Source organism: Rhinolophus sinicus, linkage group LG02 (assembly GCF_036562045.2).
Source record: "Rhinolophus sinicus isolate RSC01 linkage group LG02, ASM3656204v1, whole genome shotgun sequence".
In the NCBI taxonomy this organism is placed as follows: Eukaryota; Metazoa; Chordata; class Mammalia; order Chiroptera; family Rhinolophidae; genus Rhinolophus; species Rhinolophus sinicus.
The window spans coordinates 86412167-86556345 of record NC_133752.1 but is presented as its reverse complement, the minus strand read 5'-3'; the positions used below and the strand labels follow the sequence as shown (position 1 = coordinate 86556345).

The window sequence follows — 144179 nt, the reverse complement described above, 5'->3', positions numbered from 1 at the left end:
AGCCTCCTCCATAGCCTCCTTCTCTCTGCTGATGTGGTATGCTTTGAAATAAAATTGTTTCTCTGTCACAGTCCATATATTCTTACTTTTCAGCCTTATCCTGGTTTTCACCCAACATGTTCCTCCACTCTGGTTTAATTTTGTCTTAGCCTCTCCCCAGATCTAATCTGACAAGAACTCATGGAAGTGGAGGAAAGAGAGCCAATATTAATAGGCATTTACTCTGTACCAGGTACTGCGTGAGGTGCTTTTCATACATTTGTCACTTAGCTCTCCTAACAACACTTCACAGTAGGTCCTATGACTCTCACTTTCCCAATGAAGGAACAGGTTCAGAGAAGCTAAAAGCTGGTCTTGGGTCATGCCCCTTGTAAGTGACCGAGGTGGGATTTGGGTCATACCACTTGTAAGTGATGGAGGTGGGGTTTCCCCCTGTGTCTGTTGGGCTCCAAAGTCAAAGCCCTTTGCAATATGCCACACTTCATCCAAAAATGTATTTGTATTTCTCAGGTTTTTATCACTTGCTGTCTGGCTCTTTCCATAACAAATGCTGTGAAGGAAAGGGAAAAAATGGCCAAGAACTCCTAGGATTTGGGCCTGCACAACTGACTAACGGGCAGTGCCATGTAGTGCAGTGAGGAATTCTGGGGGAGGAGCCAGGTACCAGGTGGCAGGTTGATTACATTGGACCTTTTCCATCGGGGAAGGGGCCACGATTGTTCTCTTTGGAACAGGCACTTATTCCGGATTTGGATTTGTTTTCCCTGGCTGTCATCACGCTGCTACCAGCACTCTCTCTATGGACTTGCCAGATGGCTTATACTCTGTCATGTCTCCCACACGATATTATTTCTGACCAAGGAACTCATTTTACAGGTAATAAGTGAGCCAGTAGGCTAATGCCCATGAGATCCCCTGATCCTGTTATGTATCCCAATACCAGAAGCAGGTAGCTCAGTGGAACAGAAGTATCGTCTGTTGGCAGCAAGTTCCCATGCCAGCTGGAGAAATACCTCACAGTGATGTAGCATATGTTCTTGCCAGCATTGCTCTTTCTGCCCTGGCCAAGATATACTTGGCCAGGAACCCAAGGCATGGAAAGGGTGGGAGAGGGGACTTATCAAAATTTTACCTACCGGCTTACCCCAAACTATTTGTCTCCCTTACTCAAGATTCTGTTTGGGAGACTTTGGTACCTGGAGGAGAAATGCCATCACCTGGAGACATAACCTTCCAAAAGCAACTGGCTGGGATAGCCTGCTAGCCAAGCCAATGAACATTAAGCCAGATTTAATTGTATATAGGAAAGTAAAGAAATGGGACGTTCTTACATCTGGATACCATAGAGCTCTTTAAGCCCACGATATGTAATCCACATTTCCAGGTCTTAGCATGTTCCATTTGTATGCAGAAGTCCTCAAAGGCTGACCTTTCATGACCTCCATGGCCAAGTCTTCCTGTTGCCATGTTCTTCCTTCCCAGCATCTCACTCCTGTTGGAGTCTACTGTCCACAACGCTGCCCCATGGAGGCTGCCTGCTCTCCTTACACACGGTCACCAGCATCTCTGCCAGCAGCCCTTTAACTAAAAGGCTCTCTCAAATGCAGACACTTCTGTCTTTTCTCTTTGTTTCTTGCCTGCAAATAATAATCAAAACGCTAATTAAAGCCCTTTTCCACAGGAACTAGCATTGCTTTCGTTCACATAGAGTCAAGACTCTCAATCCTCATACCCCAAATCAAGAAAAACGCCACACACTTGAGTGCACAAGACACATTACCAAACCAAAACACTTCCCATCTGCCTTCCAGCTCATGGTGACTTCCCAGTTCCTTCTAGAATAAAGGGTACTCTTTTGTGGTATGAAAGGGCCTATTCTAGCAAACTTCTTCAAATAAACAGAGGGGGTACTAATTACTCAGGCCTTAAACTCAGATATATAAGAAATGTAACTTTATTTCATTTTTCATAACTGATTTCTTCTTTCTTTCTTTTTTTTTCTTTTTTCTTTCTTTTTTTTTTTTTTTTTGGTCTCAGACCATTACCACTCATCATCACTCATCCTGCAGAGTGGGAAAGATGAAATCTTAGCCAATATTTCAGATCATGATTTCTCAATAGTTCAGATTTCCCCTCTCCCTTTCCTGGGGTTGCATCTAAACTCTGGGAATGGGGGGATTTGCAACATCTGCGGGAAGGGGGGAAGGGAAGCCTGATCTCACCAGCCTCCTCTGATGCAGTCCCTGGCTCTGGTACCGCACCCTCTAGCTGTCCACCGGCTGTTCCGGCTGTCTGTGCTGCATGCACACTGCTCTCAGCCACATGGGGAAATGCTCAGCTGCTCTGTGCCTCACGGGGTACAGGGACACTGAGGCTGCCCCAGGTCCATGGGCCTAGGCACCCTCCACTGCTCCCAAGCCATACTGCAAGGGGACGCTAAAGGCTCCACCTGGCTAGCTCCACTGCCTCTCTCAGATCTCCTCACTTACCTGGGGCTTATTATTATCTAGTTTGGAGTGTCTGCCTTTCCTTAAAGAGAGCATGTAATACAGGTTGATTCCTCACCCTGAGGGCCCAGTCATGCCTTCTCCCCGTCCTCATTTCCCTCTGGGCCTTGGCCAGGGAAGGAGGGCAGGCTTAGCCCCTTTTGCTCAAGCCGTGAAAACTCTTGCAGTTTTCAGTGTCCCTTCCAGTTTGCAAAGTCCGCACATCCACCTTAGTTTCTGTGTGCCAAATGTTCCATTTCCCACTGACAAAATCAGAAGCAAAGAAGGCATTTATTTTTCTGGAAACTTTTAGAAGTTATCTCAAAAGCAAAACAAAACAAAAATCTCATCTCCTTCAGGATGGAGAATGCTTTTCCTCTCCTGTAGTGGAAACTGGAAACCTTTTCCTAAGCACAGTTTGTCTGCAGTGGCTTCAGGAATTCACAGCAGGTTAAGGGTTGGCCGATCTGCCAGCAGCCTGGGGTCTGCTTCCTGGGTGGTCAAAGCGGGGGTCCATGATATGGAGCTATGAGCTACAAGCTACAAAACCCATCCCTTTCCAGGACAAAGTTCAGATCACTTAGGGATGCACAGAAGCTTTTTTTAATTCTCCTCTTCTTACCCTACCTTTCTTCCTTTTGCGGGCTATCCTGCATAGATTCAGAAACTACAGCATTTTTTTCAAATGCAGTCTCATATTGGCCCACTAATACTTCTAAATCCATGATTTCTGAAAAGTTTGCCTCAACTCTGCACACCAGTTTTCTTATGTCCTGGAGTGACCTGCTCCAAATTCCATCCTAGGGTTTATCATCAGTCTATAAGGACAATGTCTACTTTAAACTTGGACAATCATTTAATCTCTCTATGACTGAAGTTTCCTCTGTAAAGTGGGGCGAATTATAGTATCTACAACATAACAACATGGAAAGCCCTTAGAACAGAGCTTGGCACATAGTTAGCGGTCAATAAAAATTACAGTTCCCTTAGTATTCAAGAGGGATTAGTTTCAGGACCCCCCTCCCCGCGTTACCAAAATTCAAGCATGATCAAGTCCCCTGTATAAAATGTGTAATATTTGCATGTAACCTACACATACTCTCTTTAATACTTTAAAACATCTCCAGATTATTTATAATACCTAATACAATACAAATGCTATGTAAATAGTTATTATACTGTGTTGTTCAAGGAATGACAAGAAAAAGTGTCTATACATGTTCAGTAAAGACACAGCCATCTTAGGCCTAACTACATAATATAAGTCAGCAACAATGTAACTTTCTTCTGGCATATTTTCAGCCCGCAGCTGGATGAATCTCTGGATATGAAGGGCAGACTGTATGATCATTACTATGTCTATTATTATTACTATTATAAATCTCACATGAATCCCTACATGCAGCAAGGGTAAGTCTTGGGCCACAGCTCAAATATGCAAAAAATGGAACTTTATCTAACTAAGTCTCCTTAGTTTCTATTTTGTGTGCCCATTCCACTGAGTGGCAGACTCTTCATTCCAGTTAATTCAGGGTAATCTCACCCAATTCAGAGTCTCTGTCTCCCCAGCACTGTGTCTAATGCCTTGTAATGACCACATCTCCCCTTTTTGGCTAAAGTCTTCGTAGAAGGTCCTAGGCCAGCAGCCACCCAGGTCCCTGCAGTGGAACCCAGTTTAGATCCAGTTCTTACTTCCTGGGGACTAGAGTAGCAGAAAACACCGCTCAGACAAGTCAATTGTCTCTGTAAGCTCAGGAGAATTACAAGAGGGAGGGCTGGTACTGCAGGGTAAGTTTTCACACTCCTATACAATATTTTTCATTACTGGCAATTTATTTTTACCCTGTGGTTCTTTACCACTCAAAGTAGACAGTGAGGCATCCATTGCACATTTCAGGGAAGAGTTATTACATCAGAGAAGCAGAGGAAATACCTTTAGGAGGGTATCAAAAGCCTGGCCTTGAAAGAGTCACAGCATTCACTTTATACCATAAACAACTAGATTGGAAAGAATATGAGGTGATGGTGAAAGTCATGTTTCCCAAGCCAAAGTGAGATACAGATTCTCATTCGGTTGGAAAGGAGGAGAAGAGAGAGCTGGACAGGGAACAGGTAAATTCGATTGTGTGAGGAGAGGAGGACCACATATATTTTAACTTCCAAACAGGGACACCTTCTAATGTAAAAAAAGAGTGCTGTTAATAATTATGCTGGGACCACAGGCACAACCCAGAATTGCCTCAGACAAACCAGAGCAGAGGTATGTTCACCCTACGTAAGGGACTCACTCCCCACTCCCCACTCCTAGCCCAGGACCAAGTGGAGGGGAGGGCTTTTCGAAACCATAGATATGCCTGGGAGATCTGACAGAAGAGCTCCTTTTTCTCCTTGCTTGTAGAAAGCTCTGAGGTCCCCAACTAGCATGGTGCAGGAACATGGCTACAAAGCATGGCCGTGCAGAGCAGGTGGACAAAACCTGAAGCAATTCCCACATACCAACCTTGCAAGGAAACTCAGCCAAATGCTTTCTCTGCCCCCAAGAGGTCAGTGATAGCTGAGACAGCCAGGTCTGGCACAGCCATGAGGCAGAGATGGGCACGATCCCACAGGGTCCAGATGGGAGGCTAAGTGCCCTCGCAGGGACTGCAAGAGTAAATGACAGCAAGAGTGAACAGCACTTCTCAGCCCACTCCAACCAGCACCCCTCTGTCTGTCACAACAAACACGCAAGGAGCCCTGGGGGAGTGAAAGGGGACCCCACACTAAGTAAGGAACACACGGAATGGACAGACATCCCTTAACTTGACTGAGACTTTGTTTCAGGTGCCAGGCAGATGGGAACTTGACATAGAAATGAAATGGTTATGAGTATGGTGGCATATTTTGCACAGCTGAGTTGGTGGCCTGAGATTCACATCCACTTTACAATGAAACAAAGAACCCAAAGTTAGAGTTTCAAGTTCTAGAGACAGAACACTTCTTGCAGCTTTTAAATAAAAGTCCCCCTTTTAAAAACTGTTGTCTGAGTGTCTTGTCTTCCAGGCGTCCCATTGTATACACACGTGTATCTACACACAGAAAAAGGTCTGGATTTGGGGGAGGTACTTTGATAGTATATGTTAAAACAAAAGACATAAAGGCACAGCACCTTCAGCCCAGGTTTTATTTCTCAGCATCTGCCTTTGAGAAATAATTGCCCATCTATTACATTTAAAGGGATGTACAAGCATTTTCAGAGTTATGTGGTTTATGATAGTGAAAAGTTGGCAGTACCCTAAATGTCAGTCAGTAGGGGAGTGGTGAAATAAACAGTTTAGTGTCTCCACACTAAAAAATACTAAGCAGCAATTTTTTAAAAATGTATTAGGTTTTACATTGTCCTGAAGTGGAAAAATCCTCAAGACATAAATTTTGAAAAGCAAGTTATGGAACAATACATACATTGATACCACTTATGTAAATGCACATGTATGTATACACACCCCCAACAACGTGTACATAAAAACCTGTGTTTATCTATACTTTCATATATGTAAGTAAATGTTTAAGAGATAAAGATCTGGAAAGATACTTACCAAATTGAAAACAGTGGTCGCCTATGAGACCAGGACTACAACTGCAATTGGGAGATTGAAGGTTAAGGTGGATATTTTCATTTTATAGGTATTGTTCAATTTTTTTACAGCAGGAATATATTCAGGCATTATTTGTGTTACTCTTTTTTTTTTTAATTGAGTAAATCTGTTTCATTGTAACAGCGAGGAAACAGATGGAACAAATTAGGATAATTTGAGGAGGGATTAATTAAGGGACAATTTACAACGTTATGGGTAGGGTTCAGGAGAACCACTTAGGACAGTGATGTAACAGTGGAGCTGTTCCCACCCCTGAAACCAAAGGGTTGAGGGGGAGGGCAGTGACAGGAACCCAGAAGGAGAGAGTTTTGTGGTGACGTTTCCTGGAGGAGCACGGTGACCTTTGCCCGTAAGATGCAGCCAATCGGAGGATTAGGAAGTAAAGTCCCTAACCTCATTTTTCTCCTTTCCTCCAATCACCTTCTGGAGCTCCCCATTGGCTAAATCCAATGGGAAGCCGGAGAATAAGGAAACTTGTTGATATGGTCCCTACAGCGAGGCTGCTGGGACAGAGAGCAGAGGACAAAGTGATAGAGAGTGGATTTGAAGGAGCAAAAGGATGCCATAAAATATCTAGAATAATATATACCGATGGTCATCTCTGAGTGCTGGGATAACAGATGTTTTAAATTTCTTCCTCTTGCTTTGAAAACCTGTATTTTCTAAATTTTTTTTTGTAATAAATACTCATTGCTTTAAGTTTTAAAAAGTTATGGCCATTTGATAAATTGTAAGAAATCAAGTGATGGCTGCAAATGTGGGAGACAAGCACTAAGGGGGGAGAAACTTTGATTAATTTTAGAATGTAGAAAAGGGGAGAGTTAATAAGTTGATATTGGGGTATCTCAAATGTGAGGCTCTAGTAGGATATTAAAAAGAGATATTCAATAGGGAATGGTTGGTTTTTAAAGTTAACAGTGCTGGCATAATTGACTACCCAGCTGAAAAAAATAAAAAACTGGACCCCCACCCCCCAGCTTCAAACTACATGCAAAAAAAGTTTCAGATGTATTAAAGATAAAAATATAAGCATTAAAATACTAAAGAAAATTTAGGAGAATGTTTTTATAACTTATGCATGAAAGACGCCAAAAAAGAAAAGACCAACATATTTGAATATATAAAAATCAGACACTTTAGGGAGAAAAACCATTAACAAAGTCGTAAGACAAATAAGATACTACGAAGTGTATGAGATTAGAATGATAAGTTATTAAATCTACTATACAAAGGGCTACCATAACTGATAAAAAGGACAAACAACTCATTAAATGTTGAGATTTTGAATAAGTGTCACCACACCCCCTTTCTGACCTGAATTCTGAACAAATTGAGATATAGGACAAAGAATAAGGCAGATGGGAGCCAAATATCACATTTAGTATTGAATAGAGGCTAGGAAGGAAAACACAGTGTGGTGTGAGAGGAAATGTCTTCCTGATACTGAATATGAGCATTAGATGATGTGCCAACCTGTCATAGCCACTCTGCAATAGAGCAGACCCCTCCCCAAGAGAGAAAGTGAGATGAGCTGAGCTTGACCATCTGAAGTTCCTTCATTTTCTCATCAGACAAGTCACATGGCCTCCTATAGTAGAGCAAGTAGAGGGGAAGAGAGAGTCCAGAAGAAGTTCACAGTCCCTCGCCATCAGGAGAGGGGAGGATATGTTTTTGGCCGACAACTGACAAGGAGAGACCCCTCTGTGTGTGTGTTTGTGTGGACGGAGACAACAATATGAATTCCTCACATGGGGAGATTGAGAACCAGGAGAGGGAAAATGCACACCTTTTTTTCAAAGGTTTGTGTATTGTTTAATTTGTTATTCAGAATGTCTGGATATTATTTTTTTTAATTCCAGTAAGTGAAAAGGCCATGGAGCTCCTTTTCTAGAAAGGAAAGAGTGTGGATTTTGTCAAATGCGAATGACATGCAGAGATTAAGTGCAGAAGAACTGAGCCTTGACTTTTCTATTGGACCATGAACTAGGCACTCCTTATAAACATCAAGAAGGGCAGCTGGAGGAGGGAGAACAGTTGTGGCCCCAAGTCTGGTTTTGGTGAGGCAAGCAAATGTAGACAATGAATGAAGATGACACTTTTAAAGAATGGGCTATAGAACAGGAAATATGACATGTGGCTGGAGAGAAACCAAGGGTTGCGGACAGAGTTTGTTTTATAGGAGCAGAGATGTGAGCATATTCATATGCAGTGGAGAAGGCAACAGCACAGAGGGAGAGGAAGGATAGTCCAAGAGCAAAAACTCAGATAGACAGACGGAGTGAAATCTTAACGTCTAACATAGGTGGGAAGGAAGCACGGGAGTGCAATTGCAAGTAAGTGTGCAGGTGCGAAGGGAAGACAGTTTCTGGGCAGACAGAAGGCAAGGGCACCTCCAGAGAAGGTGGTATGGGAAACTCAAGGAGAGAGTTCAAGTTTCACAATAGTAGCTGGCAATCCAATTGCAGTTGGAGACCAGTCACTTCAGCAGTTTGGTAGGACAGCGATAAGGTTAGCACAGGTTAGTCTCGGTCTGGTGGTTTGCAAGGCAAGTGTGTAAGATGCTGAGAGTTACAGGAGCCAGAAACCCTTAAAAAGTGATTCAACTGGAATCTAGTCTGGATAGACACAAATAAACAAGCAAGCCTCTTCATTTATAGAACACTCTAAACTATTACAAACATTGCCTGTTTATTTTCTGCCACAGGCCACATTGAAGTATAAAGAATCATCTCCACCCCCCATCTCTGAGAGCAGGGACAATGTAGCGTATGGTGATTATTGGTAAATAGCCATCCACTGAATAACTAAAGGAAAAAAGAAGGGTTCGGAGAATAGATCCCTTAATGAGGTAGAGAAGAAAGTACAGTGGGGTTCAATCTAATTAGATTCAATAAATATGGGCATCTCTTCTCCACCTCAGGCAGCACACAAGATGCAGTCCTAACCCTACTGAGCCTGGACTGGAGGAATACAGTGGACGACATAGAGGCTGTGATTACAGGTTGACATATGGAATTTAAGAGTTAGAGATGGGGCTGCTGTAGGTGACAACTCTGCCCAACTATCTCTTAATGGTCAGACTTGCCCAAGCAAGAAGGAGAAAGGAAGAAAGTTCCAGGCTGAGGTTATGGCAGGGGGAAGAGTACAGTGTACTCTGTTGGTGGGACTGTAAAGTGGTGTAGACACTGTGGAAAACAGTATGGAGGTTCCTCAAAAAATTAAAAATAGAATTACCACATGACCCAGCAATTCCACTTCTGGGTCCGAAGACATCCAAAACATTAATTCAAAAAGATATACGAGATCTGACAATTAAGTCCGCGAACTTATTGCAACAATGTTGCTAACCTTTTTTGATATCAGAGGGATTATTCACTATGAATTTGTCCAAACTGGACAAATAGTTAACCAAGTTTACTATTTGGAAGTGCTGAAAAGGCGGCATGAAAAAGTTAGATGACCTGAACTTTTCGCCAACAATTCGTGGCTCTTACATCATGACAATTCACCAGCTCACATGGCACTGTCTATGAGGGAGTTTTTAGCCAGTAAACAAATAACTGTATTGGAACACCCTCCCTACTCACCTGATCTGGCCCCCAATGACTTCTTTCTTTACCTGAAGAGAAAAGAAATATTGAAAAGAAGACATTCTGATGACATTCAGGACATCAAGGGTAATACGACCACAGCTCTGATGGCCATTCCAGAAAAAGAGTTCTAAAATTGCTTTGAAGGGTGGACTAGGCATTAGCATTGGTGCATAGCTTCCCAAGGGGAGGGCTTCGACAAATGGATAAAGAAGAGGTGGTACATATATACAATGGAATATTATTCAGCCATAAAAAAGAATGAAATCCTGCCATCTGCAACAACATGGATGGACCTAGAGGGTATTATGCTAAGTGAAATAAGTCAGACAGAGGAAGACAAATACTACATGATTTTACTTATATTAGAATCTAAAACACAAATAAATGAACAAGCAAAACAGAAACACACTCATAGATACAGAAAACAAACTGATGGTTGCCAAATTGGAGGAGGGTTGGGTAGATGGCAAAAAAGGTGAAAGGAGTCAAGAAGTACAAATTGCCAGTTATAAAAATAGTCACAGGGATGTAAAGTACAGCTTAGGGAATATAGTCAATAATATTGTAATAACTATGTATGCTGCCAGGTGGGTACTATAATAGACTTACCAAGGGGATCACTTCATAAGGTATATAAATGTTTAATCACTATGTTGTACACTTGAAACTAATATAATATTGTGTTTAAAATAATTTTTAAAAAGAATACAGTGTACCTGGGGCAGGAAGTGAAGGTGGGGAAAACAGTTGCAGTACATAATGGTTAAAAGCATATATGTATGTCCCCCTGCTTGTTCTTTCAGCCTCAGCGCATTAACTTGTGTCACGCCCTCCCTTACCATTAACAAATCATCAGGGCAATCCTATTCACTGATGGACTCGGACTAGTCAGTAGACAGAGCCCAGAGATGGCGTCAGCTTATTCTGCAGTGCATGGCTACGTGGAAGGGGGTGGACACCTCAACCAGTAGGAATTCTGTCAGGAACGAGGGAATAGGGTCGTGTGGTTAGATAAGCAATCAGTGTCCACTTCAGCACACCTCTCTGGCTACCCAGCGTGGCTATATCCTTTCCGTTCTATCGATGTTACACAATATCCACAGCTTTATAAAACGTATTTAGAACCATCCTCTCTTTAGGAATCTTCCACCTATGACATACATTGTTAAGTCCTGGGTCTCTGGGAGGCCTGCAGCCCTCTCCAATCTTTTGATTATGTTTCATTTTAATTTACTTAAGAGTAGAAGCAATTGTCTTCCAAAGTAACTTTTTTCTTTTTCGAATGCATTTTGAGCTCCTTTCCTCCTACTCTTTTTTTTTTTTTTTTTTTTTTTTAAGGTGGCGGGAGGTAGAAGTATTGCACAGACTCCAAGTTGGGTTCCTTCTTGCTTAGTCATTTTGAAATGCTGGCAGTTCTACACAGGCCAGCCATTCACCCCAAAATAATATCCATGTGGTCTTTTTGCTAATCTCCCTGTTTACCTGAGTACAACTTGCATCTTCCCTATGGAACATGATCTGGGGCTTAGATCAGCATCATTTATATCAGTTGGTCCCAAAACTGCCTGAGAAGAGTGGGGAGGTGAGTGGGTCCAGGAGCCGGCAAAGCTGGGGACGATTTTCATACTCATCTTTGACTTTGTCGAAACTCTTGACTAGAGTCCTTGTCCAACAAATAGAGAGCCTACTCTCTCCCATGGATGGTGGTGGGTCTGGAGAGTTGGGTTGTTCTCCCCTCTCTGACTGATCAAAACTGGAGTCAGAACCCAGCCACGCAGTGTAAAGGCCTTCCCTGGTGTGACGGAGGGCACTGTCCTGCGTCCTGCTTGCTCTGTGGGCAGCTGCTGGCTCCTCAGAGACCATTGCTGCTAGATTATTTCTGGACTTTCTCGCATCACAATGGCCTTTGACTGATGTTTGGCGTCACAATGAGGAAAAGGGCCCCGAGTGGAATATTCCAGACCTTTTCTCTTGCCAACTCAGGCCCCTATGTCCTATCTCTCCAAAGTGAGAAGCATTTTTAGTGGGATTTTTCAGAAATTCCAGCTCTTCTGACCACATGTGCATCTCACTCCAATCAGGGAGTTGTGGGTTGATTCCTAGAATTTTGTATCAATTTAGGTTCGAGTGTTTTGTCTTTGGATGTATCAGATGTTTTGCATTTGGATTTGTATTTCTTGAAGTCTGTGGTATGAGGTTGGGAAAATTTCCTAGATTCCTTCTTGGATGATGTTTCCTTGGTATATCTTGTTTTATTCATTCTAGTCAGTGTTGGAAGGATATTTTTGTAAACCTGCCAATATATCACTGTCTTTCCTGGATGCACCAAAAGCACTTTTAATGGTTACATAGCATCTCAATCGCATGGAGGACGCCAAATGTACTTAACCAATTTCCAACTGGCAAATGTTTAGGTGATTTCCAATTTTTCATCATTATAAACATGTGGCAAAAAAATTTCTACATGATATTTGTGCACATCTCTGATCATTTCTTTAGTAAATTAATCACACTCTTAATAATGATAAGTTAAACTGTACTTTGCCCCTTCTCAGCATTGTCTTAGGTTTTCAGTTAAATGGTTCTAAATAAAACCATCATACAAATCCTTTGCCATATTGTGGAACACTTTCAGCACCTTCTCTTTCACCAGACCATATGCTGACCCAGATAAATGAATCCCTATATCCAGCAACATGGTTGATCTCTCAGGGTTGTTCATTATCCTCATTTCCACTCTTTTTCTGTGCCCTGTCATGGTCCATGCATCCTCCAAGCTTCTCACAATGGATGCTCTTCATACTCTTTTGATGATCAGCTGTTTTTTTCCACACGCCTCTGAAGTTTTTGGATCCATTTCTACCAAGGCTTTCATCTTGTGAAGATGAAGTAATAGCCATCTAGAAGGAGTAGCCATCTGCTTCTTAGCACTTTATTCCTTCCTCAAAATAAGATCTCTTTCTCTCTCTCTCTCTCTCTCTCTCTCTCTCTCTCTCTCGCTCGCTCACACACACACACACACACACACACACACACACACACACACACTGAAACCCTGCTGTATCATGGTCAGAAGGCAGAAACCAATAATCTTGTGTTGATCAAACCCTAAAGACCACCTGCATAAGAAACCTAGAAGATGCTTGTTAAAATCCAACTTCCTGCACCTCAGATTTACTGGATTAAAATCTCTAGGGCACAGGCACCAGGAAGCAGTGTTTTATTGAGCTCTTTAATGATCCAGTGCTCTTTAAAACTTGAAAACTTCTATAACTTATGAGAACTCTTATATCAAAGCTCAACTCTGACTAAGCTGACACAGCACCTCCCTTCCTATCAGGCTTTTAAAATGATAATTCTATGACTCATGTTTCTAAAATTGATGGTAACACTGACACAATCTACACAAATCCAATGAATACAGTGTGGTAGAGGTTACGAGAATAGCCATACTAGGTACTCTACTCCATCAGAGCACCTTGCTGTTAGTTTGGGGCCATGTGACCAGTTCTGGTCACTGGGCTGTGAATAGGATTCAGTTGAGTCCTTTATCCTGTGCCTTTGGAACCATGTGCTGAGATGGCAGTGTCACAGACAGGGGAGCCAATGTCAGCTTGAGTCTTTAATAGTCTGTGGAGAAAAACTCCTGTCAACCTTCAATGGATGTGAAGCATAAGCTAAAAAAATAAAAAGTCACAGCAGCATAACTTAGTCTTATTTGAACTAATGCAACTAAAATCCCTGTTTCGTGTTCATACATTAGTGTATCTGAGTGTCTCATGTTCATTTAAAATTAAGTTATAATAAGAAGTCTCCAGTTCTATAGATCTTCATTTTATTAAAATATTGACCTCCTAAAATCAACTCCTATCTTTACAATTAATTTTACCACACTTGAATTTGTGTAAATGAGAGAAAAAAACTTTTTGTGGGTGAAAGAAGAATATTAGAAAACTTTATGACTTGGACGTAGTAAATGAGGTAAAATGAGACAGTCGGTGGTTGACCTGGAGAAAGAACCCAGACCTTGCTTTGCTACCTGGCTTGACAATTCACTTTTGTATTCACATCCCACCATTAACCATGACAGGAAACCCCACATTCCTCTTAATCGGAAATACATATGTACTATTATTACTATAGAACTATCTATACTATAATATACATTTAACTTGCTACATCCCTTATTGTTGAATCAGATCCCTTTTTGATTTGTGATTATCTTACTCAACTCTGGTTGTGACTCTGTTCAGCCATATCTGCTGATATTTTAACTTAGGGCCAGTCTTAAACATAGTGCCAACACTTCCTAGTCTCCTATGGTAGAAATGCCCTTCCTAAACTCCCAGCCCTAGCCCCGGGTCTATAAGACAGAGGAAAGAAGGACCATGCATTTTGGGGGTTTTTTTGTTTGTTTTGTTTTGCACCTTTTTGAATTACCGTGTTTCCCCGAAAATAAGACCTCGCCGGGCCATCAGCTCTAATGCATCTTTTGGAGCAAAAATTAATATAAAACCAGATATTATATTATATTATACTTGGTCTTATTTTACTATTAGGTAACTACCGTTATTAATATAAGTACCGTTATGAAATTAATATAAGACCCGGTCTTATTTTACTTATAGTAAAATAAGTAAATGCTCCAAAAGACACATTAGAGCTGATTGTCCAGCTAGGTCTTATTTTCGGGGAAACACGGTAGTGACTTGAATCTCGAGGCTAGCCTTTGATCCTCTGCAGCTAACAAAAATATTGGACAAAGAAAAGTCAGGGGAAAGGTAGAGAAAGGCGGCAAAAACTGCTTTGCTCTACTCTGCTCCTTTTTCTTCCTTTTCCCCTACTCTTATTTCTCTTGGCCTTCCTTCTCTTCTATTAACATAATCTCTGGTTTCTGCTCCTGGTTGTCTCTGCCTTACATGTCTCATCATTTAGCATGTAAATTATTTGAACATTCTTGGTGTCACAGGCAGCTTTCAGAATCTGATGCAATCTATGAACTCTCTCCTGGGAAAATGGCAGTTATACTATGTTTAGAACCTCAACTGAATAAACCCTATAAGAACCAGACATTCGGTCCTCAACTAAAAAGTGTCTAGTCTCCTCCTAAAGTATTTCTCTGAAATCCATTTGTGTCATAAGAATCTGGCATTTTCTTGGAATTTTTCAACTCCCCTTTCTAAGTAACCGGTTTTTGGTTTACTCAGGAACCTTTTTCAGGAGTCAGCCTGAGGTGTTGGAAAGAGCATGAACTTTAAAACAAACAACACTTGGGTTAAATAGTGGTTTTAATGCTTATTAGCTATGTGACAATGGAAAACATATGGAGTCCCTTAGGGTCCCTCCTCTCATCTCTCCATTGCTTCTCTTTTACAGACAAGGTACAATATGGAGAAAGGATTATAAAACTAGTGCAGGCCTGTGGATGTATTTAGCCCTCTCTTTAGAATGAATGGGCTCTTAGCACTCATTGTCCAACATGAAAAATAGTGTAAACACCCTACACAATAAAAAAAATTACCAAGTAATATTTTCTCTCATAAGCAAGACAGAAATTCAAATCACACACATTACGGATTAGAGTTAAGAGATTAATCTGATGCCTCCAAAGTATTATTTCTTCTTTTTCTTTGAGATCCCTTTGTATAACTTTCTGATTTTGTTTCTTTTTCTTTCTTCTTCTTATATCATGCAGTACCTGCTCTCCTTGCTTTCCTCTCTCGTTACTTTAAACTTATTTTTAAAATAGAAGAAAGCCTTCTGGCTTCAACATTCTGTGTTTTTATTTGTTTTCTTCATAATGAATATTCTGTTTTTTATTTCATCAAAGGTGTATCAGCTCCTTGAAATTTCCTACCTAACAAGATATGGAAGATCTGTATTTACACTCAACCTCCTCTTTACACACTCATGGCAACTATTTTTGCATTGTGCACACATAAAGCTCTGTTTGATTCTAGTAAGACTAAAATGACTGGCAGTGATATATTGTTATATATCTACTCAAAAACAAAAATTTCAAATAAGATATAAAGTGAAAAAATTCTTCTGTAAATATGTTCTGATACACTCTTCACAAAGCTCAACTCCAAAACATTGAAGAGGACTATTAGTGCATTCTCTCTTCCCAACACAAAAGAGTGATTTCTCATGGGTTTCAAATGACTCTGCCTTATTCTTCTACTTATCTTTGTGAGTTTAATGCAAATCATTACAGAATGTCAAAAGGTGTACCCACTTTGATATTCCTCCTCCAAAATAGCATTAGAAGAGTTTGTGCAGGGGTTCATGCAGAGTATGGAGGGGAAGCTCGAGAGCTGTCCCCATTGAAAGGGTGTTGAACTCAGAGTAACAGGATGAAAAGAGGAAGGGAAAAGGGGGACGGGTAAGTTACAGTCCCAGAAAAATAGCCCCTTCCTCACCTTGGGTTATGTTTTCAGGTTATCACAAAAGGACAGTAAGTAGGACTTAAGTATGGGAAAGGCGATTTGTTTGGTTGAAATTTTAGAACAGGAATAAGACTAGACGAGGAGGTATACATGCAGGCCTCTCTGAGACCCAGCTGGAAAGCCAACTCTTCTCCTGGGGGGAGAGGTTTGCGTAGGGGTCACCTACAACCATCCATCTGTGTCAGACTTGCGGGGGAGGGGTTGAGCATAAACTTCCCTCTCCACTCTTTTTTCTCTAACAGCTATGGTCAGAGCTTGCGTGGCAGTTATGGACGAGCCCTGACAGAGCAGAAAAGCTTCTGTCTACACCATAGAGTTATACCATAGGTTTATATGACTCCTTCACTTTCTGACTCACAAGGTGGTGTGTTCTTGCAAAAGGGCATCTTGGCTTAGTGAACACTGTAATACGCCACTTAGACCCTCCTCCAGCTGTGGGAGGGCTGCCAGCAGACAGCTCTCAGCTGTTGGCCTCCTTAGGACTTGCCTCAACTAAAAAGCAGTGCCTCACCCAAGGTTATACACCCTTCTCAGGGCGGCCCACATCCAATGACTCATTGACCTAGCCTATCACTCAAACGGAACAGCTCTGAGGGGCCATCCCGGGTTCAGAGCTTTCTGTGGAGTGACTGGAGCTTTTGTGGAGACTTCATCACAGCCATCTTTGCATTTGCTCAATTCTGTTTTCTCCCGTCCTGTCATTCCTCAGGGGAGATACAGGAGCGCGCCTTCGTAAATGTCCTGCATCCTCGTCTCCATCTCAGGGTCAGCTTCCTGAGGGAAACCCAAATCTAAACATTGATAGTTGCTTCACTACTGAAAACAATAGCGCACAGAATTTTGTAGAAAACTCTGTCCCAGATACGGTACAATTTCTTGAAAGACTTCTGATTATCGGCTGTTTATATTGAGCTGGCATTACAAAATATTAAATTGGTAATTATGGTTTACTCTTATTTTGAAAATGACAACCTTTAAGAATTGAAGGCTTGTCAATACAGGGAAGTGAACAAGGAGCCTGAGGGAGTAGGTCAGTTGTATAGTACACGTCTCTCACATGTAAAGCAAGATGTGACTTCAGGGAACAAGCCTGGTTGTTTGAGCCCAATTCATGCCAGTGATTTTTAAATTTTTCAGTTGTTACTTAATCTAACTCCTGTCTCCTCCTCCACTAGCAGGGGAGTGTAAAATACCCATTAGCAAGCTTCCCTCAAATAAAATGACACCTCCCAGCTGTTTCCAGCCCCCCAATGAAGATGTAAGGAAAAAAAAAATCTCCCAACCTACAGGTACCTGTGCTTGTATAGGAGTGGGAGGAAGATAAATTGTGCAATTACTGAAAAGCACAGGTAACCTTTGGGGGTAGAACTGTTGGTGCCTGCCAAAAATGGAAATAGAATGACCAACTGCTTTACCCCTAATAGAGAAAGCAAGCCAGAGGGGGAGGGGGAGGGAAAGTGAAAAGAGGAGGGAAGGAATTTTGACAAAAAAATGATCTGAGGAAAGTACGCAATAGCAGAAAGCCTCTGACACATAGAAATCTCAGTAGGTAAAAGTTGGCTGCAATTTATGTATAACTCCTTTGATAAAGTTTTGTTGTCTCCTGAAGGAGGTGTCAAATAACAAATAAAAAATAACAGGCACGTCAAATAACAAATAAAAAAAATAAAAGGCAAGACAGAAGGTGCTGATCCTTTTTTTTTTTTTAAGTTTGTTTTCTTGCTGATACCTTTCTCCAGAAAGCAGCTGTTTAAAATTGAGAAACAGCTACAATTCTTCTGTAATATACTCTGGAGAAAGCAAAAGAAGAAGGAAAACATGTACAATATTATAGCTTAAATTGGAAACAGTTTGGCCTCTCATCAGGCGGAAAAGAAATGTACGAAGATGTAGATGAATAATCAAAGAGAAAAAAATAAAATTCTCACTATACACAGGACAAATTAAGCTGCTTAAGAGAACGTATTAAAAGTGCCTATGTTAGCATATTACTTTGGAAAGAAGTGGACAACTCTGTCTTTTGTGTGTTCTCTATTTGCTTATGATCTGGCACAGAATTTGAAGGGCATTAGCAAAACAACTGGCAGTTTGTATCTGCTGGAGTGCCTGTCAACAACCACATCCCCGCCTATTACCCCCTGGGGCTATGACCACCCCCATTCCATTCTGTGACTGAGAGGCCCAGCGTGTTAATATGTGGACATCACTGGAGAATCCACTAAGAAGCCTCTTGAATGTGTTCTCTATCTACCCCTAGCAATTCAACAAAGATGTCGATGTTGTGTATTGTGGGACTACACATTTAAATGCAGTACTTTAGGTACTTACATTTGATTTGAAGTCTTTAAAGGTAGAATTTTCTTTCGAAAAGAATCATAACTCACTAAGTTTGGATGAAATTGTTTATATGTATACTAATCTCTTTATCAGTATTTTATTCTCTGTAGTAAAACAATTCAGACTTCAAAGTCCCACATGCATAAATAAACAAATGCTAAGCAGTAAGTGACTACAGAAGGATGAATACTTGTCATCGCCTTCCAGGTTGGCCTTTACATGAAGTCCACCCAATGAAGTAGTTTGTGACGCGGACTCCGTGAAAGGATATTTGTATATTTTCCTATCTCTATACCAATTACGCCTATTTTGGAATGGAAGCCTTTAAAGAGTGTGGTGGTTTTACAAATATACCCACAAATTCTTCTCTCCTCAAAAGTTGGAGCTTAATTCGTCTCTCTTTGAGTGTGGACTTGATCTAGTCACTCGCTTCTAGCCGATAGAATTGGGCAGAAATGATGGGATATCACTTCTCAGTTTTTATTTTTTTAAATTGTGGTGACATATATTTGTCATATGAACATAATATTGACCATTTTAACCATTTTTTAGTATATAGTCCAGTGTACTGTTCAGCCCTGTGAGAGATCCCAACCCAGAATTACCCAGCTTAGCTGTTTCCAGATTCCTGACTCCTAGAAACATGCGTTTTATTTTCCAGTGAACAGTTCCATAACACTCACATTGTTGTGCAACCATCACCAAACCACCATCCACCTCCAGAACTTTTTCATCATCCCAAACTGAAACTCTGTACCCATTAAACAATTCCCCATCCCGCCCTGGCCCCCAGCGTCTAGCAACCACCACTCTACGGTTCTCTCTCTAAGAGTTTCATTTTTCCAGGTACCTCATGTAAGTGGAACCAAACAATATTTGTCTTTTTATAACTGGATTATTTCACTTAACATAATATCCTCAAGGTTCATTCATGTTGTAGCAGAATTTTCTTCCTTTTTAAGGCTGAATAATATTCCATTGTACATATACATCTTGTTTATCCACATATTCATCAATGGACACTTGGGCTGCTTCCACTTTTTCATTCTTGTGAATAATGCTGCTATGAAGATGGGTATAAAAGCCCCTACTTTCAATTCTTTTGGGTATATGCCTATGAGTGGAATTGCTGGATCACATGGTAATTCAAGGCTTCTTGTTTACAGGAAGGAATGCGGGCACCCCCTCTCAGTAGCAGCCCTCATCCTCTCCATAGTACTGTTTCATTTTCTTCACCACAAACATTATCTGAAATTCTCTTTTTTATTGTCTTACTTGTTTATCTTTTGTCTCTCCCACTAGAATATTAGATCCAGGCGAGCAGAGACATTTTCTATCTTATTCACTTTATTCCCAATGCCTGGTCCACGGTAAGTGCAAGGTGAATAGTCATTAGATGAACAGCATGGGTGGAAAAAAACTTGGCCTACTGGAGGAAGGAGAGAAAGCTGAGTGCCTGCAGCAAAACAAGCAAGGCCACAGCGGTACAATGTGATGCCAGGAGACTGGCAGAAGCCAGTCTTGCAAGGCCTCAGAGACCCTTAAAAAGATTTTGGATATATCTCCATTTTGCTCTCTCCGAATGGAATTCCTTCACTTCACCATCTGACCAACTTCTTCATTCTTCAATTCCTACTTTAAAAGCCTGCCTGCCCGCCTAGCAGAATTGGATGTCCTTAACTGGCTTCCCAAGACAATTTATATCTCAATTTTATGACTTATATTGTATCATTGGTCCATCTGTTTCCAAGATTATCTTCCCCATAGACTTGAACTGCTTGAGGTCAAGCTGCTTGTCTGACCTGTTACCTTCAGGGCCTACCACGCTGCTTGCTGTAGAGAAGAAGCTCAGTGGACTTTATCGTGTGGATGAGTGGATAAATAATTAGAGGATAACATGTCTCTTAGGGCCCTGTTCACCCCGAGCTAAGCTTTGAGGCAGTGCTATGGTTTCTAGGTTGCACGACCTCCTCTATAAGTTCATTCTAGGGCACCTAGAATGAGGAGAATTGGTTTGCCCTATTTCTTTCCTTTTAACTCTTCCAATCTACAGGGCCAATCTAGATATTTTAAGTTATTCAGAACTGAGATACTTTTCTATATGTTTTTGCCAACAGATTGATTGATAAAATTCATATATATGTGTATATATATATATTCATTATTAGGTCTTCCTTCTTCTAATGAATGATATTTTGCTCTAAATTCAGAAATTATGCTTGGTCCTAAATTACATATGTAAAAGAAAATAGTTAAATAAGGATTTAGTCCAGGTTCTCTGAGAAGCAGATGCTAAGAAAGGATTCAATGTGTAAGAGATTTGTTGAGGAAAACACATGTGAGGTATAATGGGAGGAAGCAGGAAATGCCATCTTAGACCACAAAGCAAGTATGATACCCATGAATGAGGCAGGGAAGGAGGGAAGGAAGAAGAGTGGGAGGGAGGAAAGTAGGAGGAAGGAAGTAGAGGAAAGCCATAGACTGTCATGTAATTCTAAGAAAAGCCATAGACTGCTATGTGGTTCTAAGAACATTTCAGCAAGGTCAAAAGGGAGTCCTTGAGCCAAAGTCACCCATCAGAGGAGGCCGTCTCCCAGGGAATGGGCCTCCTTGGTAACCCTGCCACGCTCAGTCACGGCTGGGAGCAACCATGGGAACTGTGGCCTTGCTGCTAATATACCAGCAGCTAGGGCTGAAGACAGATTATGCTTCCCGCAGTAGGAGGTCTAAGAGACATATTCCATTGGCTGCAACCAACAGTAATTTGCATAATTTAGGTTTAGCTGAAACAGTGGTATGATCCAAGGAAAGTTTGGGGTTTAGGCCTCAATCTTCCATCTGGACCTCATTGCCAGTCCTACTTCACTTTGAACACAAAATTATAGTCAGAGCTTCCTAAATGAAGATTGAGAAAGGGATCCATGTCTTGCTGAAGATGTTACGCTATAGTTCTGCAGCAAAATAACTGCTTTCATTTCAAAATACAATAGGTGCATTACTTTCCTTCTGCCTCAGAAAGACACTGATTCAAGATGTTGCATGTCAGATGCCTGGTTGCCTCCCTAAATCTAGTGGCTGCTACTCTGAAACCTTACTTATTTTTATAAACTGATTTATTGACCAAGAAAGCTTCAAATTTGCTTTTGCTGTCAAAAGAGAATGTCCCCTTATGGTGGGCCATCTTTGCCTCCATGCCATAGGCCTGCTCGATTATCTCCTCTCAGGAACACTGAGGCCTTCAGTAACACTCACATCAACTCGACAAAGACAGTTGGCTTTTGCCCCTGTAAGATGACTAGGAAGCCAGGGTTCTCAAGAGAGCTTCTTTGCAGAGCCCTCTCTGACAAATCTCTCATTTTGAGGACTTCATAAAAATGTGAGGATAGATAGTGGAAGGCTCTAGTGTAAACAAGAGCCTTCTCAGAGGTGATGAATCTTAGTTCTACCACACTGCTGTTAGCAAAAGCAGATGACTGGTGGCTGTCCAAATCCCGAGCCCTTGGAAAACTTCCAGAAGGAAAGGAGGTCTAAGAGTAGCTATTGGATACTTAGTCACATAATAGTGACATTTAGAGGAGTAATTCATTCACTAGGCTAGACGGAACTGGGGAAATAGAGAATTCAGTTTGCAGAGGGTGGGGACAGTAAACCATAGGGAGAAAAGTTGCAATCAAGTTTCTGACCTACTAAAGTAGAAGGTAAGGACTCAGGCACAGAATTATAAATGAGGAATCAATTTTCTGGAAATTTGGGGGTACAAGGATCAGATCCTATCATTAGAGCCTGATCCAGCGTTGGGCTGATGATCTACTGACTTAGGATTCCTTATCTACCACACAGAGAGGATCTGAATTATTCCAGAGTCTGAGCTGGAACTTTCCAACTTTACAGATAGGGACTACGCAGCCATAGATGCAAACTCCTAGGGCTCATAATCAGGGAGAACATAATCCCAAGAAACTAGAGGTATAATTCCATGTGCTCACATTTTAAGAAGATAGCTTAATAATACTACATGATAGAAAATTCTTGTAAAGTCATGTAGGATCAATCCACAAGGATTAATTAAATTCTAGGGAGAGAGAAGAGAAGTAAAAGAGAGGAGAGGAGAGAGAAAAAGAGAATAGAGGTAGAAACCAAAGAAATAAAAGAGACTATCTCCCCACCCTAAGATTGATAGAGCCATCATGTGCCAAGCAGAATAAATTTTAAGAAGACTGACATTAAGCTACATCTTCCTGAAATTTTACAAGAATGACAAAGAGCTCTTAGAAGCTTTCTGTCATAAAGAAAACAAAATAAATAATGGGTTAGGAGGCATAGAACCCATGCTTTGCAAGTTCTGGGAGACAGTGACTTTTGTATTTCAGTATGTATTATACTTATCATCATATATATTTCAGTTCTTGAGCCTATCTTCTTGTAAGCTTGTCATTCATAAAACCACTTGTATTTTCACATATGTATATTTTCTCAACTGAAAAATTAGAATGGCTTTTAAACTTATGAGTTCTCTGGCCAAGAAGCTTCTTTAAATGTAGAAACACATACATTAAAACTAGGAGCTTGATATTGATTATTGTAAAATCATGTGACTGTATCTTTCTTCATTTCCAAAAACTTTGATTGAATGGAATATATATATATTTCTTAAAAATTAATTTGTTTCATTGGTATAAATGGTTCCAAATCGGCAAGATAAAGAAGACACACAGGCTCACTTGGGGCTAATTACGGACTTTAAATGAAGACCCTAGGCACTACTGAATACATAAGGCTCAGGCAATGACAAATGTACACATATTATGTCTTAAGTAACTTTTCTCCCACTAATACTCAGCGCAAAGCTTGACAATAAAGGAAAGGAATTTCTTATGGGAAAGTAAGTAAGGGAAGGATGGAGGAAGAGAGGGAGGCAGGGAAGAAGAGAAAAGAAAAAGGAAAAAAAAAAGGATGAGAAAGCATGACTTCAGAGAAGTATGCACTAAAGCAACAGCTCTCTGGAAGGTATTTGCTGATTTTTTTCAGACTAGACAAGTACAGCAGGTATATCATAGTGCCCATGCAAGGTGGAAAGTCAGGTCAGAGACGCCAAATAAAGTGAAAATCCGGAAAGGACACCCCCACAGTGGAAGAACTAGAAAATTAGCCATCTCTAAATAAAAAAATATATATATATACACTAAAAAATTGTTTGTTGTTTTCCTGAAATTCAAATTTAACTATGTCCTGTATTTTTATTTGTTAAATTGGGCAACTCTATCCCTCAAGTAAGATAGTAATAGAAACTTTAGCCTTGGCTCTGGCTGGAGGTAGGTGGGTAGGAAAAGTTTCCCTGAGAATTCCTAACAACAAGCTGGTCCTCTTACATTTTAAGGCATGAATTCATACTACCTGTGTGCCCCGAGGTACCTGGAAGAAACAAATGTAAATCCATTCTGGAGGAACCCAACTGAAACGTAGACTTCAAAGAATAACAAGTGATAAATTTACAACAAACATTAATTTCACAATCAGAAACACAAAACACATGAGGGAACAAGCCACCATGAGTGAGAGTCAGCAGAAGCAATAAATAGTAGAATCAGACTTGCAAAGACTAAAGGTGTTTAACGTTTCAGATCTGGAATATAAAATAAGCTTAATTTGCTTACATAAACAAAGAGGGTATCAGATGTATGACTAAGACAGGAGACCATACAAAACAACCAGAGATTTTTAAGAAGTATTATACAGAACCCCTTAAAATAAAAATTATAATAATAAAATTACATGTACAATGGATTGGCTATGCAATAGACACAGTTAAAGAGAGAATGGAATATAAAATGTGAAAGTGAGATTAAGAGACATGGAATTACAGTAAGAAAGAGAATGGGTCAAGGAAATAAAGATATAATGGCTAAGAATATTCCAGAATTAAAGACTCAAATAATCAATTTCAAAGAGAAAGTTAAAAAAAAAAAATCAAATGAAAGGAGGCAAAACAGACCCTTCCTATCCTGGATTATCCTTCCTTTTTGAGGACACCAGAATACTATATTCATCCATAAAATACAGATTTAAGATTTTTGGTAATGACTAATGTGGCCTCTAAACACCATTAACAATTAATTTCAATAATAAATGTAACCTAGTTCTTGCTTTTTAGTCCATAATTTATTTTAAGCTGATTTTGGTTAAGGGTTATCTAAAAAGATTTTAAACTGCATCATGTCTTTCTAATCATGTAACAATTATATATGTGGATTTAGATGGCAAACAAATTGTAATACAAGGGAAGTTCCTTTGTTAGCATTTACTTGGATAAGGAAAAGAGTATGTGTTTCTCTTCACCTGTTGACTACAATGTTCATGTAAAGATTAGGAATAGTAATTTTGTAGTTTTACTACAAAACAGTAATTTTGTAGTAATTTAGGTGCCTGCCCTTTCATCAAGGGAACATTATTTTCTACTTGCAACTCACGGGCTACAATAATAGAGATGATGACAATGTAGGCTAATGATGATGATGACGTAGAAGGGGAGAAACTAGAACAGGAGTTACCAAGCTTTTTCTGTAAAGGACCAGATTGTAATTTAGATTTTGTAAACCACAGACTCTTTGTCTCAACTACTCAGCAATGCTGTTATAGTATTAAAGGAGCTATAGACAACACGTAAGTGAACAAGCATGGCTGTGTTCCAATGAAACTTTATTTACAAAAACAGGTCAGGGTCAGGATTTGACCCTAGGGCTGTAGTTTGCTGGTCCGTGGATTAAATTACGGGCATACCTTAGAGATATTGTAAGTTAGGTTCCAGACCACCACAATAAAGCCAGTATTGCAATAAAGTGAGTCGTATTGCTGGTGGAGGGCCTGGCCTTTAATTTGTAAAAAAGTCAACATCTGTGCAGCGAAATAAAGCAAAGCGCCATAAACTGAGGCATGTCTATAGTGAGTCCATTTGAATTCCAGGGAATTACTTAATTGTAGCGAGGTATACTTCTTTCACTCTTTAAATTGTGTTATTCTTCAAAATGTATAATAAATTAGTATAAAAATAAATATATATTAGATTTATTTTAATCCAGAAAAAAACACATTCATCCTCACATGAATGTTTGCCAAAGCCTTGTAATGACATTTTTTGTTTGAATGATAATTGGTATCTACTCTTTATGGCATGAACTTTTGTTGTTTCACAAATCACCCTCAAAATGTAGTGAATTAAAGCCGAGTTCCATTATTTACTCACAATTCTGTGGGTCAGCAATTTGGGTCTGTCTTAGCTCCACGTGGGGTCAGCTGGACTCCGCTCACTCTGAGTCTTACCTGAAGATGCTGGATGGTCTGGGTCCTCTCTCTGGTGCTCTTTCATCTCTTGGAGACCAGCCTAGGTTTTTTCTGCGTAGGAATGAGCAGAGTGGCCAGCAGTAAGAATGCCAAGCCCTTGTGCACAGGTGTTTCCAGGCAGTTGCTGGCACTGTAGCTGCTCATGTTGCATTGACCAAAGCAAGTCACATGATCAAGTCCAGCTTTAAGAAGCAGGAAAACTGACTCTGCCTCCTGAATGGAGGTGCTGCAAACTAACTTTTCAAAGGGGCGTGCATACAATAGAAAGAACTGATAGCCATTTTCAGCAAGATAGTGGAATAGCTACCAAACTGAGAGAGAGAAAGAGGAAAATGAGCAGGGGCAGCTCAAAGAGTAGGCTCAGAGCTGGGGGTGGGTGGGGTTCATTCATTCATTATAAACCTTTATTGAAGACCCAGAGAGTCGGCCTGTGGAGCTCCTGGGATGTCCTTGGGATTATGTCATGTGTGCTCTCACTCCAGATCCATTTCACTGTCAGCCATTTAGAGTGTATAAGCTAGTTTACTCTAGTCCAGGCAAATCCTTAGGTACAAATTACGTATAAAGGAGGCAAATAAACATATGTGTTGCTTAAAGCCATTTAGCTCATGTTCCCACACAGAGCTGTCTTTTAAATTGTTTCCAGTTTCCATTCTAGGCCACTTATTCCCACTGCCAGACCAAGACCAGAGCCATTTATTTATTTAGTTAGTTTAGATATATACCCTGAGAGCTACTAAGAAGATTTAAAGCAGCTGTTAAATTTCTTTTTCTCAGTTCCCTTGGGTACTAGGGAAGCACATTCCATCTGAGCCCTCAGTCTTGCCTCTCAGTCCAAGTAAAAAATGCACTCTTGATAGCCAAGTAAACCCCTACCCAGTTTAACACTAAATTTCACAAAATGTTCTTAACTCCAGTTCCCTTTTTTCTGGGAACACAGAGCCAGGTTTATCTCCCCTAAGTTGTTCCTGCTTTAAAGCTCTCCCATCCATGCAGAAAACATGGTTTCTCTAACGACACAAAGTATTTTGGTTCTTCTCAATTTTCACCAGCCCATCTCAGTGACACAAGGCTCACATTCTGATTTTCTTAGAAACCACTGTCTTTTGCTTTAAATGGTATCATATACCTACTGTGGGGACAAAGTCCCAGAGAGTAGTTTCCAGGCTCTCGGCCTCATGTGGAAAGGTGCTGGTTTGGGTAGTCGATGGCCATCAGCTGTGACTAGTTGGCCATCAGCTATTACCAGTTAGCCATTGGCCACTGATATAACTGTCGTGGCTGAGCTAGCAAGTGTGGATTGCAGTTAGCAAGTGAGGTCGGTTGGCAGAGAAGCAGACGGCGAGAATATAGTGGTATGACTCCCCTGTCTATGGCTCCGTTAATATTCTTTTTTGGCCTCACCATATCCTGCGTTCACCTGCCGGGAGTGGGAACTGAGTTCCCGTGTGACACCTATTACCCAATTACCAGGATATATTCCCAAATCTATATTAATTTTCAAATAGAATTTGCAGTTTATAGCTCTTTTTAAAAATGTGTTTATTCCTAATAAATACCAAAATTTTTATCAGAAAATTCTCCAAATATAGAACTTTCTTTATATTTTTGTTGTTGTAAAAGTACACACTATATGTGTTCAAAAAATATATACTATAAAATGAAGCCTAAATTGACCTCTTTTTATTCTTCCTTAAGTCTTAGTCCTGATGAAGTCACTCTTTTTGAAACATTTCCATGCATGCTATTCCTGATAGAAAAAAAAATCATTTACAAAATAGAGCAAAACTTGGCTGTAGTTGAGACACACTGTTAATATGAAAAGGGAGTTAACAGGGTGACTTCTCAAGAAAGGGGCAAGAAATACGCTCTTTTGAGAAAACATAAAGCAGAAAGATTGTATCACAGTCTGTTTTTTCTATCTGCTACTTTTGACTTTATCACACTTTTGAGAATTGTAGACAAAAATCTAGGAGCCTACTACTCCTGGCCTTCGCATATTTGTCTAATGCAGCTATTCATTTTCAAAGCAGACTATAATTAGGGGCTGTATGGGCTTCTCGGGACGTCAGTAACCAGTGATTATGTTGCTGCAATTTGTTGGTCAAGAGCATCCCTTTTGCTTAAGCTCATTGAAGAAAAAATTGAAAACCAAAGCTTCTGTTTCAGCTGACTTTGAGGGAGATTGAGATGGATGACTCCCTTCTCGTTTGGAAAAGCTTTGGGTCTGAAGATGAAAAAGGGAGGAACGGGTTCCTGATAGCAGTTGTCACCAGTCTACCAGGGCTGCTGCCGCCAGCCCACAACTTTCCGGAGTTCCTGCTTTGACAACGCAGGGTAACTGTGCTTGATAGGAACTGGTTCTCCTTGTTTTCTGGGATCTGAGTGAGCTCTGAATCCCTGTAGGGGGCTTGGAGCAGTGTTTGTTTCTTAGGTACCCAGAACTCACCGGGACTGATCAAGTAATCAGGAAGGAAAGAGAAAAGGAGGGGAGGGGAGGGGAAGGGAGGCAAAGGAAGGGAAGGGTGATGAGGGACATGTATTAGCATAAGGAGTGAGGCTACGGGAGTAGGTTGCCAAAGGCTCGCACCCACATTTCTTACTGTATTCTCCCTTTCTTTTCCTCTACACAGTCTGTCTTTTCATCCCTTATTCCTTTTTTCTATCTATCTATTTCTTATTTCTTTTTTCTATCTCTTCTTACTTTTGTTATCACTCACAATTTCTTCTTTCCCTTATTGTATTTCCTTTAGTATAAGCATATACTTTTTAAAGACCTATCTCTCTCTACTCAGTTTTTGTATCTCTGATAAATATCGGGATAGAAGCAGCGGTAATTAAGAGATAAGTGGTATTTCTATATCAGTACCATTGTTTTATACATTTAATTTGCATTTTAATTTAGCACATATAACTAAACTAAAAATTTGACTAAGACATTTGACTTTTTAATTTCCTTTTCTAAAAGTTTACACACAAAGAGCCTTCTGCTAATCGTCAGAGAGATATGGGAAGGCCGATTATAGCAGGGCAGTTGTTTGGCTATCCTGCTGGCATCCCAACCTCTTTTTTGAGAATCCTCTATCATGTGTAATTTTTGGAGGAAGTGGCTGCTTTCCCTTATGGGAACAAAAGGTTGAGGAAGGGACAATCAGACACTCTTTGGGACTTTAAACTTTGAATTAGTGAAACACTGCTATAAAAAGTTACAGGTTGACAAAAGGTTGTTACTGATGCGTGAATTTTGCTGAGAACTTGGTTCCTGACCCTTGAGAGCAACTTGGTTCCCGTTCTTTGTCCAAGCTGGATCCAGTTATCCAGGAATTCTCTAACCTCTTCCAATAAATTCCATTTTGCTTAACATGGCCAGAGTTGGGTTTTTTTGTTTGCAACAACAACAAAAAATCCTAGCTGAAATATAAATTGCTACTTCTGATTTCATTACCAAAAAAAAAAAAAAAAAAGCATCCAGGTCATATTGCCAAAAATGCTCTAGGATACCAACCATACAGTGCTGTCTCTGAAGTGGCTGAGTGGGTCATTAATCACTCATGATACTTTAGGGAAATATTTAATATTTCTGAATACATCTTTATATTTAAAGTAAAATTTTAGAAAATTCAGAAAAAATTTAGGAAGACTAAAAACAAAAATATTCTCACCAGCTAAATGCAACTACTGTGAAAATTATATGCAGTTATCTCAAAATCACAAAAGCATCAAGCAAACATTTTATTTATCTATCTTTCTATTTAAACATGAATCAGGTACACATTGTTTCACTTTTCTTCTTTGCTACTTGGTCTTTTTCTATTTGTAGCCACTTCTGTATGCAACAGATCTTCACCAATTTTGTAGTAAATTCAACCACAAATATTTCTATATTACCTGATATTTTGTGTGTTCAGTTTGCAGGAAAACAAAATCATGAATATGTTCAGGCCATATTGTCTTTTACATCTCATTCGTAGTGGATGAACACTATGACACCTAAATTGCCCAATGTGATAAGAAGGTTTTGAAGCTAAACACATCTAGATTCAAATCCTAAGTTCCTCATTTTTACTAACGATGTGATTTGAGGCATATTACCTGGTCTTTATGTTCCTTAGATTCTGCATTTGCACAAAGGAGATGAGAATATTTGCCTTCAAAGTCAACGTGAAGATTAAAGATATGAAAAATGCTTAGTGTAATGACTCAGCCCCCATCACGTGTGGAACCTTTACTATCCAGGTGTCATCTATATTATTAATAGATAAGCAGTAAACTGTAGACAATATTAAATGTAAAAGGAAGAATATCATCCGATCCCATAGTTTTTCTCTCCTTACCTGCTGTCTTAAATCAGTAATTCTTAACTTTTTTCCAAGCACCTCTTTGTGACCAAAGAAAGCTATAGACCCTTTTTCTAGAAAGATGAACATCATGAGTCCAAATTTTTGTATAAAATTTCATGGGATTCCCAGGCATCTTAAAGCCATTCTATAGATTTCATATTAAGAACTCCTGCTTTAAATCAAGTAGCTTCCTTTTAAGTTGCTTATGTAACAGACAGTGTTCACAAACACCCACGTGTTCCCTCATAGTCAGGATGGGGCTGTAGAGATAGTTCTGGCCAGAGGACTATGAAGGGAAGGACATATGACCCTTTTGGTCCAATACTATAATGGGCAGGTATGAGTTCTGTTTCCTCTGTTTCACTAGTGGGCCTGGAAGTAAAGGCCTTTAAGATGGCAGAGTTGCAAAATGGAAGCATCCCAGGTCCCAGAATTGTAGACATGCCACCATGGAGAGCCACCTGAGTCACACTGGATTATGATGTGATGGAGGAATCAATCTTTGTTGTGTTAATTCACTGAGAAGACAGGTTGCCTAAGACAATTGCTATTGCTTAACTTAACTAATATATCCCCTCTATATATAAACTCTACTGACATATAAACTCATATAACTTGGATTAATCTGGACTATGTCCATATTAAATCAGATCTGTATATTAATAATAACAGGTTTATAAAGTGCTTGTTCAAAGGTGAAAAGAGTTCCCGGACCCAATTCCATTTGTGTGGAGGCTTCCCTACACCAACAAGCTGGTGCCCAAGAATTCAACTCAATTCTGGACTAAGTTCCTGCATATAGTCAGATTCCAAGGTAAAGGGCTTAATCCTACAAGACTGCCCTCCACTTTAGATGCCAGCTGCAAGCCCAGGTTACTACCTGTGCTTCTGATGGATGGGCTACAAATCAGAGGTCCCCACAAATTCCTCCTCAGGTTCAATGAATTTGCTAGAGCAACTCACAAAACTCAAGAAAATCTACTTACTCACTAGATTACAAAGGATATTTGTTATACAGGATATTAAAGGATATGAATCAAGAGCCAGATTAACAGATGCATAGGGTAAGGTCCCAAATGAAGGAGCTTCCGTCCTGGTGGAGCTTGGAGCCCAGCACAGTGGCACATGGAAGCGTTCTGCTTCTGTCCTTTTTGGGTTTTTATGGAGGCTTCTTTACATAGTTATGATTGACTAAATGATTGGCCATTGACAATTGATTCAACCTCAAGCCCATCTCCCCTCTCTGGAAGTCGGGGTGGGATTGGAAGTTCCAATTCTCTAACTACATGGTTGGCTTAGTAGCAACCAGCCCCCACCTTTGGGTGGGGTCCAAAACTCACCTCATTAACATGACAAGAAACACCCTTCTTGCTCTCCTCACTTAGGAAATTCTAAGGGGTTTGGGAGCTGTGAGCCAGGATGAAGACCAAATATATCTGAGAAATATATTTCAGTCATTTGAATGGCCAAATACATATATTTCTGATGAATCACAGTATAGCAAAAGGTCTCACTGGAGTTTAAAGACTCTGTAAGATAGGAGGGCAGGGATTATTATGCCTTTTTTACTATATACAGAATGAACTAAAACTCAAAAACTGAACGTGCTTTATCCAGGCACTAGTGGAGACCAGAGCTTTAGTTTTTACTATGCTGTGTTATGAAAATGTCTGAGTATCTTATTCAACTTTTAAAAAATCTGATCTGTTTATCCATTTATTCTAGCCTTGTTCTACAAAAGATGTGGTTAGATTTCAACTAACTCCCAAAGGGTTTAGATAAAGTAGATGCTATGGTGTATATAAAAAGTCTGATAACTTTCTGGAATTATCCTTAGTTAAAACTACTCAATGGAGGAGGGGGCAGCAGATTGGCTTAGTTGGTTAGAGCACAGTGCTCATAATACCAAGGTTGCTGGTTCGATTCCCACATGGGCCGGTGAGCTGCACCCTCCAAAACTAGATTGAAAATAACGACTTGACTTGGAGCTGATGGGTCCTGGAAAAACACACTGTTCCCCAATATTCCCCAATAAAAATTTAAAAAAACCCCAAAAACAAAAAAACTACTGAATGGTTTCAACTAAAATACAACATATAGTTGATAAAAATTTGTTAATCAAAGTAATACGTATTTTAATTGGGTTATTTACTAACAATAATATGAATTTTGTACTCTACATTTTTTTGTCAAAAACAAAATATTTTCTTCAAAACAAGTGAAAGGTGTATTTTTTAAGAGAAATCACAAAATTCACTTTTTAAATCCTTTATTATCATGAAATATATAATACAGATAGATACATAAACATGTACAATTTAATGGATATTTATAAAGCAAATATGTATGCGACCACCATCTAGGCCAAGAAATAAAACATTATCAACATTCTAGAAGCAATCCTATCCATTGCTAAATGTACTTGTTGTTAATTCAACATTCAATGTTTTGAATTCATCAGAACACAAATTACCCATGACAATGATTTTTTTCCACAACCGCATTAGACATAAGAATTGAAAATGAATACTGAATATCGTAAGCAGATTTAAAGTAGTGAGTTACTTGCTTTAGATAACCCATTTCTACTTGTCAAGACACACTATTCTTTCAAAGGAAGTAAACATCATGTTCAAGATATCGATGTCCTCAGGAAGAGAAAATAGAATCAACTGTATAATTTTTTTTTAATATCATTCAGATTTGAATAATTTCATTAATTGGAAATTACACAATTAGCTCAAACCAAACAACTTAGAGCACAATACAGTGTATTCTCAAAATAAGGTAATTTCTTTCCCTATTTGAGGTTGAATTAGGCTTAGCTACAAGTAACAAAATATCCAATATTACAATAGTTTAACAAAATAGAAAATTATTTTCACTCTCATATAAAAAATATCTGGAGTTATTCTCTCTAGGGCTCATGTATCATTCCATGTGCCAGAAAACCAGGGTCCTATCTTTAGCTCTGTCATCCTTAGCACATGACTTCTACTTGATAGTTCAAGATGGCTTCAAGCTTCAGCTATCACAATCACATTGTAGTCAGAGGAAGAATAGTTCTTTACCTTTAAAAACATTTCCTGGAAGTTCTGCGCATTACTTCTTCCACACAAAATTCTTAGACAGAATTCTGTCACATGGCCACATTAAGCTACAGGGAAGTAGGGAAATACAGTCTTCTTCTGGGCAGAGAGAGAATTCTAACGATTCTAAGAAAGAAAGGAGAACAGATATTGGGAGAAAGTCCTTTTGCCACAAAGGGCTTTTATATCTGTAGTGTTTCATAGGAAAATTTATTCACTATATAAACAGGTCAATACTTTGAATAGGAAAGTAAGTTTCATTTAGAAAAACATCAAAAATGTATTTTGAAAAACTTGCAAACTAAGTGTTGATTTAAGATGGCCTATCTTTTTTGATACAGCTGATGAATATTCCTTTTTCTAGAAGTATACTTTGTGATACAAGAAAGAATGAAAGCCAGATAGAAAACATTTTAAAGGGAAAGATTGCAGCATTACCACACAATTGCATACCACCTGGCAAGCAGACATTAATATAAGTTTGGAGCCCTGCTGGTGGAGTCAGATGTCCGTACTGGGCTGGGCTGCAAAAACATGCACCTGCCTGTGTATGCCGAGGATGCTCCCTGCTGCAAGGTATGTAATGTAGTGGCCTAAAAGTGCGTAACGCAGGCCAATGGTAAGCTTAAAAGAATATTAGTGCAGAAGTCCTATCATCCAGAAATGATAATGAAGCTTGATTCATTAGGAAATATTAGACATTTACATGAGTAGAATTATCAATTTTCCTCAAACACTGCGTGAAAAACTAGGTTCCTGGTATTGTTGTTCTAAATTGGATTAAACTATTGCCCTCCCTTGGTCTAGCTCTCAGGAATTCAAACTATGAACAAAATATGTGAATATGCACGTTTGGAAGGTTTTGCAGAATTGGATCCTATGATGTACTAATGAAGCATTAGAGTCTGTAAGGAGTGTTGACTGGGGTAATGATTGCTAGCTGCAGTGTCCAGAGAAACCCTTACTAATTGCCCAAAGTATTAGAAACCTCTCGAGTTCTACGTCACACTCTACTTAATAAGCAAATTTTGCTTTAGCAAAGACTCCAAAATGGGTGTAATCTTTCTAAAATTTAGAAAAGGGCCCCAAGAAACCACTTTTTAAAATATCAACTACTTTTTGAAAAACAAGGAAAAGTCTCTTATGAAAAAAACACCACTTATCGCTTGTAGGCTTTTCCTCTGCTTTGATTTAAAGACAGATAATAGCTGAAGGACAATACAGAAGCCTTTGAGGCAGTGATAAACTCTCTTTTGGAGAAATGCTACCAATTTATGTACTTCCTATCATCATAGATATAAAAAAATAAAACACTTATTCACAAAAAAGGAGTAATTGCAGTAGCTTAGTAAAAAGTAGATAAATTCACTTTTTGCAAAAGAAAAATTGGCTTTTCTACTTTAAAAAGTTGCTTACCGTTGTCTTAAGGTTTTGTACTGTTTTGCAAAACGTTTGCAGAGGAAAGCTTGCATTGTAAAACGATGTCGATAAACCAGGTATCTGAACAGGTAAGGCCTGAGCAACTATTACTGTAGCACTTTAACTCCCTGGCCAAGTGGAGTTGCCTCAGATATGTTGGATAACTGGTGCTTCTGTTTTGGGGTAACTTCCTGGCAGAACAGAGTACTTCCTTTAGGATCCAGCCTGCTCTTATTGTAATATTGCCAGGGTTACAAAAGAAAAGCCTAAAATGGAGACCCAGAAGCAATATTCCATCAGCCTAACATTTTAATTTGTGAGTAAATGAGCATATGTACAAGTAAAGGTCATGCAAGTTACATTTAATATTGTGGTTTTGTGAGCAGGGATTGGTTAGTATTTTGGGGTCATCTGATTATCCATTTCACATGAAACATACAGTATTATGATTCAGATTGTATTTTCAGTTATCTGGATAATTTCTCACATAGACAGTTTTTTTTTTTAATTGTGGAAAAATATACATAAAATTTACCAAACCATTATTTTTATTATTATTATTTTCTATTGGGGAACAGTGTGTTTCTCCAGGGCCCATCAGCTCCAAGGCATTGAACCAACAACCTTGTTGCTGAGAGCTTGCCAAGTCATTGAACCGGCAACCTTGTTGCTGAGAGCTCAGGCTCTAACCAACTGAGCCATCCAGCTGCCCCTCCGGAAGCTCAGTGGAGGGCACAGTTTACTGGCCCATGTGGGAATCGAACCAACAACCCTGTTGTTCAGAGCTCACGCTCTCATCAACTGAGCCATCTGGGAGCCCCTCAAACTATTTTAAAGTATACAGTTCTGTGGCATTAAGAATATTCACATTGTCGTGCAAGTATCACCACCATCCACCTCTAGTTTTTCATCATCTAGTACCACTATGCTAGCACTTTGTACCCATTAAACAACTCTCCATTACCCCCTCCTCAACCCCTAGTAACTTACACTTTCAGTTTCTATGAATTTGACTATAATAGGTACTGTATATAAGTGGAATTATACAGTATTTGTCCTTTTATAACTGACTCATTTACTTAGCATAGTATCTCCAATGTTCATCTATGTGTATTATCTTGTGTCAGAATTTCCTTCCTTTTTAAGGCTGAGTAATATTCCATATATGCATATGTCATATTTTGTTTATCCATTTATCTGTCAACAGACACTTGGGCTCCTTCCATCTTTTGGCTGTTGTGAATGCTTCTATGAATATCGGTGCACAAATATCGGATTGAGTTCCTGTTTTCTTTGGGGTATACACCCAGAAGTGGAGATGCTGGATGACAGTAATTATATTTTTAATTTTTGAGGAATCTCCATACTGTTCTCCAAGTAGCTGTACCATTTTTCATTCCCACCAGCAATGCACAAGGATTCGTTTCTCCCTATCCTCATCGACACTTAATTTTTAGTAATAGTCATCCTAGTGGGTGTGAAGTAGTATCTCACTGTGGTTTTGATTTGTATTTCCCTAATGATTAGTGATGTTGAGCACCTTATTGGCCATTTGTATAACGTCTTTGGGGAAATGTCTGTTCAAGTCTTTATTTTCTAATCAGGTTATTTGTGGTAGAGTTTGTAGTAGGGAGTTCTTTATATATTCTGGATATCAGATAACTTATCAGATACATGATCTCACATAGTGTTTTAAGGGGTAATTAAATCTGCAGTGATGGCTGAGTAGCAGTAGAAGGTTCATGGAAAGAGACACAAGCTTCGTATAAGTGAATGAAACATGATAAGCAGGTTTCACTGGGGGAAGAGGCAGAGGCTAGAACCGCCCCCCCGTGCCCCCATCCCTCACAAATGCCAAAGTACAGGGGTTTGAGGGATCACCCTTAGGCAGAGTTTTCCTTTTTCTTTTTTTAATTCCCCTTAATGTGGGAGTATAGAGTTACCTCAAGTTTTGCCCTGTTTTTCTCAGACCTCAACAACCATATGAAAGACACACCCTAGACAGATCAATATTTTGCTTTAGAGCAGTGTTCCTCAAACTTTGCTCACTTAACAATTTTTGCCATCGTCATATAATATGCAACATTTTTTATAATACCTTTCCTTAAATCAACTCAATTTTAAAATTAAATTGATCTTAACAGGAAACTTTAAAAATCAACACAGTAAGTGGAAAACCAGAATTCAGGTGCCCTTCCAGCTACAGCAGATTACAAACATCAGTTACTCCTTGGTCATTTAGGACACCACCCTGGCTGGTGGCCCTAGATAAGCATACTGTCTCTCTAACAGTGAGCCCGATTACATCTGCCAGCATGCTGAGGCGGGGCTATTTATCGGACAGAGGGTGCTTGCTGTTCAATGGACACTTTGTAGAAACAGGATGATGGTGGCATAGTACCATTTCAATTGTTTTTTTCTATGCTATGTTTTTGGAAGCACTACTCTAGCCTAGAGATTTTATTATTGGGGAGAGAAGTCACAGCTTCCTCTAGGGTATGCTCTGTATATGTGAGGGAAAAGGAAAAATGGGATAGAGGCCCAACTGACCCAGCTGTCAGCAGTCTGAAGATAATTCTTTAATTTAGTAGTTCTCAAACTTTTGGTCTCAGGACCCCTTTACATCCTTAAAAATTACTGAGGGCTCCAATCTCGTATCTGCTTCTGCAGTCAGTCTTTTGCAACATCACACATCATGTGGCTTCACAAAAACTGCACCGTACACCGAGAGTGAGAAAGTCAAGTAATGTTTTATTATTATGAAAAGTTGACTTCACAGACCTTCTGAAAGGGTCCTGACCACTCCCATATCACACTTGAAAACTCTGCTTTAATTCATTTAGAGGTAGACTGGTGTAGTGGCTTAGAGGGTAGATCCAAGAGCAAACTTCCCCAGCTCCCCTTTTATTATCTGTGACTTTGGCCAACTAATTTAATTACTTTGTGCCTTTTTTTCCTTATCTGTAAGATGAATAGCAAGATAAACATAAAGGTGTATAGCTATGAAGTTTTAATAAAATGGACCTTAAAAGAGAGGTACATGCAGGTGCTCAGTCTAGTCTTGAACTGAAAGTTCATTTTTATTGGTACTTACTTTACATGTGAAGTTCAACATATTTCGTATGTTTATCAGCCATTTGTATTTCTTCTAACTCGTCTATTAATATATTTTATATACTTTTCTATTAACCTTTTTACTGATTTTAGGAGCTCCTTGTAGAGTATACATATAAACTTGTTCTTTTATGTATTGCAATTATTTTCTTCAAATCCGTAACTTATCTTTTATTTGTGGTGCATTTTTCATTATTAAGTTTTAAATGTGTATATGTCAAATGTATCAATCATTTTCTCAATGGCTTCTGGGTTCCACATCCTGTTAATCCTAGATCAAAACTAGTCTACATTTTGTTTTAGCAGTTTCCTCTTCTTTTTTTAATATTTAGAGATGTGATAAACTAAGAATTTATTTTGGAGTATGATGTGAGCAGGGGATCAAATTTGCTTTTCTTCAGAATTGGTAGCTAATTGTTCCAACATCATTGCTTGAATATTCCATCGATTTGCAGATTTAGAATGCCTCCTTTATCACACACTGATTTGTTATAACCACATGGTTCTATTTTTGGACACTTTATTGTTTCCATATGGTATTTGTCTCTTCCAATACCCATAACATATATTTTAAATTACTTTAGTTTTATAGTCAATTTTAATGTATGGTATGAAAAAGCTCCCCTTTATTATTTACTCATAGTTTTGAATTTTTTCATAAATTTCTCAAAATAAATTTTAGAGTGAACTCATCAAATATAATCCTCACTTCTCCAAAGCTGTGATTATGGCTGGACTTGAATTACATTTACATATTAATTTGGAAACACTGTCCTCCTTTACAATACTAATTTATCCCATCCAGGAAATTAAATGGCTTTCAATTTAGTGAAATTGTTTTATGTCTTTCAGTAAATTCTTTTTTCTGGGGGGTGACGGGGGGGGGGGGAGGTTGTTCCTTCTAAATGAAATAGCCATTCTTTGCTGAGGTTCCAGAACAACCAATAGATCACAGGAAGATGGTACTTTGGGCCTCTGCTTGAAACCATTAGTAAATTCTTAAGATGTTCTCAATATAGATCTTGATATTCCTTTTAAAATTACTCTTGGGTATTACATAGGATATTCTTACATTGACACCATGTTTTTGTATGAAGTATTGTCATTTTTCAGTTTGTAATCTCAACTTTGACTTCTGCTATGAGCCAGTAAGTGTGTAGTAGTGTGTTGACATAAGAAACATCCAATCTGATAGAGAATTTTTATAATAGTTTGAGCCAAACTAACGACAATGCCAGGAAGCAAGATCTCAAATGTTCCAGAGAATGACAGTGCTGGTTATAGAATTTTTGGCTGAAATTTTTTTTTAGCACTTTGTATATGTCATCTACCTGCCTCCTGGCTTCCATGGTTTCTGGTGTAAAATCTGTTGTTAATCTTATTAAGGATCGCATGTATGTAAGGACTTGCTTCTCTCTTGCTGCTTTCAGGATTCTTTGTCAGTGACTTTCGACAGTTTGATTATATTGCCTTGGTGTGGGTCTCTTTGGTTTATTCTACTTGGAGTTTGTTCAGCTTCTCGAACATCTAGATTCAAATCTTTCATGAAATTTTGGAAGTTTTTGACCATTATCTTTTCAAATATTCTTTCTTCCCCTTTCTCTCCTTCTGGGACATTCATCATACATATCTTGGTATGCTTGATGTTGTCCACAGGACTCTTGAGCCCTGTTCATTTTCCTTTATTCTTTTCCATTTTTGCTCCTCACATGGGTAATCTTAATTGACCTATCTTGAAGTCTGCTGATTCTTTCTTCTCACTACTTACATCTGCTGCCAAACCCCTCCAGTGAATTCTTAATTTCAGTTATTGTACTTTTCCACTCCAGAATTTCTATTTGGTTCCTTTTAAAATCTCAGTCTCTTTTTCGATATTCTCTATTTGGTGAGACATTGTTTTCCTGATTTCCTTTAGTTCTTCGTCCATGGTTTCTTTTAGCTCTTGCAGCGTATTAAAGGAGTTGATGGAAAATTTTTGTCTAGTAAGTCCAATATCTAGGCCACCCTGGGGACAGTTCCTATAATATTACTTTGATTTCCTATGTATGGGCCATACTTTCTTCTTATGCTTGCCTTCTAATTTTTTTTTGTTGAAAACGGGACATTTTGTTATTATAATGTGGCAAGTCTGGAAATCAGAATTTCCTCCCTTTCTAGTTTGTTGTGGATGCTATTGCTTGTTTATTGACTTTTCTGAACTTTGTAAACTCTGTGTTACTTTGTGTGGCCACTGAAGTCTGTTTTGTTTGCTTAGTGGTCAGCTAGTGATTCAACAGAGATTTCCTTAAATGCCTACGACCAAAAAATAAAGAAAAATCTTCTAGTCTTTGCCAGTGGGCTCTGTGTATGTGTTGCAGCACACCTTCAACATTCAGCTGGGCAATTTACAAATCCACCTTAGCCCCTATTTCCTATTTGAGCAGAGCCTGAAAGTTAACCAGACATGAGTGTTTAAGGCTTTTTCAGGTCTTTTCTGAGCATTTGCCCCACCCTGGGCATGCATGTGTCCTTTTCGATTTCCAGGAATATGTGGGAACTTTTCAAAGACTTTATTCTCCAAAGTATCTTACTGTTCAGTTTTCTCTCCCAGGCTTTTTTGTGTGTCTATTGTTTGCCCAAATTGTCATTTCTTTCCCCAGGTGGCAACAGCTAATAAACTTTCTTTTAAATGTTTCTGACAAATGCCCTCTGGGTACTCACCTCTCTGCCTCGGACAAGTTTTGAGTTAGGTGGAATAAGGAAGAGCCCTTTGCACCAGTTCTTCAGGGTGCCACCAGACAGCTTAAAACACACTAACACAATTCTTTGAGGACAAGGTCCATTCTTGACTCTCTGGCACTAGGAAACTACACTAGAAATGCAGGTACTCTTCAGATTTGCTCCTGAACTGATGATGAGGAAATGAGACCATGAAGTTTAAATGACACAGAGCTCTCCTTTGAGATTCAACAACCTTTTTGATTAAGTGTCTGTCTGGTTACTGTAATGTCTGACTACTTTCCAGAGTTCACATAAACTTGATTCTGACAATCTTTGCCAACTTATTTGCTATTTATGTGGAGGGATGTGTGTCCTTGGAGATCTCTGTTTGCCATTTTTGTTGACATCATCTCCAAAGGACTGATCTTGAAGAACCTCAACATTTGGTAGCAGAGAAAAATGGGTCTATAAAAAGGAATGAGAAGAGTTGTCAGAGAGGTAGGATGAAAACAAAGAATGTACATCACAGAAGCCAACAGAGAAGGGTAATGCAAAGAGAGTAGCTATCAATGTCAAATATTCTAAGATCAAGTAGGAAAAAGACTGAAAAATGTTCAGTGGATATGGGAACATAGAAGTCATTTGTGACATTAAAGACTAGTTTTCAATGGGAGTGATAATGGTATTTTGATCAGGACAATTCTTAAATGTGAGGGACTGTCCTACACATTGCAGTATGACTACAGTGACTTGAAATATGAGTAAAGTGAAGAATGAAACCAGTGAGGTATCAGAGACAAGTCTTGCTGGAAGTTTGGCTGAAGCGACAGAGCAGTAATTGGAGTCAAGTTTTTTTCTTTTTTGACACAAGATTCAGACATGGTTAAAAACAAATGGAGGGGGCCAGCCAGGTGGCTTAGGTGGTTGGAGTTCCGTGCTCCTAATGCCGAAGGCTGCTGGTTCGATTCCCACATGGTCCAGTGGGCTCTCGACCACAAGGTTGCCGGTTCGATTCCTCAACTCCTGCAAGGGATGGTGGGCAGCGCCCCCTGCAACTAACAATGGCAACTGGACCTGGAGCTGAGCTGTACCCTCCACAGCTAAGATTGAAAGGACAACAACTTGACTTGGAAAAAGTCCTGGAAGTACACACTGTTCCCCAATAAAGTCCTGTTCTCCTTCTCCAATAAAATCTTAAAAAAACAAAAAAACAAAAACAAATGGAAATGATCAAGATGAAAGGGAGATTAACTAAGGAAAGGTTAATTGATAGTGTAAAGTAACTAAACAAGTGGAAGAAAAGAATATGTGAAGGAAAAGGCCTTAGAGAGGACGTTTTTAACTCCCGTTTTGAAATTGTGACTTTAGGACAATGCAGATGTACTCTAGTTTCCGTTTTCTTCCTTGCATATAGACTATTCTAAACACAGTAGCCAGTGTCCCTTCTCTGCTCATAATTCTCCAATTGTTTCTCATCTCACTCAGAATAAAAGCCAACCTTCTTATAATAGCCTATTAGATCCTTCATGATCTGCTTCCCCACCCCCTCCTTTAATCTATGACTTCATTTCCTAATCCTTTCCCCCTCAGTCACTACATTTCACCCATATAGCTTTCTTTATTGTTCTTGAACACATCGGCACACTCCTCTTCCAGACACCCATAGAGCTTGCTCCCTAATCATGTTCCAAGTTTTTGCTCAAATGTCCCCTGCTCAATGACCACACTATTTAAAACATTACTCCTTAATCTGGTACTTCCTATCAACCTTTACTCTCCTCTATGGCACTTACTACTTTCTAGATTACCACATCACTTATTCATATTATGTCTGTCATTTCTCACTAGAATATAAGCTCCAGGAGGGTAGAGACTTTTGTTTGTATTGTTCATTAATGTACCTCTGGCACATAGTGAGTACTCAATAAATTGTTGACCAAATAGAAGGATAAATTGAGTGCAGGTAGGTTTGCATATTTGGAACTAGGAAGAAATTTCCATTTGGTGGCTTTAGTTTAGGAGGAAGAAGGTCATGTTATCTTGTGACTGTAAATGGGAAGTAGTAAAATGAGGGGGATAGGTTTGAGGAGAGCAGTTTGAAAACTTGCAGTGGGTGAGAAAGTTAAAGAGAGATGTAAGATTGCTTGGCTGTGCTGAGGGTTCATTCGATTTGGGTGATTGTAAGATTTTTAGTAGAATTTATCCATTCTATTCTTCAACAGTTGTCAGCAGTGTGTAGCTGCTCAGAGGTACTACAAAAGTGAACAGTCGGGTTAATCCAGACTGAACTTTTGCCAGACAGAAGCAAAGGGTTTAGGGTATAGTTCTCAATCTTGGCTGCACGTTAGTACCTATCAGTTGGAAGAACTTAATATTGATATGGTGCTGTCCTGTTGGCTTTTACTCCTTTTCTAAATATAATAGTAATTTTTGTTACAGTTTCCCCATTTTTTTCCCACATACTGAATGAAAGCCTCACATTACAAATAGTTAAAATATAGACTGAAGAACAGAACCAAGTTAATTTGCTCACTACTATGATCTTAAGACTTGATACAAAGAAGCTCAATGTTTTGTTTTGTTTTGAATGAATGAACGATAACCACCAACAGTGGAGGATGCATGTGCCAGGTGCTGCTAAATTATTTATATAATTTATTTACTATTTACAGATAGCCCTAAACCCTATCAAGCCAATTTTAGATACGAAGAAACACAATTTCGGAGACTTTAGTAATCTACCCAAAGTCACACTACTAGTCAGTCAATGTGACGTAATATAGCCAGAGTTCTACATTATGTCATTCTGATTCCAAATCTCATGCTTTAATCACTATACTATACTGAGTTTGAGGGGAAGGCAAGGAAAAAGAAAAAAGAGACAAATGAAAATAGGTAAAATGTTCATGGAATACACCCTTATTTTTGTGACCCTTTAGAAATTCCAGCATAACCTTTTAAAGTCCCTTTTACAACTAGAGGCTTGAAGGTGTCACTTTTTGATTCTTCTTCTAACAGTAGGATCACTTTAAAATCATGGTCACTTATCATAGTGAGCTTATGGGCTGATAGTTCTTCCTCTCTATTGGTTATGTCTTTTTTTTCTCTCAAGTTTTATTGGGGGATATTGGGGGACAGTGTGTTTCTCCAGGGCCCATCTGCTCCAAGTAGTCGTCCTTCAATCTAATTGGGGAGGGCACAGCTCAGCTCCAAGCCAACACCGTTTTCAATCTTTAGTTGCAAGGGCACAGCCCACCATCCCATGAGGGAATTGAACCAGCATCCTTGTTGTTGAGAGCTCGTGCTCTAACCAACAGAGCCATCTGGCTGCCCCTCCAGAAGCTCAGTGGCAGCTCCTTATCTTCAATCTAGTTGTGGAGGGTGCAGCTCACTGGCCCATGTGTGAATTGAACCAGCAACCCTGTTGTTCAGAGCTCGTGCTCTTAACTATCTGAGCCATCAGGCCGCCCTCTGTTGGTTATGTGTTAATCTGTTGGTTGAAACATGGGTCTTTTGATCATTTAGAAACTTGAGTTCACTCATTAGAAAGAAAAATGGTCTGTTTAAAATGTTATACATGCAAATTTATGTACATTTTCAAATGTTATCTGTTACAATAGTTTTTTATCTGTGTTAGGAATAATTCAGTTTTCCATTATATTTGTGACAGCAGGACTGGATTTATAATCCTATTGTTCTTTTAGAAAGCAAGCAGAAGTAGAACCATAAGCTTTTTCCTATTGAGAATTACAATATTTTGCTACTTTTTTGTGTATATTTTTGTAGGCAAATACCCTTTCATTCAACAAATATTTACCTAACATGTTACACAGAGCTTTCATTCTGGGAGATAATAAACAAAAATATGTAACATATTCTATAGCAAACTGTGTAAGAAAAACACAGCAGGGTAAGTGTGAGAGGGTAGTGGGGTACATTTGTATAGTTCTCAGAGGAAGACCTTTGTGATAGTGTGAGATTTGAACAGAGCCGTAAAGAAGAGTTTAAGCTAAGTAGGTACCAAGAGGAAGAGTATTCCTCTTGGACCGAAGGATAATGCAAAGGTCCTGAGACAGAGACATGCCTGATATATTGGAGAAAAAGGGAGGATAGAGTGGTGGGAAAAATGAGCAAGTAAAACGTCTTTGAATATGAAACCGGAGGTAATAGGGATGGGGGAAGTTTACACAGGGCCTTGGAGACTATGGTAAGAGCTTTAGCTTTTATTCTGAGTGACATGGGAAGCCACATGCAGGTTTTTAGATAAGCGTTTAGGATAAAGGTGTGGGCTGGAGATTCTGGGTTTCACTTAGCCAGAGATCTAAATGGGATTGCCGATGGGGGAGAGAACAAGTAGTTCAAGTTGTGAGATTTGAAACTTGGGGCACTCCAGCATTTAGAGGCTGGAAAATGAGGAGGAACCAGCAAGGAGACTAAGAACAGCCATTTAGGAAGGAAGAAAATCAAGAGGGAAATAGTGTGTAATCCTGGCAGGTAAGATAAAGCACTTCAGAAAGAAAAGAGTAAGTTATCAGCTCTTTCAAATACTGCTGACAGGTGAAGTAAAACAAAGTAATAAAAATTGGATTTAAGAATATGGAGGCTACTGCTGTTCCTGAGCAGTTTCAACGGAGTGTAGGTTCAAGAGAGAGGAGCAGAAGTGGAGATGAAGATTTTCTGTAGAGAAGAGCAGATCACAGCAATGGGGTAATATTTGGAGGACTTACAAGTTTTTTTGTTTTGTTTGTTGTTTAAAGATGCTTTAAAAGCATGTTTATAAATTGACCGAAGTGATCCAGTTGCAAGTGAAACAATAAGGAAGGTGGACAATTACAAGAGTAAAATGGAACTCAAGGCAAAAGTGGCAAGTTAGGTCTTAATTTTGACATTTTAGCCATAGTTACTGGAGAATAGCACTGTATTCAGATATAGGAAGGGTGATAGGTGCAGTGGTGAAAGGCAGAAGCTGTTACTGATTTCTGATTTCTCCTATTTTCTAGATAAGAAGATAATGACTTATGAGTGAGGAGGAGGCCTGTATAGTCAAAAAGAAAAATATTAAATAACTGTCTAAGAGGGCAGGGAAATTAGTCTGAGGGGGTAAGAATGCTGAGGCGTTCACTTCCGAGTTATCACTGCTGCGTGTTTTTCTTCAGCCAAGTTCAACTGCTCTGATGGAAGCATACACTGAATTAACCAGGGTTGTGATTTAGGCAGGTAAAATGCAGGAAGAGAGAAGGAAAGGATTGATGGTATTTGCAAAGGAGAATTTGTAACAACGGATAATGGAATCTAAAGTAGGCAATGAGTTTTTTAAAAATGGGTATAACATATAGACGTGTCCTTTAGGAAAACTCTCTTCTCATTATTTGAAGTAGTTATGTTTTATAAAGTCACGATGAACACTGAACTGCTCCTAGGGGAAACACAGGATTAGGTTCCTGAGAGACTCTGGTCACATTTTTGTCAACCAATTAACACATAACCTTGTTTTACGTGTTTCTATTTAGATTGATGGTTTATATCAATCTAAATAGATATAAATTGTTGATTTATATTGTTGATTTATTAACACTGAACTCATGGCCAAGAACACTAATGATAAGCTTGAATGGAGCTTTCCTAGGACACGTTTTCTCTGCAAGGCACATCCCAGCTTTCCTGTGCTTACGAATTACCAGACAGCACTTGGGGGGTAAGGGGACGGTAGTGCTTAAGACAACACAATCACCAATAAACAGCACTAAAAAAGGTGAAAAACATGACATTATACATATTGTGAAAATCGCATTTGATTATAGTATGCGAGGTGAAACAAGGCTGAATATCGCCTTGTTTAACCTCAGCTGAGAATGTTAGATTCAGGCAAGTTAGATTTTTTTGCTACTCCGTGAATATCCATGAATGCTGCAAGCATTAATTTTCAGGGTTACAAATAAATTTTAGTGAGTAGTCAAACTCATGAACATGGAATCTGTGAATAATGAGGACTACACTGCCTGGAACTGTTTCCTCCATAGCTCAGTCCAGTTTGCTGCTTTTGATCAAATGATACATATCAATTTCAGCAGACATCTGATCATCAAATAAAAAATTAGTAATACATTTTGCTGCCAGTTTTCAAAGTTTCTGCATAAGATCAATATACTACTTTTTATACCCTTCTAATCGGATGTCTCCTGTCTTCAAAGTATTTGTTACAAGTGTTAGAAATTACACATAAGACTTTAGGTGGGTTTTTTTTTCTCATTTCAGTCACTGAAAGTTTTTTTCTAGTTACTGACAGCTTAAGTAGGCATTTACTAGTCCTCACAAACAGCAATAATCTTAACATGTGGCTGGTGGATGTGACAAATAAAGTTAATGTAATTTATTTTTTTCAATCAACCGTGCTTTCAGGGCCCTTTCCCCACATCATTCCATCTCTTCATTAGGTCCAGCAACATTGTGATTTGTTGGATACCAAATAAATCAGTTATTTTTGATAGTTTTTTGGAGGAGTCTTGTTTCTTCTGTTTCCTGTTTTGCTTCTTTTTTTTTTATGTAAATAGTTGTATATTTGCTTTAAAATGTTTTTCACTAATGTTGCAAGGAGCAGAAAAAATAATTATCTGAATACCACCAACCTCAAGTAAAACTTAATTTTTTTAATATACTTGACAGTTCTTCCATCCCCATATGGCAATGTTACTATTGTGCCTGTAGTGGTCTATAAAATTCAATTTGTAGCATTTTCATTGAACACAACCTATGCCTTGATTCGCACGCCAACCCTCCAAATGAATTTCCTTTCACCAAAGGACTTCAACAAGGAAGAGGAACTAGAAGAAAACTGGGAAATAAAGAGAGGTTGGAGAGGGCACGGCTGGGCGTGGAAAATATTAAACAAGGATTAGGCGGTCCAACACTTTTTCCAAGTCACCCATCCCCCCTAAGTCTCCGGGCTCATCCAATATTTTAATTCACTGTGCGGAGCGGCGCTCCCTGCTCAGTCCAGGAACCTCCACCTTACAGCTGCGCAGGCACAAGGCCTTGTCACATTGGGCACAATATCCCTAAATCCTTCACATTCGTCTTTGCTGGCTTCCGGAGCTGTGACTTACTTCTAAAATGCCGCCGCGCGGGCTCCAAACAGCCCTTGCCCGTCGCAGGTCGGTGGCGCCTTAAGCGTCCAGTTTGAGGCCGGGATCCAGGCCCGGGTTCCGCCTCCCGAGAGCCGGCCTGAGGGAGCAGTCGCGCGCTCCCCACCTGCCTGAGGGCAGCTTCCGTCGCTGCTCACAGAGGAAGCTCCACGGTAACCATCTGCCTGCCGGTCGCCTAACCAGAGGTTTTGCGACCACCCCGCCCGAGCCCGAAGGGGCGGGGGCCGGCGGCCGGAGCGCTCCCCCCAGGGCACCCTACCCCACCCCCGCCCACGCCGCGGCGCACGCGCAGCAGCCGCAGCCTCCCTTATTTAGTCCGAGATGGCTTCTCTCGCGCCCCACGGTCCTCCTCCCGAAGGCGGCTCCCTCCCGGCGCACCCCGGGGCCCCTGGGACCAGCCTCGAACGGGTTCCCAGGCAGGACTCTCCCTAAACTGGAACGGCGGTGGCCGGACGTGAGCGTGAAGAAAAGCAGCGATAACCGGAAAGAGCTGACGGGTCGCGAGGCCGGGAGCCAGGCCTCAGAGGAAGAGGAAGGCCGGGGCGAGCCGAGGTTTGCCGAAGGCGGCGTTCCGGAGCTGCGCGGGGCGGGGAGGAAGACCGAGGGTGTGAGAGGAGGGGCGCGGCGGAAACTGCCGAGGTTTGCCGAAGGCCGCAGCCTCCGAGTTGCCCGGATGTAGTTGGTGGAGCGGCAGCGGCGGCACCAGCGGCGGCGGCGGCGGCAGGAGGAGGAGAAGGGCTAGGCAGCGGCGGCGGCGGGGGGAGGAGGGGAGGAGGCGGCGGAGCAAGAGGAGGAGAAGGCGGAGGAGGCAGTCGCTCTCCGCGGGGCTGGTCCGGGCGCGTCTTCTTGCCCCCCTCCCCCCGGTTCGCCGCTGCCGCCGTATAGTTGGCGCCGCTGCCCGGACTGAGAGTGAGCGTGGTGTGGACGGAGGGAGATGGCCCGGGAGCGCCGGCGCCAGTAACGGGGAGGTGCTGAGAGTCGCCGAGGGCGCGCCGGGCCCTGGTGCCGGTGCTGCCGCCCTCCCGCCCGCCGCCTGCGCGCCCGCCTGCCCGCCTCTCGCGGCCACTCTCCCCCCTCCCCCGACACACACTCACAGGCCGGGCATTGATGGTAATGTATGCGAGGAAACAGCAGAGACTCAGTGATGGGTAAATTGGCTTTTCGTTTCGGGCCGGGCCGCGGCGGGGGCGGGGGGCGGCGGCGGCAGCGGCGGCGGCAGCGGCGGCGGGGGGGCTGTTCCTCCTTATCTGCTGGCTGAGCCGCCATTTTTGTTGTTAACCCTGATCCGGATCGGGCTGGGGAGGAGGAGCGGCCGCGCGAGCAGGCGAAGCCCGAGTGAGTGGGGAGGGAGCGAAGGGCCGGTTCGCGGCGTTTCGCCCTCGTTACCGCCTTTAAGCGGCGAGTGTCTTGTGTGCGGGCTCAGTGCCGCTTCGTTTGGTAGGTTCCCCGCGGGGAGGGGCGCTGGGGGGGCACCCGTTTTCTTCACCCCCGAAATGTTTCATGTCGTTGTCTCTCTTCCTGTTTTTCAGCTGTCACGACCGGAGGGGGGACTCGCAGCCTTACCAGGTACCAGCCGAGACCGGGGTGGAGGGGTGGATGGGGGACGGAGGGGGAAGGGAGGACCTGCTGCTACTCGAGCGCAGGCTTCAGAAGTCGCTGCAGGCCCTTTGGTGCAACAAACCCGAAACAAGCACCACGGGTCCCCTTAAAATGTTCTGTTTGGGTCCATTAGCGCTCCCCAACAAGGTTTAGTTACTTATTTTGACAGGTGACTGGTGGAAGGTCAGTTGTGTTAGGAAAAAATCATTCTCAGCCAGGAAGGACCTGACTCGATTATTTGGGTGTCTAAAGAATCGATAGGGTGAGGTGACAGGTGATTTCTGAACCGTATTTATTGTATTGGGGAACTAAAAGTTAAAGTATTAAAATTAGATGAAAGGTTTAGGAAGAAACAACTAGTTGATTTGCAATTCTTAAGTGTGTTGTAAACCACTATCCCTTCTCAATTGTTTTTGTGCAAATAATTGTCTTACTAGTGAAATATAGTGGATTTGCTTCTGTAGGAATTGAGATCTTTGGATACTTGGATAATTCAATCTTATGTAAGAGGGTTTTAGGTATTTGGGTTCCTTTTTACTGCAGTTGTTGCATGTAAAGTTTTAAAAAAATTGATACAGGTGGTGCCTCTTTTCAGTGGGGGGAATCTCATAAGTGGTTAATTATCAGATAACCCTAGCGGTAAATACTTTCTACATCTAATTACTTTATTAGTGATTAGGAGAGCAGGTTCCTAAGCTGCTCTTTTAACTGGCTAGCATGAGTTAAAGCTCAAGTTAGAAACCCTAGGTCCCTTGATGTGTAAAACATTTTCATTATAGTTGGATATGTCAAAAATTAAACCCTAGTGAATCTGCTCCTCTAAAAAACATAATTACACATTGTAAAAGACTGGTATATCGTGGTCGTCTTAAATATGTGTTAGAATAAAACTAAACCATTATTGTGAAGGGGTTGCATTAAGTTTCGTTATGTTACGTCAGAAATATCAGCCAACATTTTTTGTATACCTTAAAATTGTTTTACTCCTGTAAGAGTAGGTAAGGTATGTTTGAAATGCTTTATTTGAATCAAAGATTGGAGAAACGGATGCTTTTTTCTGTAGGTTTGCAGAAACATGCTTAAGCTCATTATATTTGTGTCTTTGCATCAGTTGTAGAGCAGAAATAGATTACAGTAGTACTCAGTTTCTACTTTTCTTTAGGTTAAACTTTATAACTTTATTGAAAACTTTATTGAGGAATTAATGCACCAAAGTGTTTGGTTTCATGTATTTACAAGATGCTTTATAGACTGGATTTTTTTACTTTTTTCGATTTTTTTTTTTACATGGTATTATGATTTGTATCAGGAGTCTTATAATAATTTATGTTTGTAGGTCTTGTCTGAATACCTTAAATGCACAACTGAAAATGGAAATTTTAATTTTATTGATATAAATTCATAAAACTTCATGAAGTTAAAAAGCCAGATTTTACGATAAAATTAATTTAGGAAGCAACGTTTAAAGTTTCAACTTTTTCTCTTTTTTGGGGGGGTGATGTTTTACAGGCACTTAAGTATTCATCGAAGAGTCACCCCAGTAGCGGTGATCACAGACATGAGAAAATGCGAGACGCCGCAGATCCTTCACCACCAAATAAAATGTTGCGGAGATCTGATAGTCCTGAAAACAAATATAGTGACGGCACAGGTCACAGTAAGGCCAAAAATGTGCATATTCACAGAGTTAGAGAGAGGGATGGTGGTGAGTAGCTTTTTTGTTGAAACTTTAAAAATACTTTTATTTTTAATAATAGCTTTGTATAAAACAGTAGGTGGCAATAACATTTCTAGCGTGTGGATGTTGCCATATAATTATGTCATCAAAATATTTTATTTCTGTCAATTTACTTGATTCCTGAAGAAGTTATTGTATAAATAAGATGCTGACCTGAGCATCTAAAAATGGACTCCCCAACGGCTGATAATAGAATGCATTTATGAATATAATCTACCCAATGCTTTAATAATGATGAGAGACACGCAGGACATTTTTCTAAGAAAGAAACTTGCACCTTTTCAAGTAAAGATTTTAGTTTATTTGGCTTAATTTATTTTGAGATCCATGTTGCAGCTCAAATTTACTTTTTAAGGGCCTCATCCTGTTGATAAATTATGAATTTAAAACAGTAGGTATTTTGAGACAGTGTACAGGTTAAAAAAACTAAGTTTTTTTAAGTTTTGTCATGTTACGTTAGAAATAATAGCAAACATTTTTTTTTATACCTTAAAATTGTTTTACACCTGTAAAAGTAGGTAAGGTACGTTTGAAATGCTTCTCTGTGCGTAATTACTGGGTTGAGGAAATTAATAATGGTTAGGAGATTGCATTGATATGGAATAATTGGTATGGGAGGAAAGTATAATTCTCTTTGGAATATAGCTATAACTCTGTGCTTCTAACTCGGTTGAACCATATTTTTGTAAGTGACAGCAGGTGAGTTTGATTATTAAAATATTAGAAAAGTTCTTAGGCAAAATTATTTAGACTATTAACATTTTTCATTTTGTGGGTAAATTTTCCATAGTGTTACGTATGGTCTGAGGTGGTACTATTATCAACCATTCTCTGTAGTGGATTTCATTTCAAATATTAGCTCTTGGAAGGCAGGTATTGTATGTACCATACTGTGCTTTATTTTGAAAATTTTGGTGACTGACAAAATAGGATGTGATACCTCATTTCCTTATAGATGAGTATCTTAGGTTCTCTTTCAGTGATTATGATCTGGTTAATCTATCATCTATCCCCAGATTCAGGAAGAAGTCAGTTTAGGTGCTCTAGGAAACTTGATGGAAATGCTTTCATACACTTATAGTGAATCATGCTTGATAAATTCTTTTACAGGTGAAATAATCCCAAAACATTCCGTTGCTTATTCATTCAACAAACAGTGGGCATCCACTGTGTGCCAACAATTGTGTGATATTCCTGGAAGTAAAGATAAGATGTCACCCTGGCCTTGAAGCTATTCAAGCTTTTGACTCTTGAGAGTTAGTGGTGGTGTAACTGCTTACTTTTTCTTTACTCCTTTTTTCATTGTGATTTTAATTTTACTTCCTATGTGAATTTGATACCTCTTGTAGGCTTTTAGTTTCCTTTTTATTTGCATCTGCTTCCTGATGTTTGTTTAGCTCCATTTGTAAGAAATTTCTTTATTATTTTTCTGATCTAGTCATTTGCTGAGTTAGGCCTTACTTTCTAACTGCTGTTTAGCTGCTTGCCTGTCTTCCTGTGGATCCTAATACTATAACTCCATCCCTGTTCGTACTATCTCTAATATACCTGCCGTATTTCTTCACACTATGTAGGAATAATAACAAATATCATAAAATGTGAGATTTGTGGAGTTCAGAGTGTATCTTTGATAATTCTGTCTTTTAAAGATATAAAGTGATTCTTCTCATTTAATACTTAGGTATTTAGTCTTTATAGTTTAACTACAGTTTTATTAATATGAGGTTCAAACTAAGCTTTTAAAAGTGCATACGTATGATTTTATTATAGGCATTTGTATAGCCTTAGAATTTTACCTTTAAATATGAATTCAAATAAATATAAATATTCATATACATACATACGTGTATATACATGTAAAGTCAGTTATTGTCCAAAGTCAAATGCAGGTGAGTTGGATTATCTGTGTGCTTTGTGTGTATAAGTAGCAACTTAATATAAAACAGGTTACTGTTGAACTAATTTCAAATTTGTTATTTTTTTCGTTTAGGATTAAAAAAAATCTAATGACTTTCTTTAGTAAATATCTAATAAGTGCCTGCGTGCTATGATTTGTAACTTGCATTTTACAAAGCAAGTTAAACAAATGTGGAACTTGTAAGATGTGTGTGTTTTTTTCAGTAGTTACTAGATTTCTTTCATGGCACCGTGGATTTCCTTGAAAAATGACAGCTTAGAAGTAATATATAAAAAAAGCTTTTAAGGTATGTTATAAAAACTTAGAAAGTAGGGATTGAGAAGGATTGTCACTCCAAGAAATCTTTAAAGAAAGACTTAATGTAACATAGTATGTACAATTTAAAAAGTGAGAGATTTTTATTTTTTAGATTTATTAAAGGGAATGTAGATTTTTCCATTGTGAATTAAGGGGAGTTATGTGAGGTATAACTTAAAATGTTATTTAACTTGGTGAAACAAATTATTTTTCTGTATTCTATGACCCATCTGCAAATCATATAATCTTTTGTTTAAAAATAACCAAAAGCAAGAATCTTAAGATACAATCATGAGATTTGGTTTTTATAGCTTAGACATGTTTTTTAAAGGTGCAACTGACATCCAAACCTCAGAAGAGTGAGCATACAGTACATGTTGAATTTATGTTTTATGGATTTTTAATTTTATCCATTTGGTTTAAATACTTTTTTCTTGAGGGCTAGTTCTAATGATTAGTTTACTAAGTAACTTTAAGAATGATGATAGTACAAATGAGTTGAGGAATGAGGGGTGTCTTTGCCAGGGATTCTGTAAAGCTGTTCCAGAAAACTTCAACCTCTTGGGGATCGTTCCATTTTTCTCATCATCCATCTCAGAATTGACTGAAATTATTATGATATATTTGGAATACTTGTTAGAAACATCTTTTTAGGAGCGGTAGCTCAGTTGGTTAGTTCAAAAATATTCTTATTGGTTTCCTGATTTGTGGGACTTTAGTGAATTTGCATAGCTCTTTAGTTAGCATTCAAATATTTTTGAATGCAAAGGAAAATTGCTATGGTTTGGGTACCCATGGTTTCTAAAGATTTTAAAGTTTTTAGCTGCACAGTGAAAGTTTTATCTTGTCATTTAGCCATATCTGGAGAAGTTTGGAAATACATTTTTATCTGATTTTCAAACACGTTGCTATAATTAACATTTGAAGGAATTGTTCAGTAGGGATCATTTGGGGGATAATTGGTGTTTTATAATTTTTAAAAGATAACTTAGTAATGTTTGAATCTTTTCACATTGGATAATAATAACTAGGTTTTGAATAAAATGAGATCTGCTTCGCATTTGTAATGTTAAAGAGTGCTATAAAAATGAACAGTCTCATTTGATCCTCATTTTGACCTTGGAAGGTAGATAGAACAGGTAGCGTCCCTGTTTTAGTTTTACAAACAAGGGAAAATACCATAAAGTCTTTTTTTACTTGTATAAAATTGAACAAATAGTGACAGCTGAGTTTAGGAATTAGTCCTTTCTACTCTGGTAAATTGTATACACTGTCAGAGATGAAACATTAGGCATATTGAAAGCTTACTTGGTGTGTGTTTACTACAGCACAAATTAAAGGTGCTTTTGTTTGTATCCTCTTAATGGTTTCAACCAACTTCCTCCAGTGGTAACGTCTCACCTAATTATAGTACAGTTTCAAAGCCAGGGAATTGACATTGGTGCAATGTATATGTGTAGTTCTAGACCAAGTTATCACATGTCAGTGGTTTACTCTTAAAAATAAGTTTTAGCATGAAAGCTTGTCAGATGTTTTACAAGGAAGGAGACTCGTTTTCAAAGCAACTTGGAAATTTCATACATAATCTAAAAGTTACTAAAAATTTGGATTTCACTAACACTGATTAATATTAAATATTTTCTGTTTATGGACAGATAAATATTACCTATTTTTATTAATCCGTGCTTTATAGGAAGATAGTAACCTCGCCAAATATGTTTGCGTTGGATTTCCATAGGTCAGTGAAAAGATCACAAGAAACAGGTATTCCATTTCAATAGAAACAATAAGGTTGGCAGATTGGCATTCTCAATATTTCAGCTCTTTAGTATGTTTTCCTTATTTTTAGAAGATACATGTGCTCTAAATATTTGTGCATGTATTTGAACACATTCATCATTTGTCTTAGTGATCAAATTTTAACATTTGTTATTTTTAAAGGTGGTTATTATGTATTGTTTACGACCTAATTTTTATTAATATTTCACAATCAGAAAAATTTGGAATGGTTGACTTTGATCTTAAAGCAGCCTTAATTGAACTGTTAGTTGTGCAAGATGTATTTGAAGTTCTTGGTGTAGCATACTTAGGATTTTTGGTCCATAATTCACAGAAAATTGATATATTCTAGATTGTCTCTCTGTTAAACATCTGTTTATTGTTTTATTCTGTTATGTAGAGTAGTTTTGGTGTATGTAATGTATCATTTTGTTACGATGATGGAAAGGGTGAAGATCCAGTGATCCGCATCTTTATGGGGATTCTGTAAGTAAGACTAAATCTATAACTGGATTTTGGTTCTGGGACTTTATAGTAAGTACTAGAGATACTATTTGTCAGTTGTGTCAAAAGCAATTATTTGGGGCTTGAAAATAGATTTTATGAAGAGTCTATTTTTTATGATGTATATGATGCTTCATAATTTTCAAAGCCTTTTAACATTGTTTCTCATCTGATCCTCTACAACCCTTTGAAATAGGTTAATTGGATTATTCCTGTTTTGCTGATGAAAATATATAATCCAATGAAAGTATTCAGCTTACTATTGTTGAAACTGGAAATAGGTCTGTGCTGTACTTAAAAGCTTATCTTTACCTTCAGATTATGCTCCAAGTGTAACCACTTCACAGGACTTAAAATACAACCATTGTAGTTCTGGTGACCACCTCTTTTACCTGGATTCTGCAAGAGCCTCCTGAATGGTGTCCCTGCATCCTTTCTGTTTCACCCAGTTTTTTCTTCACACAGTAGCCAGTGTGAAATGCCAGGCAGCTCTCATCACTCTCATGCTCAGAACCCTCCAGTGACTATTACTTATCAAGGACTATAAAAGACCCTGTGTAATCTGGTGTCTGGGTGTTTCTTCAGCCTCTTCACTGACCACTCTTCCCCTTGTTTGTGCTGCTCTGTCCACACTTGCCCTACAGGAAGAAGTTTGCTCTTGTCTCAAAGGTGCTGCACATTATTCTCCTTTCTGAGAAGTTTATCTTTATGTCCTGGTGTACTCACTTCAGTAATGTGTCTGCTTAAATGTCACCCTCTCACAGGCCTTCCCTACCCTTGGTCACTCTGAAATAGCCATCACCATCATTGTTTATCCTTTCCACTGCTTTATTCCTTCCTTGTACTTAATGTGACTTGATGTTACTTAGTCATTGTGCTATCATGTGACATGTGTGTTCCTAAAAGTTACCATGCTATGCAAAATTGCACCACAGGATTTACGGGGAAAATGTTTTGAGGAACAATATTCAAACACATTGTCAGTGACATGTTAAAAAGAGAGGAATCTGACAGAAATCGTAGCATAACGTTAAGTGATTGAGTACATTAATGATACAATAAATAATGGTCTTTTTCTTGACAAAGACCTGAATTAGGCTTGTGGAAGTGGGCATCTGCTGGAAGGATTGCAGCTTGTTAAGTTATAAAGTGATGGAAGGAGGGTTTTTTGAAATAAGCGTCTGAAAGTTGTAACACCAGTTGTGGATGGATCTGACTCATAAGTCATACGACGGACTGGGTAGCTGACAGATGTTTGAGGTGTGTGTGTTTGTGCTTTGTGAATTCCTGTGTAGCTTGGTTCAGCTAGGTGCAGCTAGTGTTTCACAGGTGAAATTGCTCATAAGTAAGTGGGAAATTTGTGTAGTGCTCAAATAGTTTCCTGGTACATCAGTAGCACTCAAATGTAGCATTCTCAGGTGGCCGGTTAGCTCAATTGGTTAGAATGTGGAGCTGATAACACCAAGGATGCCGGTTCGATACCCACATGGGCCACTGCGAGTTGTATCCTCCTTAAAAAAAAAAAAAAAAATTGAGCATTTTCAAAACAAGTGTTATAGCAGAACTGACTATATTTTAGTTAATTTCCTTGTCTTTGTATAAACTCCACCAGAACAGAGAGTGAGTTTGTTAACGATTTTATCCCCTTGTGTCACTGTTGCCTGAAACAGTATCTGACACCTTATAATGCTTCTGTATATGGGTAGACAAAAGAATATTGGGATTGTCATGATTTAAGGGAAATGAAATTGCAGTGGCGCTCAGAATTGAATGGTTACACTAATCACCTGGAGATCTTGTTAAAATGCATATTCTAGTTCAGCAGTTCTGGGGTAGGGCCCAAGAGTCTGCCTTTTTAACAGGATCCCAGATGGTGCCCGTGTTGTTGGCTGCATCTGAGTAATAAGGTTCCAGAAGAGCACTGTCCAGTGGAAATATAATATGGGCCACAAATGCAAATCACATGTAGTTTTCTAGTAGCCATAGTGAAGTAAAAGTGAACTGAAATTAGTTTTAGTATATTTTATATAATCTAATATATCTAAGATATTTCAACATGTACTTGATAATTAAAAAACGTAAGATTCTTTACAATTATGTTGTGCAATATCTTTGAAATCCATTGTTTTACACTTACAGCATATTTCAGCTTGTATTAGCCACATTTCATAGGCTTACTGGGCATTGTGGTTAGTGGCTACTGAATTAGTTGGACAGCACAGTTATGGAGAATATGATCACCCTGTTTGGTCTAGCTTTAGGCATATTCTTATATCTGAAGAATAATTTTTTTCTGAAATACTGTGACAGTAAATTAATAGGTTTACTCTTCTATGACTGATGAAGAATTAGTGTCAGGTCAGCAGCTCTAGGTCTCTAGGAAGGAAAATACTGGGAGTCTAGCAAGTGAGCTCCATGAAGGACTGCAGGGCAATTTTAACTTGGAACCTGCTCGTACCCAGGATTTTGCAGTGCAGGGATTTTTAGAATAGATGTAAGGTTTCAGAAACCAAAACACATGTTCAGGGTAATTTCCTCAAATTTGGCTGCTTATTAGAATCAATCTGAGAAGCTTTTAAAGCTATAAGTGCCCTGACTCCATCTGAATTACCATGAATCAGCAATAAGGGATAGAGCCTCGAAAACTGAATTTTTAAATAAACACTGGATTCATTTAGATATTTATAAACTGCAAATCTAGGAAGAACACTCATGAGGCACTCTGAACTGGACATTACGGAACATGAGTTTTGTCATTAGGAATCTAGGAGTAGAGTGGTTGGGTGTGTGTGTTTTAAAGAATTTTCTTGTCATCTTTCCTGATTCACAGATAGTAATACAATTTGTATGCATTAAATATTAAAATTAAACATTAAATAGCTAACTTAGTATCTTTTGGCAAGGACAACTAATACCCCAGAGTAAAACTAGTGCCAGACAGTAGAGCAGTTTCTAACCATATCAGCAACTGGACAGGGCAGTAAGATATATTTGGGTAGTATCTGGAGCGACCACTATTGCTTTAGGTAAAAGTCTTTGGCACTCCATATTCTTCTCCTCCCCTGCCACCCAGCCTCTCAGTCCTGTGCCAGCCAGCCGTCTTGAGACAGCTAAGTGGTAAACTACAGTTAGCTTTATGTCTGAAAAATAGCCTTCACCTGAGTTGTTATACTTAGCCTAATTTCAGGTGTTAGCAAAGTTTTCTTGAACCGACCCTTAGGAGTAATTTTGCATTTTTAAAGAAACTTACGATGTGTGGTTGATGTATATACATAGGTCTAATCTTTTGGTTTAAATTTGATTACTTCTGAATTGTGTGACTGTATACCAGAAGAGCATGGCATAATGTTGGCATCTTCTGAAAGTTCTGACCTGTACTATATTCACAGAAGTAATCCTTTTCTGGTAGTCAAAAAGCAATACTAGTAAAATATATTAATTTGGAATATTTTGGCTTGGATGAGGAGAGGATCGTGATCAAGTGTTTCTGCATTTAATGATTTGTGAAGAATAATTTTGCAGACTCAACTTCATAAAAATGTGTGCTGATCATGAAAACATTCATTGTAATAGGGAAAAACTAGGGAAGTTGGAACACAGTATGTGATAGGCTATTAGAAGCAGTGTTCTTGACTGCCTGCAGCCTTCTCTGATGATTTGGTCAGGTTTCTGTTCCTGCTGCTTATTGGCTCCATATCAGGGTTTTAAAGCATTCATCTTTAATACTGTATGCGTAGATATCTCAGTCTCATTTACCATGGGACCTTTAAATTACAAAGAATGAAGGGTTAGGTCATAAAGCTGTACTTTCTAAAACTGTATATTTCTGACTATATTTTGGTGTAATTACGATAGTTCCTTTTTTATGTAACTATTAAATGTCAGTGTTGATTATTTTGGAAAAGGAGAACAAAGTACTTAACCCCTCAAATCTCCCCTTTAATTTGATTTGGGCTGGTTTTATTTGTTATAACCTTGACAAGGAGTGGGTGAGTCCTTGATACTGACTCTCATAATTTAGGAATGTTCTTGATTTGGGGGAAGAACAGTTTTCAAAATACAGTACTCATTTTAATATTCAAATGTTAAACTGTTATTTTTAGAGCAAACATAGGGAATTTGAAAAGTTATTTTACTGTATTTTCATCTGTGTAGTGCATGGAAAGATTCAAGTCTAGCCAGTCTAGAGCAGAACTCTACTGGGTGCTATTATTCTAACTGTTAAATTTAATTTGACTTTGTCAGCACCACGTTAGTAGCACAGTTGGGGGATTAACTACTTTTTTCCCATTATGCCCTTGCACATTGGCACATTATACATTTAGGCTTTGAAACTGTCCTTTTGTGTGCTGATTTGGCATACATTAGCTAACATTTGGTTATATAAAACCATATGTTATTAGCACTGTTTAAAGTACTATAGATTTGAAGTGATTAGAATTTGGATTAAGATGGTAGAAGTAGAATTTAAAGAAGATTGCATTCGATAAGAATATTTTGAGGGAAAGATAGATTCTGGTGTCCAAATGGTTAGAAATACTGAAGACCTTACGTCTGAACCTAATGTGCTGGGAGACTCCAAGAAAAATGGTGGGGAGGGGGCCTAGGTAGTTTGATTTTTGGACTAGTGGTTGTCATTGGGTGACCTCTTTATTGGTGTTTTCATCTTGTTTGAAATTTTGATACTGTGTTTCCCCGAAAATAAGACCTAGCCGGACCATCAGCTCTAATGCATCTTTTGGAACAAAAATTAATATAAGACCCGGTCTTATTTTAATATAAGATCAGGTCTTGGGTCTTATATTAATTTTTGCTCCAAAAAATGCATTAGAGCTGATGGTCTGGCTAGGTCTTATTTTTGGGGAAACATGGTATGGTTCACTAATGTGGAAATTTCTGATTTCTATTTTGATAATGTAGAGTCATTTGAGTTAAAAACTGGACATTTTTACAGGAAGCGGAGTACAGCATTAGGAATAGAGACAGTGGAAATGTAATGGCTCTGTGCGATGTCAGAGGGATAGTGGATGTCAGTCTTATTTGTGGAGGGTTCACACAGTGTGAGGGATATAAATGATAAATGTCTAAGTATTGCTTTGTCTTGTGCACCTGAAACTAATAAAATTATATTTTAAAAAAAACTGTATACATTTTCTACTTTAAAACAGAAAGGTTTACTTAATTTTTGTAAATAATACCAGTAGGAATGTATCCAAAGAGAACGTTTTTATAACAATGAAAGCATAGTTCAAGGTAGTCATTTTATGTAGTTCTTGGTAATTGCATGTTATATTGCTTTATTAAAATTACAAGGGCAATATTTATGAAAAATAGAATGTACATTTCTGCTGCAGCTTCTCACTGTAGTTATGTATTGGATTAAGTCATATGAAATTGCTGTTTTTGTAGTTAAAAGAATTCATATTCAACCTAGATTACAGATTTATAGCATATTCTTGTTGGGTCAAGTCCTCTTGTTTTTGGAAAACATCTAGGATGTACTTAAATTTATTTTCTCACTGGGGTAATTTTTTTTTTTTTCTGACTTAGGTTTATTGCCAAAGATGGGCATTCAAATAATGTTCATTGTATTGATAATGGACATCTTTGTTCCGCATTTTAATGGCATACCTCTAGAGTTTCACCTTTAAGAATGCTTTTAGTTTTCTGGTAGATACTTTACAAGTTAAGGCAATTTTCTTCCTAGTTTGCCAAGGGTATCCAGAATAGATGTTGAATCTCATGCTTTCTCCTAACTGTTAAGAGAGATGATCATACGCCTTTTCTTCACTTTATTGATATAATAAATTATAATAGGTTTTTTAATGTTTAAATATTTTTAACGTTGAAAAAACCCTGGTTTTGGTCATAGTATATGTGGTTTTTGTGTGCTGACATTTTATTTAGCTTTTTTTTTTTTGCCTTTATGTCCCTAAATAAGAAGCACTATTTAGAAAGATTTCTTCTGTGCCCAGAAACAGTTTGAATAATAAGGAATTATCTATTTTTGAAAGCTGTGTTTAAATCTGTAAAACTGTTGTTGCCTTATTGTGTGGTAGAACTTTGGCTCTTTTCCCGTTTTTCCTATGGTTATTGATTTCTTCTCCCTACCTCCTTTAATATTTTATTAGAAAGTTTATTGATACAAAGTTCAAAATTTACATTTAAATCTGTCATCAGTTTGATTCTTATTTTGTATTAATGTTGTACCCTCCACCGCTTTTTGAGAATCAGACTTAACCAAAGACTCATTTCCTGTATTTTTTTTTTTTTTTTAACAGGACTTTATTGGGGAACAGTGTGTACTTCCAGGACTTTTTTCCAAGTCAAGTTGTTGTCCTTTCAGTCTTAGTTGTGGAGGGCGCAGCTCATCTCCAGGTCCAGTTGCCATTGCTAGTTGCAGGGGGCACAGCCCACCATCCCTTGCGGTAGTCGAACTGGCAACCTTGTGGTTGAGAGGACAAGCTCCAACCAACTGAGCCATCCGCGAGCTCAGCGGCAGCTCAACTGAAGGTGCTGTGTTCAGTCTTCGTTGCAGGGGGCGCTGCCCACCATCCCTTGTGGGACTCAAGGAATTGAACTGGCAACCTTGTAGTTGAGAATCCACTGGCCCATGTGGGGATTGAACCGGCGACATTGGTATTAGCACAGGGCTCTAACCAACTGAGCTAACCGGCCACCCCTATTTTTAAGTTTTTATTGGGTTCTTCTTTGGCCCTAATACTTAGTTTATTGTGATTCTTTGTTGTTTATTGAAAACATTTTCTGGAAATAATTTAAAGTTTATTATTATTCATTGTTGCAGGTGGGAAGGATGGTATCAAACCTTATTTATAAAGTTCTTATTTATAAAGGTAGCTTATCCGTTATAGTGTATCTCTTAACTTTCCTGGGCTCTCCCATACAACTTGAGAGCATTTAGAATTTTTTCTTTATCCTAAGATCTAACACTTTACCAGTCTCTCACTGTGTGATCTTTTTTTCAGAATACATTGTACTCTGAGGAGAATCCCTTAGCATGTTCTTCACACTATTTATATTTTAAGCTATGTTCATTTCATCCACCTATTGAAAGCTCTATTTTGGACAATCTAGTACTTTTAACTTTTATTATGTCTTGTAATTTTATGAATCCAATTTGATAGAAATAGTCTGAGAATTTAAATTATATATATATATATTTTTCATGTCAAATGTTTCATCAGAAAGTTTTCTGTTTGAGTTTGGTGCATCTCTTTCATGTTATTGGGTTCCTGGGATGTTTGCTGTTTGTAATTGCTCGTATTTGGGAATGAGAGTCTAAGCTGCTTTGCAGTAGAATGTTGATGTGGTTTTAAATGAGCTGTACATTATGGTAGCCACTAGCCACATCTGCCTATTGAACATTTGAAATGTGGCCAGTGCAACTAAGAAACTCAAGTTTTAATCTTACTTAAATTTAGCCCATTGCTGTTAATGCTTTTCACTATTGCGATTTCTTTTTGCAGTTGCTAATCTCTTGGTTACCACTGAAAACCTTTCAGTACTAATTTTACTTGACGTAAGTCCTTTCAAGTGCTTTGTCATTTGTTGTTGATAGGTTTTTGATATTTCATAACTTTAGTTTTCTTTACTGTGCTATTGTTTTAATCCCATTCCTGAGCACTGAGTCTCATATAGCTGCACTGAAAAGTTAGTATTCTGTCCTTGTTGCTCCTCATTCTGCAAACCCTATCCTTTGATTTTTCAGGCCCATATATCTTTTTGCTTATTGGGCATGTTTCATATGGTGGGTGGTCCATAGGTACCTTCCTAAAATCTATTTCTAACTTGAGTATTCCCTTTGCGGGTTAATGCTGGGAAAGTCATACTTGATGGGTTTTTCCCTTTTCTCCTGTGTTTGGGGGGAGTTCTAGACCTCATTGCTCTTTTCTTAACTATTGCAGTATCCTTTTAATAGATTATTGTCTCATTCTTTGTCCATTGCTGAGTTTTAGGCTATGAATTTAAACACAATCTTTTCATTAACCCTTAAAGCCTCACTTTTATGGGTCTTTATTATGTTCTGTTGGCAACATAATTGTCCAAATATATGAGTTTTCCTCCCTACTTTCCCATGTTTATCTGGGAAATCTCCGTCTCGTGTACATAGAGGACGTTGAAATGAAAACAGTTATGTTTATGCTGGAAAGCAAGCATCTCAGAATAGATTTCTGCTTGTAAATATAGCTTGAAGATTTGAATAATTTAAAATCTCTGAGTCACCATTGCCGAGAGTCCAAACATCTCTCTTTTCTTAACTACGTTCTCTTCCTATACTGCAATTATGTAAAACCACTTACCCAGTCCTAGAATACCAAATGATGTTGTCCTTTTGTGTTTTCATAACCAAAACTGTCCTCCCACTTCTACCCTATTTTTTTTCTTGGCAAACCTCTTAATCCTTTAAGACCTCAGTTCTTTATTGTGTGATGCCTTCCTTGAACCTATTTCTGTTACAACTCTTTTACAGCGATTTGTAATTATTTACATATGTGGTTTGCCTGCTCTACTGTGAGCTTTTAGAAGGCAGAGACTATGTTTTAATTTTTATTGTACCAGGGCTTGGCATATAAACGTAGGTGCTCAGTAATGTTAAATTAATGTCTTATATGCCATTATAAATATCTAGTACATGTCAAAAACAGGTGAGTGGTAGTAGCCTTCAGAGAATTAATTGGTTTCAATTGAAAGTTAATTTTTCAGGTACAGTAAAGAGTAAAATAATTTACTATTCTAGAATTCCTAAAATAGTTTAAGTTGCTTTTGTACTACTTATGAAGGAAGCAAATAGTTTATGCAGACTTTTAGGGAGAACAGTATAAACTTTTTTTAAAAATTGTGTACATAATTGATATGTTAATTCCAACACATTATTACCAATCCCTTAAGTGGTCTTGATAGTTAGACTAGTAGATGTTGCTTTGTTATAATCCTATAAAATATTATATGTAATTTAAATAATAGAATGACATTTAAAATTCTACAGCCTTCTTTAGTAATTTTGACTGCTCCTTTCCTAAATCATTTTTTCTGAAATTGTCTTAAATCTATGCCCCACTAGTTAATGAGATTTTTTATAGTTTTACTTTCTATAAGCCTGAAATATCACTGGAAGCAAATAGTATATTAGGCAGAATAATCGGTTGGGTTTTTGAGTTTTTTGTTTTGTTTTTGAATAGTCAATAAGGCTTTTCAAGCTTATTGAAATTAAGAATTTCCCCAGAAATGGGGTGCTCCATTTTCTTTACCCTTGAGAATCACTGCACTAATTATTTTTAGTAATTCATTGTTCCTAAAAGTGACTAAAGTATAACTGAAGATAAATTGTATCAGGAAAAAAAGAAGGCAACAATAACATGGCATATTTGATAGCTCTTGAACTTGTCCATTTTGACAATAAAACCATAACTTTTAAAAGTAAACTCATTGAAAGACTTTAAACTGTTTCTACTATGCAGTGGCCCTTTTGAAGCCTTTGGGGTTGAATTCACATCTTGTTGAAAATTCGAGAGCTACAGTAACAGATTGTTGTTTCTTTTCAATCTCATTTTGGTTTTGATCTGAAACAATATTAGCCAATTTTCCTTCTATATTTATTTGAGTTTCCATTGAATTATGTATTATTTTTAATAGTCAAACCCATCTTCAATGATTAAAACATTAGCTTAAGACATTTGAGTGAATAGATTACAGGCTCTGTAGTGGTTTCTAAAGAGGAGTAATACATGTTTTGAGAATTGACATCATCGGAGACTTCTTAAGGTGAATGCTTTGCAGGTTGGTATTTACTTTTCTGTATGAGTATTCTAATGTTTATTTTTTTAAAAAATCATTACATTATTTGTCACCTTTCTAATTTTTTCTCAGTGTTTATTCAGGATATGTGTGGTTTTTAAAAAGCTATCTGCTGGCTTTAAAAAAAGCATGACTGTATTTTTGTAGATGTAGGAACACTGCATTGTATTACGGATTTTCCTCTAGGCTCATAATTGATCAAGTCAGGTGGGAAAAGTTGAATGGTATTTAGGTTTGGTTTGCTAGCCCTGTCTCTTCTTTATGAGTGTGTTACGTGCCTTGAGTCAGCTCCGACTCCTGGCAACACTGTGAGTCCTGTCCTCAGAGCCTTATGCAGTGCCTGCAGACTCCTGCCTGTGGCTTCTTTTATGAAGTCAATCCATCCTATATTTGTCTTCCTCTTTTCCTACTGCCTTCTGTTTTTCCCAGCATTACTGTCTTTTCCAAAGAGCCCTGCCTTTTCATGATGTACCTGAAGTAGGACAACTTTAGTTTTGTCTTTTTGCTTCCAGTGATATTTCAGGCTTAATTTGCTCTCAGACCCACTTGTTCATCTTTCTGGCAGTCCAGGGTATCTGTACAGCTCTCCTCTAACACCATATTTGAAATGAATCCATTTTTTTCCTTTTAGACTTCTTCAGTGTCCAACTTTTGTATCCCTACATAGTAATTGGAAATACAAGGTATGGATGACCTTAGCCTTGGTGTCTAATGTAATCTTTCATAATTCTTCCATTGCTGCCCTTTTGAGTTTTAGCCTTCTCTGTAGGCTCCATTTTACTTGACTGAACCAAGGTAAGCAAAATCGTTTTTAACAAGATGTTTAAATGGTAATCCTGCTTTGGCACTTACTTTTAATTTCATCACAAGTAGTTTCAAGTCATTGTTACTTTTTGCCAGTAAGATGGTGTCATCTGCGTATTTTATCCAATTTCACCAATTTTCACTCCTTCCTCTTAAGTCTAGCCTGATTTTCCTGATGTTTTTTTACATACGGATTAAACAAAGAGGGAGATTGGATGCACCCTTATCTGGCACCTTTGCTTGTAGGAAGCCATCCTGTCTCCATGTTCTGTCTTGACAGTGGCTTCCTGTCCACAGCACAGGTTACACATCGGGGCCATCGAGTGCTGAGCTGTGCGGCACGCCGCCCGTTGCTTTCAGAGCAACCCATAGCTTCTCACAGTCCACACAGAGGCTTTACTGTGGTCAATAAAACAGGCTGACTACCCTTCTGAAATTCTCTGCAGCACTCCAGTATCTCTGTAATCCTTTCAGTATCATTAAGATTGGTATCAATGGAGAAAGGCAGGGAAGCATATAGAGATCTGCTTTGTGTAGCGTGATTTTAGAAGACCCTTCTTGGTTAACTCTGGGTTTTTAATACACATGTCAAAGCAGCATGTTAAGGAACTACTACCAAATAAAATTTAAAACCTGAAAGAAAAGTTGAATCATAGAGCCACAACTCTTTGAATATTGACTATTCTAATTGTAAGAAAGTTCCTGTTTGGGTTTGGATATATGTATCTCTTAGGATGGTACCCTGCTAGAGATAGATTGTTGTTAATTTGGTAACAAGAATTAAGGTGAGAAAATGTACAGTGCAAAGAGCATCAGTCTTAGATGTGGATGTTGTAGTTTTTGTTTTGCTGGTTATTAGCTTTTTGTCTATGGGCAGGTCATATATCTTCTTGGCTGCAGCTTTTTTGTTCTTCTTTTTTCCAACAGGATTGAATTGATAATTTCCAAGGTCCTTTCCACATAAATGGCTTGAGATGTGTGCGGGAGAACTTTGATTTTCGTGCTTTAATTTATGCTTTCATATGTTTGCTGTGTGTTCTGCCTTTCCATAGTAACTAAATTTCTCCTTGCCAAAAGTATAGTACAGTATGTATGGCTTCTTTTGTTTGTGTGGGGACCTTTGGAATATTTCCCACCAATGTTTAGCATTTTTTTTCATTGCTATATAGAGAAGAGTAGAACAGTGTGATAGTTTTCTCTGTGCTTATTAATTTAAATTGAGAAATAGGTTGAAAATTTTCAAGATTATAAGCAGAACTAAAGTTTTTACTGTATGTACTGTATATACTGTAAAAATCAATTTTGTTTATATAAAAAGTGGTTTAGTTTGTAAGCTTGTCAGTACAGCTTCCAATTTAAGTCTTCAAGTTGCCCACCAAATTCAGTGTTTATTGTTTGCTCTAAGTTGGGAAACATTCATTTTGCTTCAAAATACTGAGTAGTAAATGTTTCAAACTTAATCTATTGGTCAAATACCAGTTTCTGGTGGGTTTACTTTAAAAACATGAAAGAGATATTAATTTTATATTCCAGAATTTCTTGGGTATTCGTTGTATTTTAAATGTACAGCCTTTTCTGATTTTTACTTAATAGATAAGATACTTAGAGTATTATAAAACAAAGGCATTATGCAATTATATAGCGGGATTTAAGATTGAGGGAAGAGTCATTGCTGGTTTTAAGTTTAAAGTATGTGAGTATAGTGTAAATGTTAATACCTAAATTTGGCTATTTTGGGTGAAAGTGGAGTTTTCAAAATGCAGTTACTTAGCACGAGTTAATACTTTTTTGTACGGTATAGGTTTTTATAGCTGTGGAATGGAATGAGCACTGGTGTGGGTGAAGCACGCTTGTTGTCCACTTACTGGTTTTATGAGCTTCGATTCTCTTCCTATCATGGTTTTCTTTACTTTGCTTGGTTCTTGACTTTCTTAATACCATTATTCTCCCTTATCCCCAGTATCCACTTATGAGTCTCTTAGAGCTTGCCTCTGAAATAGCTCTTGAATGGATTCATTTTTTTCCCTAGCTCAGACCATTGTCTTTTGCCTGAATTAAAGCATACTGCCACTTCCTTACCTCCAGATGTTCCTCACACCAGAATCACCTCTTAAGAAGAATACATTTTCTCATTCTTTATGTAAAAATCTTTGTCTTCCAGTTGCCCTTAAGATAAAGTTCAAATGTTTCTAGTGAACAGCTTGCTACATCTCTTTGTATTTTTTTAGCCCTCCTACATGCTTCAGTTCCTTAAAGATAATGAGTTGTCACACATGGGAACTGCACACATGCTGTTTCCTTCTAGAATACTATCCTCCTGCCCCTTTTACCTAGTTAATTCCTTCCTATTTTTCAGGCTTCAATTTAGAAGTTACTTCCTCTAACCTCCCAATTTCCACTCTAGGTTAGTTAGCACGTCTATTATCACATATAATCCTTTATGATGATTACATTATAATGTCCAGAACTGAGCTTCTCATGTTCCCCTCTCAAACCTGCTTTTCCCACAGCCTTCTGCATTTTGTTAAATAGAAACTGCAGCCTCCCAGTGGCACAGGCTAATAATCTGGGCCTCCTAACCGGTCTTTCTGCTTTCCTACTTTCCAGCTCTTTAGTTTATTCTCAATGCAGCAATCATATCAAGTCACTCCATTGCTCAAACGCTCTCAAATGTCCTTACAAAGGCCCACAGGCCCTATGTAATTTGTTACACCCTCCATTGTTATCTCTCTGACCTTACGTCTCTAGAGTCTATTCTTGCTGCACTTCAGTCACACAGACCTCCTTGTAGTTCCTGGAGCATTTCAGGCACATTCCTGCCTCACATCTCTATCTTTGCTCTTCCTTTTCACTGGATATCTCAGCTATTTCCTATCATTTAGGTAGTTTGACAATGATATATAAAATGGGTGACTAAGAATAACATTAAATGAATTGAATAATAATAAGGATTGCAGTGACATCTGTGGTATGCACGTTTGCACTATGGCCCTTACCCAAAGCAGCAACAGATTGTTCACGTATGCTTGGTTTCTCATAAATATTTTCTCCCGCCAGAGGACTAAATATCTAATCTTAAAGACTAAATCCAGTGCAGTTAATTAGGGTTTATAGAGGGATAGGCTTTCTTGAACAAAAAGTGAAAATACACTATAAAATATACTGCCAGCAATCTTAAGTCTTGTCAATTTGTCAGTGTTCTTTAGAACATATTACAGTATATGTCAGAGAAAACTATATTCATTATATTTTAGAGAAACATTGTTGTTTTTCCCCCCCATGGTCAGAAACATGTACCATTGTTTTTCAAAGTGTGGGTCATGGACCACTTGTCCCAAATCACTTGGAGTGTTTAAAAATGCCACTCAGTCCCACACAAGACCAACTGATATCAGAACCTCGGTGGTGATACCTGGATTGTGCATATACTTAACATGATCCCAAAAGTCATGTTGATGCACATAAAAGTTTTGACAACCACTGCTTTGTGCTATATGAATGATAGAGTTATAATGGAGTGGAGGAAGAATTCCATGGCATGATTAGTGGCAGAAAATCTTGGATAAATTTTAAAGCTTAAAATTAATTTGAATATATTTAAAACTCAAAAGAAAAACTATAACTTAAAACATTGATGCAAAGAGAACCTGGGCCCTTTAAATCTGTAGCAGTATCCTTCATTTATTTCCTGGCGGCAAGTAACGACATATTTTGGGGCTGAATAGGGTGGATCCATTTGGAGTTGTCAGTACTCAAGGACTTTCTAATTCTTAGTGACATTTTGTCACTTGAGGATTACACTAGAGAACATTGGGAATATTCTTTGGTTCAAACCACAGAAACATACATACGGAAACTATATTTTTACAAACCCCTGCTTTCTAGGGAAATGTCTCTTTTAGTGTTATCAAAAAAATTTGATGTTTGTTACAATAATTGTCAACTGGTTTATATTAACACTTAGTTTTTAGCCTGGATGTGAGTGGATTGTTTTGGGTTGAGGAAAGCTATGTGTTTTTCCTCCCTGCTAGTGAGAACTTTGCCATTTTAATCTATTCAGTTTTAAGATGGAGATTGTCCTAAATATTTGAGACTAGTAGTTGCATACTTTGGTTACACTTCTGACAAGTCGGCATAAGTCAAGATTATTTAATTTGAAGCAGTCTTTTTCTATTCAAAAATGGGTGTATACCCTGAGGCGTTTAGAAATTAACTTGAATACCTGTATAATAAACTAATAAACCATCTTGCCTAATTGAATGCATTTTCATGCCAGTAAAAATTGCATATTGAGGCAGTATAACAATATTATAAAACTGTATTAATGTCATACAGTATTATAATTACCTACATAAAGTATCTGAGATATAGCAAGCTCTTTCTTAGAGATAAAAATTTACCTCTGGAATTATTTTTCTTCATTTATTTCCTGCTGCCACATTACTTTTTTTCAATGCTATGTGCAGCAATCTACTCTTAGACACATAAATTATAAAAAGTTTTATGTAAACAAACCAACCTCTGTTAAGTTCACAATTTTCCATTCTTCTCTTTGGTCCTCATCATTGCACTTCATTGTGTCAAAGACTGTAATTATTGATATTAATGAAAGCCACTAAAATAATGAATTTGCTTCAGAATTATTAAAATGTGGTACACTCAAGAAGTTCAAGGAATCCCAAAGTGGGACTGTCCTGGGGAATAAAGACACTTTGCAAAAAAGTGGGACATAATTTATATACCCTGTAGCTATTTAGTTGATATAATTGGCAGACACCTAGAAGTGAAAGGTTAACCAGAAGTGAAAGGTTAGAAAATATCAGAAAATTGTAGAATGAAGACTATGTAGTATATTGGTACAAATCAAGATGAATTTGTTGATATCGTGTTTCCCGGAAAAGAAGACCGGGTCTTATATTAATTTTTGCTCCAAGTGACGCATTAGGGCTTATGTTCAGGGGATGTCATCCTGAAAAATCATGCTAGGGCTTATTTTCCAGTTAGGTCTTATTTTCGGGGAAACGGTATAACAGGTGAAATGTGTAAGTAAGAAAACATGAGGGGGACTGTGAGAGATTGATAGAGCATGCACAAATGTATTGAGGACCTGCTGTGTGCCAGGCACTCTGGATATTGCAGACATTAAGACAGTTAAATCTGCCCTTTAGAAACTGACACTCTTGGGAGACACAGATAATAAACTAATATACGAGTTAGAGAAAAGTACTGCCTCACAGAAAAATAGAGCTGAATAAGAGGAAATAAGATAATCTTGGGAAGAATGAGCTGCTATATAGAAGTATGGGTTTGCTATATAGAAATGAGGAAGGTAGGCATATGAATATGGGGTGAAGGAAGTATATTCCAGGCAGAAAACAGTAAATGTCAAGGCCTTTTGGTCAGAGTGTGTGTGATGTGTTTGAACAAGATAGCACTGGTGTTTTTTGAATGGGGAAGTGATGAAAGATCTCATAGGTAGCAAGGACCAGATTATGCAGGGCCTCGTAGGCTTTGGAAAGGATTTATAGGCTTTTATTCTGAATAAGATGTAAAGCCATTGGAGGATACTGAGTGAATAAGAGAAGCAGGAGATCCGTCACTTAGGACACTATTGCATTGCCAAAGATGAGAGACAGTGCAGCTTGGGTTAGGATGATACACTAGAAGTGGTGTATTTCTGGAAGTATTTTGAAAGAATTAGCTGATGACCTGGAAGAATGACTCCCAAGATTTTCAGCCTAAGCATTTGTAAGCTGAAATTGTCATGTATTGAGATGAAGACTAGAGAACAAAAGGTTTGGCGTGTGGGGAGAATTGGGAGTTTTGTGTTTTGGTTGTCTTACATCTGAGAATCCTGATTAGGGCACCAAATGGAGTAAGCTGATGCTACGCTTGGGCTGGAGTGATCAACACATAGAGTGAATTTAAATTTAAAACCATGAGACTAGATTTCATTCAGACTCTATAGAAATTGAATCAAGACCAGGGGTTTGCAGACTTTCTCTAAAGGGGTATATAGTAAATATTTTCATCTTTGCAGCCACAGGGTCTTTGGCAAATACTCAGCTCTCCCAATGTAGTGCAAATGCAGCCATGGGCATTGTGTAAAGGAATGGATGTGGTAAGATTTCACCAGCAGTAAGTTTGTCCACCTCTGCTATAGACAGAAAGGGATAACTTCCGATTGGTCCTGTGGTAATAGATGTTTAGAAGTCAGGAGCTTGAAGATGGATTAGCAAAGGAGATTGAGAACGAGCAGCCAGTGGAATAGAGAACCTAGAGAGAGTATTTCGCTTGAAAGCCAAGTGAAGAAGTCTTTTTGCATTGACCTTTTTGAGAGAGTTTCAGTGGACTTCTGATTGAGTGGGTTTAAGAGAGTAGGAGACAAAGAGGTGAAGACAGTAGCTAACAAACTCTTATTAGAGGAATATTATTATAAAAGGGGAGTAGAGAATAAAACTATGGCTGGAGTAGGATATGGGTTAAAGGAAAGGGTACTTCTTTCTTTTTTTTCTTTTTTTAAACATGGGGACCGCTGAAAAATCTTAGTGTGCTAATAAAACAGATCCAGTAGAGGAAAAAATTAGAGGCAATTGCTGGGGCAATGTTGAGATTTAGTGTACAAATTAAAGGATTGGCCTTAGATTGGCGCATTAATAGTTCATTGATAATAAGAAGGCAGCTTATTACTATTACAGTGTATATACTGGTTATTTTTGCCATTTACTTAATTATAGCTGTAGAGATCATTGTAGCAACCGATTTTTAAGTTAAACATGGGAAGGTTTATTTGAACTATACAGCATGTTCTCGAATAATTTTTTTTTTTTCTCTGTCGCTTCATTATAAGGTTGATGAGATGCCCTAGGAACTTAACTCTAGTTTATACCAATTAGCCCATTATAAACTTGCTTTTGTTATTCATTGTTTCGCTTAAAGCCTCAGAGCCTGTCTAGGACACTAAGTGAGGACTTCAGTAGCTGCTAAATGTGTCTTCTTAAAGCTTTGAAAATTCAGCCTTTGGTGCCATGGATGTTCTGCAAAAGTACCTTGCAGGTCACTGTTAGGAACAAGGGAAGAGAGACCAATTCTGATTCTACCTGTTTTCTATATCTGTTCTGGGTGAGATTTTACTTTGGACAGAGTTTCTGCTTTAAAGGTATTGTTGAAAACTACTTTTCAAAATAATTTATATTCTGTAAGTATGAAATGATAGATATTAGAGTTGAAAGCAGTAATACAAGGTGATGATCTGCTCTAGTTCTACAGAACTGTACTCCCCACTTAATTTAAGAAATAAAGCATCGCAAATTAAAGAAAGCCCCTTGTGTACTACCATTTCTTAGTCACATCCTTTGGATATCCCATCTCTACCCTCAGGACCCCTTTCCCAGAATAGTCCTGATTTTGGTGTTTGTTATTACCATGAATGTGACTGTTTTGATTTTGTATTCATCTAAAATGAACTTTTATAGATTTTCTTTTGACAAAAAATTAACCAGAAATGAAAAATACACTTTTTTTTTTTTTTTTAAGATTTTATTGGTGAAGGGGAACAGGACTTTATTGGGGAACAGTGTGCACTTCCAGGACTTTTCTCCAACTCAAGTCGTTGTCCTTTCAATCTTAGTTGTGGAGGGTGCTGTGCTGTTCAACTTCAAGTTGTTGTCCTTTCAGTCTTAGTTTTGGAGGGAGCAGCTCAGCTCCAAGTCCAGTTGCTGTTGCTAGTTGCAGGGGGCACAGCCCACCATCCCTTGTGGTAGTCGAACCAGCAACCTTGTGGTTGAGAGGACAAGCTCCAACCAACTGAGCCATCCGGGAGCTCAGCGGTAGCTCAGTTCAAGATGCCGTGTTCAATCTTAGTTGCAGGGGGCGCTGCCCACCATCCCTTGCGGGACTCGGAAAGTTTCTTGTGCTATGCTTGTACATGTATAGCCACAGCCACCTCCTTCCTTCCATTCTTCCCTAACTCTTAGCAACCACTAATCTATCCTCAATCTCTATAATTTTGTCATTTCCAGAATGTCATATAAATGGAATGACAGTATGTATTAATAACTTTTTGAGACTGACTTTTTTTTCACTCAGCATAATTCCCCTGAGGACCAGGAGAATGTGTATTAATAATGTGTTTCTGTTTTATTGCTGAGTGGTGTTCTGTGGTATGATACATAGCTCAGTTTGTTTAACCATTCACTGTTGAAGGACATTTGGGTTTTTTCCAGTTTTGAGCTATTACAGATATAGCTGTAAGTTCATGTACATGTTTTTGTGTGAAATAACCGTTCATTTCTCTCTTACAAATGTCTAAGTATTATTGCTGGGTTGTATAGTAGGTTAGCTGCTTAACTTTTTAAATGACAATTACAAACAGGAAAATCTTCGCTTACTGTCGTCAGTCATCAGACTGTATTATAAATTGTTGTTGCCAGAATTTAATTTTCATCTGTGGTCTTCTCGCTAATCACATTCTTCTGTAAGTCATTACACAAATACCTGAATTGTTTTTTAAGGAAAGGCATTTTAATGTTTCAGTATTTGTATCTAATGTGGCATGATAGTAGTAAATATACCAGATTTGCTTTTCATTTTGCTCAGAAAATGATACAAGCAACTCTTCTGGATAATATTTGTCATTATATTTAGTGGAATAAATATATGTTTAAGGCAATTTATTTTTAACCTGTCCAACTCTTGAAATACATATGTTCACAGAGGTATATTTTGCTGTTAGCTACTCTAGTATTTTACATTTAAAAAAATTATCGAGTATTTAAAAAGCAGTGACTCAATCTAGAATCTGCCCTTTATAGTAAAGTGCCATATCTGCTATATTGCCATTGTCAAATTTTACAGTAGAATAAAATACAGTAAACAGTAAAATTACTAGATGTTATTTAATCTGCTTTTGCAGATTTAGGAGACTTGAAGTTGCAATATATGTTTTAGCTTTGGTAGACCTCTAGTTCTAAACCTGACTATCAGAATCACCTGGGAAAGTCTAAACAATTCTGAAAATCCTCAGATTATTAAAAGTGGCGGCATGGGACTAGGAATCTTGACTGTTTATGAAGCATCTCAGTTTCTTTTGAAACGTAGTTAATTTTGGAAAACTGAACAGTTACATAAGTTCCAGGGAAGAGTGATTTCTGTTTTATTCTTTTGGTGTCTTGCACCATCTTTGGCATATGGTAAATGTTTAATAAATACTTGTTAAATGAATACTGTGTGTGTTGTGGTGGTCGAGTAGTATCGACTGCTTGTATAAAGTAAAATTACAACAAAAGAACAGTTTAAAGAGTATAGTTTGAGTAAACTAAGTTTTGCTGTGTAATGTCAGTCATTTGGCACAAAACAAACAATTATGAAAATAAACACTTGGTAATTGTAAGTGGCTGTTGAGCCCAGATACTAAGCAGACGAATTTAGGTGCATTCAGTAAACACTGCCAGTCTTTTCCATCTGTGAATTTATTTTGATTTTTCTTGTGATTGTGTTAGTCCTATTGTTGTTACTCATGAACTGAATACTGGTTGGAAAAATAATTCTCTGGGCCACATCCATTTTTTTCCTCTTAGCACAAGACATTACTACTGTCTTCTGGCATTTAATGTTTCTATGGAGAAGTCTGAGGTCAGCCCTTTCTTGTTTGTTTTATAAGTTTCTGCCGCCATATTCATTATGCTTAAAATTAAGCAGCTTCACTAGGATATGAAAGACGTGTCAATTTTTATTGGTTCTTCATTACTTCTTCCTTGTATATGGTGAGCCCTGTTCACTCTCCGGATTGAGATCTTCCTTTCTTTCAGGAAAGCTTGTATTATACTCATGAGCATCATCTTTGTTTTTTATCCTCTTCTTCAGGACCTCTAGTTTTACATATGTTGGCTCCATCTTTCATATAGGACATTTTATTGCTAAATGCTGTCTATCATCTATCCTTTTTGTCCACTTTGCTTTGTGGTACTTCTGAGGTCAGTGTTCCTTATGGTTGACATTGCATCAGCAATGTTGATTCTTTTATTACTTCTAATGGGGTGTTTGTTTCTTTAATGATTTCATTTCTTCCCTAAGTTCCTCCTATTCCAGCTCCCCTGCTTTTTACCTTGTCTTATATCTCTTTTTTTGTTTCATAGAATTTATGTGCTCTCTGTTCTGACATAGAACGGAATTTGTCTAAAAAGTTACCGGTTTCCTGAGATTTCTTTCGAAGTATTTTCTTTACCTGTTTCTGTTATATTCCCCCACATTGGTCTCTGCACAGACTCTGTGTGGGATAGTTTCTGTGTACCTGTCTTGAGTGACGTTATTCTATTGGGCCTTTAAAATAGACAGAATATATAAAATACATATCATGTATGATTGAGATTCTCTTTGATTCTGTTTCATATTTTCCTGTACACTATTTTAATTTTGTATCCTTAGAAGTTCCTGGTTCATAATCTGAGTCTATATCAGGGAAAAAAGTGTGGGATGTATTTTTTAGGAGGAGAGTGATAATGTGGGAAAGAAGCAGTTCATTCTGTTTTCTCTGAACTTCCTGTATTTGATTACATAATTCTGTCATCTGGGAGTCCTGGCAAAGATTTAGAGTGGCAAGGCTCTGATTCAGGTAGGTTTCTAGTTAATTGGGCCAAGTGACCCTTCTCTCCCACCTCTTCTGCCTGCCATAATTTTCAAAATACATTATCTTTACAGACTTTAGAGTATTTTTCTGTGCTTGAGTGTGGATTCAGTTGTCTCTTGAAACTCTTTGTTAGTACCAGTTTGTTGGGTTGTGATGACTTCCTTTGTTGAATTTGATTAAATGTCCTTCTGGTGTTTTTTAGTTAATCTTGATATGTTTCTATACCTGCCCTCTATAAAACCTATTCTCATGGTGTCATGTTTCTGAAAAGCTGCTTTTAATGTAATTTTCATTATCAATATTTCCTGTCTCAATCATTTGTTAAAACATTTATCATTTCAGTCATTGAGTGGCTTTTAAAATCAATTCAGAAATAAGTATCTTAAGATGACTTTTACATGGTTCTTTTCAATGTTAGATATTGCTGGTTTCATTTTTATGTGGCTTGGGAATTCAACACGTAGATAAATGGTAAACAGAGAATATCAGTGTCCCTCTGATTACGTATATTATAGATGCATGCAGTGTGGGGTATGATGTCGCCAGTTACATTTATGCGTGAGGATGTTGCTGGGTATTAAATAGGAAAAGCCACATATAAAGTAGTATGATTCTGTTTTTGGGTGTTATACATATAACAGAAAAAAGCCTGTGAGGATAGTTATCTTTCCTAATGTTTTTCTGTAGCTTCTGATTATAATATTGACACCTGTTCTTTACTTTAGAAAATAAGTTGTTACAATTTTTAAAAAATGATAAAGACTCTTGGCACTCTTAGTATTAAAAGGAATTGCTTGGTGATAAATCATCATTATGCAAAGATCATCCCTATTTGAAGTTTGTCTTGATTAAGGAAGTACCCATCTTTTCCTACATTTAGCTCTTAATGCTTTGTTAGAAGTCTTAAATTTTATCAGATGTCCTCTTAATATCTGTTGATAGTGTATTTTTAAAAAATTAAATTCAAGGTTTATATTCATACAAGTCTTTGAATATTCAGCCATTGTGCATTCCTGGACTGAGATATATATATATACACGTATATAGTTGTGAATTCTCTTAATTCTGTGACTGCTCTATGGTTCTTGTCATCTTTGTCAAGGATTTTGCACTTGGTTTCTTTTATGATTGAATCTGTTTCTGGAACAGATTATACACTACAGGAATTAACTTTTTCCTTGAAAGTTTGAAACAGTTCCTCAATAAACCTATATAATCTAAGTCTGGCTAGAGCTAGGATTGGGCAAAGAGGGTGGTGAGGAATAGAATGATTGGGACTGAAAGGAGAGTGAAGAATGTAATCTTCTTTGTCCAAAGTATGTTGCTATCCAGTTCTGTAGGTTAAACATTATCAGCAAATATGATCTGTTGGTGCTTCTCCCCTAATTATTCCAAGCCTCTGTTTTTATTTTTAAAATACTTCATAGTTAGTAACATGTGCATCTGCCACTTAATGTGTATAAAATTGGTTTAGGCATTGTGGCAATGTTTCTTTTTTAGTAGACAATCATTTCAGAGTTGGAGAACATCTAGACACAAAATATCCAGTATTAGATCAGCAGTAGCTGTATCAAAATGTAGCCCGCTCAACACAAAAGGAGGTTGACTAAACAACAGAAACAGATGGAGTTTTAGAATAAATGCTGTTTGTGTGTCTATTAAGAGACACACAAGAGCAATATTAAAAATGTCTTATCTGTAAGAGAAAACTTACTCTTACTCGGTGTTTTCCTTGAGGTAACTGCTGTAATACGCTGCCTTTTTTCTAATAACCGCATAATTTTGGGAGAAGAACTTTTCCAGTTTATATTATGTTGTACAAGTAATAGACTGGAGGGTAATTTTTCCTATTAATAAGTATTGAGTTACACATTTTCAGTGAGAGTTGGAGGTAATGCGTTTCTTAACTTTTTTTGCTTTGTCATATTAGTTACACTTAACAGGTAAAGTTTATATACCTGCATATGACACAGGATTTGTTACCACTACCCAGCCTTTTGACAACTAATCTCTAGAGATTATCTATATCATTCCTTTTTAAATCATGCTGCATGGAGTTTACAGGTTCCAGGATTGTGACTGTGCTAGTTGATCCTTAATCCCACACTACCCCATTGCAATAAGAGCAGCTCCTGTTTTAAGAATTGGGCTTCCATTCATGCGTGCACTTTATTTTAGCGTCTTCTGGCAGACCCAAGCACTATTGTAATTACAGGGACGGTAGTCATGGTATGACAGGCAAGGTCTCTGTGCTCAAGATGTTTCCTCATGGAAGAGACACAATATATATATAAAGTGGACAAGCATGATCATTTCATGCTGTGACTTGTGGTATAAAGAAAGTAGAGATGGCAAGGGGTAGAAGGTGGTCAGGGAAAGGCTTTTTTAGAGTGTGACTTGTGAATTGACACCTGAAGGATGAACCAGCCAACCATGTCAGAAAAGCATTCTGTGGCTTAAAGTTGGGGGAAAATATTAGACAACCATTTTTCTAAAAAGAATCCTCTTTAGTCTTTTGTGTTGTCTTTAAAAATGCATACTTGTAAATTGCTTTTTCATGGTGCACCCAGTACTGTTCAAAAGCATCAAAAAAATACTCAAAAGCAAAAATTAGGTTCTTAATGGTTTATTTTGTGTTCCTTGTACAGAAGAAAAATTCCATTTTTTCCTTAGTTTGGCTTCCGAGGCCCTTGAATAGTCTTTAGTTTAACTTAGCTTTATACCGCTTTTATCTCACGTACAGTAATCTCATGTTCCTGTAAGCTAGTTTTACTCATTGTCCTCAGACCCGTCATCGGTGCTTTCTGACTTCTATGCCACTGCTCATACTGTTTCCCTTGATGGAAGTTTAGCCTTCACTTCATTGTACCCAGTTAGACCTCTTCTTGTGTTAGATGATCTTTGTAGTTTCTCTTTCTCTCTTAATGTAACTGAGTTTAAGTGTGTGAAACATGACGGCATGGCAAATACTTGCAGATTCCTTTGCATCCATTTTTCGCCCATTCTTAAATTGAGGAGTACCAAGAGGCTTCCAAAGTTGAAATTAGCTACTTCTTGCTCAGTTGATTAGAGTCAGAAGGTAAAATTACTTGGAGAGACCTGCAGACATGCCAGGACCTGCCTCTGTTTTCTCTGTGTTTCCTGTACTGTGTGTCTGAAGGCGTCAGTTTGAGAAAGGATAATACTCGGTTTTTCAATTACATTGTTTGCTGTTCACCCTTTCAGAATCTTATTATAATTTCATAACTTTCTCAAAAACTGCTTTTATTTTTTACACTAACGTATATTCTTTTTCTCTTAAAGGGATGCTTTCCTTCCTTAGACTAGCCACTCAACTAATTTAAAAACAAAACAGGGAGCGATGTCAGATGTAGTCTAATCACACTGCTTAAAAATAGCTATTAAGGAGAGAGGTGTGCTATGATAGGGGGCTTGTTTTAGATTGAGGGGTCAGGGAAGGCTTTTCTAAGGAGTTGCATTTAAGCTGGAAGGATGGCCAAGAAATGGGCAGGCAAAGAGTGGGAGATACAAGTAAGGAGATAGAAGGATCCACGGTAGGAAAAAACTGGGCATGTACTCAAAGAACTGAGAGAGACCGGTATAGCTAAAGTGTAGTGAGCAAGGTGGTGGTGGTGAGTGCTGCAGGATAAGGCTGGAAAGGTAAGTGGGGCCAGAGGAGTTTGAATGACTTCCCTCTACTCATGAAATTCAAAACACATCTCATGATCTGACATACACATTTAAAAGGTTACTTTGACTAATCTGTAGAGAGTGTTTTGAAAATGGAGATGAGAATGACAGTGGGAGAGCAGTTAGAATATTAGGGTGAACCCAGTAAATTTCTGCAGGAGTCAGTAAGAATGAGGAGAGCCTTACTCCAGGATTCATTCTACATTGCTCTGTAATGCTATTTGATCTGTGTGGTACTGAATCAAGTGTCTGAGATCACTGAAGAGTCAAGAGTCATGTTGACAATTCAAAGCAAATAGAAGTATAAGGCACCGAATCTTGAGGGTTTAGGCAATTACCCTGTTTCCTCGAAAATAAGACCTAGCTGGACAATCAGCTCTAATGCGTCTTTAGGAGCAAAAATTAATATAAGACCGGGTCTTGCCGGACAATCAGCTTTAATGCGTCTTTTGGAGCAAAAATTAATATAAGACCGGGTATTATATTATAAATTATATAAGACCTGGTCTTATATTAATTTTTGCTCCAAAAGACGCATTAGAGCTGATTGTCCGGCTAGGTCTTATTTTCAGAGAAAAATGGTAAAAGGCTCTAGGCTTTTATTGTTACTTTCTTTTTTTTTCATTAAACATTCTTTTTTTTTTTAATTAAATTTATTGAGGTGACAATTGTTAGTAAAATTACATAGATTTCAGGTGTACAATTCTGTATTACATCATCTATAAATCCCATTGTGTGTTCATCACCCAGAGTCAGTTCTCCTTCCATCACCATATATTCGATCCCCCTTACCCTCATCTCCCACCCCCTACCCCCCACCCCCCTTACCCTCTGGCAACCACCAAACCATTGTCTGTGTCTATGAATATTGTTACTTTCTTAATAAAGCCTTCACCAAGAGCTAATAGGAGGAAGGATAAAAATCTTAGTCTAAAATCTTCTCTAAACTTTAATGAAAAGTCAGGTGAAAGATCAAAAGAGGTTAGTAACATTCATAAGTGTATAGCATTTCAGCTCAGTTGTCATCTTTGCAGTCACACACCGTCAGACCCATACCTGATTTGACAGAGGTAACCGTACAAGTTAGATGACCTCATTTTTATTTAGTAAGGTGGAGGCAAAATACGTACTAAAACCCAGACTGCCTGATTGGGTGCTCTTTTTACTAAATCAGTGTCTCAACTTTTAGACTGAACCTTCCTGCCCTTTAAATATATTTTAATTTGTTATTTTAAAAAATTGAGATATAATTCACATACTACGCAATTATTTCCCCTCCCCCAATAAACCTCATACCCATTGGCATCATCACTCCCCATTTTCTTCCTCTCCCTGTCCACCCCCCAATAGCTGATCTACTTTCTGTCTTGATAGATTTTCGTGTTGTGGGCATTTCATATAAATGGACTATGATATGTGGTCTTTAGTGACTGCTGCCCTTTTTGGTAACAGTTTTAATGATGTGTAATTAGCGTACCATACAGTTCACACATCTAAAGTATGCATTTCAGTGGATTTTAATATTTTCAAGCACCCAAAAAAGAACCCCTATCACCCTCCTCAGTCCTGCTCCCCACTTTTGTCCTCAGCCCTAGGCAACCATTAATCTCCTTTCTATCTCTATAGATACTCCTATTATGGATGTTTCATATAAGTGTGTTCCTGTAATATGTAGTCTTGTGACTGGCTTATTTCACTTAGCATAATATTTTCAAGGTTCATGGATGTTATAGCATGTAGCAATACTTTTTTGTTGTTGCTGATAATGTTCCATTGTATAGATATACCATGTTTTATTTATTTGTTAATCAGTGGGTGGACATTTGGTTTGTTTCCATCTTTTGGCTGTTATGGATAATGTGCTATGAACATTTGTGGACATGTTTTCGTTTTTCGTAGACATAATGTCTAGAAGTAGAATTGCTGGGTCATATGATAATTCTATGTTTAACCTTTTCATGAATGGCCAAACTTTTTTAAAGCAGCTGAGCATTTTTCATTGACAACAGCAATTTCTCTGCATTCTCATCAGTAGTTTGTCACAGACTGTCTTTTTTGACTGTAGCTATCCTAATGAGTGCAAAGTGGTATCTCATTGCAGGTTGGATTTACATTTCCCTAATGACTAATGTTGAGCATCTTTTCATGTGCTTTTTGCCCATTTGTATGTCTTCTTTGGAGAAATATTTGTTGATCTTTTGCTTATTTTAAAAATGGATTATTTTTTTTATTATTGTAAGAGTTTCTACTAGTAGAACTAGATTAAAGTTCTTTCCATGTGATTTGAAAATGTTTTCCCATTCTGTGGATTGTCTTCTCTTTTGATGTCCTTTGAAGCACAAAAGTTTTTAATTTTGACAAAATCTAATTTAGCAATTTTTTTTCCTTGTTTCACTTGCTCTTTTGGTAATAATTTATGTCTATTTTCTTGTAAGAGTTTTATAGTTTTAGCTCTTATATTTAGGTCTATTATTGATTTCGAATTAGTTTTTGTGTATGGTGTGGGGAAGGGGTCTAAATCACCTTCATTCTTGTGCATGTACATGTTAAATATTTTGTAAAATCCCCATTTCTAGCCTGTAGATAAAGATAAATAATATATGCTACCTACATGTGTAAGAGTAGGGAAGACACGGGTAGTTCCAAAGGAAATGATACAATAAACTAATTTTTCACAAGGAAGTTTGTATCACTGCTAAAACTATTTAGCATATTAATTTAAGATAAACATACAGGGTATCAGTACTGTTTTTAAAACAAGCTTTATTAATGAAATACAGTGAGAGTTGCATCTTTCATTTATTTTTGTTAGTTTGATAATTTTTGGCCCTATCTGTTAACAAAGGACTTAATAGCATTTGTTTGCAATAGATACAAGTACAGCTGTATCTATGGCATTATTGATGAGATTTTTCCAAGTGGTAAACATCTTGGTAAAAATTCAAAACAAAACTAAGTACTCTCTACAGTACAATTTGCATTGCAGTTACATTCCTTGAAAACTCAGCGTATTAAGCAGAGCTAGGTTCTAGGCTCAGCTAATTATAAGCTAATTTTTCAGACATGGGACAGTTCTTTGAGAAATGTCCTACGCGTAGTAAGCATCCCTGGCCCCCTTTGAGTAAATGTCACTGGGCTCTTTCATCTAGAGCAGTGCTGTCCCATGAACTGTATGTGCAATTACAATTTTCTGGTAGCTAACATCTGGAATTAATTTTAACGTAAACTGTTTAACCAAATAATATGAAAAATAGTTTAACATGTCATCAATATAAAAATACTCATGTGCTATTTTACATTCTTTTTGTACCAAGTCTTTGAATCCAGTGTGTATTTTGCACATATAGCAAATCTCCATTTAGAGTAGCCACATTTCAAGGGCTCAATAGCTGTATATGCCTAATGGATATCATTTGCATAGCGCAGATCTAGAGGGAGTAACTCAACTCGAGGGGACTTTTGAATGAAAGCCAATTGTTGACCCATCATCTTATTCATCTCCCCCCCCCCCCCCCCCCCGTGACAGGCTGGTTACCACAACTTTTATTTTTTACCACCATAAGCTCATATACAATTGGTAAATTGGGAAATGACATCAAGCTCCACCTTCTCCTCTGTCAATTTAAAGTGTAGTCTCAGTGCTGAGGAGTTCACTTCCCTGTTCTCAGCCGCAGCAAGCTGTGTTTCTATCTTAATGAGTTTTTACATTTTTAATGTCCCCTGAAGCAATCTACAGCCATGCTGAGCTGCTTGCTTCTGCTATTCAAGTCTTTGTTAGTGTTCCGGTTATAAAAAGTTGCATAATACTGAGTTACTCGTTTGTTTCTACTCTATTTTTCCCATAAGACTTTGTTCTTAGTGTGCAGTTTTGCAGAATTCAGTGTTTTTCAAGAAAATATTTGTCATGTCATGGCAGAAATACCCACTATAGATACCTGGTTTTCTTCATGAAATCCCCTTATTTTTAAAGGTTTGTTGTCTCTGGTTTTGGGGTACTGAGAGGAGGACCAAAGACAATGGAAGGCAGTACGATATTTAGAATGAAATGTGGCCTAGATACTTACCACACCAAACCATCATGAGAATGCTCATTAAAAATTCAGGTCTTGGGAGTTCCATCTCATGTACTGTAAATCAGAATCTCTGAGATTTAACCTTGAAATCTGTTTTTTTTAATATACTGAAGTTTGAGAGTCACTACTGAATCTTATTCAGTCATACCTGTTACCTGCTTTTATTAGTTTGGAAAGCATTTGGGGTCCTTGAAATCTTTCATTTAGTATGATATTAGGTATACCTTACCTGTTTCTTCATTGTCATGTTCTGAATAAAGACATAATGCCATAATATTTTGCCACTAGTAGAGTGAAAACTGTTTCACCTTTTGAAAAGCTGGTTGCAGTTCCCAGCCTTGTTTGTTCATGTAGAATTGTATATACAGTTCCTGGTTTCCTGCTTATATCTGAATTCCTTTTTCTAAATGGGAGGGCAATCTGATTGCTTTAGTGCCCCCTTTTCTTGCTGAGTCAGTATGTTTTGCTGCATTTTTTGTTCTGTTTTTCAGAGTACTCTCCTAGGGCTCTGTCTTACTCAGAGTGTAGGTTATATTCTTTTTACCCTTAAGATCCAGCTTCTGAAGTTTTAGAGGATGCCAAATAAGGATTATTTATTCTGCCTTTTAAATATTGAAGGTTCTGTCAGGGACAAGGTCATAGTATCCCTTTCTTGGAAGCCTTTAAGACTTGCTTCATCAATCCTAACTTTAATTTCTTAACGTTGGTTTGAATGTATATTATTTAAAACCAATTTTATCTCACTTCTGCAAATGCTACTTTTCTCAAGGAGGTAGTTTCGTTTTCTTTAAAATAGTAAGCATTTTTCTTGGTAATGGACACAGAGCATAAAGAGTACTGGACCATATAAACAACTTTTGCTTCCTTTACTTTGTTGGGCCAACTAGCATCCATGAGACTATCTCACCAGCATATATGTTATCTTCCTTTGTGCATTTGACTATTCATTGGATTTAGTATTAAAATTCTGAGTTCAAATTTTATGTATGGCTCTACTTTTTGGGTGTTAACCTTCCACAAGTCACTTATTCTTTGTGTCAGTATTAGGTTCTACATTATACTAATAATGAAAAAACAATTTGTGTTCTTATCCCGAAACACTCAAATTCATCGTGGGATAAGATACAAAAAATCATGTGAGTTTTTAAGATAAAGTAGGAGATTTCAAAGAAATTGTGTTGTGGCATTTTCTCTAGGTATGGCTCTGGAAAATCATAACTGCCATCCGCATTACTCTGCCACTGGGGAGGGTGAGCATAATCACTTTGCTTTTATGCTTGTGTGTTACTTCTGTTTGGAAAGAACTAAGTGGAGAAATTAAAAGGCTCAAATGAAATACTCCCAAAAAATGCTCTGGTAAAGAATGTAAATTGTAGCTTTTATTATAGAAAGTTAGCTTTGCTTTAGCTTATTGTATTTATGTTATTCTGGGGCAAATCTGCCTTTCCTTTACTTCTTAAGCATATTCTCCTGGCTGGATCTCACCTGTGTTACCATAACACAGGTTGTGTAAAACTTCTTTTACTTAGTTTTGAATTCTGTTTAAGAAGGTCACTTTATTCTTACACTTTTACAAAAAATATCTGTATCTTAATCTTGCTCCTCGCTTTTTAAAGTTTCATTTGTTAGTTTTGCTATATGGTCTAGATAAATCGAATTCGTACAACATGGAATCTAGTCCCTGTTCATAAAGCTCCTGTCTCTGAGAATGACTTCATTCTAAACAGCTGATGTAGTTTTCTCTTGACTCTAAAGTCTAAGGCTAATGTGCCTTGATGCTTTTGGTTTTTAATTATGTTATACCCTCTGAAAACACATACTAGACCTAAATGCTATCTAATACGACAGCCTGAACGTCTGTCAGGCTGGTGGAATACCATGTCTTCAGAGGTAAGAGCTTAGTTAGTTGGGTGCTTGTCAATTTTTGAATTTTCATTGATACTAAGAATAACTAAAATGGAAGGAATTCCTGAATCTTAACTTCATGAGAGTTCCATAGACCTCATTTCTAGCATACCTTACGTTTATCGAATATTCTGCCTTTCGTGCCTTTTAACAAATCTTTATAATGTGGCACTTTGTTTTATGGGTTTAAGCCATTTCATAGACCATTTTGCACAAGAATGTATGTAAATAGATGTCAGGACATCTAACCCAGACTTCTTAATGTATTACTCTGGGGTTCATTTCAGTCAATAAGATTGGCCTTTTCGCCATTATTGCTGATGTTTATGGAAATTTTCATGGAAATCTCAGTTCCACTAGTAGTGTATGTGGCTTTCTATTAGTCTGTATTACCACTTCTGTTTGTGTTCAGCTATAAACCTGTGATTTTTAAAAAATTTTATGAATTACATCTGAAAAGTACAAATTTTGGCATAGGTCTAAGATTTCCTTTAAAACTTGGAGTATTAATTTTTCTTTGTAACTGAGTGTGTTGAGGTCCTCCGACCATCCCCAGGTTTGGTGATTCTCTAAGAGAACTCACAGGACCCAATATGTAGTCATTATCACAGTTATGACTTATTACAGTGAAAGGAGGCAAAGCATAACCAAAGGGAAAAGGCAAATGGGGCAGAGTCTGGAGGAAACCTGGTGCAAGCCTCCAAGGATCTTCTCTCTGGAGAGTCACATGAGACACGCTTCATTACTCCAGACTTGAATTGTGAGAACAGTTGTTGTGTTGTGTACAAAAATGTTGTGTAACAAGGAAGCTTCTTAGAAATTTAGTATCCATGGTTTTTATTAGATTTGGCTTATTATGTAGGCACTCTCCCTAGCACCTACCAAAAGTCTGAATTCTCAGTAGGAAAGCACGTGTTCAGCATAAATCATATTACAGTACATGCACAAGCAACTTAAGCATAGTGAACAACTCTTACCTGTTATTGTTGTGGGAACTCTCCTAAAATCTAGGTTCCCTCAAGCCAGCCAAGGGCCAGCTGCTCACGCAGGCCTTTCTAAGGATAGCAGTCTTAAGCCTGCTGTGTTAACTTTTCTGCCCATTGATCTTATTCTTAACTGATTTCTTCTTGATTGTGTTCATTCTTACAATGTTTATTGAGTTTGTTACCTACTCTATTAAAATAGTTCAGGGTTTTACATAAGTATATACTATAAAGTGAGATAAAATTAAAAACAAGTAGATGAAGAAAACATCAGGCATCTTAATCTGCAGCTCTGTTAGGAAATTTCCACTGTTATACCTACATTTTACTCAGTACTTAAGTAACCCTCTTTTGTATTTTGTCACATCACTAGCTTTATTGGGTCTTTGAGTCTGCTTCTAGCTGGTCTCTCTCTGGGGTTAAATTTTAGCTATTTCCTGTTTTCTTGCCTTACTCTTATTTCGTTCTGAGCTTGTGGTGCATGCTTATTATATGCAAGGCAAAGTTAGAGTCCCTTACCTTTCACATCTAATAGAAGAGACTTCAGATGCACTACTGAACTCCCAGTTCTACATAAATCTGCCGACCATTTCCACTTGGATATCGTCAGTCATCTGTGTGTCCCAGTTCACCTTTTTTTATCTACCAGGGGTGCCAAAAAAATGTGTACACATGTGACTTGTATTTATCTTTTGTTATTGGTATATATTGAGTATTACAATTTTAATAGTTTTTTTCCTTTCTTAAAGTGTGTATACATTTTTTTGGCACCCTTTGTATTTAGTTTTTCTTGTTGATTGAAATAGTTAACTGAGTTTTTACTTATTCCTACTCATAGCAACTCTGGTTCTGATGGCTAAAGAACCTCAGATTATAAAACTTCTGTAGTTACTTAAAGTAGTTTAACATGAGCTGCTCTTTCCATAATATATAAACTTCCTATACTACATATTTATTGAGTACCTACTGTGTATTATACACTATTAGTCCCTGTCCTCAAGGGCATGAAAATAATTCTTTGACCACTGGACCATTTAAATTGCTCTTCCCACTTCCAGTTTTTGTTCACTATAGTGTAGTCTTCATACCATTGCCAGCTCAGTTTTTTTTTAAAAAACAGTTGAATTATGTTACTTGATGTTGAAAAATAATGTGGAATGAGTTGAAATACTAACTGCAATTTTTGAGGTGAAACATTTTCTGTCATTAATCAGTGTTTTTGCAAGTCTGGTGTTTTAAACCTTGGCTTTTCTTAAGACAATAAAAATTATCCTGCCTGATGATTTCCGTGATGTTTAGATTATTCATAAAACTATGAGTTACATTTATGCATTTTTTTAGTAGGTTCTGTTATTAGAAAGCTTGATGACATTTTTATCATCTTAAAAGCAAGTACTTTCCTGAGACTTAACTTTTTGAAAACTTTATACTGTTTTAGTTGAAAAATTTGTGAAACTATTTAAGAAACTGAAAAATAATTGCAAAAACATACTGGATAATTGTGACTATTCTGTATCAGTTGAGTTTTTGTGCCCTTTCCTCTATGTATATTGTGTTTCTGTTTATCCTTAATAAAACTTTTAGTAAAAAACCCTACAAGTTGCTAGAAATGATACAGATGAGGTTTTCCTCATCTGATTATAAATAACATTATTCCATAGGATATTAGCCATGTAGCATATGTGTTCATTAAGCCACATCTTTAGTAGGCTCATAAATACTTTATATATTAATAAGAAGTATGAATATGTATATATTCCTAATACTTACGTAAATGATTTAAGGATATGCCATGATATACATATGATATATAAGGTATGGTAGACCAATTTAAACATGAAGCACTTGTAAGTTGTTTTGCTTTTTGTTTTGTTTTTTTGTTTTTAAGGGACCAGTTACTCTCCACAAGAAAATTCACACAACCACAGTGCTCTTCATAGTTCAAATTCACATTCTTCTAATCCAAGCAATAATCCAAGCAAAACTTCAGATGCAGTAAGTATATGAACATGCTCAATTTTGGGTTTTTTTGGAATTTATTGAAAAAACAAAAACAAAAAAGAAAACACCTCACACCAAGTCTTGTTAAATCTAATGTCTTAAAAAATTTTTTTTTAAAAAATCTAAGTTGGCCTTTTCTTGATATGTTTGAACTAATGAGCTAGCCTTACTAGAACTGAGGATAGTCAGAAGACACCGTTTTGGCATTATTTCGTCAGTATTACTATACAGAGCAGAATTTTACCATTGAGTTATCGGAGAGGTAAAGAACCTCAGATTATGAAACTTCTGTAGGTAAAGTAATTTAACATGAGCTACTCTTTCCATAATGCATAAACTTCTTAAATATTTATAGAGTACCTACTGTGTATTATACACTGTTAGACACTAGTCCCTGTTCTCAAGGGCATGAAACCCAATGAGGAATTTTAGGTAGTTCTAAAATGAAGTAACTCAGTTTGAACTTTTTTTAATTCAAGATTCAAATGAAAGTTCTAGTGCATTCATTCAGCAAAAATTTAATAATAAGATTTCAATTTGCCAAGCATCTTCTAGGTTGTAGAGAAATAAAACCAAGAAAATGTGGCACATCTTAAAGGAACTTTGTGACCTGTGGTAGAGCTAGAAAAGTAGACAATTAAAACTGTGCATGTTAAAGTTGCTTTGGGAGCACTCATGGTGGGGCCGGTCTCCCAGCTTGGATGAGGAAGGTATTAAAGCATATGTAGTGCTACCCAACAGATTGAATAGTTGAAGAGAGCTGGAATTTCTGTAGCATACAGAGGAACAGCACCTACAAAGATAGAGAAATGTAAAATAGCATAGTATGTTTGGAGAACTACAGGATTTTGATAATGTGAAAGAATGGGAGGAGCTCAAGGTTACAGAGATAACTGGGGGTCTGATTACAAAGAGTTACATATCTTGCCAAGGAATGAGTTTTATAGAAAGGCAATGGAGAGCTGTTGATATAATTGGTAAAGTAACATCATATTTGCAATTTGAAAAATTAAGTAGCCGTGAGGAAAATACATTATAGGAAAGAAAGAATGAACAGCTAGATAGAAGGCTATGGAAGCGTAGGTTGAATCCATCAGATTTTTGCCTTGGATATTTGGGTAATCATCATACCTTAGGCGGCTTTGAAAGATTCTCAGTTAATTATTTCTTGTCCCTTGTTGAAGCAGTATGGATAGTACATTTCCATAGAAAGTTGAGACATCCATGTTAATATTTTCATAAAAATAAGTTTAGAATAATTTTAAATATTGTGTCAATCAGGGTCCAGTTGGAAAAATAAACAGACTCGCTATTTTTAGTACAATTTAATAATACAGAATTTCATACACAGGATTGGTTAAGCAGATATCGCAGGTATTAAGGACAGAAAGAAACAAAAAGGGACACTGAGGGAACACATATGTAGTGATTGCCTCTTAGGGCTGAGGAACAATAGGAAGAGTTAGGAGTGTCAGAATGGAATAGCTTAGAGGAGGAGGCCTGCAGAGCTGGTGTTAATAACCTCTGAGTGGTGTGATAAAGCTAGGTCTGGTTTGGGGCAGTAGCAAAGAGCTGGAAACTAGAACCAACTGGGGCAAGTAGGCTTTTCCTTTCTCCTGCCTTTCAGTCTTCCTCTAATGCCTACTGTTGGCAGAATTTAACCGGAGGCCAGCTGGCTAAATCGGATGTAATTTGCGTTATTCCAGCCCTAGCATCGCAGAACAGACTATAGAAGGGTGTTTTTGAGGCTGAGACAACAGCTTGATAAAACTTCACAGGTGTTATCATCAAACTACTTGTGATGAGTCATTTTCAGTAAGACATACACTCAGGATTTTAGAATGAAGAGCTTGATTTTTGTCAAAAATAACTCCATTAATTTACAAAGTTACACTAATGCAAAGTTCTGTTTCTCCCTGACAATTCAGATTTGGTATTTGTCTGCTGTTAGGACAGAGGCAGGCCATGTGGACATTATTTTGGTTTAAAAAAACAAAACACCTTATTCACTGAAAACAAATTCCGATTATTTTGATGAACAAGAAATGAATTAACGTAGTGAAATCAGAATAAATAATAGGCATCAGATAAGCTTGAAAGACCAAAACATGAAGGGTGTCAGGGAATTTCATTACGTGAATGGAAACTGAAGATTGTTAGAGAATGGATTAAATGTGTTACCTGTTTTCAGAATCAGGGTTTCCCTTTCTGTAGATTTCAACTATAGGTATAATTAACCTCCCAGTAGTTGTCTTTTTCATTATAATGTACCCAGCAGATATGACACATACATCAGTTACAATCTTACCTTAGAAGTGGGCTTTTGATCATTTCTGAAGGTTACTTGTAAACTGACTTTGTCTTAAAATTACTTCAGTGGAAGTTTTCGAGTAGTAAGTAAAACATAAAATTACCTTTCATCTAATAGTTTCATAATGAAAGAATAAATGAACAGATGAGTATTAGGTAACCGTTATTTTAACCCGAGTTAAAATAAGGAATAATAATAATAGCTTTTTGAAAAATGGTTTTGGGGTTTTTGTCTTTGAGATTTTAAAGTTTTAAATCTGTCTTTGAAAATCACTAACAATATTATTTAGGGTACTAGATAGACTTTTGGTTGTATAGTGATTTATAGTCACTGTTGCAAGTTGAGTTGAAGTCACCTTATTTTTTCAGTATTAGATTAAGATATTTATATGTAGTTCCCTGCCAAGTCCTGTGATAAACATTTTATTGTTTGTTTAACACAAAGCCTACCTAGCCCATGGTAACTATTTAGGAAAAGCTTGTTGAATGTCTCCTCCTTCCTAAATCATGATAGGGCTTATAGGAATCATATAGACTGTTTAGATAAGTTATGCATACTTGTTTGTTGGGTTTTTTTTTAAGAGATCTCTGAATCTCAGAAATAATGTTTTCATTCTCATTTAAAGACATTATAATTGGAATCTTCACTTTTAAGTATGCTTCACCAATTTTGATTTGCTGGAAAGCACTTTAAATTCAATCCTAGATGACTTTCCATTTATGTTCCAACTCCTCTTATCAGTTAAATATCTTCTGCATATGTTGGAGCTTTTAAATTTGAGGCTCCCAGGATCTCTTTTCTGTAATCAATCTTGCCTGAAGATATTCTACTTAATTTAAAAAAAAAAAAGAAATTTATGAGAGAACTCACAGGATTCCGTGAAATGATTTATCACAGTGAATGCCATCTTTGATGTTCTTTAATGAACCATTCTTTATTAACAATTCATAAATTCTAAGATTTTCTTTTTCATAGTTTAACTTAAAGAAGAAGTAGTAGGACTCCATGTTTTGGAGAGAGTAGAAAGGGAAGGTGCCTTTTTTTTTTTAAGAGAAAAGCAGTATTCATAGAAGAGTTCTAAAAGACGTTTTGAACTGGTGGAGGGCAGATAGGTGGCTCAGTAACTGTTCAGTGTTAATCGTAGAGCAGCCATTTTCGTACTTTTAGTCTCAAGACTGCTCTACATTCATGAACATCGAGAGTTTTTTACGTGGACTCTATCAGTATTTACCATATTAAATTAAAACTGATAAATTTGAAAAGTAATTCATTTAAAAATCAATTATAAACCCATTACGTATTAACATGTAATACATTTTTAAGAAAAATGATTATTTCTAAAACAAAAAAATTGACATTGAACATGTCTTTAATGCCTAACTTAGTATAATAGAAGATACCTAGAATTTCATATCTGCTATGCATTCAGTGTTTTGTGATATCAAACCTTTATGCAGTCTCTGGGAAAACACTTTGATAGAATGAGGAGAAAAAAGACAAAACTATCTTAGTTTTATTATGAAAATAGTTTTGATCTTGTGCAGTGATCTCGGAGTCCCTTATGGGTTCCTGGACAGCACTTGCAGAACTGCTACCTTAGGGTATATGTTGGCAATTACATCGAGCCTAATTTAGAAAACTTGTAATGTTTTCAGGCATTTTGTTTGGTTAGTTCTTAATTTTAGATACGTTTTTTAAAATTAAGAAATTTAACACCTGAGGAGCTAATGTATAACATGGTGACAATATTGATAACACTGTATAGTATAATTGAAATTTGTAAGAGAATAGAACTTCAAAGCTTTCAACAACAACAAAAAAAGCAATGTGAGGTGACAGGTGTGTTAATTAATTAGATAGATGGGCAGAATCCTTTCAGTGTATATGTATATCCAAATCATCATTATGTACACTTTAAATATCTTATAGTTTTGTCAATTAGATCTCAGTAAAGCTGGAAAAAAATACCTTGGAACAAAAAAGAAATTAACACCTGTTGCACATTAGCATTTTAAAAATTACTCCATTACTTAAAGTCCTTCCCCCCACACACACACACAATTTTACCTTTTTTTTTAAGCATGAAAGTGGCGTGTTTTAAGAAAGCTGTAAGTTACTGGTATGTGATTGTACTGCTATATCCTATAACACATACTTGTACTAACCTAAGATTTGATAGGCAAAATCACTGCAGTGTCATAGACCCATGTTCTTCAAAGTTCTGGTCTTTGAACTTTTAACTGTCCTGAAGTTGTGCCAGAATATGAATTTACTGGCATTAAATATACTATTTAGCTGATTTTTTATTTTTGTTTTTTTTCTTAAAGCAAGCCTTTTGGCTAGGGAAGCAGTGTGTTGATACATATTCTAATGCAAGCTCCTTATCTCGTCCAGGACAGGCAACAATTCCCCAAACTATCACTTTGAAGAGCACTGATCTAGATCACTCTCATCTTCCCTGGTCTCCTCTGTCCACCTGCCTCAAAATCTTTACTGTTGAACCCAGAAGAAAGGAAAGATAGGCTTCCAAAAGTATAATCTTACTTCATTTAATCTCAAAGCTCTTTTGAAAAAATAGTTAAGAAATTCATCTGAAGTATATTTGGGCTTCTACCAGATTTCCTGGGGCCAGTGCAAGGCCCCACTTTTTGAAATTAGTTCCATGGAAACAGCTTTTCAGATTTGTCTAATTTCATTGTAATTTTACAGTGCCTATAAAATACCCACAAGAGACTATATCTGAGAACTTTCAAAAGACCAGTTTTAGTTTCAGGACAATGAGTGATGCTGCTGATCCTATGTATTATATGAGACAAGATTTAGTTGATACTTGACCCATCTTATGGATTTTGAAGGTGAAACAAATTCATAGCCCTTAATTAGCTTTGTGTTTACATTTAAGTTTTTTTTTTTTTTTTTTTTTTGCTGTTTTTCACTAAGTAACAGTCAATACAGGCAAGTTGTTCTCTTATACTGTATGTGATTACTGTTGTGCCCTAAGAGTTTAGAACTGATGTGCTCTCCTGCCATCAACTCAGTCAGTTGAGAATGAGTTCCCTAACCTCCCCTGCCATGTGACTGGATTTCAGCAACTGAAATTATGATAATGGGGAACTTTGTAATGCCTTTCGAAAGTCAAGATATTGTTAATTTCATGTTTTCTTTCTGTGTCTAATCAACTAGTATTAATCTATTTAATTTTATACTTACAGGGTTTTCCATTATCTTTGAAGGTTTTCATAGACTAAGGTCTCCTAAAGTACATATATAGATAGATAATTAATTACATCCTAACTTAGGCCACCTTCATCTTATAAGTCTTCCAATATGTGTGCTTTGAAAACCATCTACATTCTTTATACTTTATATCAAGTGGTTAAATAGTAATAACATTTTCTAATTTTTAAAAATATTTTTAAGCCTTATGATTCTGCAGATGACTGGTCTGAACATATTAGCTCTTCTGGGAAAAAATACTACTACAATTGTCGAACAGAGGTTTCACAGTGGGAAAAACCAAAAGAGTGGCTTGAAAGGTATTTGCTCTTAATCTAATTCAACAATATTTTTCATTCTTTATTCTATAGGTTACCATCTTAGAACATTAAACATTCTAAGTTTAGGTTTCTTATCGTGATCCTCCTGTGTTTAATTGCAGTGGTTGGCCTATTGTGTTTTCCACTTCTCTTTACTATTTCTCTGTTTACCTTTGGGCCCTATCCACAAGGGCTTTCAGTGTACTTAATTTAAAATTTCATATTAATCTACATTCATGTTATCATCCTTACAATTTGTAATGCATCTTCATTTATAATTCTTGTAGGATATTATTTTTCCTTCGTACATGTAGAATTAATGTTGCAGAGTTTTGGTTGTAGGGTTAATGGCATAAATAATTGGTGTAATATTGCCATCAGTGAGAAACATTTAATATTCTGTTTGCTGCATCCCATCTGCCATGCGAGTTAAATGATTTTATGGCTATGTTCAATTATTTTATTTTCCATATACCATTTTGTTGAACATTTGGCCAGAAGTGTTATATGTGGACTCATTATATCTGGTATAATTTTTACGGGTTTATCTATTTTTTATTTTTAGAGAACAGAGACAAAAAGAAGCAAACAAGATGGCAGTTAATAGCTTCCCAAAAGATAGGGATTACAGAAGGGAGGTGATGCAAGCAACAGCCACTAGTGGGTTTGCCAGTGGAAGTAAGTATTAATTTTCTTCGAAACAATAATGATGTTTGATTCATTCCTGTAGTTCATTTATGTTACAAATATATATATGCATAACCATTTATATATGTAAACTAATATAAATAGAAACATAAGGTTTCCTTTATGTTGGATCTGTTTCCTAACCTCCACCATATTTTCCCTGAAAAGGGAAAAGTATGCGCAGTAGAATAATACAGAGATGTATTCATCGCTGTCCTTAATGGCTCTAATGCAGTTGAGTGGTTAAAAAAATACAACTTCGTGTTGTGGATTGACTTCTTTTTAAAACAGAAACTTTACCCCCCACCCCCAAGTTGTGTACTATTATACTAGACACTGAAATCCCTTCCAAAACTCGCTGGGTTTCAATCTAATAATTGAATCAGAGCTACCTACAGATAGTGACATCAAAGTACCTATTGGTGTTTTGTGTTATCAGTAAAAAACTTGTTTATCCTTATATTTGGAAACTGATTTCAACATGATCAAAGATCTGTGCAACATCTCCATACTGTAAGCATACGTTAAGCATACGTTCTTTTGAGGCCAGATTTTGTCCAAGTGGGACAAGATGAGTAACATACATTTGTTTTTAATTCAAATTATATTTGAATATGATGCTTTTACTAAACGTGTTCTATTTCCAGTGTCTTCCCTTGTCTAGAATAAAATGTAAATGCCACACAGAGTTCTTCGGCCCTTTATCAAATTTTGAAATTTCAGGAATTTTAAAGTGTGTTCTAGGAATCCTTAGACTTAAGTGTTTTAATCTTCCTCCTATAATTCTATACAAAAAAAGTAGGAGATCTATTTGATCTCAGCAAAGAATATCAATTTTTTTGATGGGAAAAATTATTTAAGATTAAACAGTAACAACTTCGCAGGATTGAATGTTTAAAGTATGTTCCTTAGAACATTTCATTTTTTAGTGAAATTGTACTTAAGAATTCTTAGAAAACAAAGTGATTTAAAGTACTGAAGTTATGAAATTAAGAATATTGTATTTTGAGACAGAAGAGTGGGGTGCTAGCTCCATTTCACCTAATACCTAAGTAACTGACTTTTGGCAATTAAAAATGAGATAAAGGTTTTCCTCTCTAGGTGTAAAAAAAAAAAAAAAAAATAGGCACCCAGCTTGTGGGCCTCCTGAACTAATTGTTCAGAGGTGTGGGTGGGTACCGATAAAGAATGGCAAAATGAGTGTAAAAAGAATAACTGTCCACTTATTGGGCTAAGCCTCTCTTAGTGGCTGATGGTTCCCAGAGAGGAAAAAGATCAGCCTAGTATGTCTGCTTTATTCTTTGCAAAATAACCTGTCATTTAAGTCACTCCTTCTCCACTGGGGTAGAGAAAGTAAAGGCAGTAATTGAGATCTGGTAGGAATATTGACAGAAGTGAAAATACTATTTTTGTTTTTTAGTAAGCCATGCTGAAGGAAATAAAATCAGTTGTGTTTTTAAATTGTTTATCTTCATGCTTTATGATTTCAAAAGTAATGCACCCTTGTTATTTAAAAGTAGAAAAAATTTTAATCCCATGCCTAGGGACGTTTGGGGACATATACTTTTTTCTATCTCTTCATATAAATGTACATATTTTCCACCAAAAATGGAATCATATGTTACTGTTTTTAACCTTTTTGTTCAGTAATATTTCAAGGATAGGTTTCTGTGTCAGTTTATAATTGTTTGGTATGTTGACTGCGGGGTATTCCTTTTTTGGATGAGCCCTCATTTATAAATAATCCCCTCTCCGTGGATATTTAGGTGGTTTTTAGCTTTTTCCTGTTGTAAAAACAATGCTTTGATTCCTATCTTTGTTCTTATCTGATTACTTCCTTAGCTAAATTCCTAGAAGTGCAAATGAGTCAAATGAGTCTGGGTTTGTGTTGAAATGTAGTCATGTATCACACTTTTTTGACTTTTAAGTATTGTTTGGGAAAGGACCTTAGCTGTATTGCTGCTGCTGCTGCTTTTGTTTTTATTTTTTTGTTGGTTCACGGAGCTATACTTGGTGTGCTGTAATACTAAGCCGTTTAAGCATTTAACTTAGTCTGTCCAAAAATGTTGGCGGAGTTTTCTCATATATCCAATACATTAGTGTTCATGTAGGGTAAGGCTTAAAGCTTTATAATTCCTAACTGCCAGTAAAAGAAGTGTGTATGTATGTGGGTGTGTGCAGAGGGCATAGGGAGGATTGGGAAGATTTTATATGTCAGGACATAAAGGTAGACACAGGTTTTTAGAGGTTCTTTGGTTGTTTGGGTTTTTTTTGTTTTGATTTTGCAGTATAGTAAATGTTATCCACAACTTGACATTGAAAATTATATGGATAAAATTTTTAATTTGCTATTACTGCTACTAGATTATTGTTATCATCTTTTATATGTGCCTGATAGAGTGATTGCTCTATGGTTAGAGAAACCTTATGTTGGGGTTCCTCGACAGTAACACTAACGGCATTTTGGTCAGTTATTTCTTTGTTGTGGGATGTTGTCCTGTGAGTGTTGTAGGATGCAGAGCACCATACCTGGCCTCTACATACCAGATGCCAGCAGCACACCTCCCCTCTCCTCTGTTGTGACAACCAAAAATTTCTCCACACATTTTCTAAATGTCCTTGTTGTGGGGGATGTGCAGATAGTCACTGCCTGTGTTCTGTAGAGTTGTGAGTAATAGAAAGCTGGTAATAGAAAGCTGGTGCAGGTGTATCTTCCTCAGTTTCTATAACGCTGCTGCCGTGTTTTTTCCCCCAAAGCTTACAAACGTTAGAAGAAGTATGTTTAATTTTCATCTGAATATGTTTACTTCATGAATTTTGACTGTTGTAGTCATACAGAACTAAAAGGAAATTCTTGGTAGGGGAAATAAAAGTTCTGGGTAAGCAAGTCACAGGATTGGTGGGAATTGGGCGTGGTATTGTTATGTCTGTCTTTAAAAGTTTCTATTGTAATAGTACTCTTTTCAGGAAGAAACTCTAGAATAAAAGTTTTTAACTTTTATGTGCATGCAAGTTGATAGTATTATACAATAAATATATGTGTTCTGTGATAGCCCAGTCTATTTGTTCATTTTTGTGATACAATTATATATGTGTAATTCATAACACTAAATTTCATTTAAGTCATTAAGTCAGAAGACTGTTTTGATCTGATTGAAGTTTTTTGGCAGTACCTTTTGTTTTGGTGTAACATGTAGGAGTTGTGCACCGATGACTTGAAAACTGACTTGTAGTTTCAGCGTCCTTCCTTCCTTGTGCTGTCTTGGTCTCTAGACTTGCAGGAACCGTGAAATGGAAAAAAACAGCACAATATTCAACAGGGAGGGCGTCCTTTGGTAATATTACCATTACATAGCATGTGCTTGAATCTTAAGGTGTTTCTCTACTTGGAAACATAAAACATACATTATTTTAATTCTTTAGTTACTGATTATTATAATTTAGGCTAGAGGTTTTTTGTGTTTTTTTTTTTGATAAATACAAATTTTGTTACTGTGATGGTTGAATTTTTCCTCCTTTTGTAGTTTTTGTAGAAGCAAAAGTACTTATTTCTGACTTTAAAATATTTTTGTAGCTTTAAATTGGAAGAGGCTCTATATAATTAATAATAAACAGCAGGATTTTTTTTTTTTTTTTTTTAACTATTCTGCAGATGTAGGGCTTCTTTTTTCAGATAGCATTATCTGTAACTTGATTTTATAACCAATTCTGGTATTTGTTAGCATTATTAAAATATTGATTTACTTAGCTGAATGCACACAGTTCATTATAAATTCAGTCATCTCAAAATGAGGTCATTTAAGCCCTAGCAGAAACTACTTTAGAGCCCATTTAATTAGCTACGTTAGTGTTCAGAAAAATCAGGCTAAATAAAGCTAATATTCCTTTGCAGTTGAACCACTGTGGATAATTCAGTTAATTATTAGAACCTGTGATCTATATTTTAAAAGAATGGACCATTTACTTTTTCAATTTTTAAAATATTTAAATTTTTTTTATTTGAGTAAAATGTTATAACTCCATATATTGATTTTTTTTTTAAATGTTATGTTTGAACAACGGTGTGGTTCTAAAGAATCCCCAAAAAGTAATAGCCCACTTGAAATATAGATTAATATTTATAGTGGAGCTAACTTCGTCCAGCATTTAGATATTTATATGCTAGTAGTAAAACTGCAGACACTAACTGGGCTTGCAGTTTTTTAAAAAGATATAAGTACAGGTATGTTGGTAAATTAGCTGATGTTCAAGACAGGCTTCTAACGTAATCTTTTTTCTTCCCCCTTCCGTCATTCCAACATCTCTTTTTTCGAACTGTGAACTAAAGTGGAAGACAAGCATTCCAGTGATGCCAGTAGTTTGCTCCCACAGAATATTTTGTCTCAAACAAGCAGACACAATGACAGAGACTACAGACTGCCAAGAGCAGAGACTCACAGTAGTTCTACGCCAGTACAGCACCCCATCAAACCAGTGGTTCATCCAACTGCTACCCCAAGCACTGTTCCTTCTAGTCCATTTACGCTACAGTCTGATCACCAGCCAAAGAAATCATTTGATGCTAATGGAGCATCTACTTTATCAAAACTGCCTACACCCACATCTTCTGTCCCTGCACAGAAAACAGAAAGAAAAGGTATGGCATTATTACTAGATGCTGCACGTTGAACTATAGTTTGAGTTTCTGATTATATTACATTATTTCCGTTAGCTTAAATAAGACTCTTATACATTTTTTAAAAGGTTTAGAATGTTACTGAATAGATGTAGGTCTAGAGTTAGCCATATTTAGCTTTTTCTTTTAATTTTTAATTATGAAGCCTCATAACTGTTTTTTGTCTTTGACACTTTGAAATCCAGTACTTATAAGTTAGTAATGATTTCTTTAAATAACTTATCAAAGCCAAATGACTGTCCCTACGTATTTGTATAAAGTAATTTTCAATTTTTGTGATAATTGTCTTGATGGTTTAGTTTAGAAATTGTCTCAATTTTCTATTAAAATTCAGTATGAATAGAGACATTTAAAAAATTTGTCATTTCTACATAGCATGCAATTATTGGTTTCAGTTTGTGAGTTAGAACATTGGGTCATAGGCCACAGGATAAGGAGTCTTAATTTCTGAAGAGTAGAAGTTAAACTTTGCAACCCAAACTGTATTTATCCAACTCAGTGCTAATAACCATAGCATGTTCAGAAAATGTAGAAAAAAATTGTGCCAGCTGCTTCTTGGGAGGTGACATGTAAACAGAAACAGTGATGGGATAAGTATGTTTGCATAGACCACTAACAATCCCAAACTTACACTTTATAGTATGTTTTAAGAAACTTAAGACAATAAGTAAATAAATTATCATGGGTAGACCCATTAGTAGGTTAGCATTAGGAAATGTTGAGGAACTTTTAAGTGTCATGTGGGTTTTAGGAGATGCTGCATGGACATAATGAATCTTTAAGCATTTACTCTATTGTCTGATTCATTATTTCATATTGATTTACTTTGTTGACAGAGGGTTCAGATAATTGCATTTCTTTTGCTTTTAGTTTCCTCTCCTTTTTATACATGTTATTTGAATTTCCCTTGTAGCAGTTGTTAGACATTACTAAGCCATACTTTCATCATATAGTACATAATATCATCAAATGTTAAATTCCCCAAAGCTGCTTTGTATCAAAATTCATATCGACTAAGCCCGTACGTGTGTGTGTGTCCGTGTCCCAAGATTCTCTGGGGCAGGTCTTGCCATACATGGACTGAGGACACATCTGAGCTGGTCTCTACTACCTGCCCCGCACCCCCCCACCCCAAGCCTTATCATTTTGCCTTCTAGAGCTCAGCCGAGGGCCAAGGGCAGGTGTGCAAGCCATATTTACCCTGATGCGGAATTAAATTTACAAAGAATTCTTGAGAGACAAAAACTGAATTAATGCAGTAATTGTTAATATGATAGTACTTTCTAAAGGATGTTACGGTTTTTCAGTTCTTAAATAATTTTATTTTGATTTATTTGGTCAGAAAATTTTATTTTAAAAATCCTTGTCAGTTTTTTAAAAAAACATCCTATTGTCTTTTAAAAGTCTATCTCATTTTACTTCTTGTTGACTTAACACTTTTTAATCTCTTAACTCCTTTTTAAAACTTTTCCTTCCCTGTCTTCTGGGCTACTGCTGCTCTTCAGTTTTCTACTTCTATTATCTTCCTGCCCCTTTAATATCAATAGTGTTTAGTCTATTACTGTGATTTGTTTTGTTTTTTTCCTTGCTCAACATGTCTTATTTTGCTGGGTAGTCATTCTGTGACTACGTTGTGTGCATAAGTGACTTCCAAATCTTTATTTCTAACTCATATATACCTGTATCTGCTTCCTTTCTGTAGGCAGGTGGTATTTGTTACATCTCAGAATACAGTGTGTCCCAAACTTCACCCTTTTCCCACAGTTTATTCTTAGGTTGTCAATAAGTGACAACACTGTGTCGCCCCCCCCCCCGCCCCAACTATTCCTTGTTCTTCAACATTCTTGCCCACCTTTGCCTACCCACTCATTGACAAATCTTGTATTCTTCTTCCTATATCTTACCTGTTTATATTCTTTCTCTTATTTATACAACTGTCATTATTGAAATGACATCAAGTCATCTCTCCTGAGCTAACCTTCTCATTATTGCTCTGCTTCCTTCTACCCAGTGTGTCCACGTATGGTGGCATCATTATAACTTTTAGATTGGATTGTGTCAACTTCCTTGCTTTAAATTTTCTAATGGTTTCCCATTTTCCAAAGGATAAAGTTCATATTTCATAGTAAGGTTAAAGCAAATATTTGACAGTCTGGTTGCAGTGTCTTACTAGCTTGACCTCCATCATTCTACTCTTACATTGCGTATAATTCACCCGTTAAAAATTTGTACACTTCTGAGGGTATGTTATGATCTTTCATGTTACAAGCCTTTGTTGAAAAGAAAGACGTGTTCTTTCATCTATTACCATCCTGTTGAATTCAGTGCTTTTTCTTTAAAAGCCAGATCGAATGTCCTTTGGTTCTCAGCATCAGTCAACTTTTCCCAATCTGTTTCCCAGATTGTACTGTTGTTTATTATAGTACTTATCACGTTATAATTTTAGTTCCTTCAATTAGACTGTATTCTGTTTAGGGTTAGACATTATGTTTTATTGCATTTTGTACTTTGTTCACCTTCTGCCCTCTTGTTCCATGCTTCAAACACTATTTCTAACATATTTAATATAATTAAAAATAACTGTGCCAAGTTTGGTGCTAAGTGTTTTATAAGACATTTAAATTTATTCCTTAAAACAACATTGTGAGGGGGAAAGTATTGTCTCTCAGATGTGAAGAGCCTAAATATTACCACAGTCTAAACACAATGTAGTATTAGAGGCAGCTTCTCAAATCCATGTTCTTTCCATAAAACCATAGGAAATGAAAGACCTAACAAATCTATATTTATTTGAACTCTAGTAATTTAAAATTTCTGACAAATCATAGGTGATTCAAGTTTAAATTCTACACGATGTTTGCTAATCACAAGCTTTATGTAAAAAATTTATATATAATAATTTTATTGACCTTATTGTTAGAAACTTGATTACTTTGGAATTGCCTCTTTATATAGGAGAAATTGTACAGTCTCTCCAAGTACTTCTGCTTGCACGTGAATTGAAGATAATATTTACAGTTTCCTTAAATGATATAACAATTTGGATCTCTTCAGATTGCTTTCCAGTTAGTCTAAATTTGTGAAAAATTACATTTGAAATGCTTTTTTTCTTCAGTAGAGACACTCATGTTATTTAAATTAAACTTCCTCTTGACTCTTCTCATCAACATAGTGATTTCCTTATTTGGATTTTCCCTAATGATATATATGAAGAGGTTGATGGTTCAAATAAAATTGGTTTCTTGGTCATAAGTGCTAGTAGGACACTAAGCTGTATCTAAGGATGTCAACAGTAGGATGCTGTGGTAAAGGATACAAGAGCAGGGTCTTTCTTAACCATGGATCTATCCATAGTGCTTGACAAATAATAGGCACCCAGTAAATACTTGTTGTAGATGGATAAGTAACTGAAAGAATGGTAATGAGCACGTTGAGGGTTGGGAGAAACACCTGCCCTGGTCATGATTTTAAATATGTATTTGGAGAAAAAGAAGAGTGTTATATATGTTGTGCATCTCATTAAAGGATACCAGCAGTAGATTTAGATCTGTTTAATACCAGTGTGTCTTTTGAGAAAAAGAACATAAAATAAGTCAAAATCTGTCCTTGCTCAAGAGAAGTGTGGAGAAGCTGTGAAGCCTTTCAGTTTTAAATTCTGGTGTTAGGTAGGGTGAAACAAGGGGTGTGGGATCAGGTACCTCCTTTTAGATAACATATCTGTTAGGGTAACATTTGAACATTTGGCAAGATTAATTTATTGGACAACCATATAACAAAGTAACAGAAACTCTGATGTGAAAAAAATATCTAAAACTGATTTTTATCAGTTGGGCAGGCATACCACCCCGTTGGCCATTCGAAACTGGCCTTAACTCCACCCTCTCTTCCCGATTTCTGAAATGACAAAATAGGCAGGAAATGCTTACCTTTTTTATTTACTTTGGCCAGATAAGTGCCAGAGTCAGAAGAGTTTAATGACCTTAATTAACAAGTTTCTTATGATTAGCATAGACAAGTTTGAAAAATAAAGTGGCCTCACAAACATCTATTCAGTGACCTTAAGCTAGCTCTCAGATTAGCATGTCAATATTCACATAGTTACCTGCTGGTTCCATAGTCTTCATCTAATTGGAAGGAGGATTGTGCATTCATTGATGTGAGGTGTGAGTCACTGGTATAAATTTACCTTTTGTGTTTCGATGGTATTTGTAGACTGGGTGAAATTCAGATGAACCTGAAGACGGAAATGGCTAGTGGTAGCCTTTTGTGGCTTACATAGGTTATTAACTGCCTGTAGTGGGTCACATTCAGCCCTCTGTTGCTTTGCTTTAAAATAATTTTTACGCTTACTAAGTACTTGTGAAAAATTTGAAAGATTGGCCATATAGTTATTCAGATATTGTTCAATAACAATATATTATTGGAGGAATTTAGTCTGTTTTTAGTCCATAGGTTTAAAATTACATTTGGTCAACTTAGTCAAGATGGCATTTTGAATAGTGGGACAGTGGAAATACCTGTAATGAAAGAGTATTAGAAAATATTGTTTATAACTTGATGATTAGGGAAAGTTTTTTTAATCAAGACCCAAAAATGCATTTGACTTAAAAGAAAAAGTTGATAAATTTGACCACGTAAGACATTTAAAACTTCTCTATGACAGTGATAACACTAAACAGGTTGAAAGATGAATGTCAAATTGTGAGAAAATAATTGCAGTATATGTAACAGTACATTGAGGACATTAAGAACTCATCAAAGCAATATGAAAAACAATCCAATAGGAAAATGAGCAAAGGATATGAATAGACCTTTACAGAAGAGAAACTTAAAATTGCCAACTTTGCCTTATATAGTTACAAAAACTAACTCAAAGTGGATTAAAAACCTAAACTTAGCTAAAACTATAAAACTTTCAGAAGAAAAGGGGAACATCTCCGTGACATTGGATTTGGTAATAATTTCTTGAATATGATATCAAAAGCACAGGCAACAAAAGAAAAAAGAGATAAATTGGACTTTGTCAAAATGTAAAATTGCATCAGAGGACGCTCTTGAAAGCAAAGACAGCCCACAAATGGGAGGGAATATTTGTAAATCATGTATCTGGTGTGAGACTAATATCCAGAATATATGAAATCCTGTAACTCAACAACAAAATGAAACAACCCAACTTGAAAATGGGCAAAGGATTTGAAGAAACATTTGTCCAAAGAAGATGGCCTTAAGCACAAGAAAAGGTCCTCAACATCTTTAGTCATCAGGGAAAGCAAATCAAAACCACATTGAAATACCATTTCATACCCATTAGGATGGCTATTATTATAAAAACAGCAATGGAAAGTAGCAATTGTTTTTGAGGATGCGGACAAATGGGAACCTTAGTTGCTGGTAGGAATGTAAAACGACAGTAGCTGCTGTGAAATAGTTTATCAGTTTCTCAAAAAGTGAAACAATTATCATAAAATGCAGCAATTCCATACCTAGGTATATAACCAAAAGAATTGCAAGCCAAGGAATCAAACAGGTATTCATACACCAGTGATCACAATAGCTAAAAAGTGGAAACAATCTAAATGTCCAAATTGTGGGGTGTGTGTGTGTGTGTGTGGGTGCGTATGGGCACTCAGACAATTAAGTTTGCGAACTCATCCTGGAAAAAGTGCTACATACCTTATTTGCCAAATATTACTATGGTCACTTTCGAAGTACTCCCCTTAGGAAGCTATGTCCCCACACCAACGCCCAGCCCACCCTTTAAAGCAATTTTGGAACTTTTTTTTTCTGGAATGCGCATCTGAGCTGTCATCGTATTACCCTTGATGTCCTGAATGTCATCAAAATGTCTTCCTTTCACCATTTCCTTTACCTTTGGGTAAAGAAAGAAGTCATTGGGGGTCAGATCAGGTGAGTAAGAAGGGTGTTCCAATACAGTTACAGTGGTGCCTCGGTTTTCGAACGTAATCCGTTCTGGAAGACCGTTTGAGTTCTGAAACGTTGGAAAACAGCCGACAGCTCGGCCTCAGGATCTTGCACTCACAGCGGAAGCTGCGTGACATGTTCAACTTCCGAGGCATGTTCAAAAACCAAAGCATTTACTTCAGGGTTTATGGCATTCATAAACCGAAATGTTCGTCAATGGAGACGTTCGAAAACCAAGGTACCACTGTATTTGTTACTGGCTAAAAACTCCCTCACAGACAGTGCCATGTGAGCTGGTGCATTGTCGTGATGCATGAGCCATGAATTATTGACGAAAAATTCAGGTCGTCTGACTTTTTCATGCAATCTTTTCAGCACTTCCAAATAGTAAACTTGGTTAACTGTTTGTCCAGTTGGTACAAATTCACAATAAATAATCTCTATGAAAACAAAAAAGGTTAGCATCGTTGCAACAAGTTTGCCAACTTAATTGTCAGACCTTGTGTGTGTGTGTGTGTGTTTGTATACACACACGCAGTATTAGTCGTGAAAAGGAATGCAATATTGATGCATGCTGCAACAGGGATGAATCTTGATAACCTTATGCTAGGTGAAACAAGCCAACCCAAAAGGACATACATTGTTCGATTTTACTTACGTGAGGTACCTAGAATAGGCAAATTCATAGAGGCAAAGTAAAATAGTGCTTACTGGGGCCTGAGGAGATGGGGAGTTAGTGTTTAATGGGTACAGAATTTCAGTTTGAGATGTGTCCACTGGAGGTGATGGTTGCACAAAAGTCTGAATGTACTTAATGCCATTGAATTGTAAACCTAGAAATGGTAAACTGTAATATATATTACCAGTATAAAAAATTCAAGAGTACCAGTACCAATACATACCGGAAATTAAAATTAAAGTGAGATTTTTCACCCTTAAGATTAGTGACAATTGAATGTGGGGAAACACAGTCGGTGTGTAAATTGGTTATTGCAAAGATCACTTCAGCATAGTAAAATCTGTTAGAAGTTTTAAAATATGCTTATCCTTTGTATTACCATAAAGATTTTCTCAGTTGAATGAAACAAGTTGTAAAAATATCTTTATATAATAAAACACCAGCACCATATTTACATATATTTCTAAATGCATAGAAAATATTCTGGATGGATATGTGATTAAAAATAGATATTCATGAATTACAAAATTAAAAAATTAAAATGAAAGTCACAGATTATATACCAGGTGCTGTCACCCAGTTATCTTAAGTTTTTTCCACTACACTTGAATACTTTGTTTTCCTTTATAACTTCTCCATGTTGTACTCTCCTGTGTAACACCATTACTAGAAAATAGAATAAGCAGGCTACCCTGCTGCACAAGTATTTTGAGCTTTGTTCCCATGTCCTATTCAGTATTATTATAGCAACTGTCGGAACATCATAGGAAATTATGATTAGAAATGCAATTAGTACCTTTTACTCTTTAGATGTAGTATGTTTTTAGATCTTATTGTAGGTCACAAAGGAGTTATTGGCATACCAGAAAAATGTAGGTCAGAAATGAATTTTGACTTTGGTTTATGCTCTCTTGGGTACTTTGAAAGGGTGCCTATAATTAAAAGAGGTTAAGTAATAAAGTTAGATATAGTACCATTTCTGTGTTAAGTCTAGTCTTTGGTAGGTTACTCCCCCTACTGGTAAAAATTGGAAATATAAATGAACAATTCATAATTATAAGCATAAAGGGAGAAAAAGAGGTTTTATCCAAGCAATATACACATTTTAAATTAAAATCAAAGGGTAACATACCTTTGGCTCATATTAACACGTTGCGTACGGATCACGAGAATCTTCACGAGGGATTTAAACCCCGCCGTATGCAACGTGTTAAAGAATTGGTCAGAGATTTACGAGTCATAGAAATAATCAGATGGTAAAACAACTTAGTTCATTTAAGTTTAAAATAGCTTAGGAAGAGATCACTAAATATCCTTAAAAAGATCACAGGCATATGCCAAAAAATAAAAATGCTAGAGCTAAAACCAGGCACCATTCCATTACCAAAGACTGAACAAATACTTAAAGTAACCTAGGTTTCTTGAATGGTTGGGAAAGGTTGCATTTAAGGAGTGAGACTAGAGACTGACACTTTCAAAAATCAGAAGAGCCTATTGAGATGGCCCTTCTAATGCAAAACACTATATTAATTCTTTTATATAAATTCATTAGTTTTTAGGTAACAATTTCCAAAAATCCAAATTTCTTATTTATATTTAGTTTGATACAAATCTGTATGAACATACTAAGTATATTAGCCTCACAGCGAAATGATTAGATTCCAGCTTAAAAGGTTTCAAATAGAAATGTTAATTAAAATTAAATACCGGTATAGAAAAACACACTCAGAGACTGTTTACTTGTTCTAAATTAGTAGTTTTGTTGCCTTTGTGTGTTAAAGAAAATAAAATGGTTGTGTATTTTATAAGATTATTTAAAGTAAGTCTAAATAAGTTAAATTTTGTATCAGACTATATAGTGTTAACTCAGCTTTATGAAATAGCATAAAGAGAGCAGTTATCTGCTTTGACAATTACTTACGGCGACTTTAGACTTTTCTCTGTTTTAACTTTTGAACCTGGCTGGCCTTTAATTGCATATTCAGGCATCCAGTCAAATACATATTGATGCCATCTTGGTGCTAAGTTCTGTTTTGTACCAGGGCTACAGAGATAAATACAACAAAATTCTTCTCCTGAAGGAGTTAATGTTTTAATAGAAGGGAGGTGTATACTGTGTTTCCCAGAAAATAAGATAAGGGTCTTATCTCATAGGGTTTTAAAAGACCGCGTCTTGTAATTTTTGCTCCAAAAGACGCATTAGAGCTGATGGTCCGGCTAGGTCTTATTTTCGGGGAAACACGGTAATAAACTATATAATAGAAGATGCTGGGTAATGTAATAGAACTCTGAATACAGGATGAGCACACAACCAGTACCTTTTATAGTTTAATGGTAAAGCTGACTTTTTTTCAGTATAGCATTTTTTATGTATATTATTAAACTCAAATCAGTTATTCTCAGTTATATTTGTAGATTGAGGCAAATAATATTAAAAATGTTTAAATAACATGTAACCTGCTTTGGAAGGGCATTTGTGTGGGGGTGAGTGGTGCTGTTCTTTAAAATAGTGTGAAAATAGCATGTTGAAGTCCTGCCTGGAAAAGCAATGTAGCTTTTCCTTCTGTCTTTGATTTTAATCCTTTTCCCACTCAGTTCTCCATGTTTGTGCTATGTTTTTTATTTTGTTTTTATTTTTGAAGTTAAGGGGACGTTGAGAATTCTGTAATTTATTTTTTCATAACCAGCAAGGTATGCCAGAACCACCCATTAGGACTCTTACAAGTTCAGTGTTCTTGGGCCTCACCAGGCTCATTAGATCTGGGGTGGAGCCCTGGGATCTGTTTTCTTATTTTTTGTGTTTTTTTTTTATGCTTAACAGGTGATTCTGATACGAATTCTGTTGAAAACTGGTATGCACAATCAAACCTTTTAATAAATTCTTACCTTTAGAGATGTCACTTGCTCAAGCATCCCATAAGTATTAATTAGTATTATAGTATCAAGTGGTTTCCACACTGTTCATCAATAATCTTTTCTCACAAAACTGTAAAATGTATCTTCAAGGTAAATAAACTTATTATAATTAAAAGTTAAGGATGTTTAGTTTTTGCTACTGTGTATTTTGTATGGTGATGCATATTTTCTATTTTGGGATGTTTTCTTGGATTAAAGGACAACACTGAAGAATATTTAAGCCTGTGTTAATTTTTCAAATCCATGGATAGATTTAGCAGCACCAAAATAAAATAGAAAACAACTCACACCTTCTTCTCCAACTCCTGTCATTAAAAACAGGAAAAAACCACACTAAAAGTAACAAAAAGTAAGGATCATTCCAAAGGGATATGATTACTAATTTAATTGTTAATGCAGGAAGTGAAAAAACAGAACTTATTTCATTCTAAACATTAAAATACCCCTAGGCTGTATATTCCCTAAACTGAACCTTAAGGGATATGATTTAGAGAAAACTGCTGTTGTGGTCTGCAGTTGCCCCATAAAATATAATAACTGACAGTAGTTTTTCAAAAGGAAAACCTCATTTCGTTCAAGTGGCTTTATATTTGTGAATCCAAAACGCAAAGCTTAACATAGGTAGACTGCTAGACTTACAGACCCTCTTTTAAAATGTGTCCCTTACAAAAATTAAAGTATCTGCCTTTCAAATATTAAAATGTCTTAGGTTTTCTAACTTGATCATAATTGATCAACACATCCTTGAAATGTACTTCAAGCAGTTATGAGGTTCGTGTTTTAAAGAGCTATATTGCCTAGTGTTCTTTTGACCATTAATAGTAACGGTACGTAACGGCTGATAGAGCAGTCTTTTCAGTAAGCTTGCTAGTAATTCCCAGCTTCTTTGGGACCATGAATATTAATGAATGTTTAGTTCCTAGAATTGAAAATGATTTACAGTTACTAGATTAGCAGTTTAATATTCAAATGCAGTGTTCCTGAAACTTATACATCATAATAGTTTTAAATCAGTTACATAATAGATATATGAGCTTGAACATCTTCAAGAAATGCATATGTATGGGAAATTAAAGATGCTTAAGCAAATTTTCATATTTAGTCTTTAGGCCAATATTATAAGAGAATTTGTATGAACATCTTGAATAGTGCAGTCAGTCTTAATGTTGTTACCCATAAGACCTCTGTTTCTAATTCTCCTTTTTCATTGAAGTCACTATATTAGTAAAATTCCATGGTATGAAAATAACAGTTTGTGTTCATTTTCCTGTTGATGGACATTTGGTTTGTTTCTAGTTTTGTGCTAAAATAAACAATACTGTGATAAAAATTTTTGAATGTTTCTCCTGATTTAGGAATGTCAGCATTTTTCTAAGGGTATATACCTAAGTGGAATTATTGGGTCCATGAAATGTGCATCTCCAATTCTTATAATGCCTAATTATTTTCCAATATGGTTATATAATTTAGTCTCCTCCAGAAATGTGAAGTGTTCCTGTTAGGTGTCAACATTTGATAGTGTCAGGCTTTTTTTTAAGCTTTTTGTCAATCTGGTTAGCATAAAAGGATAATCCTGTTGCTTTTAATTTGAATTTTCCTGATTATCGATGAAGTTGAACATACTGTGCATTTTTTAAGCCATTCAAATTTTCTTCTGTGAAATATCTTCATGTCTTTTCTCATTTTTCTATTGTGTAGTTTGTTTTTATTTATAGGAGTTCTTTAAAATATTTTGGTTACCAATACTTTGGATGTAATTGTTTTTGTTTTTGAAAATTTCTGTATTCTGATGTCAAAGATATGTTCCTATATTTTCCTCTCCTAGTTATAAAGACTTTAAATATAAAAAGTTTAATCAGCCTTAAATTGGTTTTGTTTTCAATGTTAAGTTTTTATATCTGGCAAAGCACGTCACTAGCCATATTCTTTTTTCTTCAGGAGTTTTGTGGCTATTACTAGCCCTTATCTCTTCCTCATAAATAAGTTTAATAGAATCAGTTTGTCAAATGTTACCAAAAATGCTGTTGGGTTTTGATTGAAATTGCATTGAATTTATATAAATAATTTGTAATGACACTTTCAAGTAATGACAATTTTCCATGCATATTTTATATTTTATTTTTAGATGCTGAGGGTGGGGTTTTGTGGTTTGCTATTAAAAGCGTCCTTTTTTTTTTAGGGGAAAAAAAAAGGTCCTTTTTAGTGCTAATAATCTTTAAATGGTATAGATAGTATAGATAGTTAATAATCTATAAATGGTATAGGTAACTCATTGCCTTATTATTTAATTACAAAAAGGAACTAGGTAATTCTAAAACTCAATCGTTAAGTATAAAAGTTCAAAGTAGGAGTCTCCTTATTTATCACAATCTTATTAGCCCGTTCTGGGATTGCTCACCATTGTGTCTATCCTATTTGTATTAAGGCCATTGTCATACTTACTTAGGTTGTCATTGTGATCATAAATGCTTCTTTTCAGCTTAATTTATTTTATCAGACATGAAATTAAGTTCTGGAGAGTTGTATTGTCCTTTTATCCTAATGGAAGTTTATTTAAATGTGTAGTTAATACACAACTGTAATGTTTGAGACAGCATTACTAATAAACAGTGTGGTACTTTTAGAATCAGACATGGAATGTGGTTGAATCACTGCTTACTAGGTTTTGTGACTTCAAGTTATGTAATATTTCTTGTTCAGTTTTCTCACTTATGAAATTGGGATATAAAAAATGCCTACCTTATTATTCTAGTTTTTCAGATAGTTACTGAGCCTTCTATGTACTAACTTGTAAATATTAAATGATAACTACCTGAGTTATGTGCCTCGTCCATGGAAGTTGCTTGTTTCATATTGGTTCCAGTTTCCTCTATTGAAGTAATTTTTTTTCAGCCTTATTATCCTTTTTATTTAGAATCTACATCAGGAGACAAATCTGTTTCACATTCTTGCACAACTCCTTCCACATCTTCTGCCTCTGGACTGAATCCCACATCTGCACCTCCAACATCTGCTTCAGCAATCCCTGTTTCTCCTGTTCCACAGTCACCAATACCTCCATTACTTCAGGACCCAAATCTTCTTAGACAGTTGCTTCCTGCTTTGCAAGCTACGCTGCAACTTAATAATTCTAATGTGGACATATCCAAAATAAATGAAGGTAAATTTTCATAGTAACAGTTTTAAAAATTCACTTGCATTGTGCAAAATTACGTAATTAGTAAACTCTCCATTTTAGGAATGGTCTTTGTTTCGTCTTGAAATTCATATTTGAACTTAATTCTTTGGAATTTATATCCCCCATAGTTTAAGGACTTTGGTATTGTAATTGAGTTAGCAATTGGATTTTCTGTGTATTTTTCAAGACCTTTCATATATCTGGTAGTTACTAGAGATAAGCTGTTCTGTGTACTTAATGTGTTTAGCATTTCTTTTTTTTAACATAAAATCAAAGTAAAGAGCTTTTGCTAAAATTGTTATAAAAACACTGGATTTCTAGCATATTTCAAAAAATCTCTATATGAGTAAATAATTATTTGGAATGTAAAAGTATGCTAATTACTAAAAAAAATAGGAATTTTGGTTGTTCCGTACAATATTCGAAAAAAGTTTGAGAAGAGAGGTAATGGGTAACATTTCACTTTTTTTCTTAGTTAATTGCATTGTTAATTCCAACTTTGCTTTTCATTATGCTACTAAAATATTTAGGTAGCGATCTCAAAAAAGTGAATTAAAGTAGATGTAGTTTTAATTCATATTCAAACATTAAGTCCTAAGAGCATAGCAAAATTTTATATTTCTGTACATTTTTACATAATATATTTGACAATAGTGTTAAGTGGTAGGTTCTTCCTGTATCCTTTAAAGTAGAGCTGTATCAGGCTGGTTGGTCATTAATCTTCTGTTCGTATTGTATTCACCTTTCGGTATTTTGCTTTTATTCTCTAAAGTAACAATGCCATTCTCTTGTTTAATAGGTGAACTTTTTACTAGGCAAAGTAGGGCTTCTAAACAGTTTGAAGAAAAGCAGCACAAGAAAATGTCAATAACAAAAGATCTTATGCTTTGAAAAACATGGCATTCCTAAGTACCCAGTTTTTTAATACCCATTTTAAGAAGATTGTTGGGGTGGGAGTTGATGTGGGATTTGAGTGGTGAGCTTGTCTAAAAAAGCAGTTGCATTAAATAGCTACCATTTATCCAGTTAATTCTAAGCACTTATAAATGCATAGGTTTGTGCTATAATTGGAAGTTCCAGTGAATACTCATTTAGAGGAGTTTTCTTCAACTGAACATCTGAATTTTAGTATAATTTTTAGTATAAAGGAAACTACTGTTTTCTTTACTATAAACCCATTACATTTCTTGTCCTCTGTCTCAGATCATTTTACATCTCTAGACTCATTATATTACTCCTATCTTTTAAACATTTATTTTGAGAGTTTTGGTTTGAAACTCCACTTTTCTTCTGTGTTCTTTTTGAATTTTCAAGTTGTTAATGCCACATATGCCTCTGTGGTTTATTTGAATTTAAGATAATGTTATGTTTTCAGTTCTTACAGCAGCTGTGACACAAGCCTCGTTGCAGTCTATAATTCATAAGTTTCTTACTGCTGGACCATCAGCTTTCAACATAACTTCTCTGATTTCTCAAGCTGCTCAGCTCTCTACACAAGGTATTCATATTCTTAGATATCTCTAGAATTGTATCTTGATTTGGGAGGGCTTAATAGCAAAGTTTTTTTAATCTTTGAGATTAGCTACAATAGTGGTTTTACTTTTTTTATGTTTGATTTTTAACACTACTATATACAGTAGTATTTTAATTTACTTTTTAAGTGAAGCAAGCTTTGACATTTATCTTACAATATTGCCATGAAGTCTGTAATATAGTGTATATTTAATTCTGAATTTAAGTTGTTGATGACATATTTCACTCCAAAGCTGTGGGTAAACTATGATATGCCCTCAATCTTTGTAAAACATTGAATATATTTTAATGAGAGTTGAAGTTTGGTTCAGGTTGATATTAGATGGTTTTTGACAGGAGGATACAGAAATGCTTAGTCCTGCCTTGAAACAGCTATCCCTCCTCTTCCCCGTGAAGGTGTCCAGTGAAAAGAGATACACTGGGTCTCTTTAAGAACAGAAGAGAAACAAAAGGATCACTTTGACTTGTCCCTCGGCTCTAATTCAGAAAGCTGGTATATTGAGCAGGAATAAGTGTTCTAAAATTGAAGGATGATAGTGAAAAGACTTTGACAACCCTCTAGTTAGCCTCATGAGGCAGGGGACGAAGGAGGATGACTGGCCTAAATGTGAAAGAAGGATGATGAGGATGTCTTCCATGTGAGAATAGGTTCCGGCTTCCCTTTCTGCTCTGGCCTTAAGGAGAGAAAGCCTCACTGGGTGTGTGCTTATCTCTGACACGCAGTCATTGTGGCCTCAGTGAGTATCTCACATTCTGACCTTTTCAGTGTTCTCTTTGGGGGAGAGGGGCATGTGGAGAAATGCAAAGATCTCCACATATACTGCAGAGGTTTTTGGTTTGTTTGAAATTAACTGCTTCACTCTTTTGCAGCCCAGCCATCTAATCAGTCTCCAATGTCTTTAACGTCTGATGCATCATCCCCAAGATCCTATGTGTCTCCAAGAATAAGCACACCTCAAACTAACGCAGTTCCTATCAAACCTTTGATTAGTACTCCTCCTGTTTCATCACAGCCAAAGGTATGTCACCTTTGAGGGAAAGTTGGAAAAGAAAGATCTTTCTAGCAAAAACAAGTTGAATGTTTTGGAATCTGTTGTAGGAAAAGCCCTGCGAGAATGAACTGGTAGAGTGAATGACGGGTGAGTGAGAACAGATGCAGGTTAGAACCTCTCAGTTAACTGAAGGATGGAGGGGGGAATTGCATCTGTGCTACTTTTATGTTGTGATTCTATTCCCTTAAGTGGCTTAGGGGTTTGTGCCGTGGAGAGCAGGCTAAAGAAGGGTATATTAATTGATTCTTAGTATTTGTAGAATTTTCAAACTCTAAAGATGATGAGAGAACATGTTTTCTACGAATTTTCCTCCATACTTTTACTTCAGAGGTGAGTCAGTTTCTGTGCTCAGAGCTTTTATGTATTATTACATTTAACTTTGACAGGAGCATCAACCATTTGCCTCATTTAATAGATGAGAAAACCAAGTCTTTGATTAGATCTAGTCTTTGAGGGGGAGTCAGGACCTGAGACCTGGGTGTTTCTGAATGGAGAGCCATGTGCTAATGAGTAAGCTCTGCTGCCTCTGCTGTCTGAGCACAGTCGCACATGGGTGACTCGTCACAGCAGTTAGAAATTGCTCGTGTGTTCTTACTGAACTATAAAGAGGACCCTCTGCCACAGTCCAGTTTTCTACATCATCTGGATCTTGACCACAAATGCATAAGCAAGTCCCAGTTACACTCGTGCCCTACTTTATAGCACGCCACCAGGAAAACACTGAGAGAGCAAGTCAGTATATATAAGTTGTGATATATTTTTTTAAATTTTTAATGGTAAACATAGAAAATTCTTTTTAATTGTAAAATCAATGGGCTGTTTCAAAATTTTTTGCCAAAAATTCTTTATTTAAACAAAGTCATTAAGCAGAAGCCTTAATATAAAAATGCATTGAAACATAGCTTGAAATTGATGGCAGGCCAGCTTTTAGGTCTTCCTGTTGGCTCATCCCTTCCCTACTTCAACCATCTACCTATGAACATTTTCATCAATCTAGATTGATTTTTTAAAATTCTGATTACTGTTGTTGGAGTTTATTGTATGATTCATTATTGTGTATATTTTGATGGGAGAGGAATTAAAATGTGAGTTTTCGCAAAAGAGATCTTATAGTTAATGCTTAAAACGTACCTTCCAGGATAGTATCTCAAAAGTACAGTAAATGATGACTCAAGGTGGTACTGTTAGTTTTACAATCAGTTGTAAAAATTAGCATTTCAAATCCTTAAGCAGATGGTTATAAGTTTTTTGCATTGAAAAACTTTTTCAAGTTTTTAAAAATAAGTGGACATTTAGTCTTATGTATATGTTATTAAAAATGATATTTATAAGAAGTAGCAGGGCCATCCAGATTTGTTTGGGAGAATATTAATCATGCAAAACAAAGCAAAACTCCAAACAAAAAACTCTGCTAGAGGATGTGACTTAATCCCAAATGGCTTCATCTGCCTTTGTGCCTTAATTTGTGGCTTACATTTAAAACTACTGTTTTCTCACTCTGTGGCATCTGGATGTAGATAGTACATGTACCCTCACTGGCAATCAGGGACCTCGTGATCTACCTCTGTAGGGAAACATCTCTTTGATGACCAATCTGTACGTTGTCTCCATATGTGGTTGGAATTTAAGCAACTGTATTTATATGATATAATATTTATTGATATTGATGTAACAGTACAGTCATGCGCCGCCTAACAACAGAGATATGTTCTGATTTTCCTTGTAGTGCAAACATCATAGAGTGCAAACATAGAGTGCAGTTATGCAAACCTAGATGGTATGGCCTGCTACACACCTAGACTATGTGGTGTAGCCTATTGCTCTGTAGAGAAGGGAAAATAATTTTCCTTCTACCCTTCTAGCTTCTTGGGCGAGACGTTCCGATAATAAAAGACAGATTAACAAGAGAAAAACAAAACAGAAGTTTACTAACATGTATACCTTCTGTATACATGGGAGAGACGAAGGAAAACTGAGTAGCCAAAATGGCTGAAGCCATCCCCTTAAATACCATCTTCAGATGAAGACTAAAGAAGATGTTGGGGGTTCGGGGAGTCAGTTGTAGGAAGTTACCAGAAAAGGCATAGGAAACAAGGGTAAGGTTGTCATGCAGATTGAAATTCTGGTCTTCTATGTTGATAAGAGTTTCTGGAGTTGAGGTCATCCCCCTTTTCCTGGTGCACTGAGGGAGACACTGGTTAAAATGGAGATTTCCCTGGCAAATGTAAATGTGTTTTACAAAGGGTAACTTCTATGAACTTGGCTTTCAGAGCTTTTCCCATGTCTGCTGTTTCTTAAAATTAACCAGCCTAAAATAAGCCTTATACCAAATAGACATATTTTGGGGTGACAAATTCTGTTCCCCTGCAGCTCTTAGGCTGTAAGCGTGATACTGTACTGAATACTGTAGACAGTTGTAACACAGTGGTAAGTATGTAATGCATTATGCTATGACTTTAAGACAGCTAAGATGTCACTAGGTGATAGGTATTCTTCAGTTCCATTATAATCTTACTTTATGGGGCCTTTGTAGTATATATGTAATTTACTTGACCAAAATGTGATGCAGCACATGAGACTCCAATTCAGAGGAGGTATTAAATCGCATGGTGTTCTGAGTGGCTTGAAGAAATCTCTCACGCTATCCTGCTCTATCTGTCCCCGAACGTGAATCATCCCTTTAACCAGTATATCCATGCTGGATAAGCTACCTGCCCATTCAGTCACTTCACAGCCATCTTGATTATCAGGATTATCAGAGAGAAAGAGCGCACACACGTTTACTTGATTTTTATTACAGTATATTACAATTTTTCTATTTTATTGTTAGTTATTGTTAATCTCTTACCATGCCTCGTTTATAAATTAAACTTTATCATAAGTATGTATGTATAGGAAAAATACATAGTATGTACAGTAACTCCTCACGTGAACATTGTCCATTGATTCTGCGACTTTAAGCAAAACATTATATAATGAAACCATTTTTACCATAGGCCAGTTGATACAAACAAGAGTTAAATTTCTATCAACATTACAATGAAACGACATTGAATGAAATGATGTTATTTGAGCACATGTTGTATATGGGCTTTGGCACTATGCAATTTCACGCCTCCACTGGGGGTCTTGAAATGTATCCCCTGAACATAAGGGGGGACTACTTAGTCTGACTGTATCACTAATATTAATCTTAATATAAAATAGGATTTAGGATAACTCTTGTTATCTTACAAATCACTGAAGAATAAAAATAATTGGTAAGTTTTATTGATAGAACTTCTGCTTTTATCTAGTTTCCATGCCCATTTGCCTATGTGATAGTAGCCTATCTCACCAGATTTTGATATTTCAGGTTAGTACTCCGATAGTTAAGCAAGGACCAGTTTCACAATCGGCCACACAGCAGCAGCCTGTAACTGCTGACAAGCCGCAAGGTCATGAACCTGTTTCTCCTCGAAGTCTTCAGCGCTCAAAGTAAGTTGATGTTATATGTTATAACATTTTTTCCTTAATATGGCATACTGCATTGTTTGAATATTATAATTATATATGTATAAGAGAAGTTGGTCTTGGAAGAATCCATGGATAGCCTAACTTAGTTTTATGTATTATAAAATTTACAAAGGCAAATCTACAACAAATAGATTGTTGTCTCTAGTAGTGAAACCTGGTTTATTTTGAGGAAAGTGTCTCTTTTTCTAAAATTTCACTTAGTGGAATATAATGGGAATAACAATATATGATACTTGTACAAAGAGGGCAATGGTTTTATAAGTTTATTTGTTGGAAATAACACCATTTTTAACCTCCTTTATAGCAGTTTTAGATTTGAGTGTATCAATGAAGCCAAAAATCTCACATCTAAAACTTGGGCCAATATTTGCAACTGGTATGTGTCAGCCTTCCCCATTAGCTTCAACTCTACCCTGTATAGATTGCTTGTCAAATAGAACTGTATTGTGTTGTCAATTTCTTTGTTAATGAACAAATACAACTTTAAGTAATTTTCATTTGATTGATTTTCCTATTTTTATTTCTGGCTGTGAGGTAGCAAAATAATTCAACTGTTGTTTTTATTGTTGTTTTCTAAACAAGCATTTCAGAACTTATACATCCAAATGAGAGTTGTTCCTTTCAAAGTAATCACCTTGGGAAGCTGTCTGCTTACTCGAGCAATGTTGCCATTGCTGAGAACATTTTTGGGAAATTCTTCTTTTAAATTGTCTTTAGAGGCTGCCGTATTATTTTAAATAGCCTCAGTGATGAAAATTCTTCATCTTTTGGGAGATTTAGTTTTTGGAAATAACTGAAATTCATTCAGAGCCAAGTCTGGTGAAGCAGGTAGGAAAGCAACTTGGGTGATTAAATTTTTGGTTCTCACCACCATACTCTGAAACCCTAAGCATAAACCATATGCAGTTTTAAAAGAAGATAATCTGAGTGTTACTTTTTGGTCTTATTTTGCCACTAAACTCAATCATTGCTACCCAATAAAATGCTTGTATTTTGCTTCACATTGTTTCACCCTCTGATTCAACACTTTGTGATGTTAAACAAGAGCAGTATATGTTTTCTCCTTTGTATGTGTATTTAAGATGTAATATTCAGATGTGACTGATGTCTTACACCTGTTCAAATGTGACCATTTCTTAGTTACATTCTTATTAGTGTTTGTAGTATAGTCATCAAATTCTGCCAAATTTGGAGAGAGTACTTTTATTTTAAATTTGACTCTGATATAGTGTTAAAGGGAGCTTCCCCCTCCCCCAAAAATGTATTGGGGAATACATGATACAAATATACTTTGGATTTTAAATTCTATTTATTTTATGTCAAAATAACAATTTTTCTTAGGTATTTGGATATCTTTAAATCAATAGAAGGTATTGACAATTTCTATGATACCTAGAAACTGCTTTTAGATACACTTCACCTTCCAATTGTGTTTTCTCTTCCAGTAGCCAGAGAAGTCCATCACCTGGTCCAAATCACACTTCTAGCAGTAATGCATCAAATGCAACAGTTGTACCACAGAATTCATCTACTCGACCTACATGTTCATTAACACCTACGCTAGCAGCACACTTTAATGAAAATCTCATAAAACATGTTCAAGGATGGCCTGCAGATCATGCAGAAAAGCAGGTATGTTACAGGATTCACAGAAGATGTTTTCCCTTTGGATGACTAGCAAAATAGAACTTCTACTTTTAGAAAATCTAACCTGGACTGCTGAACTGAAGCTATATTTAAAACAACTGATTTCTAATTAGGTTGTAGTCTTTTTATAAAATATTTGATACATATTTATAGGGTATTTATGTGGTCACTTTTGTGGTTTCACATAAAATATTTTGATACAATTATCATAGCGACCATTATCAAGTACTCAACACTTAGCTCTGTGCTAAGTGCTTTGTGTTTATTTTCTCTACTTCTTAACTCTGCTAACCGGTGCAGATAATGAGTTTTCCTATTTTACCAATGAGGCCCTTAAGACCAAATAAAATAGATTATACCAAGGTCACCCAGTTAATACAGTGATGTGGCTCAAAGCCAGTGTGCTTTTTCCATTCAGCCAGCCACTCATAGTTTTAGAACCTGTTAGTACAGTTAATCTTACAACTCTCCCACTAGACAAGCTACTAGAAGTTAGGAAACATTTTTTTGCTTTGTGATGAAGACACTGCAATTGTTGCCATTGGCTCTCCCTTTTATAACATAACTGGCCATCTGAAATGCTCCATTAGTTCACATAGCTTTGTTGTGTATTTCCTGATACAGGAATATATGGAGGCCCTTTTATCAGTGTTATACCTGAAATTTGCTTTAGCTGACCCAGCATCTTTTATTAACTACAAATTATGAGTCAGCCTATCCTAGTGCTGTATTATTCTGGAATTGGAAATACTGTTTTCTCAAAAAACCGAGGGGTAAATATCTCAAGTGCCTTCCACTGTATGAGACTTTTTTCTTTTAAAGAAAATCATTTTTCTCTTTAGATTCACCAGCATTTTTGTGAATTTAAAGGAAAACGATAATTCTGTAATATTGACATAAGGTTCTCAAAAATTTAGTGTTTTACTTTTTTTTATATGTGAATGTGACTTAATATTTCATGTGATTTTCATGTCTGTAATTATAGGCATCAAGATTGCGAGAAGAAGCCCACAATATGGGAAGTGTTCACATGTCAGAAATTTGTACTGAATTAAAAAATTTAAGATCTTTAGTCCGAGTATGTGAAATTCAAGCAACTTTGCGAGAGCAAAGGTAAGTTTTTTGCTGAAATGATTGCATTATATATCCTAAATCAGACTGAAGAACAAATTTTATTTCTGAAATTTAAAGTTCTCTGATATATTCTAGCACTTTCCATAATACTATAACTTCTGTTTTTGGAATTTAATACCATTTCTAGTGAATGATAATGGCATCTAGACTGTATTTTTCTTAGCCCATAGTAAATTCTTTGTTAGACTTTTTTTTCTTAAATTGTAACTTTACAAAGTATAGTAATATGTTACTTAAAAAGTGAAATTAGGCAGCAAGTAATTATAAAAGGTCCCTTGAATTGAGGGGATTTATTGAACTGAGAGAACTTACTTTTTACTTGCCTATTGCTGAGGGTACTTATTTCAGTTGAGATTTCAAATCAGTATTTACATTGTCTTTGAATCACTGATAGATCCCTTGGAAATTACAGTAAGAATTTAGTTGTCCAGCAAGTTCAGTGATGTATGTATATCTGTTTATTAATTGTTTTCACCTAAAATCTTACTGCATCGTTTTTCTTAATCTAGTATCCCACTCAAGTAGGATATCTACATCCAGTAAATAATATAGGTTTATTTTTAAATGCTTGTTACAAAATTGAGGGCAAACTTTAAATGGCCTCATATTCTATCTGTATAAGGTAGAGTTGATCTTGTCATGAAACCACAAATATTTAGTAAATACCAAGTTGGGATTTATAATAAACTTGGAAAAGTTGAGTTTTTATCTAACCTTTCAATTATTAAAATACCTGGAGGCATCTTTTGAATATAAACTGGGAGTTTTTTACTCTAGGATTGCTCTGAAATTAGTTGTAACATAAAGCTTGAACTTCATTTTAGCTTGCTAGACACATTATTTAGCTTTTAGGAAATTATACTATTCCTTATTGCAAGTTATTAAAACAGTATACACAGTTAAATATCAAGCCAGTATATGATTTTGCCTAATTCCCTGGTACAAGCAATAAATGTCATACTTCACAGAATAGGAATGATTCCCTGTAGGGATCAGAGTAGGAATGATATTTATGAAGTTCATGAAAATCTAGTTGTAGAGTTGATGGGACTTTAACTTGGCTTCCATTTTTATGAAACCTACATTTATATTGAGAACTGTTCATCAGATCGATGGGCCTCTGGCACCTAGTTAATTCCAGACTACTGTATTGTGGCCCAGAAAACATGCAGCATAGGTTTATCTCATGTTTAACATCTACTGCCTGTGTGTATGTGTGATGATACAGTGAACAACTACATTTTAAATCTTACATGTTTAAATTAATTATTCAGAAATTGTTAGAAAACCAGGAAACATTCTAACTTATCATTTCAATACTTTATATCGTATGTTCATTGGTTATTTTTGTCTTAACTGCAGCGTAATCAGTTTTTAATTATTTTGTCCTAACTAATAGTTACTCGTTTTCTTTTTAAAGATATATTTGTTGTTAAAAGTTTGGTTTTTCTGTAACATTTTTATATGGCCACACAGTACTAATGCCTTCTTTTATTTTTCAGGATACTATTTTTGAGACAACAAATTAAGGAACTCGAAAAGCTAAAAAATCAGAATTCCTTCATGGTGTGAAGATGTGAATGATTGCACATGGTTTTTGAGTACAGGAACTGTAAATCTATTGCCCAATCTTAACATTTTTGAGCTGCATTTAAGTAGACTTTGGACCGTTAAGCTGGGCAAAGGAAATGACAAGGGGACGGGGTTTGTGAGAGTCAATTCAGGAGAGAGACAAGATTGATTTGTAAAACCCTTGAAATGTAGATTTCTTGTAGATGTATTCTTCACGTTGTAAATATGTTTTGTAGAGTGAAGCCATGGGAAGCCATGTGTAACAGAGCTTAGACATCCAAAACTAATCAATGCTGAGGTGGCTAAATACCTAGCCTTTTACATGTAAACCTGTCTGCGAAATTAGCTTTTTTAAGAAAAAAAATTGGGGGGGGGGTTAATTTATCATTCAGAAATCTTGCATTTTCAAAAATTCAGTGCAAGCGCCAGGCGGTCTGTGTCTAAGGATACAGTTTTGAACCATATGGGCAGTGTACAAATTATCATGAAACAACTATTTCCACACTTGCACCTGATCAAGAGCAGTGCTTCTCCATTTGTTTTGCAGAGAAATGTTTTTTCATTTCCAGTGTGTTCCATTTCCCTCTGAAATCCTTGAGCTGATTTTATCCATTTTTTAAGGCTCCTCTTTTTCTCCTTTCTTAAGGCACTGTTGCTATGGCACTTTTCTATAACCTTTTCATTCCTGTGTACAGTAGCTTAAAATTGCAGTGATTGAGCATAACCCACTTGTTTGTATAAATTATTGAAATCCATTTGCACCCTGTAAGAATGGACCTAAAAGTACTGCTGGGCGTGTGTGCTGAAAGTACATTGATTGCTCAAATGTAAGGAAGTGACCCAATGAACATGGTTGTGGGAGGGAAAAGAGGAAACAAAGCTAGTCAGATGTGAATTGTATCTGTTGTAATAAACATGTTAAAACAAACAAATTGTTATTTTTCTTTTCCTTCGGTCAGTGCATATTAGAGTTTGAACTACCTGGGGATTCTTTATCAGAACTATTCTTGTTGAATATTTATACTTAATTGAAAAAATTCCTTAAGGGAGGCTTTGTTTAAAGCATATTAACAAGAAATTGTGTATAAGATATTTAATAAAATTCAACAAGAATGATTAAGTCACTTCCCAAGTGGTTGTCATTTGTTAAACCCTGGTTTACCTGTCTTGCTATTATGACATTTCATTTTGAAGGATGTTTGTGTTGTAGCTAACTGTTCAAGTCTGGTGCTGACTGCTGTTCTTAGCCATCACAAAAAACGCTAAATTTGTGTAATTGGAGCTTCCTGCTGTTATCTGGAAATGGTGGGAAAGCTCAGCTTTGTATATTGTTTCCTAAAATATATTAAAATAAAAAAAGAAACTATTGCTACTATAAAATTACCTTGGCTTTTTTTTTTCTTTGCTAAAATATTGGCCAAATGGCCTTAGCATGACACTGCCAGTGTTATATCAAATCACAAGGGTTTCTTTATGCAGAAAAATCTTTTACTTTCAAAATCTTAACTTACCCAATTCAGAGACTTTTTTTTCCTGTCAAGGCAGATGCATTCATGTGCTTTTAGAACTGCCAGCACCAAGGGCTTATTTTGTGATGTTAGACATTAATGTTATCACATTCTGGGATACTAAAATTTTGAAATTGCTCTTGTGCTTTAAGCATATTTACAGTATAAAAAATAACGCTCAGACTTTTCAATAAATTATAAAAAGTCAACTGTAAGCGATAGTATGGATATTTTCTAAAACAGAAATGTTCCAGTGTAATTAAGAGGAATTAAAATCTTATACTGGAAACTGATTTTTTTTATTGTAACGAGAATATGTTTAAAATGTAAGAAACATGTCAAATTATACCGTCATGAAATGTTTATGCCTCTGTGATTGTTAACATTTGCTGGACTTGATTAGTGCATGTAAATGAAACTACAAAGAGCTGTTAAGCTAGAACCCTATTGATGCGGTCCTGTATCTTTCCCAGAAAGAAATGAGCAATTTGTGATGTGGTAGGCAAATATATCCTGATCAGATGGCAACTTGACTTGTGATTTAAGGTAAATTTGAATTTGACTTGCTAATAGTTTATTGATTTATGTCACATTTTTTTGCTTTAAAAAGTTTACATCCCTAAATGAATTGCTCATATATATAGAAGATGCCTGATTTGAAATTTCCTGGTCAATTTTTAAACACAGAAAATTAAAATTTTGTAGGATATTTTTACAGTATTTGATTCACTTATTCTATAGTAAATTATTTTAAATATTGCACTTTAATACAGACGTGGTGTCCAGCTACTAACCTTCTTGAGGTAACCAGGGACTTTATTAAAAATAGGCATAATGTCTGAGAATATTCTTTATGTACTTGGACTGTTGTCATGGCTTTGAACATGTATCTCATTTCGGTGGGTACCCTTGGTTCAGATAATTTGAAAACAGAAATGTGAAGAGCCCCTAGGAAACCTCAGGGTTTTTGTTTTAAAAGGAACATTAGTAGTCTTATATTCAAACCTTTAAAGCTACATTGTAATAAAATACTTTGTGAAGATGGGTGTGGTAGAAAGTCTTCCCCTGAAGAACCAGCTTCCTAACTTTTTGTTTTCTGTGTGTCTAGTTTGACTAAATTTTAGAATTTGGACTATATCTCCAGATTTTTAGCACACTGAAAATTCTATGCCTCAGCCCTTTTAAAAAACATTATGCTGCTTTTAATAGCCCAAATGAATAGTTTTATCTTCTCTAATTTTATATATCTGTTTCACACTTGTAACATCTGGAAAGGAGGTGCTTAAAACTTTGCAAAGAATGAATTGTTACCCCATTTCAAAAATAATCTATTGTTCTGTTTAAACAGCCTTAGCTTTAAGGGATTATTTGAAAGGGGTGGGGGCAGAGTGTGGCATAAGTAACTGCAAATCAGAACTATTATAGTTCAGGACTCAAAGCTACTGTATTAAGATGTGGGGTTTGAATATGCGGATTTCATTTCAATACCTGTACATATGGCTATATTCTTGTATTTGTACTGGAGTGTACAAAATGACACCTTAAAAAGTAATAAATATGTTTTGATTATATTGTCCAGTTATTTCAGAACAGCCTATTTTGAAAGTCTTAGAATACATAATTTGCATTTAAGAAAAAATACCAGATTACTGCTAAAATTTTAATAGTTGTGTTAGTCACAATATAATTTCTTAATTGCAGTATTTAAAAATTTTGGCTTAAAAGTTGGGATTCCTTAGATCCTGTTCTAATTTGCTGTACCCTTTTTTTCCTGATTTCTGAACTTCGGGAATGCCCTAAAGCGCCTTCTGCCTAGGTGATTTCATCCAGGCCCTTGGCTTGATGAATCCCACACGAAGGTGATTTCATCCACATAGTCTGGTGTTGATCTCTTCTTTGAGCTCCCAACAATAGTCACTTTAGATCCTAGCCTTAACATTGCAATTTCTCTAAAAGGGAATGCGTGATTTGTGCTTCAGACTATTCTCCAGTGTTCCTATTTTCAGCAATTGACACAGGCTACAATTGATTACCCCAGTTGCTGAAGACCCAAACAGGGGAGTCATCCATTATTTTTTTCTCTTAACATCCTCACCCTGTATTTAATCAAGATCCACAAACTGCCTTCAAAATGTATTTGGGATCTGTAGCTTCTCACTACTTCCATGTTTACCACTCCAGTCCAATCCACAACCATCTTCGAACTAGACCGTTGCTACATCCTCCTAACCTTTCTCTGCTTCTACTCAACACCACCACTACATGTACACAATCGATTCTTCATAAGCTGCCAGAGAAGTGTAAACCACACACTCTTTATAATCCTTCAGTGATTCACGCTCGGAACAATCCAAAGCTGTGGTTTACGTGTTCAAATCCCTAAATGTCACAAACTCAAATGATTCACTAGCTTCTCTGGGTCACTGCAATCCCACCTTAGGGGTTTTGTCTTCTCTCTGGGAAACAGTCCTTAAGAATCTTGTACAGCTTGCAGTTCATTCAGTGTCTTCTTGAAGGTCACATAAAAGGTCTTTTCCTCATCTCCCATCTCAAAAAACACCATCACTATTCACTCTAGTATTCTTCCAAAGAACTGTGTCTGATACATAATAAGTGCTCCAAAAATACTTGTTGAACGAATTATGAATGTTATAGGGATATTGACTGAATTGAAGAAAATTCACAAAGAATGAAAATTTCAAAATTTGATTATGGCCCTCTCACCTAACGAAAGGAACAGTAACCAGCTTTTTTTTTTTTTTTTCCTTTTAAGAAATTAATTGCAATTTACTCTTGGTTACCAAGACCTAACTGCAAACCTGTTTTAATTGTTAGCGTTATGAAATGTCCAAGCAAGATGGATTAAATGAACCTGTTTAGAGCTTCCTGTGAACAATGAGAAGCAAGACGCTACTTCTGATGTGATAAGCTTGGGGAGATTTTTAAAATGCCAACGCAGTCATAGGCTGTATCTCTAGACATGTTTCACAAGCACAAGTGTTCCAAAGATACTATATAAAATATTGATAATGGATTGCAGGATGACACCTAGCTGATGGAATATCCCCCATGTTTAACAAAACCAAATTATGTGAAGAACCAAAATATTCCTCTACAAACATCAAAACAATGAAGGAGGCACAAACCTGTTCTATACTCTGAAAGATGATGGCTGGAGAGGAAGATAGAAAATTTGGGTGTAGTGGAGCACATCTAATCACTCCTGAATTAGCATCCATTCAGAAAATGGAAGTCACAGTAAGTGGTATTTCAAAGGAAGGGAATTTGAACCTGATGGGGGATGAAACCAAGGCTGCCTGACAAGAAAGTGACAAAAGAGGTGGGAGTATGGACAGAGGGGCAGCTCTTCTCCAGGGAGCTGGAAACAAGGAAACTCCAGCCACTGACCAAGATGCCATCTGAAGCAAAGAGGGAGAAACACAGACCTTCCCCCTCCTCCTCTAGTTCTGCCTACACTGGTAGAACTTAAGCAAAGGGGCAAGAGAGCTTGGGACATTCTCTGCAATGGCAATGCTGAGAAAGGGAAAAGGGAGAATAATAACCCTGCGAGTAAACCAACAAGTAAGCACAACCTCTGTCCTTGCTAGCAGCACAAGGGAAGAGAAAGGATGCCAATTTGAGCAATATTTCCCAACAAAAGATAATGGAGCAATGTTTAGGAAGCTCTAAGAAATGTGTTGTGACCCAAATATTATACTTAGTAGTTCAAATATAAAGACAACAGAGACTCAAACATGAAAGGGTCAGAGACTATTGCACTCATGAGACCTGGAAGAAAATAACTCAGAAAATTTAACCAAGAGATAAAATAATTGAGGTAAAAGCACTCTTGGAAAGAATTTACACATGCAACTATAGAATGATGGGAAATGTGTGTGGTACATGAGTGTAGTAAAATGTGGCAATGTTAATAAAATGAGAATATGGGAGGAAGTACAACTGCATTCATTGTTCTTAGCAGGGAGTTCCAATATTCACTGACCAATAGAAAGGAACTATGTACTAGGCAGACCAGGTTCTTCCTCGAGTGAAGCTTACCTTACATTTAAGTGAAGGCAAAACAATAGTAATTTGAAAAAGTAAATGCACAAAAAATTCAGAATTCAATATGTAATGCACAATAAGTACAGAAATAATTGCTTCAGAGAAAATAAAAGAAGACCCACAAGGGAGTAAAAGTGAGGGGTTTTTAAATATTTGTGGAATGAGTGAATAAACAAAATACCAATCAAAGCAATGAGATGTCAATTTTCAACTATTAGATTTACAAAAATTAAAAACTGATAAAACTCAATATTGGTAAATAATGGGACACAGGCACTCATTTGGTTTATCTTTAAATTTTTTAATGCACATACCCTGCTGTTCGAAAGTTCGCATTACGCCACTTCACTTTTATGAAAGACCTACGTTAGTACCTGTTTTCACTGACCAGAAGAAATCTGAAGAGGATTGTAGCTTTTGTGAAAAAGATGAAGTGAAAACAGCAGTTAGTGTTTGTTTTGCAGCAAGTCTTTATGGAGGCAGCACACATCCCAAGCGGCGAGAGGAACGTTCCTTTAGCATCACTATATGCTAGTGTTATTTTAGGTTTTATTTGTTATTTGGCATGATTGGGTAGGTTATTTTTTGGGTCAATAATTTTTCCATATAGATTAATGGTGCTTCTTTGCTTTATTCCACTTCAGCTTACAAAAGTTTTCAGAGGAACTCTCAGATAGTCGGGGGGAACCTGTACCTCAAGATCCAGCAAGTTCACTGCTACATGGATGTAGCCACAAAAGTTGGTGAAGATACGTGCAAGAATAATTGCAGCATTGTTTATTGCAGCATATTAACAAAAAAATGAGAAACGTCTGTCAACAGGGGACTAGTAATTAACATTGCTACATCCATACAGTGGAATGTTATACAGAAATGAGATTGGACGTGGTGGATCCATATGTACTAATAAACATCTCCACAATTTTTAAGTGAAAGATGCAAGAGGCAAAACAGTAAGCGGAGTATGAGTTCATTTGGGCAATTGTTTAAAAAGCAGACTCATAAAGATAAACATATACCCAGAGAGACATATGAATAGAGTATATTTTGAATACATACATAAGGAACCATTAATAGTGGCTAACGATGAAGAGAATGACTAGGAGTGGAGGAAGGGAGATTTATTTTCATTTAATATGGTTCTGTATGCTTTTCATTTTCCACTGTGGTTTTTAGTGGTGTGTGGGAGCCAAACTCAAAAGTGCTGATTGTGCAGTTGTGCACATTTATTCCCAACTCTGCGTATGGTGACCTCACATCGGTAGCTTGAAATTGGCCATGGCAGTCATATTTACAGCATGGAAATGGGCTAACCCTCAAATCAGGCTTCCTTCCTCAAAACCTGTTACATTATCAGCACACCTCTGCATAGACTACTATAATCACAGTAAAAAGTATTTATTTAAGAAAGCCGTGGGCAGACCCTCAGGCCCTGATCTCCCGTGTACATAGAGGTGGACATGACAAAAAGGAAAGGCAGTAGGCAGGCAAACTGCCATATCCTGTTCAACCAGGACCAGCCTCACAAGGAAGAGAAGAAACTGTGAGGTACAGAAATGTGACTTCCAAATACTCTTCCCCATGTGATGTGAATTACGTCCAACAAGTCTCCAGCAGGCCTGGGACCAGAGGCTTCCTTACATGAGGCCTTTCCCCTGCCTTTGTGTGGTTCCATGGTGTTTCCAATCAGATGAAGAAGTTGCAAAAATCGTAAACATCTATTTTAGCAAAATATATGTCTACAGTCGTTTTTCAGGGGACTGGAGTGAGTAACTTCAGAAATGATGGCCATGTCTGATTTTCATCAGTTTGGTGCCATCAGTTTGGTCAGGCTGTTTTCAAATTTTCCTTCTTCCATGTACACCCATTCCCCTCTCCCCAACTCCCCTCCTCCCAGGAATAAGTATCAACGTACCTTTGTGGATCCTTAATTGAATATCTTAACTTATTGTTATTTTCCATTTTGTTTTTGATTTCTTTTGCTAGGATCTAGCATTCCCTGCTTTAGCGTAAAAATAGGAAAGTGTCAGCTGCTATTGAAGACTGAAAGTGAGAGCGTCTGACTAGAAATGTGTCCAGCATTTGGAGGATGGAATGGAGCTGTTCCTGTGTAACAACCAGAAAAGAGAGCAACTGCTCAAAAATCTAGCCAACCCAACCCCCAGGGTCATCTCCAGGCCTTGGCTGCACGGCACTGGTGATGTCTCGGCAGCCACTCGTCACAGGACCCCTTGCCTGCATCCTTTCTCTTCTAAATAATCACTTATATTGATCATAGTGTGACTTTTCTGTTTAATGCTGGGTATGACTTACTATATTTTGTTTGGTTGGAGCCACTGAGCTAATCAAGCAGAGGAAAATGATTTACCTCCAAGGAGGTTTGATGGTACATTTGAGGTTGCTGGCTGGAGTCCAGTTCTACATCAGCCAACTTGCCCATAAGCAGTACACAGCCCCTAGAATTCTCCCTCGCAGGGAAGGGCAAGCAGGGTCCACATTCCTGAGTTTGGACATTTGGCATTTGGATTAGGTCTAACTTCTCTCCTCTCATGTCTCAGTGATGCTTGTGATTGTTTATCTTGAAGACTATCAAACACAGAAAGTTGAAAGACCTGCACAGTGAATACCTATATATTTCCTACCTAGATTCAGTTATGAAAAATGAATCCCCGCCACCCCTCCTCTCTTTTCCCCAAACCATTTGAAAGCCAGTTGCAGCCATTGTGGCACTCACCCCTGCACACTTTCGTGTGACTCTCCTAAGAATAAGGCTCTTATCCTACAAAAACCGTAACACTGTTCACACAGGAACAGGTATAATTTGATGGAACTTGGAGGTTACGGAAAAGTAGAGAAATATTTATATGGAGGGCAAGGAAGGGCTGATTTGGCTTTCCACTGTAGAAGTGGGCGTCTAGAATCATTCTTTACAAGTATGCTCGGAAGTTTTACAAGGAGAATGTTCTTTTGCAGTGAGAAAACCAAACCAAAACAAAATGTTTGAAGCTGTATCAGGACCAATAGGTCTCAGTGGTGACCGCCGGGCTCTTCGTGGGTCTGGGACATGCCTCTGCTGACACCAGCTGGTGGAGTTGGGCTATTATACATTCAGCCAGATCATCAAACTGGCAAGAAGCTCCCCAAGAAACACTGGAATGGGGCAAGAGAAGAATGGCTAAGCTTAAATTAATGGTTAGAACTGTGAGCGGCCCCTGAAGACATAGGAAGGGGGACAATAACAGAGAACTTACCTGGAGGACTACATAAGATCACTTTGCTCAGGAGTTGGATCTACTGAATTCAAACACAGGTTCTGTCCCTTTGGAGCTGACTTGTCACAGACAATCCACTTGATAAAGGTGATGACGTGCCCAAAGCCTTAGCAGAGTGCCTCCTAAGGCGCAAGCACACACCATGTTCTCTGGGGTCTCCAGGATTAAGCCACTGTTGAATTTATCCTTTTGAAAACATTTTCTGCCTCTACTTTTGCCAGCCTGTTTTCCAGAGCTACCTGTGCATTGAGTAAACACTGGATTCCTTTGCAGGGTTAGGTAGATGAACACCACCCATGTGTTCAGGTACAGGCTTCTGCCTCAACCCAGGCCTCAGAGAGCCTGTCCTGGAGGACAAGGGACGTGATGGACAAGGTCCTGATTTGGCGTTCAGAAAATAGTGGCACAAAAACCACCCTGGAATGAATTATGACTGGAAACAGTCGAGGCTGACAATGTTGGGATAGGCCTGCTTAGTTCTGATCTTCGCTTTTTCGGTTGGATCACAGAGAAGACCAAAAGAAGGCAGAATTCAGCTGGGAGAAACCAAAGCGACCAAATGAAACAGCAGTCCTCTCTTTTCCCAAGGAAAGGAGAATCGGACTCAGATTCAGTCGTTAACACTTGATGTTTCGCTTGAACCAGGAATCCACGTGTGCATTCTCTGTGCTCTCGAGCGTGTCTTCTTTATGCCGTCCTGCAACGGGAATGCGTGAAGGGAATTAGTACAATTAACTAGTCGGTTGTATTTACCCATGTACTGCTGCATTACTCTTATTTTCAGCTTTCCATTCCAGGCCAGTGCGTTCACACAGCCAGGACCATTAGACTTATTCACACAGAGCACCTACCAATAGCAATGGTGGTGCCCAGACAACAGGAATGAGCTTCGGAAACGCTGAACTAACTTGTAATGGCAAATATAGCCATACATCTTGGGCTAAAAAGGCAGATGCTGAAGTCCAATCACTTATCAAGTACCTATATACACTAGGTGATTGCCCAAAATTGTCTATAAAACCAATGTAACATCTGACTCCCTCTCTCAACCTTCGCCGTAAGTTCTGCCTCTCACGTCTCTATAACAGCCCTGTACTGTTTCTGTCATTCACCCACCTAAGTAGTAATTGGGCAGTTGGGAGTTAAACCCAGGTCTTTGCACCAGACCCAGCTGCTCACCCAGTAGGCTTTCTCTGACGAGGCTTCACCCAGGGAGTCCTTCACCACCTTTCTCATATCTTCTGTCTTGGCTTAAACCAGTGATGCCAGTTTAACCTCAGTTGTACAGTGACCTCTGAGATTCAGACATAGCTGGGAATTACCAGGAGAGGGTGTCTTCCCCAGGGACTCTGGGAGTCACGGAAGTACCAGAAGGGTGGCTTCAGTGCCCAGGTGACAAATTGTGACATCTTGTGATAAATTGAGACATTCTTTTTGCCCATTCTTGCAACAAATGTTAATTGGGCCTCTACTCGTGTGCCAGAAAATGTCCTAGGAGGTTGGAACACATCTGTGAGCAAAAAGTCTCCTGTTCCAGGGAACATACACGCTTGTATGGGGAGACAGACAAAAAAATGGTAAACATCATAGATAAGTAAACTATACAGCAAGTTAGATGGTGATAAGGGAAACAAATAAAGCAAAAGTAAAGCAGATAGGAAAATCCAGATATGTCTGTGGTGGGAGAGCTGATTGCCATTTTAAATATATGGTCATATCACTGCGAGGTGACATGGAAGCCAAGCCTGGAAGGAGATGAGTGAGTTGGCCACGACTGAGAGAACATCAGGAAGAGGAAGAGCTCGAGCAAAGTTCCTGCAGGCTAGTGCACGCCTGGTGTGTGCTGCGTGGCGTGGTCAGCGGGGGCCTGGCAGAAAATGAGTTTGGAGAGGTAACAGGGACCAGGTCATGTGGGGTCTCGCAGGTATCCTACGAACTTTGGCTTTTACACTGAGTGAGATGGGTCCTTGGGAGGGTTTTAGTCAGAGCTGTGGTATGATCCAACTTACATTTTAAAGGGCTGTGTGTTGAGAAAAGACTGAGTGGGGGTGGTGAAGGAGGGAGGCAGGGAAACCCTTTAGGAGGCTCCTGCAATAATCCAGGTGTGAGATGCCTGCGGACATGGACCAGGTTGTGGCAGCTGCAGTCATGACAAAGGTAGGATTCTGGGAGGATTGTGCAGGCAGCCTGGCACCATTGCCTGATGAGTTGGGTGTGTGGTGTGAGAGAAAGAGAGAAGACAAGAATTATCCCAAAGGTTTTGGAAGAATAAAGTGGCCCACGAGTGAGACAGGGAGGTTTCCCCAGTTCTTCATGGGACATAGCACAGCTTTGGGGCATTGGAGACTCTGAAAATCACAGTGTCACCTTGCAGTACTGCATGTGATAGGAGGCAGCATCCAAGAAGGGGCCCAGTGATCCAGTAGAAGGACCCCATTTCCACTACTTAGTCCCAGGACCCCCAAATGGTTCAGAGATGCAGACTGTCCTTCCTCCTGCTCCAACCCCTGCTGTCCCGTCCAGGCCCTGCCCATGACGCTGGAGACTCCATATAAAAGCTGACGGTTGGGCCCCAAAACCGCTATGCAGCTGGGGAGCTGCTTACTCACCTGTCCCGTGAGTAGAAGAGCTAGTCTCTGGAGTGGATATGGTATAGAAGTTCTCCACACAAGAATTACGATCTGGGCATCTACTCTTGGCAGAAAAGGCACCACGCCAGCTACTGAACAAACCTTCTCACCCCATCTGCTGCACCAAGAAGTAAAACAGGTGAAATTAGTATTGTTCACAACACACGGGACTTCCCTCTTCCCCTGTGCCCCGTCTCCCAAATTATGCCGTAAGTTCTGCCCCCACAGCTGTGTAGAACCAGAGTCATCAATGCAGGTGGTTTGGGGGCATTAGGGGGACAATGGTAGCCCACACAATCTGAGCTCAGAATTGCTAAGGGGAAGGAAGGTAGGGCTGAGAATTTAGCTGAGGGTTGTCAGCGTCTGTCTTGGTCAGACAGTATCGCATCCAGCACTGGAAAGAAGAGAGCAGTGCCCAGAGCTGCAGGAAAGGTCATGGGATGGCTACAATGGTGACTGAACGTTGGACAGGAACTGGGTTGATTAACATAACAAAAAGGTTTGGGCCATGTCTGACAATGGCCTTCAGATACATGAAGGTATATCACCAGAGGGATGGTGCTTATCTGTTCTTGGCCTCAACTAAGGATGATTCAAAGAGAAATGTAATTTTAAAATTCAGTAACATCTGTAGGTTTGACAAAGGAAGACTTTCTAGGTAGTGAGGGTCACTAAGTCCCAGTGGGGATGCAGAAGGAGGTAGGGCCTCCTTGGAGCAGCCACAAGGGCCAAGCCTGGTTTGAATGTGCTCTGTTGAATGGAGGAGCCTCCCTATAGTTTGGGGTGTGTGTGTGTGTCTATAATTAAAATGAGTTAACAAAGAAATGGGTTCAGGGGACAGAAGAGCAGGTGGAGACCAACAGGCAGCTGAGAAGTGGGCATTCCGGTATGCGATGTGGCAAAATGAATTTCTACTCTGACACCTTCTGTCATTCAAAAGAGAAGTGAGAAATATTACTTTTGTGATGATACTGTGCTGCCTTGGCAAATAATTTTTAGTGGTGACACTTGAGCAGAACTTTGGCTGAGACCCTACCTTTCTTCCACAAACTTGGCCCATCATAGAGGCTTGTAGGCACCTGACCCAATACGAGCTCGGGTCTCAGTTGTAAAGTCCTCACTCTGGCAGACCTTCCACTGACCTCCGATGAGGTCTTCCAGAGCAAAGCTACAGGATCAGGTCTTGGGACAATTTATTGACTTAGAAAACTGAATCAGAGTTGGACCTAAAACCAAAAAAACTGTGAAGTATCTAGACCAGAGCTGGGAAAAATATCCTTAGAGTTTTTGGAGGCTTAGTGTGGCATCTCCTCATTTAGAGTTTACTTAGGTGATGGTGGTTAAAGTTCTGGGGCTTTGTAGAAACCTACTATATTTCACGGACTTTATTCACCAACCTTCCAGAAGTCTATATCAAAGGAAGGCTACACCACTTGTGTTGCCTTCTGCTTCGAGCTCTCCTGTAACCCAAGGAGCTTGTCTGGAAAGACTTTGGCTCCTTGGAGTTCAGGGTAGGACTCTGCAACAATCTTGCAGAGCATCAGTCGTTCACTGAGCTCTCCCTTGTTGAGGCAGGATTCAAAAGTCAGAAATATTCAAAATATAGAATAGGGTGAGCTATGCTGGGCATCTAGATTCTAAATTAAAAGATTGTAGTCTATATATTTTTCTATATGCATTACCTGGCTGAATTCACAAATTATGGTATGTTGTATTTTTATTAACATTTAGTTTGAAATATTTTCTAATTTCTCTTATAATTTTTTCTTTGACCCATGGATTGTTCAAAAGCATGTTTAATTTTCAAATGTTTGGGGTTTTCCTAATTATCTTGTTGATTTCTAATGTAATTCCATTGTAGTCAGAAAACAAACTTTGCATACGCTTTCAATATTTTAAAATTTATTGAGGCTTTTTTATAGGCCTAACATATAGTCTAGTCTGATAGATGACTTGCAAAAGTATGCATTCTGTCCTGTCAGGTACACTGTTCGAAAAAGGTTGTTGATAGTATTCAGATCTTGTGTCTTTACTGATCTTTGTCTACTTGTTCCATCAATTGGTAAAAGAGGGGTGTTAAAATCTTCAACTATGATTGTAAAAATGTCTCTTTCTCCCTTTAATTATATCAGTATTTGCTTCATGTGTTTTGAACCTCTGTTATTAGACACATACACATGTATGTTTTCTATGTCATTTTAATCATAATGAAATGTCCTTCTTTATCTCTGGGATATACTTTTTATCTTGAAGTCTATTCTAGGTGGGATTAATAAAGCCACTCTGACCTTCTTATGCTTACTCTTTGCATAGTGCATCTTTCCCCATCTGTTTGCTTTCAGCTTATATGTGTTTCTATATTTGTACTGCATTTCTTTTAGATAGTGAATATATATAATCTGATAATCTCTGCCTTTTAATTGGAGTATTTAATTGATTAATGTTTAATGTAATTATTGATATGTTTGGGTCTGGACCTACCATTGTATTACTTTTCTCTTTGCTCTGCTTTTGCTCTTCTATTTCTTCCTCCTCCCTTTTTAAAATATCACTGCCATGTCTCATATACAACTTCCAGATTATATCTCTAGCCTGGGTTTCTCCCCTGAACTCCAGACTTCTAAGTTCAGTTACCTACTTAACATCCGTATTTAGATATTTAATGGACACTTCACGCTTAACATACCAAATTCAAGCTCTCACAGTCCTCTCCCTCCTTTTCTCTCAATGGTCCCCCCACAGACAATTGGCATCTCTATCTTTCCAGTTCTTCCAGCCAAAACTTGGAGTCTTCCTGGACTCTTCTCCTTCTTTTAAAACCTAGATTCAATACACGCATATCCTGTCAGTCTTATCTTCAAAACATATATTCTTCTCCCCACCTCCTACTCTATCATCCTAGACTAAGAGCCATCATCTCTACCTGTGCTATAGCAATAACCTCCGACTGGTCTCCCTAGAGTCTATTCTCAAAACAGCAGCCAGAAGGATTCTTTTAAAAGCCAAGTCACATCATTCCTCTGTTAGAAACCTGCAGTGTCCCTTATTTTCTCAGAGTGAAAGCCAAAATGTTTACAATGACCTAGAAGACCACTTCCCATTATTTTTCTGTCCTATTCGCCTTCTACTCTTTCTCTAGCTCATTCCATTCTAGCCACCTTGGCCTCCTTACTGTTCCCCTAACTCAGTGTTTCTCAACTTTTTAATTATTGCCCCCACCAGGGGCAAAAGGGAAGTGCTTTTTTAGATATATTTTTTTCTAATCCCACCCCCTGCCCCACCCCATGAAAACTTAATACCATGAATATGTGTGCTATATATGTTTATGTACTATCTATATGTACTTTATACATCAAAAGAGTGAGTTGTGGTGTTTTTTGTTTTGTTTTGTTTTATTTTTATCCTCCACTAATGAATTTTCAACCCCTTAAGATGCTGTCTCCTCTATTGAGAATGCATGCTTTCATTATTTGCGCATGGTTCTACCTCAAGGCCTTTAGACTTACTGTACCTTCTGCCCCATATAGCTGTCTAACTCTCTCACCTCCTCCAGGTCTTCCTAAAACAGTCATTTCATCAAAGAGCATCTCTTGGGCACTCTATTTAAAAGAGCAACGCTTGGGGTAGCCAGATGGCTCAGTTGATTAGAGCGCAAGTTCTTAACAATAGGGTTGCCGGTTCGATTCCCACCTGGCCCAGTGAGCTGCACCCTCCACAACTAGATTGAAGACAACGAGCAGCCGCTGAGCTGCCAGTGGGCGGCCGAATGGCTCAGTTAGAGAGCGAGCTCTCAACAACAAGATTACCAGTTCGATTACCGCATGGGCTGGTGGGCTGTGCCCACCGCAACTAGATTGAAAACGGCGACTGGACTTGGAGCTGAGCTGCGCCCTCCACGACTAAACTGAAGGACAACAACTTGACTTGGAGCTGATGGGCGGGCCCTGGAGAAAAACACTGTTCCCCAATAAAAATTTTAAAAAAGAAAGAAAGAAAAAAGGCAACTCTTTGACTCAGGATTCTCCTCTTCTCCACAGCACTTGTTACCTTCTGGCACTTCCATATGTTACTCAGCTATTTTTTTATTGTCTGAGTCCTTTCACAAGTGTGTGAGTTCTAGGAGCTATTTGTGTTTCTTGGTGCATCCCAGTATCTAGCCAGTTCCTGGCACACAGAACAAGCTCTGCTAATATCTGTTGAGTGCATGCATGTGGCGCTTACTTGTGCTTACCTGCCTCCAATTGTGTGGCTCCATTTGCCAGCATGTTCTCTTTTCTCCCTTTATCTACCAAGTCCTGTCTTTGCTTTAAAGCCCAAGTCAAGCACCAACGTTTCCCTAGTTTTATGTCCTCAAGAATATTATAAAGTCCTTATATCCACTGTCCCAGCAGGAATTATAGAATTAGAATTAATTATTGAACACTGAACTCCTTTTCTCCTTGGCCTAACGTGTCTCCAACCTATTCAGGAACCTCATTATTAATACAGCATTTTAGCTCCCAGAGATGTTTGGTTATTCTTGAAATTGTGTACATTCCCATGCCATCAGAAGACTGAGTGAGGGTCTACTGACTTGAATCTGTGGCTACAAAGAAGGGAGAGAAAACCACTTAGTCTTCAGGCCGATTAACACTGCGCAAGTATGCTTTGGGGAGATTCAGTTGGCCTCATGCTACTGAAAGTGAAGAACATATTTTTTGCTGGTTTTCATTGCATTAGATCATGTTGTTTTAACCCAAGGGCCTCAGGAAGTACACAGTAAATTGGAACACTTCATCAAATAAAAAAAAAAAAGTATGTTAAAACTGAGTTATAGTTGGTTGTGCCACAAATGCTAAAGTTCAAGTTGACATTCCAGCCTGAGCTCATAATGTTATTAGTGAGGAGCCCATAGCAGGGGGAGGAACAGAGACGGTATCAGACTTCAACGTATATGTTGTGACTTTTGTTACTTGAAAAAAAATGAACCTTGTGATAACCTGACTCTTTGTGTTTATTAATTTTCTTGTGTGTTCTAAGGTCCGCCCTGCATTGGATAGCAAGTACACATGTACTTTGCCAAAAGACTGTTTGCTTGGTGGGACTCACCTGGTGGAATAGAAGTATTTTAGGGGCAATCACTACCCCTCCCACCCTCTGCCACCATCTCATCCCTCCAGTGCTGATGGAATAAGGGCGGGGATGGACTATCCTGCAGCAGGAGTAGGGGGCCTGTAGCCTAGTGGCCTTGCATCCTAGATGCTGGTAGCAGTTGGCATTATCTGTGTGTTGTTTGTCAGCAACCCAGGGAAGAGGAGCAGAGTCTGGAACATCTCAATTTCAAGAGTAAATATTAAAATGTTGGTATGAACAAACCAGGTCTCCACAGTATAACTGTATTTTGGACTTTTCAAAGACAACTATGTAGACTTTGAGCATAATTATGAGTTGAAGTCCACATTCGGGGCCCACAGTTGTTCTTCCTTCATCCTCATTCTCCTGTTCATGGTCCCTCCTAAGATATCAGTCCCTTACCATACTAGTAACTGATCTTTACAGCTTACAAAGTGGTTTCTCATATGATATTTTAGTGAATCTTTAGAATATTCCTAGGAGGTAGGAATTATCATGATCTATTTCGTAGATGAGAAAATGGAGGGGGAAATGGGAAGACATTGGAGCAGGGATAAAATTCTGGCATCACTTCTCAGATCACATAACCTGGGCAACATAGGGCCAACAGTTTCAAATTCCAAGGTTTTTCCTGCACTAGTAACCAAAATAATCAGGATACCAAATGTAGTGAGGGCTTACTCTGTGCCAGGCATTGTGCTACGTGCTTTACATATACTGTCTCATCTTTTTCCTCCCAATAAACTTGTGAAATAGTTATTTTATTCCTGTTTTAACAATGAGAAAACAGAGGCTTAGGGAGACTTCAAGACTTCAAGACTACATTACAAACAGCTCCATTAAATCCATCATTACATATATTTAAAAAAAACAAACACAAAACAACTTTTCAAGGGTCACTGACCTAATCATGGCATCGTCAGGATACAAATGGAGCTCTGAGTCCAAAGTGTGCCTTTTCCCTGCCTGGTCCACTGCCTTCTAGGGCCCTGGAGGAGAAATGCTCTAGGTGAATGTGGGGCCAAGAGGTTTATAAGCAGAAAGGCACCATTAACTCAGAAGCCAGTGATTTGTATCCCAAACAAGTTGAAGAATAATTGAAGAGGAAGCATAACTCTTACCAAAACTGAGTGAGTTGGTTGAGTGTATAAAATCCAAGCCAGGAAGATATCAAGGGGAGACCAGTTGACTGATCTGGATGGTGCTCAGTGGGTTTGCTAAAGATCATTTTGCCAACTTGTTAAATACTTTTGAAGAGATTTATTTTTCTCCTTTGCCTATTGCTAGCACTAGTTCATGTCCCAGTCCGTACATCAATCCAGCTTTTGCCCTTTCTCTTCTTGGCCACTGCTGCTCTTCTCTTTCCAACTGGTGCTAGGAGACTAACTATCCAACTTTCATGTCAGCCAGAAGACCAACAATAGTTTTCCTTTCCTCTTGCCATGAATCTTGACTCAGGGCATCAGGCTTGGGTGGACAAGCTTTCGACTGAAGATCAGAAAGCCCAGCATTTAGCTGGGAGATTACCACTGGTCAGAACCTACTCCCTGTGCTTTACCCCCACCTCTCCGCATCACTAATGAGGAATGCAGGACCCTGTTATGGGGTGAGAATCTCAGGATGAATGAGCAAGAGTTTGAACCTCTTGCAAAAGCTCTATTTCGAGAGTCAGTGCTCCACAATACAGCCAGTATAGGTAAGTCATTGTAAGATGGTCGATTTGTCCTTAATAGAAACATTTAAGATGATAGGTGATTTTTGTTGTTGTTGTTCCCTTATCCTAATAAATAAGACCACATTCCCTTGGGCATGAAAGACTCCTCACCACCAGCACTACCCTGAGGGGATGATGGAGAATGAGCCTGACATACCACCTAAGGAATATTATTAGGGAAATTCATCATTGTTGATGATGAAAGGGTGTTTACAGAGAAGGACGGTCTCATTCTATCTGTTTGCAGTCAGCACTTTATATTACCTGTCTGCCAGCAATCGCCAAGGACTTGCTGTTAATTGCATTAATTGAAGACAGAACGGAATCAAGAAAGTGAGCAGATTGTAAAAATCAAAACTGAGAACTAAGTATTGAAATTTACCTTTTGACAAACATATCCGGGGGTCCTTCTCCAGCACATCGGGCTGTACAGAAAAATTATTTGATACTACTAATGATGATGACTGACATATTGTTGTGCAGGGGACACTGCTCGCTGCGCCATTTGTCGTACGGGGCGGCCTGCGGGGTCTCAGCTCCCGCTCCCCACGTAAGAACGCAGGATATGGTGAGGCCAAAAAGGAACACCCACGGAGCCATAGGTAGGGGAGTCATACCACTATAGTCTCACTGGAGGCTGGATTCACACGACGTGCGACCTGCTGTCCGCTTTTCTGCCAACCGACCGACTCCCCTCGCTAGCTGCAATCCGCCGTGCTAACTGCAATCCTCACTTGCTAGCTCAGCCACCATCTACTTGCTAGCCCCCATTTGCTGCTAGCGTAGCCACAGCAGTTATATTAGTGGCCAATGGCTCACTGGTTACAGCTGACAGCCAAGTAGCCACAGTTGATGGCCATTTACTACCTGAGCCAGCACCTTTCCACGTGAGGCCGAGAGCCTGGAAACTGCTCTCTGGGGCTCTGTCCCCACACATATAGTGCAAATTCAGTATTTCACTAGATAGTTTGAAAGCCACATTGTAAGGCAAGAGTAAGAGCTTCCAGTTCAGGTTTCTATTGGGTTATGACAATTGAGTCAGAGGAAATGGCTTTCTGAATAATATGGCTTTGCATGTGTTAAAATGATACCTAATTAGCACCTCAAAGAAATAATTATTTGGTTAGAAACAGTGCTCCAATTACCCAGAAGAGTGTATTGAAGGGCAGTTCGTAAAGTTGGAAGAACACAGAAAAGCCTTGGCTGTGTCCTGAGTCCCCACTCCATTTTTTAGCTGTGTGATACTGATCAAAGACGAAAAAAAGCAAAGCTTTTTGAAAACTATAATGCATTACACAAATATTAGTTATCATTATGTACTTCTCCATGAGACTAACCCTACAAAATAGGTTATGGGTTATTTAGGAACCTGTCAGCAGGTTGAGGTTCAGGTGTTTGTCTGCAACTACCTCTGTCTTGCTGGCAGAGCAGCTTTACAATCTCTCGGCATGTCTTTTGGGAACTGGGAAGTAGTTGGTGTCTCCTGTGAAGCTCTAGGCCAAAGGATTCTCCAAGTGTGGTCCCCAGTTGGCAGCATCAGCACCACCTGGGAACTTATTAGAAATGCAAATTCTCAGGCCCCACCTCATCCTAATGAATCAGAAACTCTGAGGGTGAAGCCCATTAATCAGCTTTAATAATCCCTCCAGATGATTCTGATGCATGCTCAAGTTTGAGAACCACTGACCTAGGTCTTGGAGCTTCTGCAGAAACTAAGATCAAGTGTCCCACTTTCACAGCCTGTTACGCATCTGTGGGGACAGAGCCAGGAGGGCAGTTTCCAGGCTCTCGGCCTCACGTGGAAAGGTGCTGATTCAGGCAGTAAATGGCCATCAACTGTGATTGGATGGCCATCAGCTGTGGCTAGTTGGCCGTCAGCTGTAACCAGTGAGCCATTGGCCACTAATATAACTGCCATGGCTACGCTAGCAGCAAATTGGGGCTAGCAAGAAGATGGTAGTTGAGCTAACAAGAGTGGATTGCAGTTAGCACGGTGGATTACAGCTAGCAAGTGGGGTTGGTTGGCAGAGAAGTGGACGGCAGGTTGTGGATAGTGTGGCTCCTGCTTCCTGTGTCTCCAGCCCAGCCACCAGCGAGAATATAGTGGTATGACTCCCTTATCTATGGCCCCGTGGGTGTTCCTG

General features: G+C 37.5%; 1 protein-coding gene and 1 long non-coding RNA gene across 10 annotated transcripts; one reads left to right on the top strand and one right to left on the bottom strand.

The window, feature by feature from the left end:
* Positions 1–47127: 47127 nt before the first annotated feature.
* On the bottom strand, positions 47128–47740 carry LOC141569988 (uncharacterized). The gene is made up of 2 exons (XR_012493756.1): positions 47604–47740; positions 47128–47332 (listed from the first exon to the last, which is right to left on the bottom strand). It is a non-coding gene; the product is annotated as an uncharacterized LOC141569988 (long non-coding RNA).
* WAC (WW domain containing adaptor with coiled-coil) lies at positions 47731–126811 on the top strand. Of its 9 annotated transcripts, none has more exons than XM_019731533.2 (14): positions 47943–48194; positions 49172–49208; positions 50751–50946; positions 89264–89370; positions 95108–95223; positions 95789–95901; positions 100238–100546; positions 113017–113262; positions 114656–114778; positions 115684–115832; positions 119221–119342; positions 120827–121013; positions 122014–122141; positions 123665–126811. In XM_019731533.2, the coding sequence occupies exons 3-14, from the start codon at positions 50808–50810 to the stop codon at positions 123732–123734; spliced, it is 1809 nt and encodes a 602-aa protein (XP_019587092.1). In that variant the 5' UTR covers positions 47943–48194; positions 49172–49208; positions 50751–50807; the 3' UTR covers positions 123735–126811. The 9 variants fall into 9 exon arrangements, with proteins under 9 accessions (XP_019587094.1, XP_019587092.1, XP_074180847.1 ...); XM_074324746.1 differs by having other exon boundaries at positions 49172–49209; positions 50734–50946; positions 123665–125114; XM_074324745.1 differs by lacking the exon at positions 47943–48194 and adding an exon at positions 48310–48790.
* The last annotated feature ends 17368 nt before the right edge of the window (positions 126812–144179 follow it).

Coding starts and splice junctions, on each gene's coding strand:
- WAC (XM_074324744.1), top strand. CDS start 48,750: ATGGTAATGTATGCGAGGAAACAGCAGAGACTCAGTGATGG. Junction 89,371..95,107: donor CAAGCAAAACTTCAGATGCA/GTAAGTATATGA, acceptor AATATTTTTAAG/CCTTATGATTCTGCAGATGA. Junction 122,142..123,664: donor GCAACTTTGCGAGAGCAAAG/GTAAGTTTTTTG, acceptor TTTATTTTTCAG/GATACTATTTTTGAGACAAC.